This window comes from Taudactylus pleione, unplaced genomic scaffold, assembly GCF_031769625.1.
Source record: "Taudactylus pleione unplaced genomic scaffold, aTauple2 ptg000089l, whole genome shotgun sequence".
In the NCBI taxonomy this organism is placed as follows: domain Eukaryota; kingdom Metazoa; phylum Chordata; class Amphibia; order Anura; family Myobatrachidae; genus Taudactylus; species Taudactylus pleione.
In genome coordinates this window covers 1115916-1260094 of record NW_028284491.1, presented here as the reverse complement: position 1 = coordinate 1260094, position 144179 = coordinate 1115916, and the positions used below count along the sequence as shown (strand labels likewise).

At 43.8% G+C, this 144179-nt stretch overlaps 2 protein-coding genes across 2 annotated transcripts; one reads left to right on the top strand and one right to left on the bottom strand.

The window, feature by feature from the left end:
- Nucleotides 1-26279: 26279 nt before the first annotated feature.
- On the top strand, nucleotides 26280-47090 carry SERPINE3 (serpin family E member 3). Its single transcript, XM_088469235.1, has 9 exons — nucleotides 26280-26427; nucleotides 28598-28886; nucleotides 33588-33821; nucleotides 36323-36520; nucleotides 36849-37047; nucleotides 37228-37328; nucleotides 37490-37576; nucleotides 38729-38812; nucleotides 46987-47090. The coding sequence occupies exons 2-9, from the start codon at nucleotides 28628-28630 to the stop codon at nucleotides 47028-47030; spliced, it is 1206 nt and encodes a 401-aa protein (XP_088325361.1). The 5' UTR covers nucleotides 26280-26427; nucleotides 28598-28627; the 3' UTR covers nucleotides 47031-47090.
- A 1412-nt stretch (nucleotides 47091-48502) lies between these two features.
- Nucleotides 48503-108265, bottom strand: INTS6 (integrator complex subunit 6). Its single transcript, XM_088469093.1, has 18 exons — nucleotides 107798-108265; nucleotides 107500-107577; nucleotides 106304-106453; nucleotides 79187-79276; nucleotides 78301-78484; nucleotides 74042-74167; nucleotides 67044-67198; nucleotides 65516-65668; nucleotides 62394-62526; nucleotides 61526-61620; nucleotides 61337-61447; nucleotides 59692-59907; nucleotides 59487-59613; nucleotides 57924-58066; nucleotides 53011-53242; nucleotides 51605-51964; nucleotides 50660-50753; nucleotides 48503-49175 (listed from the first exon to the last, which is right to left on the bottom strand). The coding sequence occupies exons 1-18, from the start codon at nucleotides 107906-107908 to the stop codon at nucleotides 49082-49084; spliced, it is 2652 nt and encodes an 883-aa protein (XP_088325219.1). The 5' UTR covers nucleotides 107909-108265; the 3' UTR covers nucleotides 48503-49081.
- Nucleotides 108266-144179: the final 35914 nt, after the last annotated feature.

Here is a 144179-nt window from a genome sequence, read left to right as displayed (position 1 = left end):
AGCCTGTCTTCCAGCACTGTCAGTAGTGATACTCTCACTGTCCTGTGAGCCTGTCTTCCAGCACGGTCAGTAGTGATACTGTCACTCTGTCCTGTGATCCTGTCTTCCAGCACTGTCAGTAGTGATACTGTCGCTGTCCTGTGAGCCTGTCTTCCAGCACTGTCAGTAGTGATACTGTCACTCTGTCCTGTGATCCTGTCTTCCAGCACTGTCAGTAGTGATCCTGTCACTGTCCTGTGAGCCTGTCTTCCAGCACTGTCAGTAGTGATACTGTCACTCTGTCCTGTGATCCTGTCTTCCAACAGTGTCAGTAGTGATACTGTCACTCTGTCCTGTGATCCTGTTTACCAGCAGTGTCAGTAGTGATACTGTCACTGTCCTGTGATCCTGTCTTCCAGCACTGTCAGTAGTGATACTGTCACTGTCCTGTGAGCCTGTCTTCCAGCACTGTCAGTAGTGATACTGTCACTGTCCTGTGAGCCTGTCTTCCAGCAGTGTCAGTAGTGATACTGTCACTCTGTCCTGTGATCCTGTCTTCCAGCACTGTCAGTAGTGATACTGTCACTCTGTCCTGTGATCCTGTCTTCCAGCACTGTTATTAGTGATACTGTCACTGTCCTGTGAGCCTGTCTTCCAGCACTGTCATTAGTGATACTGTCACTGTCCTGGGAGCCTGTCTTCCAGCACTGTCAGTAGTGATACTGTCACTGTCCTGTGATCCTGTCTTCCAGCACTGTCAGTAGTGATACTGTCACTCTGTCCTGTGAGCTTGTCTTCCAGCACTGTCAGTAGTGATACTGTCACTCTTTCCTGTGATCCTGTCTTCCAGCACTGTCAGTAGTGATACTGTCACTCTGTCCTGTGATCCTGTCTTCCAGCACTGTCAGTAGTGATCCTGTCTTCCAGCACTGTCAGTAGTGATACTGTCACTGTCCTGTGATCCTGTCTTCCAGCACTGTCAGTAGTGATACTGTCACTCTGTCCTGTGAGCTTGTCTTCCAGCACTGTCAGTAGTGATACTGTCACTGTCCAGTGAGCCTGTCTTCCAGCACTGTCAGTAGTGATACTGTCACTCTTTCCTGTGATCCTGTCTTCCAGCACTGTCAGTAGTGATACTGTCACTCTGTCCTGTGATCCTGTCTTCCAGCACTGTCAGTAGTGATCCTGTCTTCCAGCACTGTCAGTAGTGATACTGTCACTCTGTCCTGTGATCCTGTCTTCCAGCACTGTCAGTAGTGATACTGTCACTGTCCTGTGAGCCTGTCTTCCAGCACTGTCAGTAGTGATAATGTCACTCTGTCCTGTGATCCTGTCTTCCAGCACTGTCAGTAGTGATACTGTCACTGTCCTGTGAGCCTGCCTTCCAGCACTGTCATTAGTGATACTGTTACTGTCCTGTGAGCCTGTCTTCCAGCACTGTCAGTAGTGTTACTGTCACTCTGTCCTGTGATCTTGTCTTCCACCACTGTCAGTAGTGATACTGTCACTCTGTCCTGTGATCCTGTTTTGCAGCAGTGTCAGTAGTGATACTGTCACTGTCCTGTGAGCCTGTCTTCCAGCACTGTCAGTAGTGATACTGTCACTGTCCTGTGATCCTGTCTTCCAGCACTGTCATTAGTGATACTGTCACTGTCCTGTGAGTCTGTCTTCCAGCACTGTCAGTAGTGATACTGTCACTCTGTCCTGTGATCTTGTCTTCCAGCAATGTCAGTAGTGATACTGTCACTCTGTCCTGTGATCCTGTTTTCCAGCACTGTCAGTAGTGATACTGTCACTCTGTCCTGTGATCTTGTCTTCCACCACTGTCAGTAGTGATACTGTCACTCTGTCCTGTGATCCTGTTTTGCAGCAGTGTCAGTAGTGATACTGTCACTGTCCTGTGAGCCTGTCTTCCAGCACTGTCAGTAGTGATACTGTCACTGTCCTGTGATCCTGTCTTCCAGCACTGTCATTAGTGATACTGTCACTGTCCTGTGAGTCTGTCTTCCAGCACTGTCAGTAGTGATACTGTCACTCTGTCCTGTGATCTTGTCTTCCAGCACTGTCAGTAGTGATACTGTCACTCTGTCCTGTGATCCTGTTTTCCAGCAGTGTCAGTAGTGATACTGTCACTGTCCTGTGATATTGTCTTCCAGAACTGTCAGTAGTGATCCTGTCTTCCAGCACTGTCAGTAGTGATACTGTCACTCTGTCCTGTGATCCTGTCTTCCAGCACTGTCAGTAGTGATACTGTCACTCTGTCCTGTGATCCTGTCTTCCAGCACTGTCAGTAGTGATCCTGTCTTCCAGCACTGTCAGTAGTGATACTGTCACTGTCCTGTGAGCCTGTCTTCCAGCACTGTCAGTAGTGATACTGTCACTGTCCTGTGAGCCTGTCTTCCAGCAGTGTCAGTAGTGATACTGTCACTGTCCTGTGAGCCTGTCTTCCAGCACTGTCAGTAGTGATACTGTCACTCTGTCCTGTGATCCTGTCTTTCAGCACTGTCAGTAGTGATACTGTCACTGTCCTGTGAGCCTGCCTTCCAGCACTGTCATTAGTGATACTGTTACTGTCCTGTGAGCCTGTCTTCCAGCACTGTCAGTAGTGATACTGTCACTCTGTCCTGTGATCTTGTCTTCCACCACTGTCAGTAGTGATACTGTCACTCTGTCCTGTGATCCTGTTTTGCAGCAGTGTCAGTAGTGATACTGTCACTGTCCTGTGAGCCTGTCTTCCAGCACTGTCAGTAGTGATACTGTCACTGTCCTGTGATCCTGTCTTCCAGCACTGTCATTAGTGATACTGTCACTGTCCTGTGAGTCTGTCTTCCAGCACTGTCAGTAGTGATACTGTCACTCTGTCCTGTGATCTTGTCTTCCAGCACTGTCAGTAGTGATACTGTCACTCTGTCCTGTGATCCTGTTTTCCAGCAGTGTCAGTAGTGATACTGTCACTGTCCTGTGATATTGTCTTCCAGCACTGTCAGTAGTGATCCTGTCTTCCAGCACTGTCAGTAGTGATACTGTCACTCTGTCCTGTGATCCTGTCTTCCAGCACTGTCAGTAGTGATACTGTCACTCTGTCCTGTGATCCTGTCTTCCAGCACTGTCAGTAGTGATCCTGTCTTCCAGCACTGTCAGTAGTGATACTGTCACTGTCCTGTGAGCCTGTCTTCCAGCACTGTCAGTAGTGATACTGTCACTCTGTCCTGTGATCCTGTTTTCCAGCAGTGTCAGTAGTGATACTGTCACTGTCCTGTGATCCTGTCTTCCAGCACTGTCAGTAGTGATACTGTCACTCTGTCCTGTGATCCTGTCTTCCAGCACTGTCAGTAGTGATCCTGTCACTGTCCTGTGAGCCTGTCTTCCAGCACTGTCAGTAGTGATACTGTCACTCTGTCCTGTGATCCTGTCTTCCAACAGTGTCAGTAGTGATACTGTCACTCTGTCCTGTGATCCTGTTTTCCAGCAGTGTCAGTAGTGATACTGTCACTGTCCTGTGAGCCTGTCTTCCAGCAGTGTCAGTAGTGATACTGTCACTCTGTCCTGTGATCCTCTCTTCCAGCACTGTCAGTAGTGATACTGTCACTCTGTCCTGTGACCCTGTCTTCCAGCACTGTTATTAGTGATACTGTCACTGTCCTGTGAGCCTGCCTTCCAGCACTGTCATTAGTGATACTGTCACTGTCCTGTGAGCCTGTCTTCCAGCACTGTCAGTAGTGATACTGTCACTCTGTCCTGTGATCCTGTCTTCCAGCACTGTCAGTAGTGATACTGTCACTCTGTCCTGTGATCCTGTTTTGCAGTAGTGTCAGTAGTGATACTGTCACTGTCCTGTGAGCCTGTCTTCCAGCACTGTCAGTAGTGATACTGTCACTGTCCTGTGATCCTGTCTTCCAGCACTGTCATTAGTGATACTGTCACTGTCCTGTGAGTCTGTCTTCCAGCACTGTCAGTAGTGATACTGTCACTCTGTCCTGTGATCTTGTCTTCCAGCACTGTCAGTAGTGATACTGTCACTCTGTCCTGTGATACTGTTTTCCAGCAGTGTCAGTAGTGATACTGTCACTGTCCTGTGATATTGTCTTCCAGCACTGTCAGTAGTGATCCTGTCTTCCAGCACTGTCAGTAGTGATACTGTCACTCTGTCCTGTGATCTTGTCTTCCACCACTGTCAGTAGTGATACTGTCACTCTGTCCTGTGATCCTGTCTTCCAGCACTGTCAGTAGTGATACTGTCACTGTCCTGTGAGCCTGTCTTCCAGCACTGTCAGTAGTGATACTGTCACTCTGTCCTGTGATCCTGTCTTCCAGCACTGTCAGTAGTGATCCTGTCACTGTCCTGTGAGCCTGTCTTCCAGCACTGTCAGTAGTGATACTGTCACTCTGTCCTGTGATCCTGTCTTCCAACAGTGTCAGTAGTGATACTGTCACTCTGTCCTGTTTTCCAGCAGTGTCAGTAGTGATACTGTCACTGTCCTGTGATCCTGTCTTCCAGCACTGTCAGTAGTGATACTGTCACTGTCCTGTGAGCCTGTCTTCCAGCAGTGTCAGTAGTGATACTGTCACTCTGTCCTGTGATCCTGTCTTCCAGCACTGTCAGTAGTGATACTGTCACTCTGTCCTGTGATCCTGTCTTCCAGCACTGTTATTAGTGATACTGTCACTGTCCTGTGAGCCTGTCTTCCAGCACTGTCATTAGTGATACTGTCACTGTCCTGGGAGCCTGTCTTCCAGCAGTGTCAGTAGTGATACTGTCACTCTGTCCTGTGATCCTGTCTTCCAGCACTGTCAGTAGTGATACTGTCACTCTGTCCTGTGAGCTTGTCTTCCAGCACTGTCAGTAGTGATCCTGTCTTCCAGCACTGTCAGTATTGATACTGTCACTCTGTCCTGTGATCCTGTCTTCCAGCACTGTCAGTAGTGATACTGTCACTCTGTCCTGTGAGCTTGTCTTCCAGCACTGTCAGTAGTGATACTGTCACTCTTTCCTGTGATCCTGTCTTCCAGCACTGTCAGTAGTGATACTGTCACTCTGTCCTGTGATCCTGTCTTCCAGCACTGTCAGTAGTGATCCTGTCTTCCAGCACTGTCAGTAGTGATACTGTCACTGTCCTGTGATCCTGTCTTCCAGCACTGTCAGTAGTGATACTGTCACTCTGTCCTGTGAGCTTGTCTTCCAGCACTGTCAGTAGTGATACTGTCACTGTCCTGTGAGCCTGTCTTCCAGCACTGTCAGTAGTGATACTGTCACTCTTTCCTGTGATCCTGTCTTCCAGCACTGTCAGTAGTGATACTGTCACTCTGTCCTGTGATCCTGTCTTCCAGCACTGTCAGTAGTGATCCTGTCTTCCAGCACTGTCAGTAGTGATACTGTCACTCTGTCCTGTGATCCTGTCTTCCAGCACTGTCAGTAGTGATACTGTCACTGTCCTGTGAGCCTGTCTTCCAGCACTGTCAGTAGTGATACTGTCACTCTGTCCTGTGATCCTGTCTTCCAGCACTGTCAGTAGTGATACTGTCACTGTCCTGTGAGCCTGCCTTCCAGCACTGTCATTAGTGATACTGTTACTGTCCTGTGAGCCTGTCTTCCAGCACTGTCAGTAGTGATACTGTCACTCTGTCCTGTGATCTTGTCTTCCACCACTGTCAGTAGTGATACTGTCACTCTGTCCTGTGATCCTGTTTTGCAGCAGTGTCAGTAGTGATACTGTCACTGTCCTGTGAGCCTGTCTTCCAGCACTGTCAGTAGTGATACTGTCACTGTCCTGTGATCCTGTCTTCCAGCACTGTCATTAGTGATACTGTCACTGTCCTGTGAGTCTGTCTTCCAGCACTGTCAGTAGTGATACTGTCACTCTGTCCTGTGATCTTGTCTTCCAGCACTGTCAGTAGTGATACTGTCACTCTGTCCTGTGATCCTGTTTTCCAGCAGTGTCAGTAGTGATACTGTCACTGTCCTGTGATATTGTCTTCCAGCACTGTCAGTAGTGATCCTGTCTTCCAGCACTGTCAGTAGTGATACTGTCACTCTGTCCTGTGATCCTGTCTTCCAGCACTGTCAGTAGTGATACTGTCACTCTGTCCTGTGATCCTGTCTTCCAGCACTGTCAGTAGTGATCCTGTCTTCCAGCACTGTCAGTAGTGATACTGTCACTGTCCTGTGAGCCTGTCTTCCAGCACTGTCAGTAGTGATACTGTCACTGTCCTGTGAGCCTGTCTTCCAGCAGAGTCAGTAGTGATACTGTCACTGTCCTGTGAGCCTGTCTTCCAGCACTGTCAGTAGTGATACTGTCACTCTGTCCTGTGATCCTGTCTTCCAGCACTGTCAGTAGTGATACTGTCACTGTCCTGTGAGCCTGCCTTCCAGCACTGTCATTAGTGATACTGTTACTGTCCTGTGAGCCTGTCTTCCAGCACTGTCAGTAGTGATACTGTCACTCTGTCCTGTGATCTTGTCTTCCACCACTGTCAGTAGTGATACTGTCACTCTGTCCTGTGATCCTGTTTTGCAGCAGTGTCAGTAGTGATACTGTCACTGTCCTGTGAGCCTGTCTTCCAGCACTGTCAGTAGTGATACTGTCACTGTCCTGTGATCCTGTCTTCCAGCACTGTCATTAGTGATACTGTCACTGTCCTGTGAGTCTGTCTTCCAGCACTGTCAGTAGTGATACTGTCACTCTGTCCTGTGATCTTGTCTTCCAGCACTGTCAGTAGTGATACTGTCACTCTGTCCTGTGATCCTGTTTTCCAGCAGTGTCAGTAGTGATACTGTCACTGTCCTGTGATATTGTCTTCCAGCACTGTCAGTAGTGATCCTGTCTTCCAGCACTGTCAGTAGTGATACTGTCACTCTGTCCTGTGATCCTGTCTTCCAGCACTGTCAGTAGTGATACTGTCACTCTGTCCTGTGATCCTGTCTTCCAGCACTGTCAGTAGTGATCCTGTCTTCCAGCACTGTCAGTAGTGATACTGTCACTGTCCTGTGAGCCTGTCTTCCAGCACTGTCAGTAGTGATACTGTCACTCTGTCCTGTGATCCTGTTTTCCAGCAGTGTCAGTAGTGATACTGTCACTGTCCTGTGATCCTGTCTTCCAGCACTGTCAGTAGTGATACTGTCACTCTGTCCTGTGATCCTGTCTTCCAGCACTGTCAGTAGTGATCCTGTCACTGTCCTGTGAGCCTGTCTTCCAGCACTGTCAGTAGTGATACTGTCACTCTGTCCTGTGATCCTGTCTTCCAACAGTGTCAGTAGTGATACTGTCACTCTGTCCTGTGATCCTGTTTTCCAGCAGTGTCAGTAGTGATACTGTCACTGTCCTGTGAGCCTGTCTTCCAGCAGTGTCAGTAGTGATACTGTCACTCTGTCCTGTGATCCTCTCTTCCAGCACTGTCAGTAGTGATACTGTCACTCTGTCCTGTGATCCTGTCTTCCAGCACTGTTATTAGTGATACTGTCACTGTCCTGTGAGCCTGCCTTCCAGCACTGTCATTAGTGATACTGTCACTGTCCTGTGAGCCTGTCTTCCAGCACTGTCAGTAGTGATACTGTCACTCTGTCCTGTGATCCTGTCTTCCAGCACTGTCAGTAGTGATACTGTCACTCTGTCCTGTGATCCTGTTTTGCAGCAGTGTCAGTAGTGATACTGTCACTGTCCTGTGAGCCTGTCTTCCAGCACTGTCAGTAGTGATACTGTCACTGTCCTGTGATCCTGTCTTCCAGCACTGTCATTAGTGATACTGTCACTGTCCTGTGAGTCTGTCTTCCAGCACTGTCAGTAGTGATACTGTCACTCTGTCCTGTGATCTTGTCTTCCAGCACTGTCAGTAGTGATACTGTCACTCTGTCCTGTGATACTGTTTTCCAGCAGTGTCAGTAGTGATACTGTCACTGTCCTGTGATATTGTCTTCCAGCACTGTCAGTAGTGATCCTGTCTTCCAGCACTGTCAGTAGTGATACTGTCACTCTGTCCTGTGATCTTGTCTTCCACCACTGTCAGTAGTGATACTGTCACTCTGTCCTGTGATCCTGTCTTCCAGCACTGTCAGTAGTGATACTGTCACTGTCCTGTGAGCCTGTCTTCCAGCACTGTCAGTAGTGATACTGTCACTCTGTCCTGTGATCCTGTCTTCCAGCACTGTCAGTAGTGATCCTGTCACTGTCCTGTGAGCCTGTCTTCCAGCACTGTCAGTAGTGATACTGTCACTCTGTCCTGTGATCCTGTCTTCCAACAGTGTCAGTAGTGATACTGTCACTCTGTCCTGTTTTCCAGCAGTGTCAGTAGTGATACTGTCACTGTCCTGTGATCCTGTCTTCCAGCACTGTCAGTAGTGATACTGTCACTGTCCTGTGAGCCTGTCTTCCAGCAGTGTCAGTAGTGATACTGTCACTCTGTCCTGTGATCCTGTCTTCCAGCACTGTCAGTAGTGATACTGTCACTCTGTCCTGTGATCCTGTCTTCCAGCACTGTTATTAGTGATACTGTCACTGTCCTGTGAGCCTGTCTTCCAGCACTGTCATTAGTGATACTGTCACTGTCCTGGGAGCCTGTCTTCCAGCAGTGTCAGTGGTGATACTGTCACTCTGTCCTGTGATCCTGTCTTCCAGCACTGTCAGTAGTGATACTGTCACTCTGTCCTGTGAGCTTGTCTTCCAGCACTGTCAGTAGTGATCCTGTCTTCCAGCACTGTCAGTAGTGATACTGTCACTCTGTCCTGTGATCCTGTCTTCCAGCACTGTCAGTAGTGACACTGTCACTCTGTCCTGTGATCCTGTCTTCCAGCACTGTCAGTAGTGATACTGTCACTCTGTCCTGTGATCCTGTCTTCCAGCACTGTCAGTAGTGATCCTGTCTTCCAGCACTGTCAGTAGTGATACTGTCACTGTCCTGTGAGCCTGTCTTCCAGCACTGTCAGTAGTGATACTGTCACTCTGTCCTGTGATCCTGTCTTCCAGCACTGTCAGTAGTGATACTGTCACTCTGTCCTGTGATCCTGTCTTCCAGCACTGTCAGTAGTGATACTGTCACTGTCCTGTGAGCCTGTCTTCCAGCACTGTCAGTAGTGATACTGTCTCTCTGTCCTGTGATCCTGTCTTCCAGCACTGTCAGTAGTGATACTGTCACTCTGTCCTGTGATCCTGTTTTCCAGCAGTGTCAGTAGTGATACTGTCACTGTCCTGTGATCCTGTCTTCCAGCACTGTCAGTAGTGATCCTGTCTTCCAGCACTGTCAGTAGTGATACTGTCACTCTGTCCTGTGATCCTGTCTTCCAGCACTGTCAGTAGTGATACTGTCACTGTCCTGTGAGCCTGTCTTCCAGCACTGTCAGTAGTGATACTGTCACTCTGTCCTGTGATCCTGTCTTCCAGCACTGTCAGTAGTGATCCTGTCTTCCAGCACTGTCAGTAGTGATACTGTCACTGTCCTGTGATCCTGTCTTCCAGCACTGTCAGTAGTGATACTGTCACTCTGTCCTGTGATCCTGTTTTGCAGCAGTGTCAGTAGTGATACTGTCACTGTCCTGTGAGCCTGTCTTCCAGCACTGTCAGTAGTGATACTGTCACTGTCCTGTGATCCTGTCTTCCAGCACTGTCATTAGTGATACTGTCACTGTCCTGTGAGTCTGTCTTCCAGCACTGTCAGTAGTGATACTGTCACTCTGTCCTGTGATCTTGTCTTCCAGCACTGTCAGTAGTGATACTGTCACTCTGTCCTGTGATCCTGTTTTCCAGCAGTGTCAGTAGTGATACTGTCACTGTCCTGTGATCCTGTCTTCCAGCACTGTCAGTAGTGATCCTGTCTTCCAGCACTGTCAGTAGTGATACTGTCACTCTGTCCTGTGATCCTGTCTTCCAGCACTGTCAGTAGTGATACTGTCACTGTCCTGTGAGCCTGTCTTCCAGCACTGTCAGTAGTGATACTGTCACTCTGTCCTGTGATCCTGTCTTCCAGCACTGTCAGTAGTGATCCTGTCTTCCAGCACTGTCAGTAGTGATACTGTCACTGTCCTGTGATCCTGTCTTCCAGCACTGTCAGTAGTGATACTGTCACTCTGTCCTGTGAGCTTGTCTTCCAGCACTGTCAGTAGTGATACTGTCACTGTCCTGTGAGCCTGTCTTCCAGCACTGTCAGTAGTGATACTGTCACTCTTTCCTGTGATCCTGTCTTCCAGCACTGTCAGTAGTGATACTGTCACTCTGTCCTGTGATCCTGTCTTCCAGCACTGTCAGTAGTGATCCTGTCTTCCAGCACTGTCAGTAGTGATACTGTCACTCTGTCCTGTGATCCTGTCTTCCAGCACTGTCAGTAGTGATACTGTCACTGTCCTGTGAGCCTGTCTTCCAGCACTGTCAGTAGTGACACTGTCACTCTGTCCTGTGATCCTGTCTTCCAGCACTGTCAGTAGTGATACTGTCACTGTCCTGTGAGCCTGCCTTCCAGCACTGTCATTAGTGATACTGTTACTGTCCTGTGAGCCTGTCTTCCAGCACTGTCAGTAGTGATACTGTCACTCTGTCCTGTGATCTTGTCTTCCACCACTGTCAGTAGTGATACTGTCACTCTGTCCTGTGATCCTGTTTTGCAGCAGTGTTAGTAGTGATACTGTCACTGTCCTGTGAGCCTGTCTTCTAGCACTGTCAGTAGTGATACTGTCACTATCCTGTGATCCTGTCTTCCAGCACTGTCATTAGTGATACTGTCACTGTCCTGTGAGTCTGTCTTCCAGCACTGTCAGTAGTGATACTGTCACTCTGTCCTGTGATCTTGTCTTCCAGCACTGTCAGTAGTGATACTGTCACTCTGTCCTGTGATCCTGTTTTCCAACAGTGTCAGTAGTGATACTGTCACTGTCCTGTGATATTGTCTTCCAGCACTGTCAGTAGTGATCCTGTCTTCCAGCACTGTCAGTAGTGATACTGTCACTCTGTCCTGTGATCCTGTCTTCCAGCACTGTCAGTAGTGATACTGTCACTCTGTCCTGTGATCCTGTCTTCCAGCACTGTCAGTAGTGATCCTGTCTTCCAGCACTGTCAGTAGTGATACTGTCACTGTCCTGTGAGCCTGTCTTCCAGCACTGTCAGTAGTGATACTGTCACTCTGTCATGTGATCCTGTTTTCCAGCAGTGTCAGTAGTGATACTGTCACTGTCCTGTGATCCTGTCTTCCAGCACTGTCAGTAGTGATACTGTCACTCTGTCCTGTGATCCTGTCTTCCAGCACTGTCAGTAGTGATCCTGTCACTGTCCTGTGAGCCTGTCTTCCAGCACTGTCAGTAGTGATACTGTCACTCTGTCCTGTGATCCTGTCTTCCAACAGTGTCAGTAGTGATACTGTCACTCTGTCCTGTGATCCTGTTTTCCAGCAGTGTCAGTAGTGATACTGTCACTGTCCTGTGAGCCTGTCTTCCAGCAGTGTCAGTAGTGATACTGTCACTCTGTCCTGTGATCCTCTCTTCCAGCACTGTCAGTAGTGATACTGTCACTCTGTCCTGTGATCCTGTCTTCCAGCACTGTTATTAGTGATACTGTCACTGTCCTGTGAGCCTGCCTTCCAGCACTGTCATTAGTGATACTGTCACTGTCCTGTGAGCCTGTCTTCCAGCACTGTCAGTAGTGATACTGTCACTCTGTCCTGTGATCCTGTCTTCCAGCACTGTCAGTAGTGATACTGTCACTCTGTCCTGTGATCCTGTTTTGCAGCAGTGTCAGTAGTGATACTGTCACTGTCCTGTGAGCCTGTCTTCCAGCACTGTCAGTAGTGATACTGTCACTGTCCTGTGATCCTGTCTTCCAGCACTGTCATTAGTGATACTGTCACTGTCCTGTGAGTCTGTCTTCCAGCACTGTCAGTAGTGATACTGTCACTCTGTCCTGTGATCTTGTCTTCCAGCACTGTCAGTAGTGATACTGTCACTCTGTCCTGTGATCCTGTTTTCCAGCAGTGTCAGTAGTGATACTGTCACTGTCCTGTGATATTGTCTTCCAGCACTGTCAGTAGTGATCCTGTCTTCCAGCACTGTCAGTAGTGATACTGTCACTCTGTCCTGTGATCTTGTCTTCCACCACTGTCAGTAGTGATAGTGTCACTCTGTCCTGTGATCCTGTCTTCCAGCACTGTCAGTAGTGATACTGTCACTGTCCTGTGAGCCTGTCTTCCAGCACTGTCAGTAGTGATACTGTCACTCTGTCCTGTGATCCTGTCTTCCAGCACTGTCAGTAGTGATCCTGTCACTGTCCTGTGAGCCTGTCTTCCAGCACTGTCAGTAGTGATACTGTCACTCTGTCCTGTGATCCTGTCTTCCAACAGTGTCAGTAGTGATACTGTCACTCTGTCCTGTTTTCCAGCAGTGTCAGTAGTGATACTGTCACTGTCCTGTGATCCTGTCTTCCAGCACTGTCAGTAGTGATACTGTCACTGTCCTGTGAGCCTGTCTTCCAGCAGTGTCAGTAGTGATACTGTCACTCTGTCCTGTGATCCTGTCTTCCAGCACTGTCAGTAGTGATACTGTCACTCTGTCCTGTGATCCTGTCTTCCAGCACTGTTATTAGTGATACTGTCACTGTCCTGTGAGCCTGTCTTCCAGCACTGTCATTAGTGATACTGTCACTGTCCTGGGAGCCTGTCTTCCAGCAGTGTCAGTAGTGATACTGTCACTCTGTCCTGTGATCCTGTCTTCCAGCACTGTCAGTAGTGATACTGTCACTCTGTTCTGTGAGCTTGTCTTCCAGCACTGTCAGTAGTGATCCTGTCTTCCAGCACTGTCAGTAGTGATACTGTCACTCTGTCCTGTGATCCTGTCTTCCAGCACTGTCAGTAGTGACACTGTCACTCTGTCCTGTGATCCTGTCTTCCAGCACTGTCAGTAGTGATACTGTCACTCTGTCCTGTGATCCTGTCTTCCAGCACTGTCAGTAGTGATCCTGTCTTCCAGCACTGTCAGTAGTGATACTGTCACTGTCCTGTGAGCCTGTCTTCCAGCACTGTCAGTAGTGATACTGTCACTCTGTCCTGTGATCCTGTCTTCCAGCACTGTCAGTAGTGATACTGTCACTCTGTCCTGTGATCCTGTCTTCCAGCACTGTCAGTAGTGATACTGTCACTGTCCTGTGAGCCTGTCTTCCAGCACTTTCAGTAGTGATACTGTCTCTCTGTCCTGTGATCCTGTCTTCCAGCACTGTCAGTAGTGATACTGTCACTGTCCTGTGAGCCTGTCTTCCAGCACTGTCAGTAGTGATACTGTCACTCTGTCCTGTGATCCTGTTTTGCAGCAGTGTCAGTAGTGATACTGTCACTGTCCTGTGAGCCTGTCTTCCAGCACTGTCAGTAGTGATACTGTCACTGTCCTGTGATCCTGTCTTCCAGCACTGTCATTAGTGATACTGTCACTGTCCTGTGAGTCTGTCTTCCAGCACTGTCAGTAGTGATACTGTCACTCTGTCCTGTGATCTTGTCTTCCAGCACTGTCAGTAGTGATACTGTCACTCTGTCCTGTGATCCTGTTTTCCAGCAGTGTCAGTAGTGATACTGTCACTGTCCTGTGATCCTGTCTTCCAGCACTGTCAGTAGTGATCCTGTCTTCCAGCTCTGTCAGTAGTGATACTGTCACTCTGTCCTGTGATCCTGTCTTCCAGCACTGTCAGTAGTGATACTGTCACTGTCCTGTGAGCCTGTCTTCCAGCACTGTCAGTAGTGATACTGTCACTCTGTCCTGTGATCCTGTCTTCCAGCACTGTCAGTAGTGATCCTGTCACTGTCCTGTGAGCCTGTCTTCCAGCACTGTCAGTAGTGATACTGTCACTCTGTCCTGTGATCCTGTCTTCCAACAGTGTCAGTAGTGATACTGTCACTCTGTCCTGTGATCCTGTTTTCCAGCAGTGTCAGTAGTGATACTGTCACTGTCCTGTGATCCTGTCTTCCAGCACTGTCAGTAGTGATACTGTCACTGTCCTGTGAGCCTGTCTTCCAGCAGTGTCAGTAGTGATACTGTCACTCTGTCCTGTGATCCTGTCTTCCAGCACTGTCAGTAGTGATACTGTCACTCTGTCCTGTGATCCTGTCTTCCAGCACTGTTATTAGTGATGCTGTCACTGTCCTGTGAGCCTGTCTTCCAGCACTGTCATTAGTGATACTGTCACTGTCCTGGGAGCCTGTCTTCCAGCAGTGTCAGTAGTGATACTGTCACTCTGTCCTGTGATCCTGTCTTCCAGCACTGTCAGTAGTGATACTGTCACTCTGTCCTGTGAGCTTGTCTTCCAGCACTGTCAGTAGTGATCCTGTCTTCCAGCACTGTCAGTAGTGATACTGTCACTCTGTCCTGTGATCCTGTCTTCCAGCACTGTCAGTAGTGACACTGTCACTCTGTCCTGTGATCCTGTCTTCCAGCACTGTCAGTAGTGATAATGTCACTCTGTCCTGTGATCCTGTCTTCCAGCACTGTCAGTAGTGATCCTGTCTTCCAGCACTGTCAGTAGTGATACTGTCACTGTCCTGTGAGCCTGTCTTCCAGCACTGTCAGTAGTGATACTGTCACTCTGTCCTGTGATCCTGTCTTCCAGCACTGTCAGTAGTGATACTGTCACTCTGTCCTGTGATCCTGTCTTCCAGCACTGTCAGTAGTGATACTGTCACTGTCCTGTGAGCCTGTCTTCCAGCACTGTCAGTAGTGATACTGTCACTCTGTCCTGTGATCCTGTCTTCCAGCACTGTCAGTAGTGATACTGTCACTGTCCTGTGAGCCTGTCTTCCAGCACTGTCAGTAGTGATACTGTCACTCTGTCCTGTGATCCTGTTTTGCAGCAGTGTCAGTAGTGATACTGTCACTGTCCTGTGAGCCTGTCTTCCAGCACTGTCAGTAGTGATACTGTCACTGTCCTGTGATAATATCTTCCAGCACTGTCATTAGTGATACTGTCACTGTCCTGTGAGTCTGTCTTCCAGCACTGTCAGTAGTGATACTGTCACTCTGTCCTGTGATCTTGTCTTCCAGCACTGTCAGTAGTGATACTGTCACTCTGTCCTGTGATCCTGTTTTCCAGCAGTGTCAGTAGTGATCCTGTCACTGTCCTGTGATCCTGTCTTCCAGCACTGTCAGTAGTGATACTGTCACTCTGTCCTGTGATCCTGTCTTCCAGCACTGTCAGTAGTGATCCTGTGAGCCTGTCTTCCAGCACTGTCAGTAGTGATACTGTCACTCTGTCCTGTGATCCTGTCTTCCAACAGTGTCAGTAGTGATACTGTCACTCTGTCCTGTGATCCTGTCTTCCAGCAGTGTCAGTAGTGATACTGTCACTGTCCTGTGATCCTGTCTTCCAGCACTGTCAGTAGTGATACTGTCACTGTCCTGTGAGCCTGTCTTCCAGCAGTGTCAGTAGTGATACTGTCACTCTGTCCTGTGATCCTGTCTTCCAGCACTGTCAGTAGTGATACTGTCACTCTGTCCTGTGATCCTGTCTTCCAGCACTGTTATTAGTGATAGTGTCACTGTCCTGTGAGCCTGCCTTCCAGCACTGTCATTAGTGATACTGTCACTGTCCTGTGAGCCTGTCTTCCAGCACTGTCAGTAGTGATACTGTCACTCTGTCCTGTGATCTTGTCTTCCACCACTGTCAGTAGTGATACTGTAACTCTGTCCTGTGATCCTGTTTTGCAGCAGTGCCAGTAGTGATACTGTCACTGCCCTGTGAGCCTGTCTTCCAGCACTGTCAGTAGTGATACTGTCACTGTCCTGTGATCCTGTCTTCCAGCACTGTCATTAGTGATACTGTCACTGTCCTGTGAGTCTGTCTTCCAGCACTGTCAGTAGTGATACTGTCACTCTGTCCTGTGATCTTGTCTTCCAGCACTGTCAGTAGTGATACTGTCACTCTGTCCTGTGATCCTGTTTTCCAGCAGTGTCAGTAGTGATACTGTCACTGTCCTGTGATATTGTCTTCCAGCACTGTCAGTAGTGATCCTGTCTTCCAGCACTGTCAGTAGTGATACTGTCACTCTGTCCTGTGATCTTGTCTTCCACCACTGTCAGTAGTGATACTGTCACTCTGTCCTGTGATCCTGTCTTCCAGCACTGTCAGTAGTGATACTGTCACTGTCCTGTGAGCCTGTCTTCCAGCACTGTCAGTAGTGATACTGTCACTCTGTCCTGTGATCCTGTCTTCCAGCACTGTCAGTAGTGATCCTGTCACTGTCCTTTGAGCCTGTCTTCCAGCACTGTCAGTAGTGATACTGTCACTCTGTCCTGTGATCCTGTCTTCCAACAGTGTCAGTAGTGATACTGTCACTCTGTCCTGTGATCCTGTTTTCCAGCAGTGTCAGTAGTGATACTGTCACTGTCCTGTGATCCTGTCTTCCAGCACTGTCAGTAGTGATACTGTCACTGTCCTGTGAGCCTGTCTTCCAGCAGTGTCAGTAGTGATACTGTCACTCTGTCCTGTGATCCTGTCTTCCAGCACTGTCAGTAGTGATACTGTCACTCTGTCCTGTGATCCTGTCTTCCAGCACTGTCAGTAGTGATACTGTCACTCTGTCCTGTGATCCTGTCTTCCAGCACTGTCAGTAGTGATACTGTCACTGTCCTGTGAGCCTGTCTTCCAGCACTGTCAGTAGTGATACTGTCACTCTGTCCTGTGATCCTGTCTTCCAGCACTGTCAGTAGTGATACTGTCACTGTCCTGTGAGCCTGTCTTCCAGCACTGTCAGTAGTGATACTGTCACTCTGTCCTGTGATCCTGTTTTGCAGCAGTGTCAGTAGTGATACTGTCACTGTCCTGTGAGCCTGTCTTCCAGCACTGTCAGTAGTGATACTGTCACTGTCCTGTGATAATATCTTCCAGCACTGTCAGTAGTGATACTGTCACTCTGTCCTGTGATCTTGTCTTCCAGCACTGTCAGTAGTGATACTGTCACTCTGTCCTTTGATCCTGTTTTCCAGCAGTGTCAGTAGTGATACTGTCACTGTCCTGTGATCCTGTCTTCCAGCACTGTCAGTAGTGATACTGTCACTCTGTCCTGTGATCCTGTCTTCCAGCACTGTCAGTAGTGATCCTGTGAGCCTGTCTTCCAGCACTGTCAGTAGTGATACTGTCACTCTGTCCTGTGATCCTGTCTTCCAACAGTGTCAGTAGTGATACTGTCACTCTGTCCTGTGATCCTGTTTTCCAGCAGTGTCAGTAGTGATACTGTCTTCCAGCACTGTCAGTAGTGATACTGTCACTCTGTCCTGTGATCCTGTTTTCCAGCAGTGTCAGTATTGATACTGTCACTGTCCTGTGATCCTGTCTTCCAGCACTGTCAGTAGTGATACTGTCACTCTGTCCTGTGATCTTGTCTTCCACCACTGTCAGTAGTGATACTGTCACTCTGTCCTGTGATCCTGTCTTCCAGCACTGTCAGTAGTGATACTGTCACTGTCCTGTGAGCCTGTCTTCCAGCACTGTCAGTAGTGATACTGTCACTCTGTCCTGTGATCCTGTCTTCCAGCACTGTCAGTAGTGATCCTGTCACTGTCCTGTGAGCCTGTCTTCCAGCACTGTCAGTAGTGATACTGTCACTCTGTCCTGTGATCCTGTCTTCCAACAGTGTCAGTAGTGATACTGTCACTCTGTCCTGTGATCCTGTTTTCCAGCAGTGTCAGTAGTGATACTGTCACTGTCCTGTGATCCTGTCTTCCAGCACTGTCAGTAGTGATACTGTCACTGTCCTGTGAGCCTGTCTTCCAGCAGTGTCAGTAGTGATACTGTCACTCTGTCCTGTGATCCTGTCTTCCAGCACTGTCAGTAGTGATACTGTCACTCTGTCCTGTGATCCTGTCTTCCAGCACTGTTATTAGTGATACTGTCACTGTCCTGTGAGCCTGTCTTCCAGCACTGTCATTAGTGATACTGTCAATGTCCTGGGAGCCTGTCTTCCAGCAGTGTCAGTAGTGATACTGTCACTCTGTCCTGTGATCCTGTCTTCCAGCACTGTCAGTAGTGATACTGTCACTCTGTCCTGTGAGCTTGTCTTCCAGCACTGTCAGTAGTGATCCTGTCTTCCAGCACTGTCATTAGTGATACTGTCACTGTCCTGTGAGCCTGTCTTCCAGCACTGTCAGTAGTGATACTGTCTCTCTGTCCTGTGATCCTGTCTTCCAGCACTGTCAGTAGTGATACTGTCACTGTCCTGTGAGCCTGTCTTCCAGCACTGTCAGTAGTGATACTGTCACTCTGTCCTGTGATCCTGTTTTGCAGCAGTGTCAGTAGTGATACTGTCACTGTCCTGTGAGCCTGTCTTCCAGCACTGTCAGTAGTGATACTGTCACTGTCCTGTGATCCTGTCTTCCAGCACTGTCATTAGTGATACTGTCACTGTCCTGTGAGTCTGTCTTCCAGCACTGTCAGTAGTGATACTGTCACTCTGTCCTGTGATCTTGTCTTCCAGCACTGTCAGTAGTGATACTGTCACTCTGTCCTGTGATCCTGTTTTCCAGCAGTGTCAGTAGTGATACTGTCACTGTCCTGTGATCCTGTCTTCCAGCACTGTCAGTAGTGATCCTGTCTTCCAGCACTGTCAGTAGTGATACTGTCACTCTGTCCTGTGATCCTGTCTTCCAGCACTGTCAGTAGTGATACTGTCACTGTCCTGTGAGCCTGTCTTCCAGCACTGTCAGTAGTGATACTGTCACTCTGTCCTGTGATCCTGTCTTCCAGCACTGTCAGTAGTGATCCTGTCACTGTCCTGTGAGCCTGTCTTCCAGCACTGTCAGTAGTGATACTGTCACTCTGTCCTGTGATCCTGTCTTCCAGCACTGTCAGTAGTGATCCTGTCACTGTCCTGTGAGCCTGTCTTCCAACAGTGTCAGTAGTGATACTGTCACTCTGTCCTGTGATCCTGTTTTCCAGCAGTGTCAGTAGTGATACTGTCACTGTCCTGTGATCCTGTCTTCCAGCACTGTCAGTAGTGATACTGTCACTGTCCTGTGAGCCTGTCTTCCAGCACTGTCAGTAGTGATACTGTCACTCTGTCCTGTGATCCTGTCTTCCAGCACTGTCAGTAGTGATACTGTCACTCTGTCCTGTGAGCTTGTCTTCCAGCACTGTCAGTAGTGATCCTGTCTTCCAGCACTGTCAGTAGTGATACTGTCACTCTGTCCTGTGATCCTGTCTTCCAGCACTGTCAGTAGTGACACTGTCACTCTGTCCTGTGATCCTGTCTTCCAGCACTGTCAGTAGTGATACTGTCACTCTGTCCTGTGATCCTGTCTTCCAGCACTGTCAGTAGTGATCCTGTCTTCCAGCACTGTCAGTATTGATACTGTCACTGTCCTGTGAGCCTGTCTTCCAGCACTGTCAGTAGTGATACTGTCACTCTGTCCTGTGATCCTGTCTTCCAGCACTGTCAGTAGTGATACTGTCACTCTGTCCTGTGATCCTGTCTTCCAGCACTGTCAGTAGTGATACTGTCACTGTCCTGTGAGCCTGTCTTCCAGCACTGTCAGTAGTGATACTGTCACTCTGTCCTGTGATCCTGTCTTCCAGCACTGTCAGTAGTGATACTGTCACTGTCCTGTGAGCCTGTCTTCCAGCACTGTCAGTAGTGATACTGTCACTCTGTCCTGTGATCCTGTTTTGCAGCAGTGTCAGTAGTGATACTGTCACTGTCCTGTGAGCCTGTCTTCCAGCACTGTCAGTAGTGATACTGTCACTGTCCTGTGATCCTGTCTTCCAGCACTGTCATTAGTGATACTGTCACTGTCCTGTGAGTCTGTCTTCCAGCACTGTCAGTAGTGATACTGTCACTCTGTCCTGTGATCTTGTCTTCCAGCACTGTCAGTAGTGATACTGTCACTCTGTCCTGTGATCCTGTTTTCCAGCAGTGTCAGTAGTGATACTGTCACTGTCCTGTGATCCTGTCTTCCAGCACTGTCAGTAGTGATACTGTCACTCTGTCCTGTGATCCTGTCTTCCAGCACTGTCAGTAGTGATCCTGTCACTGTCCTGTGAGCCTGTCTTCCAGCAGTGTCAGTAGTGATACTGTCACTCTGTCCTGTGATCCTGTCTTCCAACAGTGTCAGTAGTGATACTGTCACTCTGTCCTGTGATCCTGTTTTCCAGCAGTGTCAGTAGTGATACTGTCACTGTCCTGTGATCCTGTCTTCCAGCACTGTCAGTAGTGATACTCTCACTGTCCTGTGAGCCTGTCTTCCAGCAGTGTCAGTAGTGATACTGTCACTCTGTCCTGTGATCCTGTCTTCCAGCACTGTCAGTAGTGATACTGTCACTCTGTCCTGTGAGCTTGTCTTCCAGCACTGTCAGTAGTGATCCTGTCTTCCAGCACTGTCAGTAGTGACACTGTCACTCTGTCCTGTGATCCTGTCTTCCAGCACTGTCAGTAGTGATACTGTCACTCTGTCCTGTGATCCTGTCTTCCAGCACTGTCAGTAGTGATCCTGTCTTCCAGCACTGTCAGTAGTGATACTGTCACTGTCCTGTGAGCCTGTCTTCCAGCACTGTCAGTAGTGATACTGTCACTCTGTCCTGTGATCCTGTCTTCCAGCACTGTCAGTAGTGATACTGTCACTGTCCTGTGAGCCTGTCTTCCAGCACTGTCAGTAGTGATACTGTCACTCTGTCCTGTGATCCTGTCTTCCAGCACTGTCAGTAGTGATACTGTCACTGTCCTGTGATCCTGTCTTCCAGCACTGTCAGTAGTGATACTGTCACTCTGTCCTGTGAGCTTGTCTTCCAGCACTGTCAGTAGTGATCCTGTCTTCCAGCACTGTCAGTAGTGATACTGTCACTCTGTCCTGTGATCCTGTCTTCCAGCACTGTCAGTAGTGACACTGTCACTCTGTCCTGTGATCCTGTCTTCCAGCACTGTCAGTAGTGATACTGTCACTCTGTCCTGTGATCCTGTCTTCCAGCACTGTCAGTAGTGATCCTGTCTTCCAGCACTGTCAGTATTGATACTGTCACTGTCCTGTGAGCCTGTCTTCCAGCACTGTCAGTAGTGATACTGTCACTCTGTCCTGTGATCCTGTCTTCCAGCCCTGTCAGTAGTGATACTGTCACTCTGTCCTGTGATCCTGTCTTCCAGCACTGTCAGTAGTGATACTGTCACTGTCCTGTGAGCCTGTCTTCCAGCACTGTCAGTAGTGATACTGTCACTCTGTCCTGTGATCCTGTCTTCCAGCACTGTCAGTAGTGATACTGTCACTGTCCTGTGAGCCTGTCTTCCAGCACTGTCAGTAGTGATACTGTCACTCTGTCCTGTGATCCTGTTTTGCAGCAGTGTCAGTAGTGATACTGTCACTGTCCTGTGAGCCTGTCTTCCAGCACTGTCAGTAGTGATACTGTCACTGTCCTGTGATCCTGTCTTCCAGCACTGTCATTAGTGATACTGTCACTGTCCTGTGAGTCTGTCTTCCAGCACTGTCAGTAGTGATACTGTCACTCTGTCCTGTGATCCTGTCTTCCAGCACTGTTATTAGTGATACTGTCACTGTCCTGTGAGCCTGTCTTCCAGCACTGTCATTAGTGATACTGTCACTGTCCTGGGAGCCTGTCTTCCAGCACTGTCAGTAGTGATACTGTCACTCTGTCCTGTGAGCTTGTCTTCCAGCACTGTCAGTAGTGATCCTGTCTTCCAGCACTGTCAGTAGTGATACTGTCACTCTGTCCTGTGATCCTGTCTTCCAGCACTGTCAGTAGTGACACTGTCACTCTGTCCTGTGATCCTGTCTTCCAGCACTGTCAGTAGTGATACTGTCACTCTGTCCTGTGATCCTGTCTTCCAGCACTGTCAGTAGTGATCCTGTCTTCCAGCACTGTCAGTAGTGATACTGTCACTGTCCTGTGAGCCTGTCTTCCAGCACTGTCAGTAGTGATACTGTCACTCTGTCCTGTGATCCTGTCTTCCAGCACTGTCAGTAGTGATACTGTCACTGTCCTGTGAGCCTGTCTTCCAGCACTGTCAGTAGTGATACTGTCACTCTGTCCTGTGATCCTGTCTTCCAGCACTGTCAGTAGTGATACTGTCACTGTCCTGTGAGCCTGTCTTCCAGCACTGTCAGTAGTGATACTGTCACTCTGTCCTGTGATCCTGTTTTGCAGCAGTGTCAGTAGTGATACTGTCACTGTCCTGTGATCCTGTCTTCCAGCACTGTCATTAGTGATACTGTCACTGTCCTGTGAGTCTGTCTTCCAGCACTGTCAGTAGTGATACTGTCACTCTGTCCTGTGATCTTGTCTTCCAGCACTGTCAGTAGTGATACTGTCACTCTGTCCTGTGATCCTGTCTTCCCGCACTGTCAGTAGTGATACTGTCACTCTGTCCTGTGATCCTGTCAGCACTGTCAGTAGTGAGACTGTCACTCTGTCCTGTGAGCCTGTTTTCCAGCATTGTCAGTATATGTCTCTGTCCTGTGATCTGGCCTTCCAGCATTGCCTGTGTGTCTATCTGTATTGTGTGTTTCTGTCTTACTTTGTGATGCAGAGAGGCACACAACTACAAAGTATGGGTATATGTAGGTAAATTATTATTTTATACAGTAGTATACTTTGTAAGGCGCTGCGGAACACTTGTGTAAACACCATATTAGCATTTTAATATAAATATCAGTAGATAAGACTGTCTGAACAAACACCACTTTGGGACTCAAACACAGTTGATAAGTATTTAAAACAATTTAACTTAAAAAAAAGTGTCTGTTTTAGCTTTGTTGCAGCATTTTTCTGCATTTGCCCCTGCGCTCTACACCTTAGCAGCCACACGGGCGGCTCCAGTAGTAGTAATGCCTCTGCTCTGATTCTATTCTGCTCTGATGGAAGCACCTTAACAACTAAACACAAAATAATATACAAATTACAATAAATTACATGCAGTAAATAAATGTGTTCTTGGTGGATACATCTACTATATTAAAATGAAAATTTGTCCTTCTGTCTTTCTATACAAATCCACAGTTTACAAGCCAAGTTCGTGAAATTTTACATACGAGCGTATTAAAACACGGCAGAGGCAACTAAAAAAATTTGAAATCAAAATTAATTACTGTTAATTTTTAAATAATTAAAAAACACAATTTTTGCATAGCATTCGCCCTCTACAGGTCAGACACGAAATTACAAAAGGATTTAGCCCACAGTTTACAAGCCAAGATCTCTCATGGTTCTACACATAAAATACATAAGAATAAAAGCATTGTCCTGTTTGGTTTATTGTTAGATGCTGATTTGGACACCATTCTTCTTGGGCCATCTGCAAGGTCAATAATAGAATTATAAAAATTTTATTTTTGTTTCATTTCATAATTTGATTTTATAACATGCATTTTGCTACATACTAAGGAATCATGGAATTTTATTCTGTAGCATATAATCTAAGTCTCTGAACATCATTTACTATGGCTCTCGCATGGAGTTTCCAGTACCTTTTAAATGCTGTATGAATTTATTAGGGATGAGCGGGGTCGGTTCTCAGAGAAACTAACCCACCCGAATTTCGGGGATCCGGGGCGATCCGAGCCAAGCTCGGATCTCCCTGCCTGCCCCGGATCCCTCACCCGAACCAAAACCTTGCGATGCCACTGTTGGGTCGCGAGGTTTTGCATTGAGCGGGCTTAACGCTGATTGGCTGAGAGAGCCGTCTGTCACGGCTCTCAGCCAATCAGCGTTAAGCCCATTTAATATGCACACAGGAAGCAAAAGAAGATGGTGCCCGCCACTCCCCGCTGCTGACACCGCCGGCACCTCCACTGGCAGCATCCCCTGCTGCCGACACCACCGCTACCGACACTGCCGGCACCCCTGCAGTGCTGCCCCACATACTCAGGACACCCTTAGCGACCCCTCACACTGCCGACACACCCACATTGAGGACACCACCAGCACCCCTGCACTGCCGACACTGTCAGCACACATGCACTGAGGACACCGCCAGCATCCTGCATTGAGAACACCCTTGCACTGCCAACACAGTCAGCAAACCTGCACTGAGGACACCGCTGGCACCCCCACACTGCCAACATCACCGGCACCCTGCATTGAGAACACCCCTGCATTGCCGACACAGTCAGCAAATCTGCACTGAGGAACCACTATTGATATTAAGCCAGGCTTATTATGAGTCTGAATATGGTAAAAATTGATATCTGCATCCATGAGGAGAGATCCATCTGATTTACAGTCAGACCCATAAAGATGGCAACTATACTGGGATGCAAAAACGCAGCTCTGCAGCACAAATTTTTATTTATACTTGCTCATGCATCAGCTTACACAACTAGATGGTGTCAACAGTGGCCACCAAACTTTTTCGTCTACCTCCTTGGTTGCTGGACCGCACTATGGAACGCACAGAGGCTACTTACGGTTCATTCCTTTGTCAGCCCCTGAAGGGTAAAACTGATTGGATGAATCTTATACACCGTGGAGACCCTGAATGCCAGAAACAGCCGCACAAGGGGGTGTGATATGTATTACCGCCGGCCGCAAGGTAAGTATTTACTAACCTAACCCCCCTAAACCTAACCCTCCTTAGGGGTGCCTAACCCCCCCTCTAAGTGCCTAAACCTAACCCCTTCCCTGTTGCCTAAACCTAAGTCCCCCGGCGGTGCCTAACCCTCCCTCCCCCTAGCCTAACCCTAACCTCCCGGGGGGGTGCCTAACCCCAATTCCCCCCGGGAGCCCTAAACCTAACCCTCCCCCCCCACGCGCAGCTGTCCGCTGCGGCGCCCGGCATCCGCTCGATCGGGATGCCGGGCGCCGGTCTCCAGACGTCGGGCAAATGACAGGCGTCTAGATTTAGATGCCTGTCATTCGTCCCTAGTCGGGATAAAGCAGTCTGGAAGCCAGCGGTCGGCATTTAGACTGTCGGGTTCCAGACTACATCCCGCACAAGGAACTGGAATTAGTTGCTGTGCATTTCATAGTGCGATCCAGCAACCAGGAAGTACACAGTCATCCTGGTATCAGAGCAACAGAAGCTCTTGGCCAGAAACACACTACATCCGACACATTTTGAATGCTTCTATGTCCGAAGTTTGCTTTAGACCGTTACAGGTCCTACTTCCTTCAAAGACTTTAGGACTGTGGATGGGGAAGTTCGTCATACTTTTCGTGAGGCCTGCCTAAGGAGAGGTTTGTTGGAGGATGATGTGTAAACAAACATTCTTAAAATCCCGGGCAACGCCGGGTACTCCAGCTAGTTTTCATATAAAATGGGACCTCTTCTACAAGTATCATTATATTATTATTTAATGCATGTATGAAGCAAATAATGAAAAGAAAAGGAATCAGTACACCATAGGTATAGGCGGGAAGCAGTCGGGAAGCCGATGGACGAAATCCCGACTGCCGGCTTCCCGACTGTCTAATCCCGGCAAGGTACAATTGTCAGGCGTAGAAAATCCTGGGGGGAGGTTCGGGTTAGGCACCCCCCCCGGGAGATTTAGGGTTAAGCTGCGAGGAAGTGGGGGGGTTAGGGTTAGGACATGAGGGGGAGGGTTAGGCACCCCTAAAGGAGGGTTTGGGTTAGGGGGTAAAAATAGGTTAGTTAATACTTACCTTACTAGCTTCGGGATCTTCACCCCTGCCGGGCTTCCGCTATCAGGATTAGAAACGCCGGCCGCATCATACTGATTCCGTATAGACAACCTTTCACTTGTGGTGGAAATTATCTGTAGATTCCCTTGACTAGAATTATACTCATAACTATTGCTCTTGGTGCAGGATACCCTCTCACTGTATGTAACCTATGAAGCAAATAATGCAATGTACCCAACGATCCATGATCCAAATCTTTGGACTTCTATATTGATCATGTTGGATTAAGGAAGTTAATAAATGGTGATATTTTGGAAAAATGTCAAATCTCTGCATAAACATAAATTGTATTTCTGTAAAACTGTTTATTTTATAAACCACACAAACTCAAATGTAACATTTTTTAGAAAAACTTACAACATCTCATCGCCACTTTATAGCTTGGTAAGTAAATACAAAACCCCGAAAATGAATGACAAATTATACTGCATGCATTCACATGTTAATAAATATTTGGAATTTGGATAAATATAATGACCAACCCCTGGAATAGACAATTGTGAAATGCATTTCTATTTATATATTGCTGTCACGCCTAATGATCTGGTGAAGTACAATCAAGTCATACAACCATGTAAAAATTCAATAAAATGTGCTGACTCCATCCCCAAGTGTTCCTTAATGTGCCTTACAGTGGATTTACTAATTAGTGACCTGCCTCTCTGCCTGGCTCTATATAGAGTCACTAGTACCCAGGGATCTGACAGAGTGGTACAGACATCACCAATAGTGACTGCAGTCACCGGCTACCCCTTTCCATGTTGTCTCATGACTTAGATGTATTCATCCACACATCTCAAAGTGCTTGACATAAGGAGATTCACAGAGGGGCAGACATCTGGAGAGACAGCGCAACACAACACAAACTGTGAGTAGCTCTGCAGCTGGCTGAGATGATTACATCTGTTGCAAAACCAATGCGACAGATTTGCCATTACTAGTTAAAATATGTACACATTTTCAGCATGAATTATATCTATGTCTATATGGTAGGAGTCACTAAACTATATATATATATATATATATATATATATATATATATATATACACACACACAGTAACTAGTTGAATTAACTGATTCTAACTGTAATCTTCTACTGAATATCCAGCACTATATAGATAAATGTTAATCAATGCAGTGATATTTTTGAGAGCACGATTACGACATTGCAATTGTGCTGTCGTTTGTATAGCTAGTAATGAGCCTAGAATGAACGTTCACTTCTTCAGTCCCGGAACATCCCTCATCCCCGCACATGCGGAACCTGACGAAATCGTCAGGTTGACCAGCATGTACGGGCGATGTCGAATGTAAGAAGCGACCAGTGGGCACGCGCATTGCTGGTCGCTTCCGACCAAAACATGCACAATGCATGTGTGATTTGCAAGCGATTGCACGATAACGATGTCATTATCGTGCAATCACTTGGCTAAATCGCTAAGTGGATACCCCCCATTACACTTAGCAAATTAGCTAGTTTCTGTTACTTCTGTAAATTGCTCTTACTTTAGCAAAAGACAACTAGTTGTATTTGTAACTTTTTTCTACAGTGTAAATAGTGATCTTAAAATAAGTGACTGCAATGAAATTCACATGCACACAAAAAAAATTGCTTTCAACATTTGACCCTCTAAAAATGCTGTTTTTATTTATTTATTTTTTTAAGAAAAAAAAAAGCTAAATTTCTTATTGTAGACAAACATGAACACATTAAGGATATAATTTTTTTAAAATAGGTTAATATTTCCCTTAAAGAAGTCTGTGGATCAGACGAAACGCATTGGGAGCCTGCCCCATATGAACTTGCTTAAGAAATTACCAATAAGATAAGGACTTGGCACATTGGCCACTTTATATATATATATATATATATATATATATATATTCTTCTTATCTATTTAGTTGCTTTACCTTGCACTAGTCATGCTCAAAATTAAATAGCTTTTTAAACTGCATTGATCATTGTGCTTATGATTTTATATTGTATATCCTTCATTTATTATTTGTTTTTATTTTTCTAAAAATCTAAATTTATTCATCTAATGTTGTAATCTAAATAAATTTTGTATCATTTTATATAAATGACACCTGTTTCCCTGGTATATACCTAGTAATAAATCATTATATATTTATTATAATAGACCATATGAGAGTTATTGTTTGCAATTGGTTTTAGTATCTATACACTAGTTCACCTTATATATGTCTTTTTGCACAGATGCACTGACACTTCATATATATTATTCAATTGTTGAAATTTTAGTCTAATTATTTATTTATCACTTAATAGGATACCAGTCTTAATATTACCACATAATAGGGTTATGTGAAAATATTCACATCTTTGGTTTGACCACTAACTAGACAGATACTAATTAATATTTAAACACTGAAGTCGCTGCACATCAAGTTTATTGTCAAAAATAATATTTTGTTTTGTTTTTAATTATTCATAAAACACACACACACACATATATATATATTTATATATACTCTATGTATGTATATGTATATATAGTGCTGAACGAGCAGCACTCCCAGTGTAAAAAGTTCTCAATCAAAAGGGTCCCAGACCTCTAAGTAACTTACTTAGAGGTCTGGGACCCTTTGATTGAGAACTTTTTACACTGGGAGTGTCGCTCGTTCAGCACCATATATTTGGATATCCTAAGTGGGAAGGCACCCAGGTTTGTGCTACATTTAAGTTACAGTGCCAAGCATTGTTCATATATATTTATATATATATATATTTATATTAAAAAGATAGAAGATAATTGAACAATCTCAACTTCTTCCAAGGAAATAGGTTTATTTATTAGAGAGATGCAAAAATATAGTATCCAGTCAAGCAGCTGCTCTCATTTACCTTGCAATACTTAAATCACAGCTAACTTCTGATTGGTTTTTCTCTTTAAATCTATACCTCTGTGACTAGCTCCAGAGTACTCATATTATGTATGTGTGTATAGGTATACATGTGCACACTATACACCATAATCATATGTAATATGTACTTTTGTACCTATTTTATTTTCAGGCTTGAAGATTGGCTCTGCCCTCATTCTCCATGCCTTCGGTGTGTGTGCTCTTGGGGCTTCTGTGTTCATGTTTCCTCAGCCAGGGTTCAAGCCACATGCCTGAGAGACTCAGAGAATTGAACACAGAGTTTGCGGTCAGGCTGTACCAGACATTAGCGGAGATAGAGAACAGGACTAACCTGGTAGTCTCTCCAAGCAGTGTAGCCAGCTCTCTGGGGCTGTTGCAATTCGGAGCTCGAGGACATACCTTCGCTCAGATACAGAATGTGCTGGGATACAATGTTTATGGTAATGTCAATTTTAAACAATACTAATAGTAAATAAATACATTTAAAAAAAAGGTAAAAACTGCCATGCATGACTTGTGCCATTTGTAGTGTAATAAATCACTCTATATTGATAAAGGTATATTCATCAAGAAATACTACAGTATCATTGCAATAAACGGGAGCCCATGGTACTGCAATAAACTAGTCTCATTACACTGGCATGGTGTTGGAATATGAAAGGGAAACTATTATAAAAATAATATTATATTGGGAACTGCATCTTCTCTGGGTCTCAGAACGATGGCACTCTGACTCTTGGGGTCCCAGCTAAAATAAACTTTGAAGTCACAGATAAATCTATAGCAAATAAGTACTGCGGCCTATACATCTAGCCGCTATCACGGCAATTCCCCATTCTGGCAGGGTAGGGGAATTGGGGATATTTAACATGTTGAAATATCTCAATTCCCTGATCCCAACCCAAAAATGGTCAGAATCAGTGAATCAGGGATTTTTTTACATATTGAATTTCCCCGATCTGCCAACGGATTGCCAAATATCGATGACCGCCAATCCATGGATTAGATCGTGGATCAGCGGATCGGTGCCGTAGATGTATGCAGTGGCGTCACTAGGGGATGCGAGGAGTGCAGGCTGCACAGGGTGACACCATTCGAGAAGGGGAGACCAAGACAGCAGAGCTGCCCTGCTATTTTGGTGTCACCCCCTCGGATGGTGTCATCGAGCAGAGCCGCATCTGTGCACATCATCCACACTGTGCTAGGGGAAGCTGGGGGCATCCCAGTAGCTCCCGAAGCGCTGGGCAAGCCACCCAATGTGATAAGGATGGACCCGAAATGGTAAATCAAGGGGCATGGCCTCGCAGACATAAGGACACACCCCCTTCCACGCACGCTAGGGTTAGGGGAGATGTACTAAGCTGTGGAGAGATAAAGTACCAACCAATCAGCTCCTAACTGCCATGTTACAGGCTGTTTTTGAAAAATGACAGGAGTTGATTGGTTGGTACTTTATCTCTCTCATTGGCTTAGTACATCTACCCCTGTGTGATATCAGTACCACTATACAGGATCAATGATGACACATTTCTCTGGTGGGGAGAGTTACATGAGGGGTGCCCATCAATCATCTAAGCTACAGGCAGCACTATCAGCTATGGTAATACAGCTACTGAGGGTTTTATAGCACTGTAAAAATGAGCGTGGAAGCCACAAGGGCTAACGCAGATTAGCTACAGTGGCAGCTTCACATGGCCGTATATATTTCATATGTTCTAAAAAATGGTTTCTACACAAAACTGTTCTGTCCCTAAAGCTATATCTAATCACACGTATAAATATATACATAATTTTTATAATAGTGTAAATGTAAGGATTCCTCATCCCAGACATACCGATTCCATTTGTACAATAAATGCTATAAGAACAGATCATCATGTCAGTCTGGACTATTAGTATCCCATACATTACATCACACAGATGGGTGGAACCCCCTTTTTTTTTTTTTTTTTTTTTTTTATAACATACAGCCATGGTCAAAAGTTTTGAGAATGACACAAGGATTGGTTTTCTTTTCACAAAGTTTGCTGCTTCAGTGTTTTTAGACCTTTTTGTCAGATGTTACTATGGTATACTGAAGAAAAATTACAAGCATTTCATAAGTGTCAAAGGCTATTATTGACAATTACATTAAGTTTATGCAAAGAGTCAATATTTGCAGTGTTGACCTTTCTTTTTCAAGACCTCTGCAATTTGCCCTGGCATGCTGTCATTTAAATTCTGGGCCACATACTGACTGATGGCCGCCCATTTTTGCCTAATCAATGCTTGGAGTTTGTCAGAATTTGTGGGTTTTTGTTTGTTCACCCGCTTCTTGAGGATTGACTACAAATTTTCAATGGGATTAAGGTCTGGGGAGTTTCCTAGCCGTGGACTTAAAATTTCAGTGTTGCTTCTCAGCCAAGGGAGTGGGATCACTCACAATTTTGCCTTGAATAAAGAATGGTACCAAAACATCCTCCAAGAGCAACTTCTCCCAACCATCCAAGAACAGTTTGGTGATGAACAATTCCTTTTCCAGCATGATGGAGCACCTTGCCATAAGGCAAAAGTGATAACTAAGTGGCTCAGGGAACAAAACATCGAAATTTTGGGTCCATGGCCAGGAAACTCCCCAGACCTTAATCCCATTGAGAACTTGTGGTTAACCCTCAAGAGATGGGTGGACAAACAAAAACCCACAAATTCTGACAAACTCCAAGCATTGATTAGCAAGAACGGGCGGCCATCAGTTAGTATGTGGCCCAGAAGTTGATTGACAGCATGCCAGGGCGAATTGCAGAGGTCTTGAAAAAGAAGGGTCAACACTGCAAATATTGACTCTTTGCATAAACTTAATGTAATGCTCAATAAAAGCCTTTGACACTTGTGAAATGCTTGTTATTTTACTTCAGTATACCATAATAACATCTGACAAAAAGGTCTAAAAACACTGGAGCAGCAAACTTTGTGAAACGCAATACTTGAGTCATTCTCAAAACTTTTGGCCATGGCTATACAGACATAGTATTCTGGTCCCAACTGTATGTGCTTCTAGAATTACTGCCACCTCCCATGGTTGAGTATTCTGGGATATACAGCATCTGGTGTTTCTAGACCTCAGAATCTTGATGTATGCAGAAAACCAGATCTAGCAATGATGCGTCCTATACACTGCGTGTACTGAAACTGCCACTCACAATGGCATTACCCTTTAGTGCCAGCTATTGTTTGGGCCACTCATGATTTCTCCACAGTTAGAAGGGCCATATCCTGTCATACCAGGTCCTTATTCCTCGTGAAATGTGGGCACACCAGAATAGACTGGAGGCATAGCTCATTTTGGCTGGACATTATGTAAAAGATAGCAGGGTGTAGCTTTTATACAGAACATACATCATGCCTAGGGGTTCCTCAGGTTTCTATAAAATGATCTAAAACTAGATGGAAAAAGGAAAGCATGCACATATATCATTATTCAAGTCCTAAAATATGTCATAATACTGCACAGCACCACTGTCATGAAGTAATATAATATATACCTCTGTCTTCTCACTTGATAGAATCCCAGTGTTCACTACTAGGTGTATATTTACTAAAGTGCGAGTATTCAGATGTGGAGCTGTTGCCTATAGCAACCAATCAGATTCTAGCTATTATCTTCTAGACCAGTGATTTTCACCCTTTACCTACTCACGGCACACCAAACACAATTTTAAAATTGCCAAGGCACACCACCAGTCCTCCACTGGAAAAAGGAAACACACACATTGGCCGCCACAGAGAAAGTAACACACACATCGTCCCCGTGGGAAGAAAACACAAACATAGGTACCCACAGTAAAAAAAAACCCACACACATAGGCCCGCACAGGAAAAAAAATAAAACACATTGTCCCTCCCCAGGAAAAAAAATCAAAGACATTGCCCCACAGAAAACAAAAAATAAAAATCAATTATTGCCCCAGTCAACAACAAAAGACTTAGCTGACCTAATGGTAACAGAGAAAGGAGCTCCTAATCATCCCTGTCCCTTAGCCATGGGTGGCACCGGCAGCAGCAGGGGTGTATCTATAATGGGTGCAGGGTGTGCGGTGCACCCATATTATATAAAACTTACCTCTCCGAGGTCCCGCACCGGGTGTCAGCGCTGTACAAAAAATGGAAAAATGACTGCCGCTGCCATTTTCCTGGCGTTTTACGCATGTGCAGTAGACTCCGGGCACACTCTAGTACCCAGAGTCTACTAATGCTCCGGTGGCCAGCCAGCTGCGTCAGTTGGCCACCGGGAAGGGAGGAGGGGGCCCCCTCCTCTCTAAAAATGCCCCTGGGCAGAAGTCAGTGGTTTGTAGCCTCAGTCACACCCAATCAGAGTGCAGAGATAGGGCAGGGAATGCGGACAGGACTGCCCGGGCCGTAACCTATGAGACACAGCGGCGTGACATCATAGGTCACAGCCCGGGCAGGGTCTCTGAGATACCTGGAAGAGCCCAGCGCTACCTGGGCTTGAAGTTAAACTGACAGCAGTGGCACGCTTTAGGACCTGTCATGGCACAGCAGTTGAAAACCGCTGTTCTAGACGGTACTAGATAAATAACTAGAATCTGATTGGTTGCTATGGTCAACATCTCCACATCTAATAAACCCCACTTTAGTAATTATACCCCCTAGGCTATATTTAGTAACAATTTCTCTGTTTAGGTGAAATCTAGAAGACAACCTACTATGGCAACGGATGAGTATAATGAATGATGTAGCCTTTATCCAATCATTTAAATCAAATCCATATTGAGTGAGATTTCTGTTTAGCCCAGGCAGTGCTAGTCACTGACCGAGCAGCATATCTGCTTTCTTTCCCTTCTTAAGCCTTTAATAATTTACAATAACAACTTTACTTCCAAAAGTTCATGCAGTGTGAGTAAGGAAAATTATTTTAAAAGCCTATATTTGATTTTAATGAAATACTTAAAGGATTTTCATTTAAATAAGTCAAGATTGCTGGATTAGGAACACACCGTAAGCTACACGGTGACCGCACTTTGGGATTGATTTGGTTGGTTTAAGGGGAGCGATGTAGGAGGCAGATTGTAAAGATAGTTTAGAATTTATAGTAACTATCATTACTTACTTGTATTGATCATGTGTTTTCTATTTATTATCAGATGAAACTGTGCAAAGCTTTATGAAAGCCGTGCACAGGGAATTTACCAACTCCAGCCAAGAGACCACCATCCACTTAACGTGCGCCTTATTCATCCAGACAGGGACACCCCTTTCAGCCCAGTTTACTGACTATGCTGCACTATGGGCTAACAGCAGCCTTCAGCTGGCAAACTTCACTGAGTACAACAGGACAGCTACTCAGATAAACCAGTGGGTAACAAAGAACACAGGAGGTGAGGGATTGTCCACATGTGTAGGATCCTCCTTCACATGTGGAACTGAGTAATAACTTTTCTATTCAATATTTGTGTGTGTGTTCCTTCCTGTTATTTCCCTCATTTCCATGTATCACATAGTCCTCTCTTGATAGACCCTCTGCTCTAATCTACTCAATTTACCATCCATGACGTTCCCTTTAAGTAATGCAGTGCTGAACAAGTACACGTCACTATAGCAAATGAAGAAAAGCCGTATACTCTTGGCGATTGTATGCAGCTTTCATTATTTATTGTTATTCTCTCAGCTTAACTAAATATTTATGGAAGAACCTCAATACTCCCTCTTGTCCTCTCCCATTAGACAACATGCGGCACTGTGGGACTACAAATTCCAGCCTGTCCTGAGAGAGATTTAGTACGCCTTAACAGTAAATCTGTGGCAGGGCATTCTGGGATGTGTGGCTGCACAGGAGCTGGAGTGCCGCACATTGCCCACCAGTATCCGGTCAGAATGTCGACATAGATGTAAGGTCGACAAGAAACATGTCAACATTCACAGCTGTTGACATGGTTAAAATGTTGATATGTTCATAACGTTGACATTTAGTGTTAGGCTAAAATATGCACAAAAAAAGGTGTGTGTCAGCATGTTGATGTCTACATGTTAAATTACGTCAACATTAACATTTATTAATGTTAATATTTTGCTTGCCAACACCTGCTCTAGGGGATAGTAATTTTCTGATTTGAATAACATTCATTTACCTGTCTCAGATCATCGCCTTATAACCTGTGAGCTCTCTTCCCTTACTTACAGCCATGGCCAAAAGTTTTGAGAATGACACAAGCAGGGGCGTAGCTAAAAGGAGTGCAGGGTGGGGGCCCCGCACTGCACACCCTGCACCCATATTATGTAAAACTTACCTCTACAAGGTCCCGTGTCGGGTCTCCCAGCACTGCTCAAACTCCAGAAAATGGCCACCGCAGCCATTTTTCCGGCGTTTTGCGCATGCGCTGTGAGGAAATTGCCAGGAAAATGGCACCGCGGCTTTTCCCCAAGGAGCTGCACATGCGCAATAGACTCCAGGCACACTCTAGTGCCCAGAGTCTATTGATTATACGGTGGCCAGCCAGCCGCATCAGTCGGTGGCCAGCCAGCTGCGTCAGTCGGCTGCCGAAGAGGAAGGGGCCTGTGACGGGGGATGTACAAGGGCCCCCTCCTCTCTAAAGACACCCCTGGACACAAGTATTGGTTTTCACAAAGTTTGCTGCTTCAATGTTTTTGGACCTTTTTGTCAGATGTGACTATGCTATATTTCATAAGTGTCAAAGGCTTTTATTGATAATTACATTATGCAAAGAGTCAATATTTGCAGTGTTGACCCTTCTTTTTCAAGACCTCTGCAATTCGCCCTGGCATACTGTCAATCAACTTCTGGGCCACATACTGGCTGACGGCCGCCCATTCTTGCCTAATCAATGCATGGAGTATGTCTGCATTTGTGGGTTTTTGTTTGTCCACTTGCCTCTTGAGGATTGACCACAAGTTCCCAATGGGATTAAGGTCAGGGGAGTTTCCTGGCCATTGCCCCAAAATGTTTATGTTTTGTTCCCAAGCCAGTTAGTTATCACTTTTGCCTTATGGTGGAAAAGGCATTGCTCTTCGCCAAACTGTTCTTGGATGGTTGGGAGAAGTTGCTCTTGGAGGATGTTTTGGTACCATTCTGTATTCATGGCTGTGTTCTTAGGCAAAATTGTGACTGACCACACTCCCTTGGCTGAGAAGTAACCCCACACATGAATGGTCTCAGGATGCTTTACATTCTCAAAACTTTTGGCCACGGCTGTAAATCTTCCTGTTATCAAACCGTACCATGCTTCCTCATACCCACAGAAACCTTCACTCTCTTTATTTTCACAAACTATCCACCTCTCCACGACGTCCAATGTCTACGTTCTCTTCTCCTAATATTGCTATACCACAATTTAATGAAACCGTAGAAATAGCCCTTCACACTCCACGTGAACTTCAGTGTGGGAGACACCTGAGTAACAGCAACTTCTAACACTTTCTTGGAACGGTGAATGTCATTGGTGTAAATCTCAAACTTCCTCACATATACTGCTGTCTACCCTTCCTATGCTCTGGCTACTGCCAAACAAACATACTTCCAATCTCTCATCGCTGCTCAGGCTTCTAACCCCTCCCACACCTGCCCATGGTCTTGCTTCCTCATTTACAAGCAAGATCGCGAAGATCCAACATGAAAGGGTATCCTTCTCTTTTCCACATATACACTGTCGTGTGTGTGTTCCTTTTTCCAGCACGCACATACATGATATGGAAGCTTACATACAATGCAGACAGCCATTATGAGAACGCAGCCTATGCACGCAGGTGTAGGCTAGCACAGACTCAGAATACAAACATAAACAGAGTTTAACAATATGAACTATTTCAGATTTTAACTAGCAAAATGAAAGTCATCTCACATGTCTGATTGTTTTGTATACAGGTGGGACACAGACTCTTGCGCCTTGTGGACTTTTCAGACCAGGTTTCACACAGATCGCACTTGTGAGCACAATGTATTTCAAAAGCAGATGGAAAACCAAATTCACATTTACCGGCACTCAGACCTTGCCTTTCATTAGCATGGATGGATCAGTGGTTAAGGTTCCCATGATGCACCAAACTGCGGATGTAAACTACGGTTAGGAATGTTTAATAGTCTAACAACATCTTAATAAGTTATTGTAAGACAAGGAAATAAATATTAAATTATAATATTCAAACTGTTAATTCCATTGTTGTAACGTTAAGTGTTGTATTGTAACTATAGGGCAGCGCGCATAAATACAAATGCTTGTTTATACATAGATCAGGGATACGCTGTTGCCAAAAATAATTAAGATGTACCATACCCCCATGCACTAACTTTTTGTAATTAGTCAACTAAACAAATCTTGTATCTGTTTGTTTTTAAGTTAGTTTAACTAAATGCTGTAATAACCACTATATACACAAGACTTTTCTTGCAGGCCAGTTCGAAACCACTTCCCTTGAGAAGTTTACAGTAATTGAGCTTCCATATCTGGGGAACTCAGTCAGTATGTTTGTGGTACGAACCACAGACAGGAACTCACCATTGTCTTCCATTGAATCAAACCTATCATCAAAGATCATTGCACTGTGGACCAGCTCTATGAAGAGGATCAAAATGGATGTCTTCTTGCCCAGGTAATAATTTAAAGATCAGGCATGTTTTGATAATTTTAGTTCTAGAATGCAGTAATCTGAGGTCTTTTCATAATCAATCTTTTATAGGTGGTAAAGGTTGCGATTTTAGAAAAAAGTAATTAACAAGAAGTTTTTAATCAACTTTATTGTAATGTCATGACAGATCACATTTACTTGCAGGTTCAAATTACAAAGCCACAGTGATCTGAGGATGGTATTACCAGTTCTCAGATTGTCAGATCTATTTGATCCAATGAAGGCAGATTTTAAAGGGATATCAGGTAATCTTTTAATTCATATCATAGGTATAATTAAATGTAGAATATCACGGTGTTAAAAGCATCAGGGGGGGTTTGATAACACTGATATTACATAATTATACACATATATAAACTTCTATCAGTGATAACAAATGACCATATGTGTCTATACCATCTTCCAGAGCACAGCAACTTGTACATCTCACAAGCCATTCATAAGGCAGAGATTGAAGTGTCAGAAGGAGGCACAAGAGCCTCTGGAGTCACAGGTATGTAAACCATAACGTGAACAGTGGCAGCGCCATTCACACCATTTGACTATTTACTTGTAATAAACATTACATGGGTAAGCGGGACACACAACAATAAGAGACTGTGTACCACATAACACCATATGCTCTTGTGTGCATGTTGCACCAGCCAGTCCTTCTCACTGTTCTACTACCTCCTCCTTCACAACAGCCAAAATTTGCACCTCTCTCAAATTAGGTATTAATCAAAATACTGGCTCACTTGTTCATTATCCTCAGCTTTGACTACTGCAACCTACTCCTCCTCCACAGCTTTCCCTTCTCCCTCCTCTTCAAACCATGGAGAGTTGCAGTGGAGGGACTGATCTTACTGACCCACCACCACTCATCTTCAGCACCTCTCTGTAAATCTCTTCACTGACTCTCCATTCCCCCCACAACTTGCTTCAAGCTTATAACCCTCACCCACGCTTCACTTTAATATATTCACTAGATACACCTCAGCTTGACCTGTCCACTCCTGCCTTCAAGACTTCTTCCTACACATGGAACTTCCTGCCCCACTTGACTAGACACTCCCACAACCTACAATCTTTCAAATGAACCCAACTTTTCACTCTTGCTAACCCTACTCCATTTATAGAATTCTTTGCCCTGACTGACCACTCTCCCGCAATTTACAATCATTCAAATGCATCCTCAAAACACAACTTTTCTCTCTTACTTACCCTTCTCTCCACTTATGTAACTCCCTGCTCTGCTTTACCAGAACCTCCACCATCTTACAATACACTCCCTCAAAAGCAAACTTTTCATCTGGATTGTCCTGCTGTGTCCCATTGCTCCAATCATCTAAACCTGCCCCTTCTAGATTAGGCTGCAATTTTTTGTATTCAAGTGTAATTTGTGCTCTATTCAATTATACGTACTGAATCTGTACTTGTTTTGTGCCATTTGTTATTGTACCTATGCAACACATAAAATAGCAAGAATTGTGCTATAATAATTTATTTGTACTCCTGTATTTGCAAGTTGACGGTATGGTTTTGTTGAATGTATGGTGCAATATAATAAATAGATTCTGGGTTTATAGCTTTAATTTCTTGATCAACATATCAGTACCTCCTACAGGTTTCACCTGGTCTAAATTTTTTTATTTTTAATCTACAGCTATGGTGTTGAAGAAAAGATCCCGCATGCCTGTGTTTAAAGCAGACAGACCATTTCTATTTTTCTTACGACAAGCCAGCACAGGTACAGTACCAACATAATAAAATTGAATCTAAGGGGAATAAATGCAAACTTGTGAACTGTATAAAGTGGTGGCAACTGGGTAGAGTAAACAAGGGAAGAGGGTGGTTCAGGAATTGGTAAATATGTCTAAAGATACAAGCGCTTAGGGAACAGAATATTTGGAGGCAAAGTGAAAGTCTTATTATACAAGGAAGGGAATTCCACAGAGCGGATGAAGCCCTGTAATAGGCAATGGAAACAGCGTAGATAAGAGGCACAAATATTGAGCAGAGTGGTCAAATTGAGAGATATTTTGACAGCCACTTGCTAGAGGGCATTTGCTCAGGTCAGATTAAGATGCAGGATTACCAGATTAGTACAGGAGAATGTATACATTGTAGAGAGAAGTTGCTGGAAAGAGCTTTAAAGTTGTTACATTAATGGAGTTGAGATTTATGCAGGTATACAGAAGTTTGGTATAGAATGGAACAGGTTAAGGTGGTGGAATACAGTTTGAGGGATAAAGAAACAGTTTATAAAAAAAAAAAACCAAGATCAAGGTAGTGGTCATTCACAATGAGTAGAAGAGCAGGCCCACAGAGAGGTCTAGATAGGAGTCATTGAGACGTTTAGAGGGAGGGGGGGGGATGTGTGGGGGATCATGTCAGAGGATAAGAAAGGAGGAAGAAAAGGCATGAAATGTTCAAGGAATTGTTTGTCGTCCAGGAGGACAATAGTCCAAAGCAACATGCAAATAAAGAGCTGTGGTAAAAACTTACCTTTGTTATCTCTCTTTCTACAAAGTCCTTAGGGTCCACAGTGATACCTTGGGGTATAGTGATGGCAGAGGCATCCGGGCACCACGCAGTTAATTTTTTTCTTCCCCTCTATACCCCGCCTCCCAGCCAGAGGCTCCTCAGTTTAGTAGTAAGCCAAAGGCCGGGAGGAGGAGAAAAAGACACAAAAGTCTGGAACGCTCAAGAATCACATTCTCACATAGGAGACAGAAACCGTTGACCAGAGCAACACCCAACTGAAGTACAGGGGCGTCAGGACGGGCGCCCTGTGGACCCTAAGGACTTCGTAGAAAAAGATAACAAAAGGTAAGTTTTTACCATATCTCTTTTCTACTTCAGGGTCCTTAGGGATCGACAGGGATACCTTGGGGATGTCCCAAAGCAGTCCCCCTAAGGGTAGGTACGCTCCTGTGCAGAGAGAACCCGCCGCCCAAAGGAAGCATCCTGAGAGGCAAAGGTATCAAATGAATAATACCTCACAAAGCTTCAGGCAAAAGAACACGTGACCGCCTTTCAAAGCTGCACAGCCGAGGCACCACGCAGAGCTGCCCACGAAGGGCCCACAGACCGAGTAGAATGAGCAGAAACAGAAGGCTGAATTGAAAGGCCTTCCCTAGTGTAGGCCTCAGAACTAGTCAGACGAAGCCCTCTAGCCAAAGTCTGCTTGTTGGCTGGCCAACCCCTCCTATCAAAACCATAGAGGACAAACAGGGAGTCTGACTTCCCAAAGGGACCGGCGCAGTCCACATAAATCCTGAGGGCTCGTACCACATCCAAAGAGGCCTCACCTGCTGAGAGGTCCAGTAAATTAAAAGCGGGCACAACAACTTGACCCCAACTTCAGAGGAAACCCAGGGTGAGTTATAATCACCGCCCTGTCCTGGTGGCAAATAACACATGTGGAGCGACAAGAAAAAGCCCCCAAAACTGGTGCTCTTCTGGCTGAAACCATAGCCAGACAGTGGCTCAAGGGGGGCCCTGGAGGGCCCTAAGCACAACAGCCAGATCCCAAGGCCCCAAAGAGGGGACAAAGGGAGGCTGAATACGACACCTTGCAAAAAGGTGCGGACATCAGGAAGAGAAGCAATCCGTCTCTGAAACTACACTGACAGGGCCGAGACCTGAACAGTGAGCGAGGCCAGGCGGAGACCAAGATCCAGGCCCGCCTGAAGGAAAGCCAGAACTCTGGATTTCCTAAACGCCTGAGGGCCGTACCTCTTAGGACGACACCACGGAAAGCAGGAGTGTCACACTCTGTGGGAAATCCTGGCAGAGGCTGGTTTACGTGCTCTGAGCATGGTGTTAACCGAGCTTGAAAAACCCCAGGAGGGATGTCTCAAGAGCCACGCCGACAAAGACAGACGTCCCAGATCCGGGTAAAGGCAAGGACCCTGGGACAACAGGTCCTGGTGTTGAAGCAGCAGCCACGGAGTGTCGATGGAGAGACTCTGAAGGTCTGAGTACCAGAGACGTCTGGGCCACGCTGGAGCCACCAACAGGATCTTGCCTCCTACCTGCTTGAACTTTTGAAGTATTTGTGGTAGAAGGGACACCTGAAGAAAGAGGCACGCAAACTGGAAGGTCCACTGGACCAACAGAGCGTCTACCAGGAGAACGCCCGCATCTCTTGTTCTGGACCCATACACTGGCAGTTTGCGATTGTGTCAGAAGGCCCCACCTTTCCACTAGGAGTATAAACACCTGTTGGTGAAGAGACCATTCCTCGGGATGCACGTCATGACGGCTGAGGAAGTCCGCTTCCCAATTGAGGACTCCGGGAATGAACACTGCCGATATGGCTGGAAGATGGCCTTCCGCCTATGTCAGAATGCGGGACACTTCTGTGACTTCAAGTCCCTCCTTGACGGTTGACATAAGCTACTGTCGTGGCGTTGTCTGACATACTTCAGGAAACCTGTGCAAGTACAGAGTCCAGCTTGAAATGAGTATGGACCTGTCACCGCGCACCAACCTTGAAGGCTGGCATCCGTTGTCAAAGGTAAGTCCGGTATCCAAAAAGGGTGCCCTGTGGCGAGATGCCCCTTCTGTAGCCACCAAGTCAGAGACAACCGGATCTCCGGAGAGAGCACTATCGACTGTGCTTTTTATCCGCAGAGGTAATCCAGCCCACTTACAGAGGATCAACACTTGCAGAGGTCGCGATTGTAAACTGGATATACTTCACCATGCCGAAGGTCGATACCATGGATCCCAGTAATTGCATTGCTGAGTGAATGAACACCCTGCGACCCTGGAAACGTGTACTCACGTCTGCCAAACGGAGATCTTGACTGGCGTCAGAAAGATCCTTTGCTGTTGTGAATCCAAGAGGGCTCCTAGATAGAGCATTCTTCCATTGAACAGCCAAAAGGGTAAAGCCCGAAACTGGAAATGTTGTTGCTGTATAGCAAATCTGAGAAACCGTTGGTGTGAAGAAGCAATCGGGATATGCAGGTATCTATCCTGGATATCCAGGGATATCATTAGATCCCCCGGTTCCATCGCCAGTATAATGGAGCTACGGTTTCCATCCTGAATCGAGGTACCCTGAGGAATTTGTTCAGGAACTTGAGATTGAGGATAGGTTGATAAGATCCACCTGGTTTGCGCACCAGAAGGAGATTTTAATAATATCCCTGTCTCCTTTGCGACACTTTGACAGGTACCATGACTCCAGCTTGTAGCAAGGAATGTACTGCTTTCTGGATCTGCAAGTCTTTGTGCAAAAGACTACCTCTTCTACCCATGCGTCTGCGGTGGTTTGACACCAGCGCCGGATGTACTGAAGAAGTCTGCCTCCCCCACAGGGAGGAGCGCCCCGACAAGGACTCGTAGTCATCGGGCTCGGCAGCCGGACACCTGTTCTCCAAGCATTGGGCTTGCCAGTCCTTTCTGGGGGCCGATGGCCTAGGAAATGACTGACTTTTTAACCTTACCTTGGGCCCTAAAGGACAGTTCGTGACCCGGCAGGAATGGACGCAGAAAGCAGGCATGCCGACTTAGACAAAATTGTGGACAGGTTGGCAGCAGCTAAGTACGGACCGAACAGGACTTTACCATGATATGGCAAACCCTCAAAACCCCTTGTTTGAGTCAGCTATCCAAGAGCGGAACCACAAAGTACGGTGAGCCGCAATTGTGGCCGCCGACCCCATTGAGGTTAGGAGACTTCCTAAGCAGCCTCATTATTATATGCGGCTGAATCACAGAGTTTGCTCACCAGTCAGTTGGTCGCTATTAGTTTCTGAAGCCAGGGATTCCTCCAGGGAGTATGCCCAGGACTCCATAGCTGTGGCTACCAAGCAGATAGCTATAGCCGACCTGGCCACCGCACCCAACAGGAAATAAATGGACTTCAGGCAATTTTCTACCTTCCTATCCTCTTGACCAAGTGCGTCACATGCAAATCCACCACAGGTGGAGAGTCCCATTTGGTGAAATACTCCCCTACAAACGGATACGCGTGAGCCAGGCGTCTTTGCGGCTGGAAACGCTTTCCGGGAGTTTCCCATGCTACCTCCAAATAATCCACTAGTTGATCAGATAAAGGAAAAATGGCATCAGTAGTTCTCACCTCCTTAAACAATCAATGCTTGGAATTAGGAGCCGGAGGATCATCCTCCTCAATGGCCAGGGCCGAGCGTACCGCTCGTATCAGGCCTGGTATGTGTAATGTTTCATCTGTTGGCCGAAATGCGTTGGGAGTAGCAGTCTCTTACCACATGAACGCTGACTCCTCTTTTGCTCAGATAAGCTGTTACCCTCCTTTTATCAATTGATCACTATCCAGTCTTTTTATTCATATTTTTATGTATTTGGTCCTTATGTATTAGTAATTCTATCTTAATTTTTTTATCTATTGTGTATTTGTGTTTTTACCTATTCCTAGAATAAATTACATATTTTATTTCACTGTTGCACCTTTTACATATCTCTACGCTTAAAATGTTTTATTAATTTATTCACATATGCATTAGCACTTTTATAGCTTACTGGTTGCCTGTCAAAAAAATAAATAAATAAATAAATAAATTATATATATATATATATATACACACACACACACACATATACACATATATATTTCTACATACATATCTATTTTAGACTTAGGCTGCACCTCTCGGGGGAAAGCTCAGAGTCAAACTCTGGCAACACCCCATCGTCAGACTTTAAGTCCTCATCATCCGCATAAATGGTAAAAAACCCCATTTCTAGACCACTGGCAGCCCATCAGTTTGCCTACCTAGGGCGTGGTCACTGCACTTCCCCAGGCGGTGATGGACTGGGATGACAGTCATGGCCACTTAGCCGATGTTAGGAAACCCGGAAGGGGAAACAAAGAAGGCATGGCCAAGCGTCCCGCGAGGGCCTGCAATGCCTGAGGAAAGCATGCCCAAGGCGGCTCTGCGAGGTAACTGAGCCCGTTAGAGGGACCTGGTGAAGAATAGCATTTCTCACAGAAACCCTCATGCAGCACATCTCTCTCCAACAATGCAGCACATTTCACACATGACAGTAGGATGGGAGCAGACATTCGTACATTCTCCTCACTGCTGGACATAGTGAAGGATATAGTATGCAATTTTGTGACCCACCTCACAGTGTTGGAGGTTACTATACACCCGGACAGCACACACACACACACTTCAGGGGCTAGTTGCTGAGGTGTCCTTTTATAGCAAAAAGGGGACAGTGTATAGATATATGCTGACAGAAGAAAGACAGGTAGACAGCAGCGCTTGCAGGGTCACATACAATGTAGGAGAAAAACCCTTGCACACTGGCACTATACCATTATACAGACTAATGTCTGTAGAGGCTAGTGCTACATACGCTGACCCACAGGGGGAGAGGTATGCAGGGGGACCCGGGCCTCGCACCGCTCATGGTGTTCAGTGACTTGTGCCATAAAATGGCTGCCAGAGACCTCAGAGGGGGCGTACCCGGAGGAGGAAAGCTACCTCAGTCTGGCCAGACCGCAGTGGAAAGGCGCGCTGTGCAGAGAGCAGCAGCCGCCTGACTGCTGTAGCAGGGTAGGCTCTCTCCCCTGGCCGGCTATTAACCCCCGGGATGCCGCTGCAGACCTCCAAAGTGCAGCGGCAGATTACCCTGGTGGTCTAGTGGTAGCGCAGGATATGGGAGGCCTGGCTCCACGCGCCAACCTCCCAGGGTGTCCCCCAACCCTGGGAATAGGACTGCTGCCCAGCAGTCACTGAGCGCAGTTTACCTCGTCCCCGTGCCGTCCAGCCGCAGTCCTTGGGTGCGCGCGGGGTCTACCTAGCAAAGACCCCGCCAAGATCCCCGGATCAGTACCGGTGTTGCGGACTGTCCGCGCTGACCACTCAGAAGATACTGCATTGAAAACTTCTGGGGCTGTTCTAAACAGTTCCCACTGCGAGAGGTGACCAGACTCCGGCCGGGCACCACACTAAACTGAGGAGCCTCTGGCTGGGAGGTGCGGTATAGAGGGGAAGCCAGGTGCCCGGATGCCTCTGCAATCACTATACCCCAAGGTATCCTTGTGGATCCCTAAGGACCCCAAAGTAGAAAGAAGGTTTTGAACATTTGGATAGTATACATTTAAAAAGATGGAACCATAAGTGAAGAAACAGTTGGAACTATAACACCACTTTCTTGCCTGTTTCCCAGCCTGAAGGTATGGGTGGAGGCCACCATTTGAAAGGGCTGTAGGTGAGACAGTGTCTGATCATTAGAGACTTTTTTCTATTACCAGAAGCTTGAGGTTGTTTGAGTGGAAGAGTACATGGATGGAGTTTAGATGGTTAAAAGAATAAGTGCGTGCAACAGGTCACATTTTAAGGTTTTTGAAAATGATGGGAGACAGGTTTGATGTTTAAGGTTTGCTAAATTTCTGTAGTGTCATGTATCAGAATTATATAGATAGAGGAATATGCTAATAAAGCAGAAAAATGAAGAAAAGAAGAATGCATGAGCTTTTAATATATGGTGGCAGTTTGAGATAATTACAGTTGAGAAGTTAAGATAGGAAACAAGTCAATGAATGTTAATTAGCAGAGTGGAGTATGGAGGGGGCAGTATGGAACGTGAAGCAGAGGGTGTGAGGATGCTGTAATGTAAATAGTGCCATGAAAAGAGTGAGGAAGTGTTGGTAAACATGGTGAGTTTAGAGAATATGTCATATCTTTCTCCAACCAACGAATGGCACTTCAATTTTGTATTGCTGGCCCAGGTGCCCAACAATAGAGGAATAATCTAATCCTCTTAATCGTTAGATTGTGCATATAAAGAGCTTAGAAAGGCAGAGGTGAATGGTGTAAGGCAGTTAAGTTTAGGTCCCAAGGAGCTATAGGAGGAATGTATGGGAGTTCTACATGTAGCACTGTAGTAAAGTTTGTACTTCTGGTACAATGTAATAGCATCTTCTGATCCTTTGGAACACTATCACTTCAGAGGGAAAAAAACAAAAAAACACAAATTGTCGCTTTAAAATACCTCTGCAATACAGAAAAAAAATAAATCAATCATCTGTGTCAAACATGAAAGGTGCACACATGCAACGATTTTTTTAACGATTTAACTATAACAACGTCATTATCGTTCACAAAAATCAGTTTCTGAGTTCTAACGATGAACGATTATCGTTCATACGCGTTCCCGTTTGTAGTTCATTCTGACTGACCAACTGAAAGATTTTCATTAAGGGAAGTTACAAAAATAGTTTGTAGTTCAAAAAATCGTTCATTACACTTTAAAAAACAATCTGACAGATAATCTGACAATCGTTCATAAAATGATTGGTAACAAAATCATGTGTATGCAGCTTCAGGGGTTAATTGACTACAGGGTTTTTACAAAGCAGTGAGGAATGAACAAAGTAATAAGTGGTACAGTATCACTAATTTGTTGGAAGAGTGTGCACTATGGACGTGACCCCGAGTGTCTCCCTACAAAAGAGACTGTACACCATCGGTAGAGGCCCCACTATATTGCCTCTGCTATACATATATATTATACATCTCACTGCCACCACTGTATATAGGTGCAGGCTGCATTAACTCCATACATTTCTGGCAGCACCTGGAGATACCGCATCCTGTACCCTGCTGCATACTGTTTAACCCTATGATATTATTCCTCACCTGATTTCTACCAGTTAGTAGACCAATCCATCGCTAAATTATCTGCTGTGAAGACTAACCCCTATCACACACCGCTGACACCTATTAACATTATAGTATCTGACAATTAAATTAAATAGAAAAATAAGCATGCTCACGTTTTAGATTTGATACAAGTGTTTTTTTGTTTGTTTGTTTAACTGATCACTCTTAAAAGGTAACTTTTCTTTCCGAATCCAAACCACCATTCCCCTCCCTGAGGATTAATGGTACTCCTGGCTTTTTCTGTTTACAGACTCTGTGTTGTTTATTGGAAGAGTCACCAACCCCATGCCATGAACACACGGCACAAGATGGCTAATGTTTTATATTTATTGTTCATGGAGTCACACTTTTGAAACCTTGATGTTTTATAGATACTTGTGAATAAAGCAGTGATATTTTTACACATTGTCGTGTAGCCTTCTCCATGTTTTTTTAAATAAAATAAAAGACATCACTTATTGGAACTGTAAAAAGAGAACTCTAAAGTGCTTAAAGTTATTCAAAGTTGTGCAGCAGAAGTCGGCCATGAGTAACGCTGCACGCGTGGCACAAAAGGGCGGACTTCATTTTACTCAAGTAAACACTGCTGGGTACAATACAAATCAGATGAGCAAACAGTTCTTGGCATATTTGAGTATAGCCAGCCTGAAGGACAATGACTTTCCACTGCAGGTTTATTTAATGTAGCATGAAGAAAAGGCATCATATGCTTATTCAGGTGTCATCTGTATGCGAGTGGTCAGCGATGCAGCCTTTAGTGTCCTGTACTGAGCTATCTGGGACACCTTACATTTCTGCCAAGGACACACTGGGCCTGACTTGGAGTTAAGAGCAAATAAAAATAGGTTCAATTTGCTCCTGGAATACACCATGTTGTATTGCAATGGGTGCAAATTTATTTTTTTTCATGCAGGGAAAATACTGGGCAGCTTTTTTTACATTAAAATTTAGAATGCAGTTAGTACACACCCCTCCCAACTATAGATATTTTACATCTGCCCCCCCTGCCGTGCAAATTCCACTGCTCCCAACTCTGGCCCATTACCTGTAGTACAGATTCCCTCCTCCACCAAACTATAGCCAACCCCACAGTTCACATGACAGGTATTACTGAGGAGTAGAAATCCTTTAATACACGGTATGGGGGAGGCTGGGAGGGTATAGAGGGGGTGAAATATTACGGCTTAAACTAAAACTCTGCACCCAGTATCAGAGTGTACCCCAGATTACATGTTAGAGTAGATGTCGCCTATACTACAATGAAACAAGGTTTGGTTTTCAGAATATATACGTTATATATATTATTTGTAATGTGAAGACTTTCCAAATGGCTTTTCTCTGAACCCCTTATTTTATGGTCCACAGATACAATTGGAGGTCGAAAGTATAAGTGCAAGGGTTTTCCGTTCTCAATGTGAGAGACTATAAACTGCATAATAAACAATGTTAAGGAGAGGTTCCTATATGGGGACAAGGGTTGGGTAAGGGTTGCTGATGCTCAGAATCCTGATGCCGGCATCCGACTGGGTTACAATCCCGACAAGCAGGTAAGTATACTATCCTTCCCCTACCTCTCCCTGCAGCCTAAACCTAACCCTCCCCCCCTCCTCCCCAGTGACAGTATATAAATCTGGAAACCTATGAATGAGACTAATAACTTTGAGAAAGCAGCATAATTCAGGTGTAATATTTGATTTGAAATCTATAGAGACTACATAAATCGCATTTAATATATAAAACTTATAATAAACGTGACATGACGAATATTAAAATAGAGTTTTTTTTTTATTGATGGAATAACAAAAGTGCCTCTTTAAATAGTTTTCAAAATACACCTGTACAACTTACAATAATATATTCAAAATAATTATGTACAAAATATTATCCTGTTCAACATGTGTGCTTCTGTCTAGCTATGCTTGGGTTACAAACTTAGGGCTGATTTTAAAAAGGTCTCTTCATGGAAAGCGTGCGGGACAGATGCAGACAGGGCCGACGTCTGATGTTAGAAAACCATATGTGGAACATTACGATTTTGGCAAACACACCGATCATAGCCAGTGACCAACTAAAATGTGAGGTTAAGAGTACACCGTGGAACCTGAGAAAAAGCAGCATACCGTGTCAGTGGCCACCGGAAACATATCTGTTTATTATTCCATGAAAGGCATCATATTGATTTGATACACTCAGTGTGGAAAAAATATAAAATCAGAAACATTGTATGAAGTGTACAATCAGTTCAGTGTTGATGGTTTTGACTCTTTGGCCACAACCGGTGTACTTGTAGGTGCACCAAGTTTGTTCCCTCCCAGGTGACAGACGGGGATTCTCTGTGAGGCCACTTAACAGCTGTTGATGTGGTTGACCTGGTTAGACCTCTTGTGGATTTCCTCTAAAAAGCCTTCTAATTGTTCTATTAACATTCGCTTTTTAAATCTGTATAGACAAAAGCATGAAATTACCATTCAGGATATGGACAAACTGTATTATGCAGTTTCAATGTTTGCAATTTAAAGTGTTTTTCCCATTTACAAAAATTAATGCAATTTATAATGAAGTTTCATGTTTGTAAATGCCCTTCATTGCATTAGCTTACTGGCTTCATTCTGCGTTTTTCAATGTTACAATATGGGCATAACCTTTGTTGCCAGACCAGACTAACCTTACTCTGCGGATTTTTTAATCCAACAGATAAAGTAGACAATCCTATGTTTAACGATATGCATTTCACAGAAGCTGTTCTTAGTTTTATGTACATAGTGCGTCTCAAAAGTAACACCATACAAAGGTTAGGCTATGCCACAGACCAGTGGTTCCCACACTTTCCTGAATCACGGCGCCCTAGAGCATCAACATTTTTTCACAGCACCCCAAGGTCAAACGTTTCATATTGAGGAACTTCGCACAATTCCTAAATTAAGTAAATTTGGCTTACCTGTCTGATTTGGGTTCAGTTATGTGGTGGTGGACATGGGGCCCGATTCACTACCGATCGCAACTGCAATTATGCACACAATCACCCGATTGTTACCTTTTTCTCATGCATCAGTGCGCATGCGTGAACCGGCCACTGCGATCGGCACCGCAGTCACTACGCAGACCCTCCGCAGTGTGAATGACAGGAAGAGCAGTTTGGGGGGTGGTGACTGACGGGGGGGGGGGGTGTCTGGCAAAAAGCAGGCGTGCCAGTGCGTTTGAGTGCGCAGTTACAGGGGCGTGCATAAATTATCCTCTGAGCTGCCATACACAGCCCGAGTACTCACAGCGTGCGTACCGATTGTTTCGCAGTCTTGCTAGACATTACAGATGTGTGTAAGGTGTAAGGTAAGGTGGGCGTCCCTATGTAGTGCTGAGATGGCACAGCAATCGCAATGGATTAGCATATCACAGCCAGTCTGCGTGTGTAATCGCAGCCACAATCGGAGTTGTGATCTGTAGTGAATCAGGCCCATGGTACGGTTTTTCCACATTTTATGAGTGGCGCCCCTCAGCACTAGTTTCTCATCACATTGATCATAAATAATTTGATTTGGTTCTGGACCACCAACCCGGGTCCTCAAGTCACCCAGTTTGGGAACCACTGCCACAGACTTTAAAGTCACTTCATTTAATTACACTTTTGTTGATTGGCTACACTAAGGTGAGCTGAAGTTTTATGCCCTGACCATTAGGGGCAGACTAGATGGGCCAAGTGGTTCTGATCTGCCGTCAAATTCTAGGTTTCTATCTAAAATCGGTCAAGCATTGCCACCTTCCTTTTAAAGTTTAGTTGGAGGCATCGCCATTTGATTTACAACACACCACTTCCTAAAAGTATAAATTAGGCTGTCATATTTGCTGTAGTAATCATGCTTCTAAAGTCGCTTAGAAATGCCAATCACCAAAATGGTGCTATAAAATACAAAACCCGCACCACCTACCTTGCTGCTTCTTTGATAACGTTCTGCAAGAAGAGAAGCCTCGTTTGTAGATCACCTTGAACGTCTTTTAACAAAGCAAAGATGGTCTCATACTCTTAAAGAAAACAAGAATTATTAAAAGAAAAAAAATAAATAGAAATGTTCACGTCTTAATTCATACGAAAGTGTCATGAAGTGCGCAGTCTTAATGCATTTTTACAAAAGTCTCATGAATTCAGCTCTAATCTTCCCGTACATCAGATGTTATACGTTCGTGGTAACTTATCTAGAAGATAAATCCAGCTCACCAGGTGTTAGGCCATTTCTGGGTGGCCACAGGATACAGTAAAGGAATGCAGAAGTCTCATCACAAACATACATCTTCAAATACAGATTATCCTTATACGTCTTTGCTGCAGTCATGCTAATAAGCCCCTCTCGGTGCGGCAGGTCCTATGCTACTCTACTCGTGCCAGGCAGCTTAGACACATTTTTCAGTAAAACAAAGAAAAGACTGTCGCGATGAGATGTGACTAGGATGCACTGACTAGGACGCACCAGCAGACTGTGCTGACTAATTTCATTTGTGACACTTGTATATCTGTGCAATGGAGTGTCTGAATCTGTATACAAAGTGCTACCATGTAGTGGCTGCAGCTTTTCTCATTCCAAGTTCCATTTTGGCTCATATACAGACTCTGGTGCGTACACATCAAATTAATCAGCAGTGTCATCTGGTACATCCTGGTCACATCGCAACTTAGATGCATTTTCGACAGAAAATCAAAACAAAACCAAAAACATACGACACTAGCAGAGTAGCATGGGACCTGGAGGCTCACTCACGCCAGGCAAGTCACGCTGTGTGGCGTATTGAGGCTAGATGTACGAGGACACATCTGTAAGACTACTCATAACTGACATTTGTATTAAATGTGAAGAATTACGTATGTGCTTTACACTTACTCCTTCCAGGCTTCCGGATCTCCTTCAATATTCGTATTCTCAGCTCAGTGTTTACCTCCTCATAGCTCCGGCACGGTCGTAACCGCCTCATTTTGTGTGTAAATGCAGCTGCATCATTTCCAAAGCAGTTTCCCAAGTCTCTAGATTTGCTTGGACTATCAATAAATAGATCAGAGTTATTGGAACCAAAACCAGTGTCACCATCTTCTGCGGAGTCCACGCTTTCCAGAGAGTTCATGGAAACCTGGGACAAAGTCTCATACTGCTCTAAGTTATCCATGAACAGGTCTGTGGAGATGGGGTCCTCGACGTGATTTTCTACAGCATCCTCCGCCAAAATAACGTTATTCAAACCAGGGTCTAAAACAGTTCAAATGAGTGTATGATTTATATTAGGCATTACTGTGACTGATCGGTCTGTTCAGTGAGATGGGGGCACAACATAGTATTACAAGGTAGAGCCAAACATAATTTTGCCTTGCAGTGGCACCTACTAGGCAGACACAGATACATGTAGTGATCAAGAGTACATCCTGCCCATTACTGACTTGGGTATGCAGAAAAATGTCACGTGTTTGAGACAAATGTATGATCCATCATTTTTATTTAATCACAAAATTAAAGTTAAATATTATAAAAGCTCTAGAGTACAGAGTAATCCGGCCTGTAAAGCTTATTGTGCGCTTTGGCGGTTTATTTGCATGACTGACTATGCATGCAGGTCCGACGGGCGATGACGCAGAAGCGCATAGCCAGCGACATAGCGGGTACACTGCCCGATGTGGACGATGTGTCATCCGATCCACCAGATCGGATGACATTGTCTAGTGCGTACCCTGCTTTAGAAAGCAAATTTAATTTAATCTAAAATGTTAAAAAGGGGCTTTTCCCCACTTTAAAATTTGTCGGAAAGCATCCCCAACCTAACCATTTCCATAAATAGCCCTTTCCTCTGCTCCGGGACACACTGTTCTCTACATTATCTATTGTCCATGTACGTATATTCTGTATGGTAGTTGGCCAGTGAAGTTAAATATATGTATGCGCTTGATGATCTGGCTCATGGGAGAACCTTGACTTTCCGCAAGCCAGGAGCCAGCGGATATACCTAGACCAGCACCAGTTCCCTTTTCCATCAACAATTTAAAAAAGGGGAAAACATTTAGGGGTCAATTAAATTACGTGTGATCTTATGTCGTATGTTCCAGCACTAGATACATGTGATATTTAGTGCGCACATCATATGGTAGCCTAACATTGTAACTTCCTGCGCGCCCCAATGCTCTCTATTCCTGAACCCGGCACTAATGCAACTTGTTGAATGCTAGTCACAGGTCGCCTCAGCGCCATCATGCAGGTGTGTACAAAAAAAAAAAAAAAAGGAACCCATGAGATGTGATACATACGTTTTAGTACACCATCTGTTTTTGGCAGGTCTGGCTGAGCTTGTGTCCCAGGAGATGGGGAACTTTTCCCTCCTATGTGATTGTTCGTGACAGGAGACACAGGTCGGCTTCGTAGTAATGGTGACATACATCGCCTCCTTTTAGGAATCCCCAACATGTTAGGCTCTCCTTGGCGCTTGTGCTTATTCTGGTGACCCGACACAAACTCATCGGCTTCATCTATCATCATCCCCTGGGTGGATAAAATAAAAAAAACTCGGGATGTTTAGTATTTGAATGGGAGATTTAGAAAGGATGAAATAGGGCTTCTTACAATAAAAACAGAATGTAAAACAGAACAGCTTCAGCAGCTGGGCCAGGCAGCGACTCACAAATCCACAGACGGGGCAGGAGCTGGTGCTACACTGCCTTATGAGAAAGGTCTTTAGGACTCGTCTCCATTCCTAATATGGGCAGCATATTTAGGTCTCACACAGTAATTTACTTCACTACAGACCTACTTCATGGGCTTCATACAGCAGAATAAATTACCCATAGTCTCTGGGAAACAAAAAGAGGACTCGTGTCTTACCTGGTTAAGTCTTTTTCTTCGATCTCCATAAAGAGACACTGGCAGAGACCATGGGTAAAGAGTGGAGCAGGAGGAGTCTGGGCACCAACTAGTTAAGCATCTTCTCCCAGCAAGCTCAAGGAAAGAGCGAGAAAGGGAAGAAAAACAGACCTACACATAGTGGTCCAACACCCCGAAATGCTGAAGGACTGGGGGAAAAACCCTGCCAGCCCAGTGGGTCAGGATGGGCGGCCTGTGTCCCCTATGGAGTTAGAAAAGGACTTAACCAGGTAAGACAAGTCCTCTTTTCTTCTTCATAGTTCATATGGGACACAGACAGACCATGGGACGTCCCAAAACAATTCAATTATGGTAGTGGACATGCTAGAGCTGCACTGAGAACGCTTTTGGCCAAAAGCTGTGCCTGTGGCAGCGAAGGTTTCAAGTGAACAGAATCGGGAAAAAAAAAAAAAAAAAAAAGTATGGGTGGAGGACCAAGGGCCTCTCTACGAAGCTGCTCAAAACAGGCACCTCTGTTAAGACACCCAAGAAGTACCCACCAATCCCTTGAAAAAAAAAAATCAGACTGTAAAGATGGAACAGAAAGGACCTCTATCGCTGAAGTGTGACTGAAAATCAAACGGAGCCAAAAGTCCTGTGTGGAAACCGGCCAGTCCCATTTACAGAATTCGTAAAGCACAGGAAGGGGATCCGTCCTACAGAGATCCCCTAAACACAAATATGCGGAGGGCCAGCACAATCCAAAGAGGCCTCAACTGTAGAAAAATAAGTGCCTGAAACACAGGGACCAAACAGTCCTGGGTGATGACAAACTCAAAGAACAGCCCGGTCCCAGTAAAAAAAAAAAAAAAACACTGGGGAGGGACAGGAAAGCCATCATCCATGTAAACCAACGAATGTCAGCAGAGCCCAAGGGCGATGACTGAAGAGCTTGGACCACCACAAACAAAAGGCCAAGGAATCGAGGAGCAACACCGTCCGAGGATAACACCTTGAAGGAAAATTCGTACGTCAGGCATCAGAGCAATCAGTCTCTGAAGAGGACAGAATTTGTGGAAACCTGCAACTTCCAAAAAGAGACAGAGGGACAAAATCCAGCCCCACTTACCGAAGGGAGAGGATCCAAGAGAGGGCAATCCTGAGAATAAAATTCCAGTTAGAACACCTAGTAGAGTAAATCCGCCCAACAGTTAGTGTCTTTCAGAGGAGAACTTACAGGCCTACAGCATAGTACGAATGACCGACCTGGAGAACCCTGAAGTCAAGAGCAACAAGACGGGCCAGATTCGGATAGAAGCACGGGCCCAGATACAGAAGATCCAGCCACAAGGAAGATACAGCAGAGCGTTGATAGAAGTTCTGCATACCAGGCTTACTAAGACTCATAGGGGCAACCAGGATTACCATGCCCCCCTCCCACTGCAGCCTGCGTAATCCATGAAATCCGAGGGAAGACAAACGAGAGAATTAATTCCTGCCGGACTGGCAAGACGCCCACCCAAAGTGCTCAGAGAACCCTGGTACAGGAGCAGTACCTCAGTAGTCTGTGTTCGTGCCGAGATGCCATCAAGGCGATATCTGGCCATCACCAGCGAACAAATAGGATCCAAAAAGGCGTCTGGACGAAGCCCCCATCCGCCTGGGTAGATGCCCAGGTGCCCTAGGAAGCTCTTTCCTATTCCAAACTCTGGGGAGGAAGACTACCGACAGAGCCATAAGTTGACACCACCCAAATGAGAACGCGACTCACCTTCTTCCATGCTATAGGAGCAGCCGAGCCAGGCAGAGAGCTCTAAAGATTGTGCAGAGATCCACAAAGTTGATCGGCACTCTGCTCACAGAAGTTGTTAAACGACCCTGGAAGGTTGTACCCAGTGTGGAATCCTAAAGGGGGCAGCCCCTGTCTAAGTGGGACACCTGTACCACAAGATGAAGAGCCGAACCTTGCAGGAAGGTGTGAGCTATTGGTGGGACCTGTTCCACAGGGACCATCCTCCATCTGAAGATGCTGGGAGTGAAACTGGGCATACTGCGCCATGATGAATATGGAGACAAACGAGCCCATGATCTGAATGTAAGTGTATTGACACTGATTGAATCCTGGCCTATAGGTCCCAAGCTTTCCTGGTAAGAGGAAGACCCGCTGAACCCAGTAATCCAGAAAGGCCCCCAGATGGTGGTACAGCTCCTGTGATGGAGTCCAGGTGGAATACATCCCATTGATGAGCTTTCTGTGGGACTGGAAGAGACCGATGTGTTCTTTGAGAACATACAGAGACTGGGGAAGGATCAGAAGGTTGTTTAGAGAAGGTTGAAATGATTTACCAAGACTTTTGTTAAAAGTTGAGGGGCCCTGGAAAAACCAAATGGCAATGTCTGAAAATGAAAATGCTCCTCTCGGACCGCAAGCCAGAGGAAACTCTGGTGACTGGGCCAGATAGGAAATTGCAAATAGACCTTCAGGAAATCCAAGGAGGCCCTGAGATCTCCCAGAGCCAGAATGATGGATAGAGACTCCATACAGACTCACCAAAAAGCCTGTTGAGGATTTCCAGTTGAACAAAGACTGGCAAAAACTCCTTGCCTCTCTAAGGGGAACTGGAACACATACTCAGGAGGCCAGCAGGGCATGAACAGAGCCCTCCAGTTGGAAGAATTAGGATCTGGGGCCTTTCCTGAAAGGCTACAGCACAGTCCCAGGAGAGAAAATCTCACCCTCAGGCATCCTAAGCGGTCGCCATCAAGGTGACGGAAACCGCAAAGGACGGCCTCCCGCACTTTGATGGAAAAAAAAAATAAAAAAATCACATGACAAGCCTCCATAGTGCAAATCAGTACACCCAATACAAGGTTTTACAGAATAATGTTGTATACTCACCTTAAATGGGGTGTGATAAAAGCCTTGGACATTTATCTTTTAAAAAACGATGTCCGTCAGTTTATTGTGGAGTTTATGGAACGTAATACTGGTCCTTGGATTCAGAAAAGCTCTTGCAAAAACCCAGTTAAATAATGTGTTTTATTAGTCTATATTGGTGTAATCCAATTACACCAAATACAACTTTCAATAGATGAAAAGAACAGTTTACATACAAATACATTTCATAATAGAATATAAATTTTATTTTTTATTTTTTTTAAAAAATTAAAATTTTTCAAAACATAAATCTATTTAAAAATGAAAGGAGAACACCAATGAGTGGCTACCTAGCAACACGTTTCACAGAGCAAACATCTGCTTACCTAGCAACACATTTCACAGAGCAAACGTCTGCTTCCTCAGGAAACGCGTGCTGTGTATCCACTCATTGGTTCTCTCCACTCATTTTTAAATAGAGTTTTTTATCAATTTCATATTTTCATCTTTTTCAATTCTATTTTTGTATTCTTTTGTGAAATTAATTGTATTTATTTGTATGTAAACTGTAAGCAGGGAGCAGCTCTTCCCTTTGAGCACCATCCGAGCTCCCTCCCCCCTGGTGTGTGCTGGGGGACCGACCGAAGACACTGACCCACTCGCCAGTGCTGCAGCCGTTGAAGCAGGGGGCTGGTGGAGCAGGAGTGCGGACGTCCTATAGGATGCCTAGCGCTGCCCACTCAGAATTTTTTTTTAAAGAAAAGATGCATAGACTGCAGAGCAAACTAAATTGGCCTGCCTTAGGTTGGGGGCAAGGTGCCGGGGCTGCTGAGAAAATTAGCTTAACTAGTTGGTGCCCAGACTCGTCCAGCTCCACCCTATACCCATGGTCTCTGCCTGTGTCACCTATGGAAGAAAAACAGATACTCTGCATCCAACATAGCATCACAACCAGCAAGAGGATTTGCAGCCTCAAAGCTACTATACACAGCTCGGTGCCAGCATACGAGGCAACTCCTCACACATACAGCTCTATGTCCACAGACATGCACATTCTGTGTTGCCCAGTGCCAGCCCTCTGGTTGGTTTGTTTGGGCTTTCCAGGCCTGGTTGGGAACAACTGCTTTATTAGGTCTGCTTTCCCATCACCTTCATTGCCACTTGTCATTCAGCAGCTGGCTGCAAAGTTCTAATAATTACCATAAAATTTTATTTATATAGCGCTTTTCCCCATCAGGACTCAGTCGCTTTACAACATCAAAAACAATCTCAGGGGTTTAGTATTACAGAAAGAAGAAAAAACAGTCAACATAATGGGTATGAAGGACATAACGCAGGGTTGGAGGAGGCATTTTGTATAGTAATTTCCATGGGTTCTATATCCCACTCATGAAGGGTACCAGGCAAGGCAGCCATTTTATAATCACTCTCTCTTACAAGACTATTTATTGAAAAGCAAAAACAAAATAAATAACAACACATTACCTTTTTGTCTAGTTTAAATGGATTTCCAAACGTGTGCAGTCTCTTGGGCTGATCGGCATCCAGCTCTCTCAGTGGGGAAGGAATATTCCTCAGATACTCCTGGTAGTTTCCCATCTGGACTATGGGTATACTGTGCATCTGGTCTGTGGAGGGATGGATTTAGAACACAGCCTGGCAGTCGGTAACATTCGCCACACACTTTGCATAAAGACATTTTTGGAATGGTAAAAAAGTCTATAGAAATTCTATATTATTAAATCAAACTAAACAGAAACCAGTGCAATCTGTCAGGATGTGTGTTTCCTGGCCAGTTTTACAGTTTTGGGTTTTGATAAGTTTCTTCAGATGGCCCTTGTGTTCTATGTTCTCCATGTAATAGCAGTTTTCATCTCTGCATAATTTTACTCTTGAGTGAAGGACAATAAGTTACGCTATAATACAGGATTCTACTTTCACTTTAGGTCGGTCTGTTCTCTACTGAATCAACTGGTTCTCCCTGAGGGCTCTTCCAATGGTCCAGCGATTCACTCCTAGCAGACTTACCAATAGGCAGCAGTGTTATTCCCAATTGCTATAATGCCAAGTCTACATAAACGGGGTAAATTCTGGAAGCGGCTATTCCATTACTGGACCATTTGAACCCTGGCACCTGCTGAGGTACAGTTCTATATTGGAGCACAATTTGACAAATGCCACCCACATTACATTTTCAACTGTAGAAAGAGGTATCTGAACTAATAAAACTCCGTATCTAGGATACAAATTTATTCTGAACAGAAAGTACACATTCACTAAGTATATTAGCAACTACTACACAAGACCTTCCATAATAACCTGTGCTCCCAGCAATCTGTATACAAGACAAGAAATCTTTGCTTCAAAACGTGTTGGTAGAATTGATCATTCTACTGAAACTGAACGTTTGCATCTTTAGGTCCTCCCGTTACACACAAGCCTATTTTAGATCTAAAACAGTGGCAACTAGAACACCCAGCCTTACTCTTACTAAGTGATGTGTACCCAGCCGATGTGCCAACATATCGGATCCTGGGTACACATCAGAATGATCTAATAAACGACGGAACGATCACTCGTTCTGTCCTTTACACTGCATGGCCCCGCATGCGATATAGTCAAGTTTCATGTGCAGCACATCAAACCCGACGACATTGCATGCAACCGAAAGAGCACGCACATCATACATATACACTGCACGATTTGTTGTTCTAATTTTACCACATTGGAACGACATTGCTCCAGTGTGTACCCAGCTTAGCACAAACACGCCAACGCGACATAATAGCTGCTGACATACTTCCAATTCCTTAAATGGCCCTATTGCCATGAGAAGCATTTACTGAGGTTCCCAATATTTTAGATATTACCCATTTCCTAATGATAGCGTCACACTTGTACTTTCTAGCCTGTGTGTTCATAGCACATCAGGGCAAAATGACAGGAACATCTACATTGCCTGTAGTAAATATACATGGGTGCAGGGTATCTTTACAGAGAACCTTTGAAAACAGACACTTCTATACCAACATACTGAACCCAACGCACCTTCATCTTGCCCGCTGAAAACCCTGCGTGAGGACTTCATAAGATTCGCCCTCATTCGGGTCAAATGATCCAAGAGATTAGTTCTTGGGATGTCATAGGCGTTTCTAAAGGTCTGTGGTTTTAGTTCCTGCACAAATATAAAGGTGTTTGAGTGATGACAACAGCTAGACCCCATGGGAGTACATATAGGCGGTGACAGACATACCTTATTCAGCAGCGCTATCTGGAATCCTGCAAACTCCTTCACATTTAGATCAAGTGGACTCTGTGGCACTTCCCCTGTAATTTCCTGCAGCAGCTGTTTAAAATCCTTCCTGATAGCTAGTGACGGGACACTTGCGCCATTTCTAACCTTGATACCAGTTTCCTGGGGGGATTTTTTCCCTATGGAACCAATCACACGATCAGATTCCATTTTGGCCTGCGGAAAGAAGAGAAAGATTACGGTCATCCAAAAAGGCATGATAAGGTTGTAAGCAACAGATTGATCACAGAAAACATTTATAAACAAGATAGAGGTATATAGAAAATATATATATATATATATATATATATATATACACATACACACACACACATATACACACATATACATACACACAAACTCAGTTCATTTAGCTGCAGTTTAAGAAAATCTATATGTAAAATTATACTTGAATAAGTATTCAACCCCTTTACTGTGGAAGCTCCAAGTTTACACAGAAGATAGATATTGCCCTAATAATTGGCTTTTAATTATCCTTCACGTGGGAATCTTTCAAAAAAGGTCAGCTTTTATGAATACGAGACCCCCCCCAATTCAAACATTAGTCAGTCATACCATGAATCTGAAGGATACGATAGCTGTGAACATGGAGAGCATTCTAAAAGAAAAGTTCTAGGCAAACAACATCCAAGTGCTGGTATATCCCAGTGAGCACTGTTATGTCATGTGTGAGGAAATGGAAGTGGCAGCATATCACCCAGGCACTGCCTAGACAAGGTCACCCCTCAATACTACGCATCAGTACAAGGAGGAGACTTGTAACGGAAGCCAGAGAGAGGGAACTATCAGTATGAAGGAGATACAGTGTTCAGGGACTGAGACTGGAGTGAAGGTGCAGCGGTCGCCCAGATCAAGATCTCCGCATACAACTGGCCTGTATGGGATGGTGATTAGAAAGATATTACTAAAGAGAAACTACATCTATGAACATGTGGAGGTTGCCAGATAAGTGACTAAAATGTGACAAGGTTTTTAGACCAGGAGCTTTTTGGCCCCATTATTCAAAATACTATGGGGCAAATGTAATAACCTGCAAGATGCAGACATCAGTGTGATTTCGGCTACTCTGCCCTAATTTTTAATGCAGCAATAATTTAAAAAACAAAACAAGGTTGGTTTTGCCCTTAAAACGATTGCCACGTAAAAAATAAAAAAAATTAGGGCAAACTCGCTGGAATAGTGCGGATGCCTGTACCTCACAGGCTATTACATTCCCCTTATGTGTGGTAAAACCTAACACTTGTCCATTGCTCAGCAAACAGCCAACTGAAATATGTGCTATAATATTCATCTATGACATTAATCTTTAGTATGCGCCATCAAACCTCACACACCCACCTGCCAATTGCCTCATTTTATGGGACGCCTTTCACAACACTAAAATTTATCACCATTTCTCCAGCTATTGTTACAGTATTTTAGAAATGCCAGAAATCTTCATGTCAGATAGGCACCTGATCAGGTTTGCAGTGTTCTCCCCAAAAACTAGGTCACCACAGCATTCATTCTGTAACTGGTGCCTGGCAGCAAGCTAGCCATCAGCAGCAAGGCAGAGCAAGAGCCCAGACTACTTGTCACACTCTACCTGCTGGCTGAGTTTTTTGAGGTAGGAGACAACGCTGTAACTCAGCCCATATTCCAAGTGTTCTGGTATTAGGTTCGGAGCAGCCATCATTCTTAAGGCTTTCTTTAGAGGCTGGAAATATCAGAGAGCAAGTTAGTAACATTGCTAAACATTCATTTATGATAGCTGGTGACAAAGACTATGACTTACTCCTATGTAGTATGGTGGCATTGCCTTCAAGTAGTTTTCGAACAGCTGCCTCCATTTCAGGGATGGTTTAGCCTTGTGTATTTTAAATAAGTCGTCTGCAATATAACAAATGGAGAAAATATAAAGATAAGGGCAATACGTTCGGTGCCCTGCATACCTTGGACTTAGCTGCGCCATTGTTGAAATAAAAGTCATAATTTGCTACTTTGTACCAATTTTTTTTCTGACAATAAAGACTAATCCTAAATTCTTATTACACTATTAGGGAACAAAATTCAGGAATTACGTAATCTGGGTAAAAAAGTAAAGGGAGGGTGACTGGCACCATTCAACGTTATGCTTAAGCTGCTACTTTATACTAAAGCCTTTGAGGGAAACAAATACTGATCCTAAGCCAGAGGTTCCCAAAGTCCGCCGTTACAGTCCACGTTTTAGGGATATCCATGCTTGAGCACAGGTGACTTAATTAGTACCTCAATCCATTTGATTTTACCATCTGGACTCAAGCTTGGATATCCCTAAAACGTGGACTGTAATGGCAGACTTTGGGAACCTCTGTCCTAAGCACTTGTACGCTATTAGACACTTAATAGATTAAGCAAATTATTTTGCAGGATTCTGGTAAAAGTGCCCAAGCACGGGAATCGCTACTGTGGCAGAAAATCTAAGTCAGGCCATATGGCGCAATAGGGATAGGCATAAGACGTTTGTAGCAACATTTCTAATTTTTTATGAACAGTATGTAGAGTAATAAACCCATTGTGTAACCACACATTAACTAAAAGGGAATAAATATAACTCAGGGGGCCTGAATCATGAGCTGGTAAATAAAAGTCACCCAAGAAGAGCGGTAGCGCCAAAGACTTACCTAATAAAGGAAGTAGTACTGGGTAATTATAAGGCATCACAAATAGATTCACACAATTTAGGGAAGTGCTGGCTTTCAAGTAGCCGAAAGGATGGCCAAGCTCACTGTACTTCGCGCTGTTTGCAACAAAAACCTTGGAACAAAAACAAATGTGCCAGGTGCTCACACATTACATATACTTTCCAGAGGAAAAAAAAATTTACATTAAATACATAAAAAACAAAAACAAAAGTACAGCCATAGCCAAAGGTTTTGAGAATGACACAAGTATTGGTTTTCACAAAGTTTGCTGCTTCAGTGTTTTCAGACTGTTTTGTCAGGTGTTACTATGGTATACTGAAGTAAAATTATAAGCATTTCATAAGTGTCAAAGGATTTTATTGACAATTACATTAAGTTTATGCAAAGAGTCAATATTTGCAATGTTGACCCATCTTTTTCAAGACCTCTGCAATTCGCCCTGGCATGCTGTCAGTCATATTCTGGGCCACATACTGGTTGACTGCTGCCCATTCTTGTCTAATCAATGCTTGGAGTTTGGCAGAATTTGTGGGTTTTTGTTTGTCCACCCGCCTCGAGGATTGACCACAAGTTCTCAATGGGATTAAGGTCTGTGGAGTATCCTGGCCATGGACCCAAAATTTCAATGTTTTGTTTCCCAAGCCACTTGGTTATCACTTTTGCCTTATGACAAAGTGCTCCATTATGCTGGAAAAGGCATTGTTCATCACCAAACTGTTCTTGGATGGTAAAGCATCCTGAAACCATTCATGTGTGGGGTTGCTTCTCAGCCAAGGAGTGGGCTCACTCACAATTTTGTCTAAGAACACAGCCATGAACAAAGAATGGTACCAAATATCCTCCAAGAGCAACTTCTCCCAACTCTCCAAGAACAGTTTGGTGAAGAGCAATGCCTTTTCGAGCAAGATGGAGCACCTTGTCATAAGGCAAAAGTGATAACCAAGTGGCTCGGGAAACAAAACATTGAAAATTTGGGTCCATAGCCAGGAAACTCCCCAGACCGTAATCCCATTGAGAATTTGTAGTCAATCCTCAAGTGGCGGGTGGACAAACAAAAACCCACAAATTCTGACACACTCCAAGCATTGATTAGGCAAGAATGGGCGGCCCTCAGTCAGTATGTGGCCCAGAAGTTGATTGACAGCATGCCAGGGTGAATTGCAGAGGTCTTGAAAAAGAAGGGTCAACACTGCAAATATTGACTCTGCATAAACTTAATGTAATTGTCAATAAAAGCCTTTGACACTTGTAAAATTACAAGCATTTCATTTCAGTATACCATAGTAACATCTGACAAAAAGGATCTAAAAATACTGAAGCAGCAAACTTTGTGAAAACCAATACTTGTGTTATTCTCAAAACTTTTGGCCATGGCTGTATGTAGCTTTATCATGAAATCTATAAGTCACTGCTCATTAGTAGGGAAATATAGGTTGTCAAAATAGATAAAAACTGAACCTGTCAATAACATTAAGATCTGCAACATCCAGCAGTTATAGGTACTGGTAGAGAGAACACTGGAGTAAAGTGAAGAGTAAGCGGCAAGAGGCATATTCAATTGGCCACTAGGTTATTGCCACAAAAAACACAACATGGCTATTGCAACCAATTTTTGATTAATACATGGGGTGTCAAAATGCCAACAAGTTGATTTTTAAAATACCTTCAAATGACTCAAAAATCACCTGCAACTCCCACCGGCAAGGTAAAAAATACCTGTCCCATGTATACAGCACCCCCCATATACTGTACCTGCTCCACATCTAACTCATAAATCTGAACTATGCAGAATTTCACCCAAATGACAATATATTAATGCGGCCAATTGAATATGCTCCTAGCTGAGGGTTAAGCCATCTATATTGCTCTAGTATATAATTATACAAGCAATTGATACATTCCAACTGATGAAGAGTTGATTGCACATTTTGTATGGTTAATTACACCCATTTAGCAAAGAATTATTTACACCCATATGATGCATAGCTCGATATGCATTCTGGTTGGTAATAATAGCATATCAGTCTGGTTTATGTCAGACACTTAAATCCCATTTACATGTTAAAAACCATTGCGTGTAATGGTTAGCATTACTGCCTCACAGCACTGAGATCCTGGGCTCGATTCCCACCATGCATCTAACTGTGCAGAGTTTGTATGTTCTCCCTGTACTTGCGTGGGTTTCCTCCCACACTCCAAAAATATATTGGTAGGTTAATTGGCTCCCAACAAACAAATTAACCCATGAGTGTCAGAGTGTGTGTACATTTGGTAGGGAATATACTGGGGCAGGGACTGATGTGAATGGTAAAGTGCTGTGGAATGTGTGTGCGCACTATATAAAATAATTGGTAATGAAAATGTGCAAAAATCCCATTTCATATTGGGCATAAATTAAAGTGCAAAAATAACTCCACATCTCAAATACACAAAAAAAAAATTGCTTAAACGTGCCCATAATCCATGGTTGGCAATGAAGAAAGCGCCAATCTGTGTCAGGGGAACGTTTGCAGTAAGCCAATCACAAGAGGTTTGCTAGTGCCGGCAGCCTTCATCATTCACTATTTGCACAGGCCCACCCGCAATTACAGCTTTTCCAAACTTAAAGGTATCTTTTGCCCAGTCTGCAGGAGTACGTCCTTATTGTAGTTAGTCTACGTTATAACACCCCTCACCCAATTCTGCCCATCCATGCACAAATACACACATAGGGTCAAGTACACACACTGCTTCGGCCGTGCAGCACAAAGTCACACAACAAGTGCTACTCCAAATGGTGTAGTACTCACTCTGCTTCAGGCCTATTCTATCTACTAAGCCAAGCAAGTAATTAAGGTTAAACAAAACAAAAAACCCTAGTACTATACTGAAGGTAGAAAGGATTATACATGGTTATACTAAGGAACATACACTGGACTAATATAATCATGCTATATACAAATATAATTTTCTATTGTAACCTTACATAAGTCAGCATATTCCCTAGCTACTGACATGAACACATCACACAGGCACACCCAGGAATGTTTTGCTATAGTAAGCAAGGCATGAGATCACCCAGGTTTTATTTGTAGAACACAGACTTCGATAGCAATACACACCGGCCAGCATGTGTGCGGGGATTTCCTCTCCAGAATATACTGCGTCAGCGGTGATGGCTCCAATTCATACTTGTCAAACGGCAACTTCTCTATGACCATTGGCTCAGAGTTGGTGCAGGAGAACTTCACAATGGGATGAGAAGTCCTGGGGGGCTGTTGAATGAAAATAGCAAGGTAGATAGAACTTCAACTACAGCAGCACTGGTTATTCATGTAATCCTCAGCACAAATTAATGGCATGACTTTCTAAAAGGGATGCATCTAACCCAATTGAAAGGTGTTTTCTGATCCAGAGGTCTCACTGTTATGTCGATCTCTAAGTCACCCACAGAACACAGTCACTGCACCTACCAGTGTAAATTCTAATGTTGGACAATAAAAAGCCTGTGTATAGAAGAGTCAGAACGCATGCACGAGCTGGCAGTATACTGCATTAGGTACTTCCAAGTACCCAGGTAAAACGGAATGGAGGGAGTAGGAAAAAGCATTTAAATTGAGGCAATCTTAAAGTATAAGACGAAGAAGCACATTCTATGCGGACCGATGTTGGACTGCACATCGCTGATATTTATCATACCCCACCATTACTCATGAGAGCTAAAATGAGCTATATAGCAGGAATCCGTATGATATACTGCTGGCTGCATGGTTCGAATCCCAACAGCGGAAGCCCGGCAAGGGTGAAGATCCCGAAATTAAAAAAAGGTAAGTACAACTAACCCTATTCTACCCCCTAACCCTCCTTTAGGGGTGCCTAACCCCCCCCCCCCCCTCCCGCAGCTGTCCCCACCCGGCTCACATTCGATCGGTATGCCAGGTGTCAGGCTCCCAGCGTAGGTCTAATGACAGGCGTCGGAATTTCGACGCCTGTCATTAGTACCTTGCCGCAATTTGACAGTCGGGAAGCCGGCGGTCGGCATTGCAACAGTCGGCTTCCTCACTGCATCAAATGTAGCGTCAGCGATGTCAAGTCATTATGAGTATTCCCGCGGCACACTGGTATCGCTCTGAATTAAATAGCCTAACATGTCTCCCAGCGGCAAGTATTCCATCTCCTTCACTGCGGACAGAATATCTATAAATTATTAATTCCCGTTTCAAATGTACTTAAGTCCAATATAGCGGTCAAATTGGCAAAGTACATTACGTGACTAAACTATAAAAAGCATATGCTGGCTAAATGGTGTGATTGAACGTTACCATTTGGATCTTTTCAATTCATAGGTTTGTGAATAACATGGAGTAGTTAAGCCTTGCCTCCAGTTTTCTGGCTGATACTGTTGTAGTTTGTTGTGATCACTTCTGCAGCTGATTCATATGAACTAGTTTATTCAACTACAACAGTTACAACCTTCCAACCCCTATACAAACACTTGCAGGTATTTATGATTCTGAAAAGATTAAGAAAGGGTTCTATAGGATATGGTATAGAAATACTGAAAACACACACACACACCTCAAAAGGTTTACACAGCTTCAAATTCACTTGCGATCCAGTATCGGTGCTGTACAACACTTCTGTACTTACCAGCATTGGAGAATTCTGATCTGGCCAGAAAGACTCTGGTATTGGCCAATGACCTAAAGGGACCCCCGTTTTGGGGTTCGGTCTAACATAGATTAATTTCCGACAGCTGTGCCAGGGCTGGGCTCCAGTTGGTTTGATGGCATCAGTAACTCCATCTAGAAATGAAACACATTAATGAAAAAAGGACAAATATTTGGCACAAACTAATAACAGTAATGACAGTAAATATTTAACAGTCATTCTGCATAAGGGGGCAAGGCTATAGTATGTCATGAATATAAAGTAGAACCATGAAAGGAAAGAAATCCTGCTAAAACCAATAACACTTGATAGAGGGGGCTTCAAATAGCAGGGAGAGATTCTTGTAGACTGTTTAAGGAGTCCAAGAGAAAACAATTAAGTGTCTTGTAATAGAACAATTAGCACATAAGCCAATTAAAATCGTATACTTTGTAGTGAACAGACCTAGTTATTTAGATTTAAAGCTGTAGCCAGTGAGGACCTATCATTTTCCAGTTCATTGCCGATTACTGCAATACTAATTTTTAAACTGACTTTAATGTACAGCCATGGCCAAAAGTTTTGAGAATGACATAAGTATTGGTTTTCATAAAGTTTGCTGTTTCAGTGTGTAGACCTTTTTGTCAGATGTTACTATGGTATACTTAAGTAAAATGACAAGCATTCCATAAGTGTCAAAGGCTATTATTGACAATTACATTAAGTTTATGCAAAGAGTCAATATTTGCAGTGTGACCCTTCTTTTTAAAGACCTCTGCAATTCACCCTGGCATGCTGTCAATCAACTTCTGGGCCACATACTGACTGATGGCCACCCATTCTTCCCTAATCAATGCTTGGAGTTTGTCCACCCGCCTCTTGAAGATTGACCACAAGTTCTTAATGGCAGGGACGTAACTAAGGGGGGGTCCAGCGGGACTGGTGCCCTGGGCGACGTAGCGATCCCTGCAGGGGGGGGCCCACCGCCGGCCAGGGCATCATACCTGAGGGATGGGGGTTCGGGTGTTTACTTTTCATGTGTGGTGCCGGGGGAGAGGGGGGCTGCTAGCTGCTCTTGTGTGAAATAAGTGTATGTATAGAGTGTGTGTGTGTGTGTGTGTGTGTTGTGAGACGACGCAGGGGGGAGCTGAACGCGCGACTGAGAAACGACATGGGGGAGGTGATGGTGTGCTGAGAGATGACGTGGGGGGAGCTGATCGCGTGATAGACAACACAGGGGGAGGTGACGTGTGCTGAGAGATGCGGGGGGGAGGTGATGGTGTGTTGAGAGATAATGTAGGGGCGGGGGGGAGGGAGGTGGTGTGCTGAGAGACGACTGGGGGGAGGCAATGGTGTGGCTGAGACGACGCAGGGAGAGAGATGATGGTGTAGCTAAGATGATGCAGTGAGATGGTTTGGCTGAGAGACGCAGGAGAAAGGAAGTTACACAGGGGGCACGAGTCTGGTTGAACAGCTGTCGTATTCCTACACAAACAGGCATCTTTCGGACGATGTGACCTACATGAATATTAAATACCGACTGAAGATGCCGTCGTCCCAGGGAGGATTTCTTCAGAAGTTCCACATTGTGAGAAACCACCATAGAGGTAAGGTGCATATGGAATGGAATGCTCCCAGAGTGACAAGAAATGAGTGGTGTCATGCTGGCACGCCTCATTTTCAGTAGCCCCGCCCCTTCCGGTATTTGACAACACCCATTTTTTGGGCACGCGCCTTAGGTGTGCAAAATATGTTTTGGTGTGTGATGGTGGGGGCTTCGATCTTAAACTTGCCCTGGGCTCCGAAGACCCTAGTTACACCACTGCTCAATGGGATTAAGTCTGGGGAGTTTCCTGGCCATGGACCCAAAATGTCAATGTTTTGTTCCCCGAGCCACTTCGTTATCACTTTTGCCTTATGGCAAGGTGCTCCACATCATGCTGGAAAAGGCATTGTCACCAAACTGTTCTTGAATGGTTGGGAGAAGCTGCTCTTGGAGGATGTTTTGGTACCATTCTTTATTCATGGCTGTGTTCTTAGGCAAAATTGTGAGTGAGCCCACTCCCTTGGCTGAGAAGCAACCCCACACATGAATGGTCTCCGGATGCTTTACTGTTGTCTGGAAAAGGAAAGATGCTAACATCATTCCTGTGTCATGCCAAGTGTTTTTCCAGATGCCCCAAACAATCTGAAAGGGGATTCAGAGAAAATAACTTTACCCCAGTCCTCAGCAGCCCAATCCCTGTAGCTTTAGCAGAATATCAGTCTGACCCGGATGTTTTTCCTGGAGAGAAGTGGCTTCTTTGCTGCCGTTGTTGACACCAGGCCATCCTCCAAAAGTCTTCACCTCACTGTGTGTGAAGATGCATTTACACCTGCCTGCTGCCATTCCTGAGCAAGCTCTACACTGGTGATATTCCAATCCCGCAGCTGAATCAACTTTAGAAGACGGCCCTGGCGCTTGCTGGACGTTCTTGGGTGCACTGAAGCCTTCTTCACAACTATTGAACCTCTCTCCTTGCAGTTCTTGTTGATCCGATAAATGGTTGATTTAGGTACAATCTTACTAGCAGCAATATCCTTGACTGAAGCCCTTTTTGTGCAAAGCAATGATGACTGCATGCGTTTCCTTGCAGGTAACAAGCTCCACCCTCCTTTTAAAGTTTCCAGAGTGTTATTCTAACCCAATCAGCATGACAGAGTGATCTCCAGCCTTGTCCTAGTCAACCCTCACCTGCGTTAATGAGAGAATCGCTGACATGTTGTTAGCTGGTCCTTTTGTGGCAGGGCTAAATGCAGTGGAAATGTTTTTGGGATTAAGTTCATTGTCATGGCAAAGAGGGACTTTGCAATTAATTGCAAATCATCTGATCACTCTTCATGACATTCTGGAGTATATGCAAATTGCCCTCATAAAAACTGAAGTAGCAGACTTTGTGAAAACCAATACTGGTGTCATTCTCAAAACTTTTGGCCATGGGTGTACAGCACTAATGTGTACCATGACTATTGACAGATTCAGTACACAACTGATATCAATGATTCCCTTTAATAATCTGTTACTTTTTCTTATCTGCAAGGACACATCCCCCTCCCCACTAGAGATACCAAGATTTATTTCAAGTACTGTATATTTATATTCCAGGCCAGATGGCATGCCAAGAAATTAACCTGGGAATAACCAGTTCTTACAAATTTTACTTTAAAATCTGTCTCTTAAGTAGGACATTGATTACAGGTTGGGAGATCTATTGTTTGAGGTTCAGAAAGTGCTCAATCACTATGGTAATTTATGACTATTGTTGGCAGTAGAGCACCACTGCAGTACATTTGCATGCAGTGTTCAGAGGTACAAAATGTGTAATACGATCTGAGTACTAGCAGTGGGAGTCTGCTCATTTGGCACTGCATAATATAGCAGACACAGCCATATATAATCCATAGCAGAACGCAAGCTGGCCTAGAAACAGGCTTTTCAGTTCTACAGTGCATGCATCAGCATTAACGGGTATCCTCAAATCCCTTCAACTTGGACACGGCTCTAAATTGTATTATATAAACCTCCTGTAAAGTATCATTTTCTTCTACTAGAATGAAGCATGAAAAGGAGAAAATTTCAGTGTAGAACTCCTCACTCTTCCAGGTCCACATCCTGCTGGTCATTTTTCTGACCAAGCTATGCAGGACAATAAAAGGAAAAAAGTAAGAGGGAGACCTCTCCCTGAAACATACATGTAACTTTACAACTACTGGACTGTAAATGGGTGAGCACGCAGTGCCCAACAACAAATTTACAGAAATTTAACACAAGTGTTTTTAAAATAAAAAAATCCTGTTTTCCCTCTTATCCTATGGGGAACGCCACATGTTTGTTATGACTTTAAAGTGTAATCTTAAAAAGTACTGAACATATGCCCGATACTGCTGCAAAGCTAAAGCCCTGTGAGCTATGCCACCAACGAGATCTGGTAGCGATTCACCTTGCAATCGTTTGCACGGCGCACACAGACCAACCCCTTCTGTATGCATCATATCGGGACCTGAAGATAATCAGATTTCTTTACATCTAGTGTATATGTGACATACATTTCCAAGGCCATGACATCATCTAAAGCGTGAGGACATCATCTTCTGTTGACCCATTGCTGGAAGTACAATGTCTTGATTTAAGTGGAACTTGTAAACACCCATGGGTGAAAAGACTGTTTGGTACAAAGAACAGACTGTCTCACTGATTTGCAAGACAGAGTTCCCAGCTCAAACATCCTGCAGGGCGTAGAAACAGTTGGAGGAAAAAACCATTTGTGTGAGAAATGTAAACTTCACTGAATCAACTGGTTCACAAGGAGATTATTGTTGAGGAAATAACAAAATCAAATCCCATATAACCAACGGAATATGTGCTACTCTCTGCTAACAGACAGCAGAAAGCAGAACCTTTAGGGTACTCCATTTAAAGCCCTGTAAAAACAGGAGCAAATCAAGCAAACTGGAAATAGTTCTCATATCAACTGACATGAGTAATTCAGTCCCGGTTATAATCCCTTGCCTAAAGGTTTTCTGGCTCTGGGCCAGATTCAGAAATGTGCGCAATGCTGATGTTTTACACCGTTTGAGTGATCTGCGCATGTATAAAGTTTGTGAATAAATATTCACGGCGAGCGACAACAAAGTGATTGATAAGCAGGGGCCATTTGCATGGGCATCGGCGAGGTGGCATCACAAAACGCGACAGTTTTCTATCCCGTATGTAGTAAAATGGCTCCGGCGTCTCGGTTACTGCAGCTATTCTGCGCAACTAAAGGGTTATTCAGAAGTCTGATAATCAACTCATCTGCAACAGAGCTGCGTCTTAGTATGCTGCCACTTAGATTTGCGAAGCCGCTGGTGGCCATCCCAATACAAATCCCAGCACCTGCAATATTTGCGCACAACCACTGCGTACAGATTTGCAGCTGTGCCGGGATTAGCCCTCTGAGCAGGATTGCAACCACACTGTCAGAGCCTTTTTAGGTTATTATATTATGCCTGAGTTTCACAACAGTCTTGGCTAGTCTGATACTAGGAACAGTACCTGGACTATTTCCCATTTCCACCTTCGATTGATCCATCTCTCCACAATCTATTGTAAGACATAGGAGTACAGGGTGTGCCTGCCAAGGTAATCTGCATTCCAGTTTTCTACCCCTTGTCTGAACATAGCCAGTGTAACCAGAATATTGCATTCTTCTGCTGGTTTCTATCAATGCATGAGAAATAATAGTCTCTCCCTGGTTGTTGTGAACCAGTGCAGTCTGCATAAATTTTCCTTGCAATAGCAGTTCACCCTTAGAGCTGTTAGCACTGCTGTAAATTTTAGAGCATTTAGTTGGAGCTTTGCTTCCACCGGTGATCAGAGATCCTGAAACAGTGAATGTTTGTATCTCTTCAGTTTTCCAATTATAAACAGCAAAGGGATGGTATCCACCTCAGCCACCAGAGGCACAGCCGACTTATTCTTGTATACACAGTTATACATCCCAGAGCCAATAGACACCTTGAAAGTTTATGTAAAGAGGCTATCTTGACCTCTGAAAGAACGCACACTGCTGTCAAACAGAAAACCCAGAAAGACCAGTCTGAGTAGGGGGACCAGGTAGGATTTTGGGAAGCTCATAATACAGTTAGGCAAAGGCGCCATCTTTTATCTATGTAGACCAGAGCAAAGAGAACATTCAGATAAGGAGGATCAGAAAATGCAAACATCCTTGATGCCCATACTGTTAATTACAGATAACTCCATCTTTAACTTGTCCATCCGAACAGGAGTGTGGTTATTCTTGAGGATCAAAGTATGCCTCAGATTAGTTTTGTTTACCAAAAACAGGTTTAAATATTAATCTATAGTTTTGGGCTCTACTGGCACTGGGATTACAGCCAACTGCGATAACTGACTGGCAAGTCGCATGGTTTATCAGTTTAATGGTGCATACACTGAATGATTTTTAAAATAGTTATTGTTCAGATCTGAAGAAAAATCTGACAAACGTTCATATTTGAAAGAAAAATCTGACATCTGATGTACTTGCAGTCAGATTTGGTCGATTTCATTAATTTTAATACAGGTTGAAATCTGCCAACCGTGTGGCAGACACCGTGTGTCAGACATATCTGACCGTGTGTATGCACCATTACTGGTTCACCAGTATTGAAAAAACAGTGGCTAGCAATAATTTATGTCCAATCCAAAAAAAAACCTCGGCCAAGGAATTAAACGACTGAACCCAATAGTGTAGTAGATAGGCTCCCACTGCAAATTCCACAAGGTGGTGCCCATCAAGGGCTTGGTAGTCTGTTTCTTCATGGACCAAACTTGTTGTTTCCCACTGCTGTCCTTGACAAGTAGCTGAGAACTGCCTTCCCAACCCACTCCACCTTCTGTCATTAACAGCAGATCGACTGATAGAAAAGAAATCGGTCGTCTGGCTAATCCAACTCATGGTTGAGCAAGACATCACCTGAAAAAGACAAGGAGTCCAGAGCTTGACTGACTGCTTCCTAACAATTGAGCCGGTGGGTACAGCAAGCAAAGATCGAAGTTGTAATTTGGGCAAATATTTATCATCCAGAATGGTGTCCACAAGATATTCAGATGCCTCTTGGATGTGTTCCACAAAGTTCTCCAATTCCAACCAAGGCCTCCCTGACTGCAAGACCAGTGGTGTATCTCACCACTGGTGTTTACCATTTTTCCCAAAACTTTTTGATCATTAAAGGTCTTGATTTGCTTGATTTCCATGAGTCCTCACTGCCCAGAATACGTACTGCCTGCTGAACCATCCACACTAAAATCACCCACCCCATGACATCTAGAAAGATTTAAAAAAAAAAAAAAAAAAAAGGGAGGAGATTTTTGTGCATTAAGGAAGAACAGAAATGTTAATTTTTTTGAACTAAGCACATACAGTAGCTGTGAGACAATGACTAACGGATTAGGAAACATAAGTCAATGCAATTACCTTCAGAAAGTGGAGGATCCGGGCCAGATTTTTCAAAGTTGATGACCACCCCACTTTGAACCTTTTGCACCAACGACTCCAGGCACTGATTCAGCATTCGCTGTGAGAACACACAATACGAACGACCTGGAAAACAAGGAAAAATGAAACGTTATAAAGCTACAAATTTAATATTTTACAGTATTCTGCAGAAAGGGTGTGGAAGTTTACCAACCAAATTATTTAGGTTTGAAAATGAGCACCCATGGGTGGTGCTACAGGACAGGTTTTACATTTCATTTTAATTGCAAACTAAATGCCATGTATGGATAGCAGGTGTAGGATAGTAGGAATCCATTTTACCATGGCAGACCACATCACACATGGCACTGTGCTCATTACAAGCCGTTCAACAGAACAAGTGCAGAACTTTAATTTGTCACCTACATTAATATCCTACTGAGATACCCATGTATAAGACCACACACCCTCCACCTATTCAGTTACATAAATTTGGACAGAATGGATGGTGCAGTGGTTGGTCTTGGGTTTAATTCCCACCAAGGCACTGTGTGGAGTGGAGTTGGATTGTGCTCGTGTTTGCGTGGGTTTCCTCTGTAGGTGCTCCACGTTACCTCCCACAATTGAAATACATTGATAGGAGAATTGGTTATGACAAAAATTAACCCTGGTGTATGTGTACGTACACACATGGTAGGAAATTTAGATTGCATAAACTCAACTGGGACAGGGACAGTTAATGACCAAATATTCTATAGTGGAATGTGCGTTAAATTATTATTAACAAATAGAACGATCAGCTATACCAATTTCTGTCTTCCATTATCTTCTGCATAAGCCACACCAAACACTAACAGGAGAATTCAAGTAGGTGCGAGTTTGGCCCCGCAAGGTGAAATCATTGCAAATTCGCCTTGCGAATTACATTTGCAATTCAATTCCAAACTCTTTTTTTCCGCAGAGTAAATTCACCTATTTTTGTTCGCACAAAATCTGTATTTTAAGGTAAAAATGTTAGGACTTGCTTCAGAACCCCTTGGACACTCCTCCCCCCCCCCCCCAATGACTAATTAGGCATCTGGAATTTTTTATTTAGATTAATTGGGTCAATATTAACATTTTTGGGGTGAAAAAATAAATGACCTCAAATTACCCCAAAATAAGTTTTTAGCCAAATAATGCACCATAGATTTAATGAATATATTTCAAAGAACAATTATTGCTTTGTATAATTTTTTTTAAAGTGGCCTCAAACTACCCCAAAAGCATCTTTTTTCTACTTTGCTTTTTCCATTTAATTCCTTTGTAATGCAACAAAATTCTACAGCTTTTTACTTTTATTTAGCTTTTTTTTAATTATTTTATTTAAATGCACAAATCAGCCATTTGACACCTTTTAGAAGCATGCAGTACTTTCCTTATGGCCGCTAACAATCTTCTACATGATTCTGCTAATGAAGTTTTCAACTCTTTGGGATCCAGGAAGGTCTCCCCACTTTTTTAGACAAAATTTGCACTCACTGCGAGTAGTGCGAATTGGCATTTTAATTGAATTCTGCGTATCTCAGGTGCGCGCATGAAGGTGAAGCGTGAGAATTATAAGGCGAACTGAGTTTTTCACCTTTTGAAAACTCTCACCTACTTGAATTCCCCCCTAAGCACTGAATTAAAACCCATATGACTTAGATATTTTTGATGCATTCTTATTCGATCAATTCTTCTCAACCATGTTGAAATATTATTTAAATTATGTAATTTAAGGATGGTTTCGGTGTCCCCCCCACAGCATAAGATATGGTTGGTGAGCGCAGGACTTGTTTTTGTTGTGAGCAGGGGCATATTGTGGGGGTGTGTGCCTCCCTTTAGGAATACACCACCAGGGAACAGGTGACTGTGTGGCTAAGATGGTTAGGTTGAGGGGTGAGTGGTGGAGGACTGCAGATTGTGTTTTGGCTCAAAGCCGTGGGTCGATGCGGGGGGGGTGCTAGCGGCGTCCAGCATGCCTGCACTAGACAGACATTTTCTACCATTCACAGCACTGCTAGTTTTCTCTTAAAGGAAAGGCTTCCTATAATTTACAGAATCTATATAAAGAGCAATATCTTACATTCAATCTCTGCTCCTTGCTGCCAGGAGAGAGTGACATTGGCCAGAGAGAAGATCCTAAATTAGACTACATTGGATTCTATAACTGCATTGGCAGGTTCTATTGTAGAATTTCAGCCACTACTGCAAAACATCTCTGTTCCAATTAATGAACAACCTTAAAATCCACCCAAATGCTGCATACACACGTAAAGATCTGTCCAACCAGCCAACTAGTTGATTGGTTGGAATGAAAATCTGGTAACGTATGGGAGTAAATGATTATCAGCAATTTGCTCGTAAAAGCCAGAAAACAGATGAAAATGGTTGTCAGACAAATTGTTTAGATCAAACATTTAACAAATTTGTCTAACAGTTTTTGTCCATTTTCCGGCATTTGGGAGGAAATTGCCGTTTGGTAAGGTATGAAAGCAAATGACAGATTTTCATTCCAACCAATCAACTAGTTGGATGGTTGGACAGAAAATCTTTACGTGTGTATGCACCTTAAGTGTCTACTTGGCCAACAGATGCTGCAGGAGTAACACAGGAGCATCAATATCGGAATCCCTATAAGATCACTCTCGTGTGGCATACACCAGTCAGCATGACAGAAAATGGGTTTATACAAGCCTACAGAGCGGTAGGAAAAGTAGAGTCTACTTTTTTGTGCAAACAAAAATGACATACCCATCAGTACAGGTTCCCCATAGAATTGGTACAATTCAGTCTATAGGAAAGACTCATCTGCCTTGTTGTAGAGCTGACAATTAGCAATTTGCTGGTTAATTCTCAGAAGGTTAAGAGTCATCTCTAATTATGTAGTATATGGGGAATTTGCTGTAGATCCAGGACATGATTACACAGAACACCTCTTTGCTGAATATAACAAATAATCGGCACAGCAGAAAATTCTCTGTGAGGTGGCAGCGTCAGATCTTATGAAAACTACACACCATGGATTTTCACAAGTATAATTACCCAGGGCTTTCAAATAATTTTGATCATGAATAACAGAAATAACCCCCCTTTCATTATGTTGAAATAGAAAAATCCAACTAACGTTTCCGTGCAAGTTTTTTCTGCCATCAGTCCTTGAATTGTAGGTTAGTATTCCTGATTCTACCATCCTTAAAAAAAGTAACCATTTATGCATAGTATAATTCCAGTTTCAGTGTCAGTAACTCTATACCTAATTATCTGTACTATGGGCCCAATTCAGTGGTTTCAACAAACCTGATGGTTTGCATACAACTCCTATGGTGCGGCACATGCACAGGACGGGGTCCCGTGTCCCCGCACACAGTGACCCCTGAGCTGCAGCCTGATTTACAGGCTTTGGCAGTTTGGGGCGGTGCAGACCTCAGGTACGCAAAAACAGGGGCGTGTCACCCGTCTTCTGGGAAGGCTGAGGCCAGGGTTTGCATCTTCCGACTAGGAATTGCTGGCCTCTGCTACGTAGCTTCGAGGGGCAATCAGGGCTACTCAAACTGCCGGTGGTCTCGCAGAAAGTCTGATGCAGAGTCTTAGGACGCAGCACTCTGTTCTGCGATGCCAACAGGAGCAGTCGTTTTCCTTTAGATGCCTCCTGTGACCTTCGCATATTAGTTGTATGGTATTGTACAGCCGCTTCCCCGCAGCCGTGCAATATCATACAACTCTGTACCAGGCCCTATGTATAATATCTATATAGGCTCAATGCTTTGGACTTCTGGCAGGTACATGTTCCTTAATTTTTTTCTACTACAAATGTGGCAGAAAAAAAAAAAAGTTTCCTTAAATATTGGTAATGGGTTTGTAAAAAGTAACCCTGAAAGTTTGTACAGTGCTGATCCACTCCGTTCCCAATACACTGGATGCAGGCCCAGCAAAATTCTATAATAGTCAGCAACAGGGTCCCCATTGTAGGAGAAGCTCTACCCACATCCCGCAACTAGAAGATTGAAGATAGTCCCCTGCCCCCAAATAAAAACACTGCTATATAAGCAAACCTAATGTATTATAAATAATTTGAATCGGTCGCCATGGCTGAGTTCAAATGCCCAGAAGTATGCAGATAATTTCGATAGCTTTAGATTGGATATTAAAGGGTATATTTTACAGTGTTAAAGACTAACGTCTCCAGTTTGTTAGTATACATATTTGGCTGCAGAAAGAAATCAAGAGACACTGACCTCCTGTGACGTCACACATAGGCGTGATGCAGGACTCATCGAGCTGGACAGAACTCATCAGGTCCTGCTCAACAGACATTGCACCGGGAAGCCGAAGGACTAAAGCAAAGAGTCTCTGATCCCAACGAAAAGGCTCCTTTGTCAGCTCACTTCCCGGTAATGGAGAATTTAAAGGCAAGTGGAGCTAAGAGAAAGATAAACAGATAAAAATAAAAATCTAGATTTACGTGTCTATACAGATAGTTCAACAAATGGACAGATGTCATCTCCAAGCCCTTACAAAAACAATACTTAAATCCCTACTATGTATTAGTGATGGCAGGGACACCAGCATAGACTTTGCAGGCAGACATGCTAGTTTATCCACCCACTTCATAACCCGTGCAGTAGAATCTATAGGGACTACCAGCTCGGAGGTGCTCACACGCTGGTGTATATTGTACAGTTCAGGATGGGGGGGAGCTACCAAGGCAAAAAACAAATTAATCTCCTACTATTTCGGGGAGAAATAGACAAAGTCTAATAGTGTGACCTGACCCGAGCCGGTGTACAGGAGTTCCTGTCTATCCCTGCTATTGCATTCTGTTTTCAGGATATAGGACAGCCATCTTTCATGAGAGACTAAATGGGCTACAGGCCCAAGTTGTTCAAATTATGGCAAATAACCATATTGCAGAGTATTTGGTCACCTAATTCAGGTCTTACACTGGGGACCTAGCACTTGGATAGAACAGGGTATATTATGTTGGGGGTAAGGGGACAGCTGTCAAAAGTGGGCAATGGATTTAGGTTTTGTGCTACAATGCATTGATATGCGCACATTACAAGCGGTTGTGTAACATTTCCATAACTCCAGCTATAGTACAAACAAGAAAGAGGTTCTTACTTCATCCTGCACGCCACTGGTAGCTGTCAATTTACTCCCATCAGTTATTGCAATAATGATGGAAGGCTCCAAGAAAAACGGATTTCTTCCCTGTTGGGAGCAAAGAATTAATTTGATGTTAGATTAGCATATATATCACTCCACTGGCACTTTATCTTCAGCATAAAAAGTTAATAATAAAAGTACGCTCAATATTTGAGAAACTGGTAGCAAGGGACACACTAACCTTCCACTACTAAGAAAGGCGATTAGTTCTATAACACGCATACAAATATGAGTCTTAAAGTACCGATGTTCAACTAGCAGATACAAGTTGCCAAAAATATAAATGAACTGTATTATGCATGGGGCAGGGACAGGGTATGAATAGAAGAAAACAAATCCACTTTTCTAGCATTGATCAAACTCCATTTCCCTCTTGTGCATTCCAGAGTAGTGATATGTACGTGTCAAGAAAGTCCTAAAACAAGCTATTTTCCCACAATTTGGCGCATTTTAAATCCAACGGTCAAAGCAACCAATGCTAAATCATACAAAAATCATTTAAAACTGAAAAAGTATTTTTCAACATTACAGTTCAATGCACACCTTCATAGAAAGTTGTCCCAACCACGTATCAGAGTGCAAACTGCTGCCCAAGGATATCTTTAAGGCTCAATGTGGGTTGCATACAAGAAATGAAGCTTACAGGCCAGAAAGAACCTAAACCTTTGACATGAATCCAACCACCACCAGCAACTAAGGGCTCAATCCAATTAGGCACGAATTGGGTCCTGTAAGCGGTTCTCAAGGCAAATTTGCCAATTTAATTTGCAATTCAATTCCAAACTTGGATTAATTTTTCAGAGAAAATGTTAGGGTTTTCCATGCATACAGCCATGAGCAGGTGAAAAGGTATAGAAAAGCCTTATTTTAAAAAGTAATAATATCGGGACAGTACAGAAAATCTGGGACATAAATATGTATGTGGAGGTGTAAATGATCTGGGACAAGTATTGTGGGGTGTAAATGATGTGACAGGTATGTGGAGGTGCTGTATTGATGGGAGAGGGGTTTTTTGCACTTGCATATGAGGCAAAAGTATTTATAATCAACTTTACACAAACTTGTATTAAAAAAAAAAAAAAAAAACTGAACTGCATTTTGGAGTACAGGAAAATATATGTATTGTATTTAAGACTTTAGTTTGCTGAAAAACACTTGCTGGCTATTAAAAAGTGCAAAAGTCAGCCATTTGACAGTTTAAAAACCATTAGTACATTCCTGAGGATAGGGCCGTTACTAGGGTAGTGAAACCAGTGCCATGGCACAAGGCACCCCACACAGGGCGGCGCTGTCAATTTTCTGTTCAACATTCTCACTTGTAGCTTCATTTTTTTTTATCCCCAGCATCTCCTGGCCTTCCCCATCTCTGCCATGGTCGTTCCCCATGAAGCCATGGCCCTTTTTCAGGTGCACGCTCTTATGTCCCTATTTAAAAAATTAGGGGGAAGTGGGGGGCACCAATGCTCTCTGGCACTGGGCACTAAAAAGTCTAGTTACGGCTCTGCCTTAGGCCCACTGACAGCCTTCTATATGGTCCTGCTATCTCAGTTGTCACTTTTTGGGGGTTTAGAATGGTTTCACTCTGTCAGAAATCTTGCGAGCAACACCTGGTCGTGGCCGGTTTATGGTGAAATTATGTTCTTTCCACTACCCGATTATGGTCCCAACAGTGCTCCCTGGAACATTCAGAAGTTTAGAAATCCTTCTGTAACCAATGCCATCAGCATGTTTTGCAACAATAAGGTTGTGAAGGTCTTGATAGCCCTTTGCTTACCCATCACAGGTTTCTTGTGTCACACCTTGGTATTGAGACAGGGGCGTCTTAAGAGAGGGGGCCCGTGTGCACTCACCATGCGGGGCCCCCTCCTCTCTCCCTGGTGGCTGGCAGCTGGCCAGCCACCGGAGCCTTAGTAGACTCAGGGCACTAAAGTTTGCCCGGAGTCTACTTCGCATGCGCAGAACGTCGGTAAATGTCCGCGGCGGCCATTTTCCGGTGTTATACGCATGCGCAGTAGACTCCGGGCACACTAGTGTTCTGAGTAGCGCTGAGACCCGACACGGGACCACGGACAGGTAAGTTTTCAAGAAAAAATTGGTGCAGTGCGTGAGGGGGCCCATGTACCCCGCACACACTGCACCCATTATAGATACGCCACTGTATTGAGACACCTTTTTATAGGCCATCAGTTGGGACTGAACCAGTTTATTTTAATTTGCACTGTCAAGGGGCAGGATTGCTTTCTAATTACTGATAGATTTCAGGTGGTGTCTTGGCTTTCCATGCCTTTTTGCACCTCCCTTTCTTCATGTGTTCAATACTTTTTCCCTGTGTCATTTCACATTACACAACTTAATTTATGGACATCTATGGTTTGATTTCTTTTCATGTGTGGATTATATATAATTTATATTTTACACACACACACACACACACATCTATCGCTATCCCGCCATCTCCATCTAATTCTATATATAGATGATTGGCAGTCTTTTCTTTTTGATAGTGGATACCATCCAGTATTTAAAACCTAATACAGTCTCCCATTATACATATTATATATTTTGTTTTTCACTGTGGTGTTTATTTAATTCCTTATTACATAGGTTATTTGTATTTATCTTTGTTAGATTGTATGCAAATCTGGCCTTTATATAAGGTGGATGAAGTTTTACGTTAACTTTCAGTGTACATGGTTCGTGAGCAGTGTTTATTTAGTAGCTGTATTGAATAGTACATTGATTAAAATGATGCACGATCAGTATTTGGGTTAATTTTGCCCGGAAAGGAAATGACGGCACTGCGTCCCATATTGGAACACAAATATTCTGCTTTAGGGCCGACACCGGAAGTGATGCGTTAAGTGTGTCTTGTCTCTACGTGTCGGCGGCCGGTTTGTTAGCCACTTCCGTGCTGGCAGCCGATGCTCTAACCAGTTTCTGAGCCGATGTCTTTGCTACTGTGCTAGAATCTGGATGTGTGAAGGCACAGATGTTAGTGGCCATAAGAAAAGTACTAGAAGTATTTAAACGGTGTTAATGGGCCGATTTGTGCATTTTAAAAAAGCTAAATATTTACTTTTATGCAAATAAAAAAAGTAGGAAAAAAAATGCTTTTGGGGTACTTTGAGGTGACTGAAAAAGAATAAAAAAAAAAAAAGGCATAAAGCAACAAAATAATTGATCCTGGGGTAATTTAAGGCCATTTTTCTAAACCCACAAAAAAGGACATGAAATTAATAGACTAATTAAGCCAATTGGAAACTTCAAATTGCCTATTTAGTCATTGCGGGAGTATCCAAAGTGTTCTGCATGGTTTCCCAACATTTAAACATTAAAATAAAGATTTTCCCTACCATCTCTCACACTCAGTGAGGTGCGAACGTAAATACGCGAGTTCACTCTGACTGATTCAATGCTAGTTGCAAATTGGATAGCAAACTTAATTTGCAGAGAAAACAGCAACTCACAGCTAATTGGATTTACCCCTTTGAAGGGGATATATGTTGAAATCTGGCACACGCTGTGTCAGCACTATGGGACCCCAGAATAAAAACTCCAATCATCAGATAAAGAACCCAGGTCCACCTCCCAATGTAACCTAAGGGAACATAGCCCACCAGCCCTCAGATAATAATCTAATAAAGGAAGTGGTTATTAAAATAGACTTCGGGCTACAAAGGATCCAAATCAAAAACCATAGAGGTGGATTCAGGGACAGCCGGAACAGAACAACCCCTAATCCCCCCCCCCCACACACACTGCAAAGTGTGTGTCAAAACCACAGGTATCTAAAAAACAGGGGAGATGGGAGATCAAAGTCCAGACACAGTTGAGCAAAACAAAGCACCCCACTCTGTTTAAGGTGCCCCACAAAATTGTCTCCCCCCTGGACTGCCAGAGGAACCAACCCTCTGGAGTACGAAGTTCAGGGAAGTCGGCATTGCCCTCATGAGAACAGGGATTAATCCCAGACTCCTCTAGTAACTTGGCAGCTGCCAAACAAACTATGTGCATGGATAAGGAGAGCAGGACAGTGGACAAAGGTAGATTTTGCCAAAAGATAAAGCCCAGACAGTCCAACAAAGCCCAGTGTGCCTCTCCCTGCTCCTAAGGAGAAACCCAGTCCCAGACGTGAACAAGCTGCTGCCAAGTAATGGGGGAGATGTTCTAAGCCTTGAAAAGTGATAAAGTGGAGAGTGACAGCACCAAACAATCAGCTCCTAACGGTCACTTTACAGGATGTGTTTGAAAAATGACAGTTCAGTGATTGGTTGGTACTTTATCACTCTCCACTTATCAAAGCTTAGTACATTTCCCCCATAGTCTCATGTCCGTCAGAGCCAAACCCACCATCCCCCTAGCCAGGCACAGTATTTTAGAAGCAATACTGGCTTGCTTATGTCCCCAAACAAATGAAGTCACATAATAGCTATATATGAACTGGAGAAGGTTGCAACGCATTAAGGAACATCGGCTGAAAAATTATTTTCACCAAGTTCACTTGGCCCGTAACCAAGAGGGGCAGCTGCTGCCAGACACAAAACAATAATCAGCCAGGGAGTGAGTTATCTGAATACCCAAATACTTAAACTGTATAAATGGAAGACGTACAAAGCTGGCCTAAATGCAGTAGGAAGCATTGGAAAAAAAATGAGATTTATCCCAATTAATTAGAACATTGGAAAATAGCCTACCCAGCCTCTTTATTAAAGTTTTGGTCCCAATAATAAAGCAAAACAAATATGCTAGCCCTATGTAACGGTTAACAAATATAGCATAAACCCATTAGGAAACCTACAACAATGGCTGAAACAAAAAAATAAAAGCACTCTACACAAGGCACAATTTGCAGTTCCCCCCCCTCCTTTCCCACCCACCAAACCAGTTTATAATTCTGTGGGTCATCTCACAGCACCGGCTGCTATGGATGGTGGTGCGAGAGGGATGACCAATCAACCTGGAATCAGGGACGCTGCTCCTGACTGGCCCGCATGCTGCTTCCCACCTTTTCCAGCAGCCATTATGGTGCTTTGAATGAATTGAAGCCCTTAAATATCAGTGAAGTGAAACCGCAATGAAACAGCACTAGGCAAAATGAATTCAATATGATAAAGTCATACAGAAAACAATTTACTACTGTTAAAAGGTAGCTCTGCAAGTTCTGTAATTGTGGGGTGTGCTTGCTCTTTCACTCATGGGAGTCATGTTGGCTTATTTTCCATTGAACAAAAAATGAACAAGTAAAATAGGCACATGGAAAGAACCAGAGGATTGTTAATTGTATCACAATGTTAATACAGGTTGAGTCTCCCATATCCAAATATTCCGAAATACGGAATATTTTTGGCATGACTGAGATAGTGAAAACTTAGATTTTTGATGTTTTAATGTACACAAACTTTAAGGCACAAAATTATTAAAAATAAAGTATAAAATGACCAATAGGCTGTGTGTATAAGGTGTATATGACACATACATGAATTTCATATGTACACAAACTTTGTTTGAGCCACCAAATTATTGAAAATATTGCATAAAATTTCCTGCAGGATGTGTGTATAAGGTGTATATATATCAAATGTATTCTGTGTTTAGATTTGGGCCCTTTTCCTAAGACATTTCAATATGCTATGCAATTATTCCAAAATACGGAATATTCCGATATCCAAAATACCCCTGGTCCCAAGCATTTTGGATATGGGAGACTCAACCTGTATTTATAAAAAAAAAAAAAAAACACAAGTAGAAAGAATGTGTTCTATACATGCAAACGCACTCATTACCTATAGGGTTGAGGCAGCTATTCGTCTTAAGATTAGGTAGGACAAACCCTAATCACCAGTGCGCATTTTATAGACAATCTAGTCAGATCGGAGCAGGTTCTTCCTTTGCTCAGTTCTCCCAAGGGAGTCTCAAATTCCCTCTTCACTGCATCATTTAGAAGCAGTTCCCAGCATCTGCACCTGCTAAGCACATCGTTCTATAACACAGCTATTATGGCCATAAAAGATGCATTTATGGCCGGAAACCCCAGCAATGTCATAAGCAGGGTTTCTATCAGTGACATGCAGTGAGGTCAATAGCTGGGAATGGAAAACAAGTATATATAAAAAAAAAATTAAAAATAAGTATTAATATCAAAACTGAAGTATGATAGGGGAGGGAGTATGACACGGAGGCTCTGCCTCCTCTGCATGCATGTCCCTGGTTTCTATGTAGAAATACAGGTCATGTCCAATACAGCATTATAACTGTACATAGGCGGTATAAGCAGCTAGAGACCAGTTCATGGTGCCAGAGGCTGAAGTTCCATACTAGGAGCATAATTCTGGTAAAAATAAGTTTCCAAAATTATGAAGATTACAACTGGCTGAGCTTGTATTGTGTGCAATGGGCACATAACGTACCATGATAAATGTGTGTAGTTAACGTATGCACTCCTCTCAGAAAATACTTTTCATAGCAGAACCAGTGTTCCAAAGTATTTAATGTATCAATTTACACTGTGGGTGAGGAACCCAGTATCAGAAAAGTGATAGCATTAACACAAGGCATAGGGTTCCAAAGGATCCAAATATCACCAAGAAGCACTGCAAATAAAACCTAACTGGTTATTTTTTTAGTACTTTTAAAATGGTCAAAAATAAACGAGCGGTTTGGTTTTGGCTCGGTTCTTCCCGCCAAGTTTGGATCTCAGAAAGAGGCAAAAAGTCTTTTTTTTTTTTTTTTTACAGACATCTGTGCAGAGATTCCTTTGAATGATGAAGTTTTTGCCTCATTCTGAGATCCAAACTTGTCGCTGATCTCTAGTTAAAATATATGCATAGTCTTCTTTGTTCTGCTCCTCAGTGTAACTTTATAAAGTGCAGTATGATAGCTTGAAATTGCAGCTTTTATCTATAGAGATTCTGTGGACAGTTACGGGCATATCCAATTGAGTGCGGGATTTTGGACGCAGAAAAGGACATGGACCTCGCGACCAATTTTGGATTACCGCAAGTATACGCGCTCCCAATATCAGTTATCACATTTAAAAAAAATTGTTTGCAGGGTTTAATGTGTGCAAAGTCAAGGGAGGAAAAAAAGATGCGGCACGGAACACATGCACTTACTGATGTGTTCCATCCGCTCCTGGGTCTCTTATACCCCTTTTACACCAGAGCAAAAACCTGGGTTTTTGCTGTGTCTACCCAGGTTGCAGCTCAGTGTAAATGGGTCCCTGAAAAATAACCTGGGTCAAGTGACCCTGCAATCCAACCCAGGTAGCTACCAGGGTTGAACCCAGGATGGACCCGGGTAATGGTGCAGTGTAAACGGTGCAACCCGGGTTATCTGACCTGGATCATGCCTAAAATGAGCTGATTGGTGGCTGTGGAGCAGTCACCTCCCACTTTTAATGACCTCACAGTTTTAGCAGGGCAGACCTGAGTTCAGTGTGAACAGGGCTGACCTGGGAGTAACCCAGATGAAAGGTGCAGTGTAAATGGGTCTGACCTGGGTCTGACCAGGGTTGGAACCATGTCCAAAAACCCAGGTCGGACCTGGGTTTTTGGTGGAAAAGAGGTATTACTCTCCCTGCCGGCCTAGTTGCAGAGGAGGTTGCGGCTTATGGGGGATGCAGTTCCAGGCTGGTTTTTGGGTAGTGTAGGTATGTGTAAGGAGGGGGAGCAGTGTTAGCAACTGTAGTGTAGAGAAATGTGTGTGGGGAGGGGGTGCAGGGTTAGGAGTAGTATCTGTCCTGTGACCGGCTGGTCCATGGAAGCTGTCTAGACTAATTGAGCTAATTGGAGACTTCCAATTGCTTATTAGTCATTATGGGGGAGGGGGGAGTGCTCAAAGGGGTCCAGAGCAGTTGCCGACAATTTTTCCTCAAAATATGTATTACAGGGAAAAAAATAAAATAAAAATAGACCTGCTCTGGAGGCTGCAGGAAAAACCCTGCAGGTGTAAGATTTTTTGTAAACTCGCACCTAATTGAATATGCCCCTTAAGCTGGGTACACACTGACCGATACATTGGCTGATCAATTGATCGGCCAATATATCTGCTGCACGTACAGTCAGGTGCATAAATATTGGGACATTGATAGAACTTTCATATTTTGGCCTCTATTCACCACCACAATGGCTTTGTTCAATAATTGTACTTTTCTATTTGATAACTATGGGGTCTATATACTAAGCCTTGGATGGAGATAAAGTAAAGTACCAACCAATCATCTCCTGTCATTTTTCAAACAGCCTGTGACATGACAGATAGGAGCTGATTGGCTGGTACTTTATCTAAGGCTTAGTAAATAGACCCCTATGTCTGTTAGTGTGCCTGTGTACACTCAGGTCTCCAATTAGGGCCTAGGTACCGAAAACGGGAAGTGGATAAAATGTGGGAGTATACACTTGGTGCTAAACAGATATGGGTAAGACTATGATGAAAAGTAAAAAATAATAAAAAATATATTTTTAGATTTAGAATTCTTCTTCTATTTTTAATATACACTACCATTCAAAAGTTTGGGGTCACCCAGACAATTTCGTGTTTTACAAGAAAACTGACTTATTTATCAAATGGGTTGCAAAATTAATAGAACATTTAGTCAAGACATTGGCAAGATACAGTCAGGTCCATAAATATTTTGGGACATTAACAGAATTTTCAGATTTTGGCCTCTATTCACCACCACAATGGTTTTGAAATGAAACAAACAAGATGTGCTTTAACTGCAGATTTTCAGATTTAATTTGAGGGTAAATACATCCAAATCAGGTGAACGGTGTAGGAATTACAACGGTTTCTATATGTGCCTTCCACTTTTTAAGGGGCCAAAAGTAATGGGGACAAACTAAACAAACCTAAATCAAAACTTTCACTTTTTAATACTTTGTTGTAAATCCTTTGCAGGCAATTACAGCCTGAAGTCTGGAATGCATAGACATCACCAGACGCTGGGTTTCATCCCTGGTGATGCTCTGCCAGGCCTCTACTGCAAATGTCTTCAGTTCCTGCTTGTTCTTGGGGCATTTTCCATTCTGTTTTGTCTTCATCAAGTGAAATGCATGCTCAATCATATTCAGGTCAGGGGATTGAATTGGCCATTGCATAACATTCCACTTTTTAGCCTTAAAAAACTCTTTGGCTGCTTTTGCAGTATGCTTCGGGTCATTGTCCATCTGCACTGTGAAGCGCTGTCCAATGAGTTCTGAAGCATTTGACTGAATATGAGCATCTAATATTGCCCGAAACACTTCAGAATTCATTCTGCTGCTTTTGTCAGCAGTCACATCATCAATAAATACAAGGGAACCAGTTCCATTGGCAGCCATACATGCCCACGCCATGACACTACCACCACCATGCTTCACTGATGAGGTGGTATGTTTTGGATCATGAGCAGTTCCTTTCCTTCTCCATACTCTTCTCATCACTCTGGTACAAGTTGAACTTTGTCTCATCTGTCCATAGGATGTTGTTCCAGAACTGTAATGGCTTTTTTAGATGTTGTTTGGCAAACTCTAATCTGGTCTTCCTGTTTTTGTGGCTCACCAATGGTTTGCATCTTGTGGTGAACCCTCTATATTCACTCTTGTGAAGTCTTCTCTTGATTGTTGACTTTGACACATATACATCTACCTCCTGGAGAGTGTTCTTGATTTGGCCAACTGTTGTGAAGGGGTTTTTCTTCACCAGGGAAATAGTTCTTCTGTCAGCCACCACAGTTTTCCGTGGTCTTCCAGGTCTTTTGGTGTTGCTGAGCTCTCCGGTGCGTTCTCTCTTTTTAAGAATGTTCCAAACAGTTGATTTGACCACACCTAATGGTTTTGCTATCTCTCTGATGGGTTTGTTTTGATTTTTCAGCCTAATGATGGCTTGCTTCACTGATAGTGACAGCTCTTTGGATCTCATATTGAGAGTCGACAGCAACCGATTCCAAATGCAAATGTCACACCTAGAATCAACTCCAGACCTTTTACCTGCTTAATTGATAATGAAATAACGAGGGAATAGCCCACACCTGTCCATGAAATAGCTTTTGAGTTGATAGTCCCATTACTTTTGGCCCCTTAAAAAGTGGGAGGCACATATAGAAAATGTTGTAATTCATACACCTGATTTGGATGTAATTACCCTCAAATTAAATCTGAAAGTCTGCAGTTAAAGCACATGTTGTTTGTTTCATTTCAAAGCCACTGTGGTGGTGAATAGAGGCCAAAATATGAAAATTCTGTCAATGTCCCAATATTTATGCACCTGACTGTAGATCACCGACATATCACATTGGCTGTGCCGCACAGCCGATGGACAGGTGTGTACGGGCGTTCTGGGGACCGACCGTACACACAGCGGCAGCCGCGAGGAGGGGGGCAGGTATGCCCCCGAATCCGCCAGCCGGGACCCGAGGGCACAAGCAGATTATGGCCATTCAGTGTGCATAAATAACCATCATATGCAGATATATCTGTCAGATGTGTACCCACCTTTAGACTTCATTGACCGCACTGAAAACTGACCCCTGGAGTCCAGACCCCCCCCCCCCCCCCCAAATAAAAATAAATAAATAATAAAAAAAAACATCCCAGCAACAAAAACACTGAAGTTATATACAGAGATTCATGAGAACAAGGCAGAATTAACCATGTCAAGTCTGAATGACAATGCTCCATACAAACCTGGGGAGGATTGTGAAAACTGATCAGCACGTTATAGTTTAGTTTTATAGCCTGCTAGATTACTGCACCTTCTTTGTGCAGTGTAGAATTATGAATTTAATAGACAATTCAAATGAATGTATAACCATCCATTGTGCTTGTAGAAAAAAAAAGGGTAAAATTGTGATGTTTATAAGTGGAAACCCAATCCTTGGTGGTATGGGCTATGAGTCACTGCTCATCTAAAGCCACCCCGCCATGGGGTGTGTGATAGGCGTTTTAAAAGACACTAAGATGCAGGGCAGAGGACTCTTGCTGGTTTAGGACTCCAGTTAAACGGCAATGAAGGTTTAGCCACAAGTGGATTATGAAGCCTCAGCAAGTACTGTTAGGCCGTATCTGTCAGAAGCTGGGAAGACTGAGCGCAGTCCCTACTACGTGGATAGAGGAGTGAAGCACGAGACTCAGCAGCCAGTACTGCACAGCAAAGTGACCAAAAAATAAATACTGGTGCGATTTGCAGTGTGATGAACCCCCTGGTATTTGTTCACATATCTAATTCTTTTGTCTTAGGCATTTTAATAAAAAGGGTTTTTCCTTTCATCTACTTTTTGCCTTGGAAATATATTTCATCTACTAGCTGAAGTACCCAGCGGTGCCTGGGTTTAAATCTTCAAGTTAATACATTTTATTATGTGAGGTCATCCAAATCCATCCAGTGGAAGGCCCAGAACAGGCTCCCCAGGTAAAAGTTCGGCCCAGCGTACACCAACAGGGGGTCTCTGAACAGGACCCTAACCCCCCCCACCTAAAACCTGGACAGGATCCAACTGGACCACCTCACGTTGGTTTCATCACAATCTGTGCAGGGGTGTCTGAATGCATAACCGGACCTATAAACTGACCAATGACATTTATATATAAGATTTGTCACTGTCATTATGTAGTCTACTGGTTTAGTATTGAAAAAGTGAGCTACGTAAAACTTGGCAGCTTTACTTGAGAGCTGTGGAAGATATTCGCCAGCAAAGAACAGACAAGGTAGGGTAGGGAGAGGGTTAGCATACCGCACAACTGTCAGTATGTTAACCCTGTCAGGATCCCGGCGTCAGGATTCTGACCTACAGGATCCCGACTGCCGGCAATCCATACCCAAACCGTTCCTGACGAAATTTAGCACTGGTTGTAACACTGCCTAAGCAAAGAACTGCACAATGCCGCAGGAAGTGAGCACACAGGGTAGCACAGAAATTAGGGAGTCCTACGGAGTGATGAGGGGAAAAAAAAAAAAAGGCAACTTGGGGAGTTGTGGAAAATCATGAAATAAGATCCCTGCGGATACTAAGGGGTTATCAATTAGCGTCTGGAACAGAGCACACCAGCGAGGGAAAACAGCTACTCAGGTTGGGATGTGGAGCTTCAGAGTAAAAAAGAAAATGCATCAAGTGGGTTTCTAGGATCCTCTTGTCTTGGGTGCAGTTTTATTTAAGAGAGTCACAATTTTGAGTGACCACTAACACTAGAAAGATACCAGATCAGAAACACATATCAATGGAACCTGCCACGCCATTTGTAGACAGTCACACTACCCTGATGCACTGGAGGAGACAGTATACGAGATATATTCAGTATTTGGTGTTGAGTGGTAAATGCATAGATCTGCCGAGGCATGTGCAATTTGTTTGGATGAGAAACTGGAAGGTGCGGGGACTTGGGTGTCACAACTACACTAGTTCACCCTTACTTGGGGCTTTGGTCTGAGGTATTAAAAAAATAAACCACATTGCATGAATTTCCCTGAAACAAGGACCGAACAAAGACATCTACATCCTTCTGTATCCAATGTTCATTTAGACTTGGGGATTATGGGATGGTGGAGGTAGGGTTTTGTACCGCATGAGTATGTTGTTCTTGGAAGAGTCTATAAAACAGATATAGTGTGATAAATGTTCTGTACAGTGGGTGCATTGCTTGACCATCCAAGCACCAATTCAATGCAAGCCCTCAAACTTTTCACTTGGCAACACGGCTATTAAAAGCGATTAAAAATATAACTGAATATTGCACGCCCAACATGCATGCAAAAAAAATATAAAAATGAATATTAGTGTGGTCTGCAATCTGCTTAAACAGTCCTAGTCCTAGAGGACTAGTGTATACTCACTAGTTTCTGCAAATGCTGGATGGACTATAAACATTTCTAGCTTTATTTTGTCCAACATCACAAAGCATGGCCATAGTGACCAAAGGACCTGATTCAGCAAGGATTGCAACCAGGGGCTGGCTGGCAACTTTTAGCCTGGGGGGCAAATGCATGCAGGCGGCCCTGGCAGAGGAGTAGCGTGTAGCTAGGGTGCCCGAAGAACGTGCGTGCTACGGCGCCACCCCCCCTCAAGTGTTTCAGGGAGGAGGCGGGTCCATATGGGTTTAATGCAAGGTAAAAATAAAGATTAGGGGCAGCCCCCTGTCGTAGTGCCCATATGCAGTGCCCCCGTGTGCCACAGGAGATAACACCCTTATGCAGGCCTCCAGTAGTGATCCCCCCCATGCAGTGCCCCTTGTGCCCCCAGTAGTGGTGCCCCCAGTAGTAAGCCCCTTATATAGTGCCCCCAATAGTGGTACCCCCTATGCAGTGCCCCCAGAAGCAGTCCACCCCCCCATGCAGTGCCCCCAATAGTGGTAACCCTTATGCAATGTCCCTTAAATAGTGGCCCCAGTTGTAGTCTCCCCCTTATGCAGTACCCCCAGTATTGCCCTTTATATAGAGCCCCCAGCAGTGGTCCCTCGCAGTGCCCCCAGTGGTAGTCCCCTCCCCCTATGTAGTGCCCCTAGTAGTAGTTCCCTCCCCTTGTAGTGCCCCCAGTAGTAGTAGTCCCTCCCCTTGTAGTGCCCCCAGTAGTAGTAGTCCCTCCCCTTGTAGTGCCCCCAGTAGTAGTAGTCCCCCCTGGTAGTGCCACCATAGAAATCCCCCCCCTGGTAGTGCCACCATAGAAATCCCCCCCCCTCTTGGTAGTGCCCCCAGTAGCGAGAGACTTAATTTAAAAAAAAAAAAAAAAAAAAAAAACCTTACCTGAAACTCCCGCTCCTGGTCCCGAAGCTTCCACCGGCTCCTCTGGCCGCTTTGCATTATGGGAGAGACGTCGTCATGACGACTGCTCTCCCATTACCCACTGCGGGAGCAGGAAGATGGCTCCCACAGTGGGAGCAGCAGCAGCCGATGAGTCTGACAGACTCTCAGCGGCTGCTGATTACAGCAAACACACAGCTGCCGTCTCCGGCGGCTGTGTGTTTGTGCTGTGTAGCGCTGACCGGACTCCGTCCGGTCAGCGCTACACATGCGGTGCAGTCTGTGTCACAGTGACAGACTGCAACGGCCCGCTGCGGCCCGGGGGGCACATGGCACCCTGCCCCCCGGCCCAGCCCGCCACTGATTGCAACTGCAATATAGATTACGCACACAGTCTTACTGCAAAGATATGCTATTCCTCTGCAATAGCTATGCCATCGCAGCACAACGTAAGGACGCCCGCCTTACACAAACACATTCGTAATACTTAGTAAAACCAGCGGTAACATCGAGTACAATCGTAGCCTCGTGCACACTTGCACAATCTCTGACCTTACTCAGCAATTGCTAACCTCATTGCACGCAGTGAGTACACAAGCTGTGTATGGCATCGCAGCAGCTAGTTTACGCAAACCCCTGCAACGGCATTGAAACGCATGGGCACGCCTGCGTTTTGCTAACCAGCCCCAAACAGTACTTCCTGTCAATCACTCTGCGATAGGTCTGCGAAGCCACAGTGGAGTATTTGCGCACTGCAATGCATAAGCAGAACGCAACAATCGGCAAATTGCGTGCATAACGGCAGTTGCGATCGCTGCCGAATCAGGCCCAAATATCGTTATTTTTAAGTCCTCTTAAGATGGGCTGTTATCCACAAAATGAAGGCAACTGCAAAGGGTACAGCCTGTCACTTCACTAGGACCCAGCACCTTATGAATAAAGTTCTCATGAATATTAGCCAGCACGTCTCAGTGAGGTTACTGGTTCCTGCCAAATTGATGCACATTGGTAAAGCGCACAAAAAGATGCTGCTTCTATGTTCTCTGGAGAATGGAGGGCACAAACCATGGCAGATGTAATCCAGGCTGTGAACAAATCAAATACCTTTGTTTTTTTGGCAAAAATGTGAATTGGTTTATATCTCCATTTACCATTAGGAGTGCCTGTTTTACAGAGGAAAGAAAACAGCAGCTTTGTTAATTTGTGGTAAAAGGCATTAGTTACATGCAATTTACTAGCCTGCCAAATGCATGGATTGAGCACAATCCAATTATACCCCTTTCAGACAGAAAAGCAAATTACCGGGTCTTTCATTTCTAACCGGTAATTTGATTAACACCACGGGTATTTCTTCTGTCTGAAAGGGTCAACACGGGTCAAAACTCCCAAGACTTCAATCCAGGATTTTTGACCGGAGTTGACCCTTTCAGACAGAAGAAATACCCATGTTAATCAGCAAATTACCAGGTAGAAATGTATGACCTTGCAATTTGCTCCTGTCTGAAGGGGGGGGTGGGGGGCACAAAGCAGCTGCACCCCTTGCACCTATGGTAGTTCCGCCCATGACTCTCTACCTTTCCTCATACCAGCTTTCTTGCAGTAGCAAATAGTTGGGAAGACCTCTTGTGTAGCAGAAATTGAAGACGTCATCTCCAGTTACAAGCTAGGATGATCCCAGGCCAAGATGGCATTTTGACGGATAAATACAATTGGTGAACTAGGTACATATTTCAGAAATTACCACTTCAGTGAAGGTTTTGTGGCAGTCATACTGTAGAAAGGAAGTACCTACACATGTACAAGTGTCTTGCAAAAGTATTCACCCTCCTTGACTTTTTACCTTTTTTGTTAAATTACAACCTGTCATTTATTTTTCTAATCTGAATTTTATGTGATGGATCTGTACAAAATAGTCTAATTTGGTGAAGTGAAATGAGAAAAATATATAAAAAAAAAAGAATATTTGTAAATAAAATTCTGAAAATTGGCACGTGCATATGTAATCACCCCCTTTGCTATGACGCCCCTCAAAAGTTCTGGTGCAACCAATTACCTTCAGAAGTCACATTAGTGAAATGAAGTCCACCTGTGTGAAATCTAAGAGTCACATGATCTGTCAGTATAAACACCTTTTCTAAAAGGCCCCAGAGGCTTCAACACCACTCAGCAAGAGGCATCACACCATGAAGACCAAGGAGCTCTCCAAACAAGTCAGGGACAAAGTTATTGAGAAGTACAATTCTGGGTTGGTTCAAAGAAAAAAAAAAAATAACCAAATCTTTGATGATCCCCAGAGCACCATCAAATCCATCAAATGGAAAGAACATGGTACCACAACAAACCTGCCAAGAAGGGGCCGCCCACCAAAACTCACAGACCGGGCAAGGAGGGCATTAATCATAGAGGCAGAGCAGAGACCAAAGGTAACCCTGAAGGAGCTGCAGATTTCCACAGCAGAGACTGGTGTATCCGTGCATGTGACCACAATAAGCCATACACTCCATAGAGCTGGGCTTTAGAAAAAAGAGCCATTACTTAGTGATAAAAATAAGACACAATTTGAGTTTGCCAAAAGGCATGTGGGCGACTCCCCAAATGTATGGAGGAAGGTGCACTGGTCAGATGAGACTAAAATTTTACTTTTCAGCCACCAAGGAAAACGCTATGTCTGGCGCAAACCCAACACATCCCATCACCTGAAGAACACCATCCCCACAGTGAAACATGGTGGTGGCAGCATCATGCTGTGGGGATGTTTCAGCAGCAGGGACTGGGAAACTGATTTGAGTCGAGAGAAAGATGGATGGTGCTAAATACAGGGATATTCTTGCACAAAACCTGTTTCAGTCTGCCTGTGATTTGCGACTGGGATGGAGGTTCACCTTCCAGCAGGACAGTGACCTGAAGCATACTGCTAAAGCAACACTCGAGTGGTTTAAGGGGGAAACATTTAAATGTTAGAATGGCCTAGTCAAAGCCCAGATCTCAATCCAATTCAGAATCTGTGGTCAGACTTGAAGATTGCTGTTCACAAGCGGAAACCATCCAAAATGAAGGAGCTGGAGCAGTTTTGCCTTGAGGAATGGGCAAAAATCCCAGGGGCAAGATGTGGCAAGCTCAGAGACTTATCCAAAGCGAATTGCAGCTGTAATTGCCGCAAAAAGTGGCTCCATAAAAGAGGGGTGAATAGTTATGCACGCTGAAGTTTTCTGTTATCCTAAATATTGTTTGATTCACAATATAAAAAAAAAAAAAAAAAAAAACAACTTCACAGTTGTAGGCATGTTCTGTGAATTAAATGATGCACACCTTCAAACAATTCATTTTAATTCCCAGTTGTGAGGCAACAAAACATGAAAGATCCAAATAGTGTGAATACTTTTGCAAGGCACTGTACATTCAACTAATAACCTCCAGTCAATGAACCCCAACTCTGAACCATTGTCCTCTTAAAAAAAAAACAATGTAATTATCTCCACTATTCACTTTGACTAAACCAGTTCTATACTGGAGAGGTTATGACAGACTTTCTAAATTTAAAGATCAAACTGCTTTCTAATCAAAGAAATTGATTTTGAGGAACAGTGTGACCCAGAGCAGTCCCACAGTGCTTTGGTTTCAGGACTACTCTCAGAAAATGGGTCCTAGCTATAGAACCTGGACCCTATTTCAATATGTGGCGCCCTTTCAGAAGAGTAGAAGTAGCTGGCAGGAATATCCTCTCATTTCCTAAAGACATTGAGCACATTTGGTGAATACTGTGGCTTAGATGGGAGACACTGCCATTGCCATATCTCAAACAAATGGGACAATTCCCTTGAATTTTACGCTGACCGCCATGTGGCTAATGTTGGTGACACTGCCCTAAATCTCCAATAGGACTCTTCCATAAGTCATTTGTGCCCAACATCAACTATCCCATACAGCAAATAAAGATTTGCCTGTGTAGGAGGCTTAATGACTTGACCATAAACGTAAAGAACCCTCTCCAGCCATTTTGAATTGACCGAAATTAGTTAATATAAACATTTAGGTCAAAGCAGCACTGCCAAGCTTTACAAAATTTGATATCGCCCCTTGTTCATGAATGTGCCCTTTTAAACCCATACCTGAATGTTAGACTTGTAAATGGCTAATGCTTCCTTTGCCACTCTACCTTACCTATCTGATTGTTCAGGGAAGAAAAAAAATGAAACCATGATCAGCTAAACATTACCAATTACCATCATCCTCTAAAATAAAAATAAAAAACTCACAAAATTCACATTTTCGGTGATGAAAAATTAATTTACAATTGAAGGCCATAATCTACAAAGCAGGACACCTGAGCAAAAGGTTCTGGCAGCAGTGCAGTTTATAAGGCCTACCCAGAACTATTATAATTATCATCTAGTGATTATATTGTGATCTGTTTATACAACAGATCACAATATAAAGAAAGGTAAAAAAAATGCCCCCTACGAAAGTCAAATCAAGGGTTAATGATTAAGTTTAACCTAGTCATTACGAGGTTAAGAAAAACATTTTTAATTTTCATTTCAAACTATTAAGGTTTTTGGTCCAAATCGGTTTTCATCCAGAATTCTGGCATCACTTGGCAAAGATGAACCTGCAGCAATCTCGAGCACTGGACCCCATATGGACGTCACCAGTATTGCTTTAAAGATACCATAAATCTTAAATTTGATAAGAACTTGTGGATTACACTATTATACAGGTTGAGTCTCCCATATCCAAATATTCCGAAATACGGAATATTTTCAGCATGACTGAGATAATGAAACCTTTGATTTTTGATTGTTTAATGTACATAAACTTTGTCTAAGGCACAAATTAATAAAAATATTGTATAAAATAGCCTTCAGGCTGTGTGTATAAGGTGTATATGAAACAAATGAATTTCATGTATGTACACAAACATTTTTTGATGCACATTATAAAAAATATTGTATAAAATGACCTGCAGGCTGTGTGTATAAAGTGTATATAACACATAAATGCATTCTGTGTTTAGATTTGGGTCCCATTCCCAAGACATTTCATTATAATATGCAAATAGTCTTAAACACAGAATATTCCGATATCCAAAATAGCCCTGGTCCCAAGCATTTTGGATATGGGAGACTCAACCTGTACTTAGTTTAACAGCAAGAAGCAGACTATTTTCAGAGAACGTGGAACTCATCCAGTCACTAAGCAGAACATTCAGCAGTCTACTATTAGTGGGGGCAATGTTAAGCACAATTCCGATATAAACAATGACATAATGAAAAGGGTGGTTGTGGTGGGGGGCTTCATGTCTAGCACAGAGGCAATGCTAGTAGTGCAAGACAGTAGATGCTGTGGAATGACAATTGTATATGGTTATTTGTGTATGAATCTTTTCATGCATTATAAAACTAGTTAACTAGAGAAAACACAAAATTAGTAGTAAAATGTAACTAAATGGAGCATTTCTTGTTTAGAAGTATTAAAAATTGAAACAGTGGCCATCTAGTGGTTGCAGCTTCCAATTAACAAATAACTAAACTGAGCCTAGCTAAAAGACCTGTAGTTACAGAAAAAAAAAAAATATATATATATATATATATATATAATAATTTGCAATAGACTGTTATAATCCATAGCAAGGCAATTATGCTTCAACTTTGCAATGATGCTTTCAAGGGCCAAATACAATATTGCAGGTAACACTTACTCAAAGTACTCTTTATTGCAAAATAGTATCACTCTACTTTATTCATAGTATATAAAACAAATACAGAACCAATCTGATCAGGACATAAAACCAGTATATAAGAAGGTATTGTGCATTCTAATAACCAGTGTAATGCAAGTCTCTGCCAGTGTTTAACTATGGTATTAAATTCTAGTTGCTACATTGATTACAATGAAATACTATTGTGCAACAAAGTTTCAGAAGCTCAGCTACTTTTATTTAATGAGGATGACATAGGAACGTGTCTTAGAGGTTGCTTAACTGCCCCAAAAAAATCACACATGGCCAAGACCTACAAAATGGCCAGGAAATAAAAGGAATAATCAAATAATTGTATTTATTTCTATTTGTGGTTAATACTTAATAGCCACTGGAATTCTAGTTGCAATGTAAACATAGCCGATTTCATTAGCTTAAAGATGTGGTCTTGTCCAGTTTGCTGCCCTATCCTGTAGTAACTTAAATACAGAAAATGTTTTAAACCCATTTCAGTAGATGTCCTTTGGCATAGAGTACAAATGTTCCGCTACATCTTCTGCAGTGTGAGGGACACAGATCCTTGCAGTAAATAGCATCAACAAATAACCATTAGTGAAAGAACTACTGAAGACAGAAAGCAAAACCTACCACCAGTCATCTTACAGGGACACCAAATGGGCTTATACTTTAAGATTGTAGTTAGATATGAATAAGTGTCCTACATTATGACATTAAATAACATTCATTTATATAGCACACAAATATTCTACATCACCTTAAATATATTTTACCAGACACAACTGTGCTATTCTTACCCATTGCCCCTCCTCAAGTTTTCACCCCTTACTAACCTTTAGGTGAGATAGTCAGCACAGTTCTGCAGCATGGCTCCTCAGATCAGACACTTCCTGTCTGATCTCCCATAACACACTGCATTGAAGGACTTTAGAGTGACAGCTGTTTCTCACTCATCGCAACCGCCCCTCCCATCCACCAACCTCTCCCACGTGTGCAAAAAAATTAAAAAATAAGACACCTTGCCGGGCCTTTTTAGGCCACCGGCCATCGCGGCACCCCGGTTACAGCGCTGCTCCACCCCAGGGAGCCTACCAATATATTTTTGCAGTGTGGGAGGAAACCGGAGTACCCAGAGGAAACCCACGCAAGCACAGGGAGAATATACAAACTCCACAGTTAGGACTGTAGGGGGAATCAAACCCACTTCAGTGCTGCGAGGCGGTAATGCTAACCATTAGCTTTTAATATAACACCACAATTTTTTATAATACTTTTTTGAATGTATTACACTTGCTTATTTTTATATTTTATCACGTTTTATAATGAATTATATGCAAGGCAGTAAGGGAATCCATGTCACAGCCCTGAGCGAAACTCACATTTTAGATATGACTGAATATAAGATGTAAGTGTCACAGTTGACACTTGCAGTAACAGCAATGCCCAGGTGTGCGGTTGTGTCCAATTCTCAAAATTGTTCAGCTGGGTACACACTAGACAGCTGCAACGCAATCGAAACGATATATCATTCATCACATCGTCCCATCTGCTATTCTGCACAGCAAATGGGACAATGCAATTAATAACTCAGTACAGTTACATGCAATATGTAATGACATCGCGCCATCATACACTGGATCATGCAGCGTACACACGATGGGTCACATCATATAGTGTATACCCAGTTTCTTTTCAGTCATCCACTTACTTCAGGCTTGTATTTGCCCTATGGTGCAAAGCTCGATTTTCTTATATTACATGGAAAAAAAAGGCACACCCCTTCAACGTGATATGAATGCTTTGCCAAAAACAAAAGCCAAATGTATTTAGAAATACATTGCAGGAGAACATGTGCAATACAAAAGCCATCTGAAGGTGGAAAACCATTATGTCCGAGTAGCTGATCACTGGTCATACCATCAAGTACAATTGCTTAAATATGAAAACAAAATCTCCACCAAGGACCATTCCACTTCCATAACCTGTATTTCCAGCAGAATCCTCAATGTCCCCAGCTCGTTCCACACTTGCAGTACACCACCAGCTGGCAGCACCACGTCTCCACACTGTCAACGTTCCCTGCCTGTATACTTTAACCCCTCCTGTACATCTGTCAATCCCCAGCCTACCTATGAGCAAATGTCACAGGGGATTGCTATCCATACCATCTGTAATAGGTTACATTGGAAAGGAATGCCAGCAATGAAAATCACTTACATTTATAGGCTTATACAGAGCATTAGAATTCTATGGAGTATAAAAAAAAAAAAATTATTAAGATTACTCATCATATTCAGGTTTGCAGAGAATAAAAATAAATCTACAAGTTTACTAGAAATGTACTTTAACTGTTCAAGATCAGAGAACAAGATGGAGTATGTGGTTTTCAATGATTCCTGGTAACACAAGTTTCAGCTAAACAAGTTGCTGATGAGTCATCGAACATCTAGCAGGAAGTTGTGCTGTGACCATCTTGGTTAAGGGCAAAATATAAGCCCTAAAGCAAAAGCTGTTTCTTGAGGTTGAGAGAACTTTATAACACTAGACGGTGTTAGAAGCTTTATTTTATTACATTATACATATTTTATTGTTAAATCTCTGGCATTATAGCACAACGACCAAGTACCCTGCAGTCTGCTTTTGTTCAGTTAAAGTTACCCTCAGGTGTTAAAAGGCTGTGCAACCTGGGTCTAAACAACAATACGCCAGAAACTTTAAGTGGAGTGGAAAAAGATAAATGCAATTTTTGGCTCTGCAAATTACTGCTTAACATGGCAGCCTTACATCACTAAAATTCCCACGCACCTATATGGAGAGAGAAGGAAAATTAGCTATGCTAATGAACAAAAATTGCATTCACATGACCCATTCAAGGCACTTCATGACCATTACAGTCAAATGAATCCCCTCTAATGTGTCCTTTGAAAATAAACATATGCATTTTCCATGTTTTGTTTTCATTTAAGATTACCCAAGTAGCACTGTACATGTCACAAACAAATGGTAACATTTTCAATCTTGTCCAAATCTGTGAGGCTTGCACTGAAGACACCCCCTAGGGATGATACAAGTTTGAACACTGTGCTTCCAATATTAACATGAACGTTGACAAGTTTGAACACTGTGCTTCCAATATTAATATGAACGTTGGTAATGGGATCTTTCAGTAGAAAACTTGGCCAAAATTATCAACTGCTATTTTGTACGCTGGGAGCTGAACAGTGGTCTAGAGATGCTTGCCAAAGTTAGTTACACGATTTTCAGTGTTTGTGCAAAATGTACAAAAACATACACTACACGGCCAAAACATATGTGGACACCTGAACATCACACACAAGCTGTATGAACAACTTATCCCATACAAGACAGTGAGATGGCACTAATGGTGGTCAATGAGGCCTAGCTCACAATTCGTGTGACAACTCATCCCAATGGCCAGGGGTGAATCTAGGAATCCAAGCGCCCCTGGCAGTGTAATGGACTGGTGCCCCTCTCCCCTCATAATTTCAGGGAGTACCCCCAGTAGTAGTCCCCCCCTATACAGTGCCACCAGTAGTAATTCCTCCTATACTGCACTGCCCCAGTAGTCCCCCCAGTAGTAGTCCCCCCTATGCAGTGCCCCCAGTAGTAGTCCTCCCTATGCAGTGCCCCCAGTAGTAGTCCTCCCTATGCAGTGCCCCCAGTAGTAGTCCCCCCTATGCAGTGTCCCCAGTGGTAGTCCCCCCTATGCAGTGCCTCAAGTGGTAGTCCCCCCTATGCAGTGCCCCCAGTAGTAGTCCCCCCTATACAGTGCCCCCAGTAGTAGTCCCCCCTATACAGTGCCCCCAGTAGTAGTCCCCCCTATACAGTGCCCCCAGTAGTAGTCCCCCCTATACAGTGCCCCCAGTAGTAGTCCCCCCTATACAGCGCCACCAGTAGTAGTCCGCTCTCACTGCGGTCTGCCCTACACTTGTGGGGCCCGGGTCACTAGCCCAAACCTAAAAATGGAACCACAGTCTAAAGTGTCATTGTGTGTTGTGCCACTAACATTTTCCCTTCCCTGGAGAGTCCAGGCCAAACTATAACCATAAGTTCCAAAGCATTATTCTTCTGCCTTCACACTTCACAACACATGCAGTTAGGATGCATTCTCCTGGCATCCGCCAAATCCAGATTCGTTCATCAGATTGCCAGATGCTGAAGTGTGACTCGTCATTCCAGAGAACAAATTTCCACTGCTCCAGAGTCCAAAAGCAGTGACCATTCCAGTCAACTTGTGGCATTCTGCATGGTGATCTGTGGCTTGTGTGCAACTACTTGGCCATGCAAATGCAATCCATGATGCTCCTGATTAACAGTTCATGTGCAGATGACAGACTGTTTTTACGTGCCAAGTTATTCAGTTGACTCTTTTTTGGAGCTTTTTGTGGCCAAGATGTTGCCATCTCTAGACGTTTTCAATCACACAACATTTAGGGGTAGACTTACTAAAGCTTCTAAGTGGTGGTGTTGCCAATAGCAACCAGATCTTGTCTATCATTTTCCAGGATGCAATATAGAAATGATAGCTACAATCTGGATGGTTGCTATGGGCAACACCACCACTTTATTTTTAGAAGCTTTAGTAAATCTACATCTAGAGTTTACCAAGGCAGCTCGAGTAGGGCAGAAATGCAACAAACTGACTTGTTGCAAAGGTGATATCATGACAATGTCACATTAAAATACACTGAGCACTTCAGTATGTCCCAGAAGATTGCATGTTTGTAAGTTTGATTTTGTGCCAGTTAGCAATGCTAGTAAGTGGTATATCCAAACAATAATTAGTAGGGGTGTCCGCAAACTTTTAGCCATGTAGTGCTCGTTTTTGTTTTTTTTTTTAAGTTATGCAAATGTGCAGAATTGTCTGATATACCACCAATAACTGGTTATACAAGTGTTGCTCTAGAAACAGTCAGTATTCGTGTTGCATATACCTTTTTATAAAAAAAAAAAAAGTTCCACTCTTCACAGTAGGTAATTAATAGTGAATATATCGGTTTACACAAACCAAACAATCCGAAGATATAATTATAAAAATTGTGCACAGCAAAAACAAGCAGTGAGACCCAATACAAGAAGCTTGATTCTTTTTTGTACATGGTTCTATAAAAGGACTGTTTGAATGCTGGCTCAAATTTGGGAGCTTTCCACTAGTGCGAGCCCTGGGGGTACCCTAGACAACAACCCTCCTCCTGACATTGGTAGTGCAGCACGTGACCGACATCACAGCCAAGCACCAAACTCCCAGTGTAACACTGCCATAGAGGAGGAGGAGCAGCTTCACTTGTAGAAAGCTGCTGGCTGCTTCTCTATTTCCAAGGGCAGTGCTCCATGTGTGAGCATTAAAAACACTGTATGAGTGACTTATCACTTAGTGTTTTAGCCACCCCTAACCATTGACTGCCAGCAATTTTGCAATTAAAAAAAGGTTTGAGTCACACAAAGATAGGAAGTTGTGCAAGTTGTGTGGGTGCTTAAGCTCATCCACTTCCAATATTGGTGCTACTACACTCTCTCTCATATATATATATATATATGCACACATACATACCCCTATCTATATACACTAAACATAACTACCCAGCATTTTATACATTGCAGCACCCAACAAATTACAACATGAACTATAACAGTGGTCAGGCAACAGGTGTAAATTACCCCACATGGGGTAAAAATGAAAATCCTGGGGGTAATGGACAGACAGCCGGGCATGCATATGAATCATCCTATAATATAGAATGATTCATATGCATGTCCGGCTGTGCCGCAGGGAGGCTCTAAGCCAGACGCCCGCTGAGATGTTATTACCAATGGGTGCCCGGCTCCTTCCCTGCAGCGCCGCATTAGCCGGAGGCTGGAGTTCCCTTCTGAACTCCACCTTCTGGCTCTCTCCATGCGCACTATGGGAGAGACGTCATGACGTCTCTCCCATAGTTCCGAGGAGCAGCCGGTGTTTGTGTTTTTGTACAAGCGGCACAACTATGATTTCCTTCCTTTCAAATCAAGGGGTTACATCGGCGTATCTATTTTGGGGTAAAAGGTAAAAAAGTTCCCTGACCCCTGAACTATAACATACACAGCCTGTCTTTTAACCCTACCACACTACATACCAGTCTTGTCCAGGACCAAACGCATGTTCCAGAACATGTATGGGAAGTAAGTTGTAACAGAAGTAAAGAGGCCAAATAAACACAATGTGACTGGCTGCATTTTAAATAATGTAGAAATCAAGGGAATAGCTATTCAGTTACACAGGCCATACCATTCATGGACCCAAAACATTTGTGCCTACAGAGCAAATTTGTTAAAAGTGCTAGGAAACAATATATGTATTTTGCTATAGAATCAAGCAGGTCTCCATTAGTTCTGTGCGCTCTAGGGTTAACTCACTACTGCAAAAATGAGCTAGCCATTCTAAAGTATCCAAGACTGTATATATGTTTATATCAATCATAAATGCCAGTGTACCTAGGGAAGTTATTCTTACTACATATATGAAGTATAAACAGTTTGGAAAGTTTTTTTCTCTTTATATAGTTAGATTGAGCTCCTTGTATTTTATTAGACATAAAATTAAATTGCTATTATGCCAGCAAATAGATGACTATCCCCATAAGTAATTATTCTGGGGCGCAGTGGGAGAAACACTCAGTCACTGATATATAATATACAGACTTTGCAAACTAGTAACTGTTGAAACTTGTCAACATTCAGAATGTGAATATTCTGAATGTTATTTGTTGAAGTTACTAGTGTATCCAGAAAGTAAGGTCCAGTAGCATGTCTAGCACATATACCATTGCCTTGTGAATTGTTTTTAACCGAATATATGTACATGTAGAGGATTTATTTATTTAGAGTAAAAATGAAGGTAGGGAATTGTGATTCTCTAATCGGCCCTGCACACCAGTTATTCTGTTAAGACTTTGGTGCATATTTATAAAGTGTTTATCAAAAAATATAAATACTAGTTTCTGCATAATTTTGGGTATCCCAAATATGTACTAACAGCCTAATGCAGGAGATTTCACAAAACTCATGCAAAAGGCTAATTAGCTCTGGTGACCACTATCCCCATCATCAATGGGGATTTTGGTCTGACCCCTATGTATCAAATTCCAAAAATGGTAGATTTTTGGAGTTTGGCCAGTTGATTTATGCCATCCTCAGATGGCATAGAGTGCATTATGCCTATGGAGGCTTTGTCAAAGGAGAGGGATCTTAAGATCTCTCGTCCACAGCCCCTAACCGGCTATGGAAACAGTATTGTGCATGCAGGGTTAGATTCTCAGTAGGAGACTTTCGAAAATTTAAAAGACTCCCTCCAATATGTCCAGGATGTAACTTGCATGGACAGTGGGTTTTTAAAACAGCTGTACCTGCGAGGCAATTTTAATATATAGAGGGGTTAGCTTGTGTCACTGCACTGATTATTAATATATAGGCCCCCAAGATTGTTTCCATCCAGATTGTGATACAGAATGCAGAGACCAGCAAGTTATATACAAAGTACCTTTCTAAAAGCCTGCTTCTCAACTGTAAGACCTAAAAATATGTTATAAGTGAAGACCAAAAACAAAACATGAGTGGAGGAAACTGGGTTTTCCTTCAATATGCCAACCTACCTGTCCATAGTTGTCTATGCCAGTTACTAATCTATTTAAGTTTAACAAATCAAAGGCTGTCCTTAGGGATTGGCCAAGAGTGGTGAGTCCAACAGCTTGAAGATTTTTTAACTCGTTCATAAAGGTAGCATGATTTTCCTTCCATCCAGCCTGTGAAGAGAGTAAAGATTACATATTCTTCAAACTCCTCCATACATTTGCTTAAACAGAAAAAATTAAAGTGCTATACAGTGTCATTTGTAACAGACCGATAGAAGAATTTTAAGCTAAAGAACTCAATGTTACATTACAGAACTTGTGCTGCCAGAGTTAAAAATTAAAATAATGCATCAGATTGTGACATGTATGCAGCAACTGTCCAATCAAGTGATGGCCATATTCATGGTATTTAAATTTCTACCCAAGAGCTCCAACATGCACAGTAATACAAGTGCCACCAGGGTGGTACCTTAAATATCTTCATTGAGGGATCACCAGTCATTTGTAAGAGGTGACCCCAAAGAAAGTGGTGTCACGTTCTAGTGATCAACGACTCGTCTAAGGTAGAGCGGTCACAAATTATATTAACCATTAAAAACAGAACCCTTCATGGACAAATAGCAGCACAAAAAAGAAACAATCCAAAGAGTACAATCAAAACTGATCTAATGGGTTAAATAGTACTTCATGCAGAAATATGTACACTTTAAAAACAGTCAGATTGCAAGACAAAGCATGTTAGAACAGGATGACTAATAAGGATTGATACATATGTTTACCAGTTTCAGAGATGAAATATTACAATAATAATATAAATAAGGTTGCAAGTTTCCGGGGTAAATGAATGCAATGATTCATGAGGGATTATGCTAATCAAGATCTACAGCACACTCTTTAGTTTACAATGAGGGACTGGGGACCCACGGAAGTCTCCTGCAAACATCAGCCCCAGTACTCCAGGGCCTGTGCCGTGCAATACAAACTCCCTTTGGGAATGTCACTTTTAACTTGAATCCTCATCTCCCACAGTTCATTGCTGCTGAGCTGGGCTGCAAGGGGGGTGGCGGGGGATGTCGGCCATGTTCCTGTCAGCTCCTAAATGTATCTGTGTGTGCTGTAACCCAGAGATGAGCTGCATGGCATGCCAGGGCTGCAGCATGACACAGGAAGGGCGGCTGCAGGGAGCAGTGTTGGGGGCATCACGACGATCTCTTTACCTTGATCCCATAAGGAGGCTCCTCCAGAGTGACCAGCATGTACCTGTCTCCTCTGCTGGCAGGGTCCCGGGATCTAAGCTGGGAAACACAGAGAGGGCATGAGAAGAGGCAAGGACAGGAGTTGCTGGAGGGGGCACTGAGGAGAGCAGGCAGCTGGCAGCAGTCAGACCCAGGACATGCTGCTGGGAGACTCTCCAGCCAGTGTGCCAGGGGGGAAGGGGAGGGGTGGGGGGGTGAGCTCTTGCACTCTCCCCTCCAAAGCGGAGGGGGAGCTGCTCACTGGCAGAGTGTACTATACCTTCATGAAAGTCTCTACAGCGCCTTTAGCTATGTCCAGGTAGGTAGTGCCCAGGTGGGTGCGCTGGTTCATGGAAGCGGACGTATCTAGCAGGAAAAGTAAGATGGGCATAGTGCTACTACATGTGCAGTCCCATTCACCTGGCCAAGGAGAGCAGCAGGGTATGGATGTATGAGGGGGGTGGGGGGGTACCACCCTGGCACTAGCCAACGTGTCTCCTCCACAGCATCATGTCCTCTTTGTGTGACAGCTTGTGGCCTCCAGCTCTGCGGGGAAGCTGGCTAGAGCGGAGGTGATTTACAGTGGCGGACTCCCTTATACCCTGTTGGGACCCCCTGCCTGGCCTAAGGCTCAGTGTAACGTTTGTGAGGTGGAGGGCTGCTGCACTGGCTTGCTTTATAACCCCCCGTGGATGTGACAGAAGTTTGAATGAGTTCAGCACTAGTTCCCCCTCTCGCGTAGCCTCTGTCTCCCTCTACTGAGCGCTTCCTTTCGCACTGGTGGCTTATAAAGCGAGCGGGAGGGGTCTCGGGGCTCCCAGGGCCGGGGGGCGGTGTCACCGCCCACGTGACTACCCTGCTATTGGCCGGCCTGCCTCTTCTGTTTTACATATTCGGGAGCCGACTTGGGGGGGGACGGCGCTCGCGAGCTTGGCGCTCTTAACGCCTTCGTGGCTGCGATAGGGCGACGTCACACGGGACAGCCGGATGTAGGCCTGGATGAGAAAGTGTTAAATGTGAGCTGAAGCGAGGGAGGAGCCAGGCGAGAACGTGGATGGGCGGGAAGGGGCGTCGCGGGAGCGCGCGTTGCTGTGGTAGTGTTGGAGGGGCTCCTGCGGGAGGGGGGGGAGGTTGTGTTTGTGTCGCTTCCTCGGGTGGCGGCGGCGTCGTCGTCGTCGCTGCTGGCGATATTCCCCTCAGTCGTCAGCAGGACAGCGATGGGAGCGGGAGTGTCGCTGCGTGCTTCGGTGGAAAACCGATTTGCTACCGTTTCGATCACGAATCTCCCCCCATCTCGGTGATTGTTTATATCGTCACCTATGCTGCAATTTACTGTCCTATCTCGTCAGCTCCTAAGTATCCGCCTGCTGAGGCGTGGGGGAGATCTCGGATAACGAATATAAACATGGGCTGCACTGCGTGTCCTATGCTCATGACAGGGGCCCGCTGCCAGTCGAATGCTCTGTCCACACACTTTATTTACATAATGCAGCACGGTTGGCATAGTGGCTAGCATTACTGCCTCAAAGCCCCTGGGAGGTCATGAGTTCAATTCTTGACCAAGGTCCTTTGTGTGGGGTTTGTATGTTCTTCCAACATTTTCTTGGGTGTGCTCCTCCGGTTTCTCACCCCCCCCCCCCCCCCCCCCCCCCATGCGACCGCAAGAAAAATGTACGGGTACTTTCGTTGTTTCCTAACTGCAGAAAAAATATCTGTGTGCGTCCATCTGACAAAAGAAAATAGATTGTAAGTTCAACTGAGGAAGGGTGCTGTGTAGTATGTGTGCGCTATGTAAACAGACCCCCAAACATGACCCCTTCCATCAGGTACCAAATACTCTGCTCCTGGACGGAACCCTCTTAATGTATATTTGCAGCCATCTGTGGTGAAACACTTGTCTCATCAATTACCTAGTTCAACACAGGGAAGTCCAGGAGCAGAGCATTGTGTACCTGATGGAAAGGGTCATGTTGGAGGGTAAGTATAAATAGCTTAATAAATATCAGGCAAGGAGCAGCTGTATCCCTGTAGCGGTGCTGTTGGGTTCTGCAGGTGTTTATAGTTCCACAACATCCGGAGAAGTAAACGTCCTCGTACAGCTGCGGTGAGGAGGTGAAAGCTAGATGGTTAATTTAGCTGCCTGGCTTCCTCTGGATTTAGATGCCACATTTCCTGACTTATTACCTATCCGCTCATGTACTTTGGCAGTGATGGCCAAATAGAGTGGAATTTCTTCATAAATTCAAAGAAAGTGATTGTACATTGTGTGTTCAGAGGTACAGTAAATCAGAGGGTCAGGTGGCTCTGCCTTCATTCAGCCAAAATAAAGTGCTATTAGGGTGTAAGCTATTGTTTAAGAGGCCGTTGACACCAGAGAAAATCAAACCCCACCCAAGTCTGAGGTCATGTTTACCAAGAACTTTTCATAGTCGTGTATCTGCCTCAGTAAAAACATTTGACTGTAATGCATCTATCATGGAACATACGTCAATGGCCTAATAGTGCATTGCTTTTCACAATATGTATGGAAGTGTTTTTCTTTTTAGTAATAGTCTCCTAAAAAAGGTGCTGATAATGTAATCCGTAACATTTTACTGCATTTCAAAGCAATCTGATTGTTTATTATTTTTGTGTTTTTAAAGGTGTATGCTGATGGACAGAATCCTATTAAAAATCTGCATTATATAGTTTTGCTAGCATATACACCATTATCCCACAGCACCCTTTTCCTCCCCATTGTGATGCTCTTTGTATATAGAAGATCAAGGGTAGGCATATTCCATCAGTGGGAATATGCCTACCCTACATACACTTCTACACACACAGATATAGGAATGGCCGTGGTGGGCAGTTCCATCAGTGATTGCCATCAACTGCACAAAACCAGGTTTGCACCCCTCGATGGACATTGCTGCTGTGGGGCATGGTGGCCAATAAGCTCCATGCCGGCGGTGGGTCCATCGGGTCCTAGTCTGCCATCGATGGCAGAGAACCATTTGATCTCTGCCATTAATGGCAAAACCAACGGTAGTTAACCATCGATCGTTAACTATCAATGGTCATACCTACACAGATATCTACCTCAATCTCTGACTCCTCTACATGCTCCTTATATGCCATCAAACTGCTCCACATGCCCCTTTTATGCCGTTGGGCTTCTGTACTTGCCCTTCTGAAATACCCCTTTACCTCTACTGCTGGAGCCCATGAACAGAGATGGGATAGCACAATTTCCTTGTCTCATCTGAGAACACTCGTTATCGACAAATCGTACAAAAAATCATTGTGTGTGTTTGCACCTTTACTCCAACTGTGACCTCCCATTGTGTAGAGGAGGAGGTCATGCAAACACATGCTGGTCACCTCCCAGCAACCAGCAGTGCTCATGCTGCTTCTGTTCCCACCCTGATGCCGTGTTGCTTAAGTATTTTGCGTGCTAGGGGTTGCCGACCACTACTCTCAATGCAGTTTGTATAGAAAGGTGTATTTCTGGTGACACTTAGAAAAAAAAATGGCTTAAATGTCTTCTTGCTCATTTTGTTATTTAAAGACATATACTTAACCTTGTGGTGTTTTAGGAGAAAAACATAACATTTAACTGAATGAGCAGGTGTTTCTAAAACCATCATAAACTTGACTTTGAAGTAATGTTTATTATTTTTTTTAAGAATGTGCAGTTTCAGTCATCTACAAATGGCTTTGCAGTGTACTTTTACAGGGGCACTGCAAAGCATGTGTAGGGCAACCCGACAGGGTTAGGATATCTACACCTGTCTGTAGGTATCCTAACCCTTTCTCCCTGCTGCCTAACCTCCCCCCCTCAGGGCGGTGTGTGTACCAAATTCCTGAATATTGAGTCTGTGCAAATAACTGTTTAATACATAATAATAATAAATATTCCAGAATAGGCTCATTAAGTACCCTAACTTCAATTTCCGGTTCAGGTATATACAGGCTGGAAGTGACGTGACTGATGGAGATAGTGCATCTGTGGAAGTAATCCCGCCCTTAGTGGTGTCACCCGCTTGACGACATAAGGGACGTGATGGAAGTGTGTTCTCATAGGCAGGAAGTCAGTTTTCTTGTTAGTTTCATTGTAGCCTGACAACTAGTGTTGTGAACAAAGTGGTTCAGTTTGTGCCAAAACCAGCATGCTTTAATATTCATCCCAAACGTTTCGGTGAGTAGACTTCTACATGATAAATTATAAGTAAACATATTAAGTATATGGGAGAGCAATGTTGAGATGACAATATGATATACACTACGGTTCAAAAGTTTGGGGTCACTTAGAAATGTCCTTATTTTTGAAAGAAAAACTTTTTTTCAATGAAGATAACATTAAATTAATCAGAAATACACTCTATGCATTGTTAATGTGGTAAATGACTATACTAGCTGCAACCATCTGGTTTTTAAAGGAATATCTACATAGTTGTGTAGAGGCCCATTTCCAGCAACCATCACTCCAGTGTTTTGGTGGTACATTGTGTTTGCTAAGTGCGTTAGAAGACTAATGAATGATTAGAAAATGCTTGAAAACACTTGTGCAATTATGTTAGCACAGCTGAAAACGGGTTTGCTCGTTAGAGAAGCTATAAAACTGGCCTTCCTTTGAGCTAGTTGAGTATCTGGAGCATCACATTTGTGGGTTCTTTTATACTCCAAATGGCCAGAAAAAGAGAACTTTCATGTGAAACTCGACAGTCTATTCTTGTTCTTAGAAATTGCCAAGAAACTGAACATTTCCTACAACGGTGTGTACTACTCCCTTCAGAGAACAGCACAAACAGGCTCTAACCAGAGTAGAGAGAGAAGTGGGAGGCCCTGGTGCACAACTGTGCAAGAAGACAAGTACATTAAAGTCTCTAGTTTGAATGGTACCCGCAAACCTCCAGTGTCAATATCTACAGTGAAGAGGCGACTCCGGGATGCTGTCTACAGTGAAGAGGCGACTCCGGGATGCTGGCCTTCTAGGCAGAGTGGCAAAGAAAAAGCCATATCTGAGACTGGCCAATAATAGGAAAAGATTAATATGGGCAAAAGAAAACAGACATTGGACAGAGGAAGATTGGAAAAAAGTGTTATGGACAGATGAAGTTTGAGGTGTTTGCATCACACAGAAGTACATTTGCGAGACGTAGAACAAGTGAAAAGATGCTGAAAGAGTGCCTGACGCCATCTGTCAAGCATGGTGGAGGTAATGTGATGGTCTGGGGCTGCTTTGGTACTGGTAAAGTGGGAGATTTGTAAAAGGGATTTTGAATAAGGAAGGCTATCACTCCATATTGCAATGCCATACCCTCTGGACAATGCTTGATTGGAGCCAAATTCCACCTCCAGGACAATGACCCAAAGCACACCTCCAAGTTATGCAAGAACTATTTAGGGAAGAAACAGGCATGCTGGTATTCTGTCTGTAATGGAGTGGCCAGCGCAGTCACCAGATTTCAACCCCATTGAGCTGTTGTGGGAGCAGCTTGACCATATGGTACGCAAGAAGTTCCTATCAAGCCAATCCAACTTGGGGGAGGTGCTTCAGGAAGTGTGGGTGAAATTTCAGAATACCTCAACAAATTAAAAGCTAGAATGCCAAAGGTTTGCAATGCTGTAATTGCTGCAAAAGGAGCATTCTTTGACGAAAGCAAAGTTTGAAGGACAAAATTATTATTTCAAATAAAAATCTATCTACAGTCAGGTCCATAAATATTGGGACATTGACAGAAGTTTCATATTTTGTCCTCTATTCACCACCACAATGACTTTGAAATGAAACAAACAAGATGTGATTTAACTGCAGACTTTCAGATTTAATTTGAGGGTAATTGCATCCAAATCAGGTGAACGGTATAGGAATTACAACGGTTTCTATATGTGCCTCCCACTTTTTAAGGGGCCAAAAGTAATGGGGACAAACTAAACAATCCTAAATCTAGCTTTCACTTTTTAATACTTTGTTGCAAATCCTTTGCAGGCAATTACAGCCTGAAGTATGGAATGCATAGATATCACCAGACGCTGGGTTTCATCCCTGGTGATGCTCTGCCAGGCCTCTACTGCAAATGTCTTCAGTTCCTGCTTGTTCTTGGGACATTTTCCCTTCAGTTTTGTCTTCATCAAGTGAAATGCATGCTCAATCGGATTCAGTCAGGGGATTGACTTGGCCATTGCATAACATTCCACTTTTTAGCCTTAAAAAACTCTTTGGTTGCTTTTGCAGTATGCTTCGGGTCATTGTCCATCTGCACTGTGAAGCGCCGTCCAATGAGTTCTGAAGCATTTGACTGAATATGAGCATCTAATATTGCCCGAAACACTTCAGAATTCATTCTGCTGCTTTTGTCAACAGTCACATCATCAATAAATATAAGGGAACCAGTTCCATTGGCAGCCATACATGCCCACGCCATGACACTACCACCACCATGCTTCACTGATGAGGTGGTATGTTTTGGATCATGAGCAGTTCCTTTCCATACTCTTCTCTTCCCATCACTCTGGTACAGGTTTGTCTCATCTGTCAATAGGATGTTGTTCCAGAACTGTAATGGCTTTTTTAGATGTTGTTTGGCAAACTGTAATCTGGTCTTCCTGTTTTTGTGGCTCACCAATGGTTTGCATCTTGTGGTGAACCCTCTATATTCACTCTTGTGAAGTCTTCTCTTGATTGTTGACTTTGACACATATACATCTACCTCCTGGAGAGTGTTCTTGATTTGGCCAACTGTTGTGAAGGGGTTTTTCTTCACCAGGGAAATAGTTCTGTCATCCACCACAGTTGTTTTCCGTGGTCTTCCAGGTCTTTTGGTGTTGCTGAGCTCTCCGGTGCATTCTTTCTTTTTAAGAATGTTCCAAACAGTTGATTTGGCCACACCTAATGTTTTTGCTATCTCTCTGATGGGTTTGTTTTGATTTTTCAGCCTAATGATGGCCTGCTTCACTGATAGTGACAGCTCTTTGGATCTCATATTGAGAGTTGACAGCAACTGATTGCAAATGTCACACCTAGAATCAACTCCAGACCTTTTACCTGCTTAATTGATAATGAAATAACGAGGGAATAGCCCACACCTGTCCATGAAATAGCTTTTGAGTTGATAGTCCCATTACTTTTGGCCCCTTAAAAAGCGGAAGGCACATATTGAAACTGTTGTAATTCCTACACCGTTCACCCGATTTGGATGTAATTACCCTCAAATTAAATCTGAAAGTCTGCAGTTAAAGCACATCTTGTTTGTTTAATTTCAAAACCATTGTGGTAGTGAATAGAGGCCAAAATCTGAAAATTCTGTCAATGTTCCAATATTTATGGACCTGACTGTATCTTGCCAATGTCTTGACTATATGTTCTATTCATTTTGCAACCCATTTGATAAATAAAAGTCTGTTTTCTTGTAAAACACGAAATTGGGTGACCCCAAACTCTTGAATGGTAGTGTATATAAAAAATAGAAGAAGAATTCTACATCTAAAAATATATTTTTTTTTATTATTTTTTACTTTTCATCATAGTCTTACCCATATCTGTTTAGCACCAAGTGTATACTCCCACATTTTATCCACTTCCCGTTTTCGGTACCTAGGCCCTAATTGGGGACCTGAGGAGTGTACACAGGCACACTAACAGACATAGGGGTCTATTTACTAAGCCTTGGATAAAGTACCAGCCAATCAGCTCCTATCTGTCATGTCACAGGCTGTTTGAAAAATGACAGGAGATGATTGGTTGGTACTTTACTTTATCTCCATCCAAGGCTTAGTATATAGACCCCATAGTTATCAAATAGAAAAGTACAATTATTGAACATTTTACACAACATTCTGAACAATTGCATCGTAACCATTTTGCTGCTAAGCAAGTACAATATTTGACCGGAGTACCCAATGCTGCTGATCAGTAGAAAAAAAAATGTGAAAGGGATCTAGGGATGGCCATTCCTTATCTGTACTGGATAATTGTTCATATTTTTATGCTCATTATCCTGTTATGTTCCCAGAATAAAAAAAATAGAGACTTTCATAACTTATGAAGTACGTTTAAAAGGTTTTATTATTTTTTAAATATAACTTTTTGGAATTATTTTTCAATACTTGACTCTGCAAATAAAATTATTTAAAAATAAATTAAAACTATATACATTTATGCAGTATAGAGGAGAAAAGTGTATTTTCTTAAAATCAAGCTGTACCAATGCCATAAAAAAAAAAATCTCACTCATTTTTATTGGGTATACAATTAAAATATTAATGATATTGCTGTATTTCAATCATCATTCTTACCATTCATTCTTATTACACTTGTACCTATAACTTCTGTGATTTGTGCTGATATTATTGATCACTTTCACTCTTCTTTATTTAATAATTTGTCATTTTATTATCAGTTTATATATTTTTTTGTGTATCTGGTGTAAGCCTGATGCTAAACTAAGAATAGACTTTTAGGGCCATATTGAGTTTGGAGCGAAATGTCAGTTCCTGGACTTTTCGCCGTCATCGGAGGTTTTGCCGTTGAAAACTTATCGTGTGCCTCCCCGTGTATCCCCGTATTCAATTCCAAATTGGCGAAAATGAAATCAGCGAAAAGTCCTGTAGTTTTTGTGGAAATCAGCCTGACACCCCCTAAAGATGCTCTGACATGGGGGATCACTATGGGTACCCCCGAATAGCCCTGCAAAAGGTATTTGAATGGTCTCAATAGATGCTATTTAGCGTCTTAGGGAGAATGGTGAAGAATAGCATTTAGCAATGTTTTTTTGGGGAAAATAATTAGTCCCATCAAATTTGGTGTACATGAAAATGGGTGCAAGCATATTTAAAAATTGCTAAAGTCAAGCATTAAAAAGCACCACAGAAGCACCTTTAGCATGCACTTGTAATAAAAAAAACACCTCCCCCATACTTGCAGACCCCGCCAAAGGCTATTTTGCTAGTTTTTGAATTTGGACCCCCACTTTGAATTTTTTTGCACACATTTTCAAAGTGCTTTTTTGGGATGCCATTTGTGTTTTTTTAAGCGTTTTAAGACACAGTTTGCGTCAAGGGGGTTGTACAAAGGGTGCAGAGTGGTTTCCGCACCTCTGCACATTTTTCCGCCGGGTATTCATATCATTACGTTGCATTGCGTTTTTGCATCGGTGAAAAGACGCTAAAATTGAATACGGAGATAACTGAAATCGTCGAACATGATGTCATCGGCGAAAAAGTTTAGTGGAAAACGGCTTTTCGCTCCACATTACATACGGTACGAAGTGTTAAGTTGTTACCTTCTTTAGTTGCAATAATACTTGCGTCCATTCTGATCTCTACAACTTGAAATGTTTCTCCTAATCTCTGAACTTTTTGTAATGGAACAGTTTTGTAGTCCCCATTGTATTTTATAAGTTCAGTGTTTGAATTTATTTTGGTACCATCCCTGAGTGTAGCATCAGCCCACACCAGATACACAGAAATAATATACACTATTGGTCAAATGTTTTAGAGCACCCTCATTTTTCCAGTATCAAATTTTAGCAATTCAAGCCCGATGAATAACCTGATATGGTACCAAGGTAAGCGGTAATCTGCTGGAGGTTTGGTTAGCTAAAAACTGAAAAAAAGTGTTTCAGACTATAAAAAAAGACCTTTTTCAGGGAACAAGTAATGGGTTATCAATGATGTGCGCAGCTGTCACACATTGCAGATAATTGAATTGCCTCGATATAGTTTTCATGACCCATAGTAGCATTGACTAGATCAGGGGTCTTTAACCCGTAACACTGTTCCCCGTGGCCCACGGATGGTGTGCAGGCACACCCAAATGTCACCCCCTCCAGATCCGTTTCAGTTACTGTAGCGCGGACTGCAGTGAGTGCGGTCGCACTACACAGTAACGAACATCGCCGGCGGTAGCGGTGTGTTTGCTTTGGCAGCCAATGAGAGTCAGACAGACTCTCATTGGCTGCTGCACCCACGACCGGAGCCGGGCTGGTGCTCACTCATGAAAAGAGAGACGTCATGACGTCTCTCCCATGGTGCAGAGCATGCCGGGAGGACGGAGGAGTAAGGGGCACTGGCACTACTGAGGGCACTATATAAGGGATGTAACCAGAATTTAGTGGGCACCATAGCAACATTTTGAAAGGGCTCTCGCCCTAGTCAGACACCACTCTGTGCAGGAGTTCACTATGAACCATAGTAGTGCCGCAGTAGACAATATGCCACATTGTAGTGTACACATTATGCCATAGTTTCTCCAGAACATGTCACACTGAAGTGCCCCTAGTTAATGCTCTGCAAAATTACAGTGCCTCCAGTTCATATTATGTGCACAATTCAGATTATGCCACATTACAGTGCCCCATTACCATTATAACATCCACTACACATGCCACTCAGTGAAAATGGAATGTAATCCCATTCAAATCAGGACATGGACCACAGACCCAATTGCTTAGCAAGCACTTCTGGGAACTATGTAGACAACTACTGTCTGGGTCTGGAGCCCCATAGCAAAGGTACTTGCTCAGTGGCGTAACTAGGGCAAGGCTACTGGGGCTCGTGCCCAGGTTGCCATGGGACCAGCCATCCTAGTTAGCCAGTGTAGTGCCGACCGTAGTGAGTGCGGTCAGCACTACACATTTACTCGGGACCGGCGCTAGGCTTCCCTGCGCCCAGCGTCATCCTGTGCTGCACAGCCGAGCCCCTTCCCTCCCCCTGAGCGCTCACCCAATAGCGCCAGGCATAGGGTGGGAGGCGGGCTCAGACTAGTGCATTTACACACATAGCCGCCAGTGCGGCGGTGATGTGTGTGTTAGCAGCCAATAAGAGTCAGACAGACTCATTGGCTGCTGCGCCCACTGCAAGAGCCGGGCTGGAGCTCACTCATGAGCTCCGCCTTCTGGCTCCTGCAGTGGGTAATGGGAGAGACGTTATGACGTCTCTCCCATAATGCAGAGCGCGCCAGCCTGGGAGGATTGACGTGTGGACGGCGGCGGGAGCAGTGGCCGGAGCGTGGATTCAGGTAAGTGTATTTTTTTTTTCTTTTATTGTGTGTATTTGTCGGGGGTGGGGAGGTGGACTACTACTGGGGGGCCTCTACTGGGGGACTACTACTGGAGGCACTGCATGGGGGGATGGACTACTATTGGGGGCACTGCATCGGGGGGGCACTGAATAGGGGGGCTACTACTGGGGGCACTATATAAAGGGCACTGCATAGAGGGGGACTACTACTGGGGGCACTGTATAAATAGCACTGCATAGGGGGTCTGCTATTGGGGTCACTATATAAGGGGCTCACTACTGGGGGCACTGGGTAGGGGGGATCACTACTGGGGGCCTGCATAAGGGGGACCACTACTGGGGGCACTGCATAGGCAGGACCACTACATGGGGCACTGCATATGGGGACCACTACTGGGGGCACTGTATGAGGGGAACTAATGGGGGCTGCATAAGGGGGACCACTACTGGGGGCCTGCATAAAACGGACCACTACTGGGGACATTGCATACTGGGGGTACTGTATAAGGGGCACTATTGGCGGCCTGCATAAGGGGGACTGTATAAAGGGCACTGCATGGAAGGTGCATATGAAATGGAAAGGAATGTTCAGAGTGACGAGAAAGGGGTGTTTATCATGTTGACAAGCCCCATTTTTAAGTGACCACGGCCATTTTTCAGCGCACATAGGGGGGCTCCATTTTTAAATTTGTCCTGGGCTCCAAATACCCTAGTAATGCCACTGCACTTGCTGCACCCGCTATAGCTACGTTCCATGGATACAGACTGCTCTGGATCAGCTTTCACAAATTAGGAGTTTGAAACTACTGACTTATCTCGAATCTAACCTATGCTACGCTTTGCGACTTTTTTAATGGTTAGATTGGCATCCCCAGGATCTGTTTAACCACTTAAGTGACCATTTTTTTTTCGTCAAAACTGCACAGAAATTGTCAGAATTTAAGTTTAATTGTCAGGATTTAATTAAGTTTAAAAGTATTTTCAAATATATATTCAAATATTTTTTTAAAACTATACCTAGGAGATGTTTTGCACCCCCCAACCCCTGTGACCATAAGACCCCTTGAAATTTCACTTCCCACCCCCCATCAAATATAGCCCCCCCCAGTTACCACCCTGTGCCTAGCACCCCTCCCCCCCCTCACCTTGTTGCAGAGCGGCACCCTCATCACTGAGGGCTCTTGTAAGCCATCAAGTAGGCAAATGGATAATTTCTCAGTGTGCGACACCAACTGTCAAACATGGAGAAGGAAGCATGATGGTCTGGGGCTCTATTGCTGGATCCCGAGTCGGTGACTTGCAGAGTGACTGGCCCCTGAATCAAAGGGACTATCACAGCATTTTGCAGCTCTATGCAATACCCTCTAGTCTATGTCTAGTTGATCAAGGGTTCATTTTACAACAAAAAACACCTACTGGCTATGGGCCTGATTCAGAGCCGGACGCAATTTGCGGATGTCGTTCAGGAAAAGGGGGTGGCTATTCAAAGAACCGTTCGCTCTTTGCAGTCTGTTCACGCCTCTATGTCTGAACAAGCAAACAAAACTTGCGGTCGTTTTTTGAAAAAATACGCCCCCTGGCCGCCCGCATCCTACGTCATGTCCACTATTTATTAGATTAATCGAGTACATAGACAAGCGTATGAGCTGCTCGCTATTCTTGTGGTTGGTTTTTGCTACCACAATCTTGCGAGCAGCTCTGGCTATAAAATAACCCAGTGACGTGGTCAATGACGCTGCTGTTTTAATTATGCACACCCATAAAACGCCCGTTTTGACCTTTAAGCACGCCTGCGTTCGGATCTCCACTCCCCGTTTTCAAGCACCTTCCCCTGTTACCACCCACATACGCCTCTTTCTGTCACTCAAATTATCAGGCATTCGCTATTTTGCGAGCACATGAATTTCGACCGCACTGACTGGTTCGCGCATATGTATAACGATCCGTACGCATGCGCAGTTGGGCAAACATCACTCGGAGCGAACGAGCGGCCGCTTACGAGCGGCTCTGAATCAGGCCCTATGTCAGAACAACATTTGAGGAAAAGAATAAGATGGAAGTCTTCAAATTATGGAATATGCCCATTGAGCTGGTCTGGGATGGACTGGACAGAAGAGTTAAAGCAAAGCAACCTACAAGTTCAACGCATTTGTGAAGATGTTTGCAACAGTGTTTATTTCCATTCCAGTGTCTACTTTGATGAGTCAAAAATTTACATTAACTAAAAAAAAATTCAAAGATTTCTTTTTTATCTAATAGATTGTTTATTCTATGCTTTAATTGCACAGTAAACTGTATAAATATCGATACAAACTTGGAAAATGGGGATGTTCTAAACTTTTGACTTGTAGTGTACATTGATAATAATGTGATATTTTATATATCGGTGAACATAGAGGGGCATATTCAGGTGCGAATTTTCTAAATATCTTGGACCTCTGAGTTTTTACCTCAGGTGCAACATTTTTGGTATTCAATTGGGGGAGAGATTATTGATTTTTGGAGGCCCGCAATTTCTTTTTTATTGAGCACCTTTCAGAACAAGTCCAATTTTTCCTAAAATCAATATTTTTAGGACAAATTGTCGGGACTTGCTTCTGAACCCTCTTGAACAACCCCCAATGACTAATAAAGTAATTGGAAATTAATTAGTTGCCTTCTGGGAGCGCTGTCAGCTTCCTCCACTTCCCAGTCACGCTGGAAGTCTTCCTCCATCTTCCCAGTATCTGTTGTGAGCAGTGCTGGTGGTGTCTGTGTGAGGTCCTGCGTGTGTGTGTGACCCCATTGTGTGAGAGATGCTGTCAGTCCGTGAGAGCTGTCAGGTGTGTGTGTGTCCCAGTCAGCAGTATTTATCATGCGGCAGCCGGGCTCAGGAGCATCCACAACACATTGGTGAGTGCCTGGTGTTCCTGGGCCTCATCTTTTTTTTCTCCACCGCAGAATTTTGACCACAAAAATTTTTGCAACCAATTTTTTTCGGGAGCGTGCATACCCACTGTAATTCAAAATTGGGCGCGAGGTGCGCAAATTGTTTTGCAGGCAAAATGCCGTACCCAATTGAATACGCTCCAGAGTGACAGGGAAAAAATATTATCAAAACAAGTCAGAGGACAAATAGAATTTTGGCTACAAGAATAATAAGAGTGATGACCAAAATACAGTACTATGGGCCTGATTCAGTACGGATCGCAATTGTGATCGCAGCTGTGTAATGCACACAATGAAGCTGCGAAAATATGCTAATGCACTGCAATAGCTCTGCCAGCACAGAGACACCCACCAGGGGCAGAACTATGGGAGACAATTGAGGTGCCAGGCGCCAGCACTGAAGGCGCACCTCCTCCATTGCCCACAATATATTCACCTCACTTAGGGCTGTAAATATGTACGTGGAGTGTATCGTCACGGCCGCCCAAATCTTGGCACCTCTTCCTGGCACCTGAGAAGCTACCATAACTATATTCTAGTGGAGGGCTCCGTGTCAGACCATCAGATGCTGCTTCCATCTATCTGTAGCCTATCCCCACTCAGTGATGTCGCTGCTCCTCAGCAGCTTCTCATGCCAGTGTGACTCTGGCGCTCCCCCTCACCCACAATTCCCCATCCCACTCCTCCCTGGTGGCAGCTCTAGCCGCAGACCTGTGCTGCGGGCCCGAGCATAAGCGAGGCTGCAGATCTTCCAGGAACTGGATGTCAACAAGGATGCACCAGACAGCTGTGGGTGAGAGGGCATGGGAGGCGGGGGCCTGAGACACCAGTGACTGAGTCTGGGGGCAGGTCTTTGGTGGCGCAACTACCCGGCTTGTGAAGCAGTCTGCAGTAGACCGGGCATTTTGTGATTTGTAGTTCCACCAAAGTAGCAGTGTTACAGTATCATGACTCAAACTCAGTCCTCAAAGCCCCCACATCAGGTGGTTTTCCCTCTCTGTGGTATCAGGGGGGCTCCCCACCCACATCAGATGGCTTTTGCCTCCATTAGGAGGACTCTGAGCCTCATGCTAATTGCACTATACAGGTCACTATATTATCTGTGCTAACGCATAGCTGTATATACCCGAAAAATGGGGGGGGGGGATATCCTGCAAATGTACTTTAGTAAATAGACCTAATAGAAACAAATTCACATATTCTATTAGTGTTTTTGTGCATATGTAAAGATAGATATCCACCATATTTATTTATTTTTAGAGGTGGGCACCTAATTATAACTTGCCTCCGAGCGTCTGAGACGAACTTATGCCACTGACGCCCGCTGATGCTTTCTCACATCCGTAATACCTTGCAGTTCTGCACAGGGACACTGAGAGTGGGGGGAGCAGGTAATAATTACCCAGGCCCGGGCTTCCTGGGGGCACCCGACAGGAGCCCGGGTCCGGCGGCGCCCTCCCCTCCCTCTTACATCACAGCAGCCCAGCACACGCTGCTGAATCAGGCCCTTTAATTATACTTGTATACCCAATAAAGACGAGTGAGGAGATTTGCTGTAGCTTTGGTATATTTTTATTATAAGAAAGCACACTTTTTCTTCTATACTGCACAGATCTATATTCTTTGGACATTTAACCGGTAAATAATTTTATTGCAGAGACAAATATTTTTTTTAATAATTCCCCCCAAAATTATATTTTAATAATAAAACCAATTAAAGTACATCATTCTATGAAGCTCTCTCTTTGTCTTCTAGGGACATAACAGGATTATGGAGCTGAGGCCTGATTCAGCAAGGATTGCAAATGCAAAAATGCACGCATTTGTCTGATTGTTGCGATCTGCGTATGCAGTGCATGTGCGCAAAACAGCCACTGCGATCGCAGTGACTACACAGACCCATCACAGAGTGATTGACAGGAAGTATCATTTGCGGGTGGTAACGGTGGGGTTGTCAGCGAAACGCAGACGTGCCAATGCTTTTACAGGGGCATGCATAGTTAAGCCCCTGCGACGGCATACGCAGCCTGACCTGACAGGAAGTTCAGCAGTTTGTGAGTGACCTGCCTTAATTGCGTGAGGCTTTGATGGCACCGATGTTTTCGCAGACTTGCAAAGTATTACGGATGTGAGTAAAGGGAAGTGGGCGTCTATGTTGCGGTGGCATTGCAATCACAGTCATTTGCATAATTTCACAGCAGAACTGCATACGCCCTTGCTGCCGCGATCGCATCAGCGATCCTTGCTGAATCAGGCCCCTGACTCTTGAGTTCTGAGCAAAGAAATAAACATAATAATAATCTATTTTCTTCAGGTTATATCTGTGGGAGTCAATAATAGAATTCTCTCCTTTCAGGTCATCAGAAATTCTAACTTGGACTGAATGGTAAAAAGATAGATAGAGTCTATGTATAGGAAATAATTATCTCTCCCTGGTGGTTGAACATAATTTCAACATTTATTATATATTTGGACTTGTGAATGACAGAGACCATAGGCAGTGACAATTTAATATCCAAGTGTGCTGAGGCTTTATTAGCAATATGAAGTTTCACAAAATACAAAATAATAATCCATTCAAGACTTTATTATAAATATTCAACAGATTTAAATTCATAATTTTAATGAAAACTATTTTTTTGTACAGTTATACATAATTCTGGACATTTGTTATATTTCGCCGATTATAAAATTATTTAATAAAAGTTACGTTTTATTACTTTTTCCAGATTTTTTATATGTTTATGTCAAAAATACAATCTGTGTGTGCCCTAAATAAGAATACCTATTTTCCTTTTTTCTGTGTGTAAGATTTGTGATATATTCTTAGGTGCACCTCCCTATATGTATAAACTAATATAAAGTTCAAATTGAGTAAAGGGAAGAGATTATCATATAAATATTGGAGTTTCTGTGCGGATAACCAAATCGTTTAGTCTTCAAAGAAATAAACAGCAAGTAAGTTTGCACCTGGACAAACCATGTTATAATGCAAGGGATGCAAATACATTCATTTGTCCTGACATGCTTTTGCATGTAAAAAAAAAAGATAATAGGTTGCACTTATCACACAGTACCACACTCAAATATGAGATAAACAACCTCCTATTTTAATAAATAAGTTCACATAACAATGTGTATTTAAAACATCACATATCAATATAATGACTGTAGTATACCGCTGGCAAACACACGGAGAGTATATGAGGGATGACTCATATGTGAAATTACATCTGAAATTACTGTTATAGTATGGAACTTATCCAATATGGAGATGAATGCAATAAAGTAGCAAATGTATCCAGTATTGAGATAAATGTAATAGAGTATCAATTGAGGAGAAAGTGTTCAAAGAACTGCTAGGAATGCAATTGCTCCACTATACTCGCAGACCTTTCGGCAGCTGACAAATGTGTCACTCAGCTACCATTAATAGATGTTCTGGTGAGTAAATAAATATCTCAAATCTCCCGGTAAGTCCGTAAGCAATCCGCCAGACAGTGCTACCTGTGACAGGCTCTCACCACTGTCGCTCCCGTTGTGCTGATTCCTCCTACAACCCCAGCGATGGTGTGGCTGGGGGCTTCGGTGTATAATGGAGGCTGGAATAATATTGCCAGTAACGTAGACATTACTGCCTTTTGAGAAAGCCACCTGGTGCTGAGAAACTAGTTAAGGAGAGGATAACACTGGCATTACACACTAAGGCGATCAATGTGCTACTTTGGAGATAGTGGAGAAATTACCCTGAATAAGCTGCGTGCCCGTTACAGCCTCCATTATACACCAGAGCCGCCAGCCGCACCAATTGATACTCTATTGCATTTATCTCAATACTGGATAAATTTCTACTATATTGCATTCATCTCCATATTGGATACGATCCATACTATAACAGTAATTTCAGATGTGGATACGCATATGAATCATCCCTCATATACTCTCCGTGTGTTTGTCAGCGGTATACTGCAGTCATTATATTGATATGTGATGTTTTAAATACATGTGTATATTTATATTCATTGTTATGTGAACTTTTTTTATTATTAAAATAGGAGTTTGTTTATCCCTTATTTGAGTGTGGTACTGTGTGATAAGCGCAACCTATTATCTGGTTTTCTGTGTGTGTATTGTGCATTGTGAGAGGATTGGCAAAACCTCTCTGTAGGTGTGCAGCTATAATCACCTGTGACCCAACAATTGAATCTATTATATACCCCCATTGGCGCCAGATTTTTGTCTGTTGCTTTTGCATATAGCCTACAAATGCTGGACAATGTTATTTTTAAACTGCAATTTGGGGATGGCCATCGACCATTGGTAGTTCATCGATGGTTAACTGTCAATGGTTGGCCATCGGTGGCAGAGAGCCAATGGTTTTCCAACATCGATGGACGAGTGCGAGATGATTTTTTTTTTTCAACGGGACAGAGCTTAGCCTTGACCCCTGGTGACTGGAGTGGTCATCAGGGAGTGCAAACCATCATCCCTACTGCAATTAAGATTTGAGATTGGACACGCCTTGCTCACATCTCTCTCTGCACATTTTACTTCTGTCCCACCTACTGTACATGGTTTTACAACATAGTTTTGCCCATTTGGGAATAAACCAATCACATGGTTTACTTTGGTAACCTGCTGCAGAGCAGTGAAAGAGCAAAGTGCAGAGGTTCCCAAATGCGGTCCTCAAGGCCCCCCAACAGTTCAGGTATTAGCGATATCCATGGTTGAGCACAGGTGACTTAATTAGTAACTCAGTCAATTTGATTTAACCACCTGTGCTCAACCATGGATATCTTTAAAACATGAACTGTTGGGGAGCCTTGAGGACTGCGTTTGGGAATCTCTGGCAAAGTAGACTTAGGGCCTGATTCATTACGGATCGCTACTGGTAAAGCATATGTGGACAGACGATTGTTGCATATTGCGTATGCATCGCAGTGCACAAAGCCACAACTGCAATCAAGGAGACCACACGGAGCCATCACAGAGTGATTGACAGGCAGTGACCGTTTGGGGGTGATGACGGGGTGATTGGAGAAACGCAGGCGTGCTTGACCGTTTGAATGCCATTGCATTGACATGTGTAAATTATATATTGCATTGTACTCATTGTGTGCAACGAAATTAGCAATTTCTGAGTAAGATCAGGGCTGCTATAATTCAGCGTGAGGGGCTGATGGTACTCGATGTACCAGATGTTTATGGAGGTTTGCAAGGTAATACAGATGTGAGATATCGATAGTGGGAGGCAGTGGGCATCTCTGTGCTGGCAGTGCGATGGCATTGTGATAGCAATCATTTGCATATATTTCACTAGAGATGAGCGGGTTCAGATCTAAGAGATCTGAACCCACCCAAATTTGGGGGATCCGGGGTGATCCGAGCACAGCTCGGATCCCCCTGCCTGCCCTGGATCCCTGACCCGAAGCAAAACCTCGTGACCCCTCTGTCGAGTCGCGAGCTTTTGTTTTCAGCGGGATTAACGCTGAATGGCTGAGAGAGCCGCCAATCAGCGTTAAGCCCATTGAAAATAGCACAAAAAAAAGAAAAGAAGATGGCGCCCATCAGCCCCCGCCGCCTGACACCGCCGGCACCCCCACTGGCAGCATCGTTTTGAATCGAAGCCATCTAATACTTGGTAATATAGTCTTTCAGGATGAAAGTGTTACAGAAAAGTTGCAATCAGATGACACCAGACATCTTTTTTTTGTGACATTTTCTCTTTAAAAAAAAAAAAATGAAAACTTGATTTTACAATCTTATTCTGCTGCTTGGCTGTTTATTTCTTTATTACTGGGTATATATATACGAGTACTGTATAGTATAGTAATACTTGGTTCCATTTTTTCCACTTGTCTTTTTTATTTTAAATAATAATTATTGCAAATTTTTTAACAAACAAAATGTAAGTAAAAGACATAAATCCCATAAAATGTGCAGAAGGGGGCATCATAACAGAATAGCTAAGGTTTAAGTAGTGTAATAAGCGTCTGTACTATACAATATTTCCACAAGCAGAGTAGGGGTAATGAAAAAAGAAGACAGAAAATGATTGCTGTTAAAAGGTAACATGATTGAGTGCTTATCAGTACTTAGTTCTACGCAGGTCCAAAATGTGCCCCCACCGTGGAGGGGCGACAAGACAGAGGACAATCCTTGAGTAGAACCAAGTGCCCCTTTGTAGGAATATTTTACATACCTGGACTTATATCAAGGGAACAAGTTATAATGGTATTTTTGGGCCACCTTTCCTCCCGTATACATAAGGGTCAAGTCAATTAAAAGTGAAGCCACCTATACAAATCTTTGAATAGTTTTGTGTTTTTTATAACCCTTATCCAATTACTAAATTCCACTTCATCCTCTTGCATTATGGCAGTTAGCTTTATATCACCTCCCTTTTTAATTCAAAGAGGCCCCCGGCAAGGATGCTCTCTATCCCCGTTATTGTTTGCTCTCGTTTTAGAACCTTTGCCCTTAGAGCCAACGCTTCATTGCATGGTATTCAGGTGGGCAATATTAACTTGCGAATCTACCTGTTTAATGACAATATACTCAGTGGCGTAACTACAGCCCCCGCAGCCCCCGCGGTGGCTTGGGGGCGCGGAGGCTCCTCCTAGGCGGCGGCCATTTTGGGAGGGCTGTTTTCTGCAGATTTCATGCGGACGGCCAGTCCGCATGGAATCTGCAGGCAGCCACCTCGCCCCACAAGCCTCCGCACCCCCAAGCCACCGCGGGGGCTGCGGGGGCTGTAGTTACGCCACTGAGTATATTGTCATTAAACAGGTAGACTCTGCAGGAGCTTCCGGCTCCTGCAGTGCGTGATGGGACAGACGTCATGACGTCTCTCCCATCATGCAGAGTGGGCCGACACACGATGTCGGCAAAAAGAGAGGCAGGCGAAACTTTTCCGCGGGTCCGAAACTAATTGAATACTGCCCTAATTTACTAAACAGGGCGTACATATCACAAGCCCAGAGAAGCCATATTATACCGAAGGAGCCGAGAAATTGCCCAAGTTTGTCAATGTTCTAAAATCAGCCAGATTGTAGGATCTAGATGACCATTTTCTTGGGATTCATTCCTCCTCGCTGATTTTACCTCCTGGTCACCATCCCCTCTAAGATGTAACCCTTTCTTACAGTGCAGATCTCCCCAGCTAGAAAACTTATTTTACAGAGATGGATCTGTAAAACGGCTCCCTCTTTGGAAATGATGAAATTAATATTACTCAACGTATTCTATTATGACAGACGTACAACAATGTATGACGTTAAAAATGGTGTCACCAAATGTCATAATAAATGGGAACCATATCTTGCTTATTTGCCCAGCAATGTTTCTGAACGGATTATGAAGGTGTTTGAAGATACCGCGTGGTCTTTGCTGAGAAGTATCACTTAGATATATTTAATCAGTATTAGGCATTTCTGAAACTTTACGAAGAAAAAGGGGATTTAGCACCCGCACAAGAGAAGTTAAATTCTTTACATATTATTATATACTGCACCCATACATATGGTCTAGTAAATATACAGTATTTTTAAATTTCATGTGGGAGCTGCACCCTAGAAAAAATATCACATGAAAGAAAAAAGCGGTAGTATTCTAAAAGTGGGGCACTCAAATAATTTGAGATCCCCACTTTAGAATACTACCCTTTTTTATTGCACATTTCTGTAACTTTGAAATATATGAAATTATGCAATGCTCTCAACGTCATCACCTTCATCGCCCTCACCCTTCTCCGTCCTACCTCTATATTTTTCTTTTATTCTTTCTTGTTTTTCCTTCTAGTTACACGATCTCTTATTAACTGAGTTTATTGTTCTCTGTTATTTAAAAGTAAAATAGAATTCTCAGGAGATAAACAGAACATAGTGCTCATGAATGATTGAGTCTACCAGCTCACTTGTTCTAACATGTACCACAATATACACTTGACTTATTTGACAATATTATATGCAGCAGATTTTGTATTCCAAAGGATGTTCTCTATTTATCTACCTCTCATTTATTCTGTCTCCTTATTAGCTACCGGTACTTATTTTACCTCTTTGTTGACAGAATGTACCGCAAATTTTCTTTGGTCAGTGTAGCCTTGAATTATATAAAAATAGTTTTTATAAAAAAAATAAAAAAAAAGTGAAGGCCGCGATCTGCCGTCAATAATTGGTGCGCAGTAAGAAGAGTAGTTTTGCTGTACTGTAATTATACATGTTGTGCGCATCCATCATGTATCACAGATAATTAAATTGTCTCCTTATACTGTTCATGGCCCATGGTAGCATTGAGTAGAACTAAGCAGTCCTGTAAACATGGAGCCTCTGGTGCCATCCATCCACTAGCAATCACATTCCCCATACAGTGGAGTTAGAGTATATACATGGGTTTATTTAAAGTGTCCGCTAAAGAGATGCCAAGAAGAAAAAACAATGAGATGTAATGGGGAGGAGGGGTAACAACCATTTTACATTTAGCCTCCAATATATCCTTCCAATATTTTTTCAAATATCTTTTTATTTTAGATTTTCAGACAGAAAAATACAGAAAGTAATAATCAAATACTCGTACAAAAGTAGCAAGAAGAAAAATACGAACATATTGGTTAAAGATAAAAAAATCGACCAGAATTTAAGCAATTATTATCAAGTATCTCAGACTGACTACAAATGAAATAAAACAATGTAATAATAAGAAATTTGAAGAAAAAAATTCCGATCTCACAAATTACATAAAAACTGTAAAGATTGAGAACATCAACTTTTCAAAATCTGGTATTTAGTCGAATATTTAACTTAATAATATAAAATAGTACAATAATATAAAAACTAAAATAAATATAGATAAACCATATTCATAATGAAGGGATAGAAAGAAAGGGAATAGAATAGAGCGGGGGGAGGGGGGGGGGATAAGCATCTATATCTCTAGGTGCCCTAGGGCGAAGTTTTCTATAGTAGAGACATTTTAATATATCAATACAAAAAACTTGACCAAAATTCTTCCAAATCCTCAAGGGAAACAGACACAGTATATGAATTAAGCTAGCCTTTGGTGCAAGTACCATGTAGTGGTTTCAAAAATGTTGTTAATATGGGATTGAGTGGTGTTATCCAAATGTGATATATAAAATCCCCATTTTCTTTGGAAACGTTCTACACCCTTCTCTATATCTGGGAGAGTGTCACGCCGGTCAAAGTAGAGAACTTGAAGTAACATACGTTTGACATCACCAAGAAAAGGAGGGGTTTTTACCGTCCAATTTATGAGAATAGCTTTCTTAGCGATCGTTACTATTGACGTAAGGAGCGGTATTACTGTTTTTTTATTGTGTGGGGACACATCCCAATTACTAAAATTCGCTAAAATTAAAGCTAAAGGGTCTTTTAGCAGACATAGTGATAGCAAATCATTTATAAAGCACATAAGCTTATCCCAGAATTTGCAGATACGTCCACATTCCCATATATTGTGCCAAAAGGTGGCTTTAGAGGCTTTGCACTTCACACACTGACCTGTCTCCTCTAATACCATATGAGCTCTACTACTCTGTGAAATATAAGCCCTATGTAGAATCTTCACATGGACTCTCAAGGTGGTCTCATAATATCTCAAAAGAATTTCAGGAGAGTTTACTGCAGGGATATCTACTGCCCATCTCACCGCGCATTTATGCCATAGGGAATTTCCTTTAGATGAAATGAATTCAGTTGTCAAAAATTTGGTTTTGTAATTATTTTGTATTGTGAACGTAAAAATTGAATCTAATGCATCATTTGTACCTGGGCCTTTCAAAGCAGAAGGTATATGCTGAATAAAATGTCTGACTTGAAGATACATAAAAAATTGCGAATTAGGGAGATTGAATTTTTCTTTAAGAGTTTGAAACGAAGGAAAGGTGCCCCCTGGGTCAAAAACGTCTTTGACTTTCGCAAGACCTTTAGTTTTCCAAACGAGGAAAAGGGAATTCTCTAAGCTCGGGCTAAACATTGGGTTCCCCCAAAGAGTGTTGTATTTAGTAGAGCAGGCATTTCGGTTGAGTCTCCGATTAATGGTCCATCATGCCTTGTAGGTGTCACGAAAAATTATATTATTTAAAATTAAATTGGGGAGTTTGGTTTTAGGTGTGTGTAAAAGGGCACTTGGAGCAAAAGGAGAGAATAGTTCTGTTTCTAGAGACAGATCTGTATAAACATTACGTTCATGGCACCAATCTAACACATATCTAAAAAATACGGCATCTGAAAAATCTTTTAGATCTGGGATACCCAAACCACCCCTTCCCCTATTACCCTGAAGCTTAGCTAGAGCTATTCTGGTTTTCCCGCCGCGCCACAAAAATTTGGAGGCTGCTTTTGAGTAAACATTAATATCAAATTGGGTAAGGGCAATAGGAAGCATTTGAATCAGATAAGCCATCTTTGGAAAGATTATACTCTTCAGGACCGCTACTCGTCCCATCAGAGACAAAGGAAGGTCACACCAATCCTCCAATTGCTTAGTGATTTTCGAGAGCATTGGGGAAAAATTATATCTATATAATTTAGTAGTTATTTCGGGGATGTAGATTCCTAAGTATTTTAAAGTGTTCTGCGATCTTATGAATTGGGAGCAAACACTGGGAACCCAGTGGGAACCCAGAAGGGGAACCCGCTCCCAAATATAATAACTCAGATTTGTGGAAATTTACTCTATATCCCGAGAAGGATCCAAAACGTTCAATCTTTACTAAAATTGAGGGTAAAGAAGTCTCTGGATGGGAGACAAACAACAACATGTCGTCCGCGAATAGAGCCAACTTGGATTCTACTGAGCCTATTTTGATACCAGAAAACTGCTCGTCTTTCCTCAGGGTGATCGCCAGAGGCTCCAGTGCTAATGCGAACAGCAAGGGGGACAACGGGCAACCCTGCCTCGTCCCCCTGCCTATCGCAACAGGATGAGACAGATAGCCGTTGCAGGCTATCTGGGTTGTTGGACTAGCATAAATAGCAGAAATTAGATTTATAAAATTTTCAGGAAACCCAAAACGTCTTAGAGATTCAAAAAGATTATCCCATGTTAGCAAATCGAACGCCTTTTCGGCATCTAAAGAGAGAAGCAAAGGTGTCCCTTGGCTCTCTTTGAGTTCTAATCCCTGCATAATTGAAATAACTCTCCGCAGATTGGATACTGAGTGTCTACCCATGATAAAACCTGTTTGGTCCGTATGTATAATCGATGGGAGGCATAGCTTAAGACGATCTGCCAAAATCTTCGTAAGAAGTTTATAATCTGAATTTAGTAGAGAGATAGGTCTGTAAGACCCTGGTTGTTCAAGATCTCTTCCTGGCTTTGGGAGTAATTTGAGAATAGCGCTATTAAAATAAAGCGGTAGAGATTTATTTTGAAGTATATCATTATACATTTCTAATAAAGTATCCCCACATTGGGGAAAGAGAATCTTCAAATATTCTCCGGTAAGGCCATCAGGACCCGGAGATTTATTGGGTTTGAGTGAGCGTACAGCTCTAGAGAGTTTCAATATCGTGATGGGGGTACACAGATTTTCTGCTAATTCTTGACTGATCTGGGGTAAGAGTAAACCCTCCCAGAGCCTATCTCTTTGTGCGTAGTCTATTGGACTGTTTGCATAAAGATCTGAGTAAAAAGTCCTAAGAGTTTCGGATATTTGTGCACCTGTGTGTATTCGATTACCTTTTTGATCTAATAGGGATTGAATGATATTTGTTGTGCGAGGGCCACGTAATAGATTGGAAAGTAGACGTCCTGTTTTGTTACCAAATTTGTGGAATTTAAAATCTGAGACATATTGTGATCTATCATGGTAGTTTGACACAATGGAATCAAAAATCAATTTTTTATCTAGGTATAACCTTTTTTGTATGGGAGAGAGTGTTGATTTATATGTTTGGAAAGCGTCAGTTAGCTCTCGTTGGGCCTTATGGTAATTTTTGTAGTAATTCTTAGTATGTTGTTTAACATAGGATATTATTTCGCCTCTTATTACCGTCTTGGACGCTTGCCAGAACAGGGTAGGGTTCGTAAGCCTGTGCTCTTCATTATCATTTTTATATTTTTGCCAGGCAGACTCTAGCATAGATCTAAATTCTATTGAATTGACCAAGTGCGTGGGGAATCTCCACTGTCTATAAGGACCTTTGTCAATTTCTTCAGTAATAGTGACCCGAATCAAGGCGTGATCAGAGATAAAGATCGTTTCAATATTTGCCTCTTGTGCCTTAGGGAAAAGGTTAGTCGAGATCAACAAATAGTCAATTCGAGAAAGAGAGCCATGAGCAGCTGATAAGCAAGTGTATTCTTTCTCTAATGGATGTAGCGTTCTCCATATATCTATAAGATCTAATTGTTGTTCAAAGGATGAAATACCAAGTTTAGGTGGTTTAATTGGACGAGTCCTAATTGTTTGTCTGTCTAGAATTGATGACGATATAATGTTAAAATCTCCTCCCACTATAAGCCTAGTCCCAGTAGGTGAGTTTAGTTTATTAAGAATTTTTTGAAAAAAAGATCTGTTATATACATTTGGGGCATAAACATTGCATAGTTTGTATCTAGTACCATTTATAGTAGTATCAATTATTATAAAACGGCCCTCTGGATCCAGGACAGAGGAATGTATGACATAGGAGTGCTTTTTATGTATTAATACTACCACACCTCTCGCTTTGGAGGTGAAAGAAGCATAGGCCATGACTTTATATTGGAACATGTTTAATTTATTTACTTCAGGATCTAGTAGATGAGTTTCCTGAAACATCATCAGGTCAATGCGTAGTTTGCGAATATAAGTAAACACTCTTTTCCTTTTAATAGGAGAATGCAAACCACCTAAATTCCACGAGCCAATGTTCAGGGAGCCCATTGTGAAAGAGGTAAATCAGGTCTCACACTAGCATCACTACTAAAAGTTATCCCATATACAAGGTTGGCAATAGTAAACTGTAGTGTGTTCTTAAGAATCATATGGCGCATGTTAAATACCTTATCCTCATCAAGACGGGGGGAGAGGGGTGGATTAGTAAGAGGAAAGAGAAGGGAAAGAGGTGAAAAAAGAAAAAGAAGAACATTCAAAATTTTTACGAGAAAAAAATAAAAACACATATAATTATCCTCCACAGGGAGGTAATCTATAACTGATGCCCACAGGCAACGCATTGAAACTTCTGATAAAATTAGCATCAGTACCCAAAACTTCAAGCAAGGAAACAGGAACAGAGAGAAAAAATAAACAAACAATATAACACATTATACTCTTAGCCTGCCACGGCCCTATGATAGGAATGTTGACATTTATCATATATAGCTAGATGAATGGTAAGATACACCAGCAGAAGAGAAATCAGTACGAAAATTGTAGTAATTACTACATTCATTATGCATCTTTCATTAACACAATGAAGGAAGTCTCTATGTCAACCCACTGAAGAGACAGAGTGGACGGGAGGAGATGTTTGAGCAGCGTCACCTTCTTCTGTTAGGAATGCCATCGCGTCCGCTGCCGTGGAGAAATCTTGATATGATTCTAGAACACTTCAATCTCCAAGTGCCTTTCTCAAAAGGCCCAATCTGGTACGGGGGAACCCCATTTGGTGTTTTTTTTATTTCATTTCTGTACTGTACCACTGTGCTATTGTTTTACTTCATTAAAAGTCATTGGATTTTACACTATGTGGAGCTTTATCCCATTTCTTTGAGGTACCACATTGCAGAAGAAGGAGGTATCCAACTGAAGAGATATATGAACAAGATAAATATTATCCAGATCACCACACTCTGCACATACGGATGGTAAACAATTACTTGTTCAATTTAATTTTGAACTGACAAAATTGTTTTTCTATTTGATTGTTGGACGGACACAAGTATAATTGTTGATAACATCTTTATATTTGGAATTATCCTAACAAGAGGGAGCACAGATCACTCATTGTTGTATTTATGCTTAGATATTAAAGGGGTTGGTGTTTCTCCTCTTAGAGTTATCAGCTGCACCCCATTTTCAGGAGCGCGACCATTACACACATATCGCTTTCGAGATCATATCACACACGACTGATCAGGATAGTGTACGCATAGACTCCAGTAACGCGTTTCATGAAATGCATCCCTTTTAGTTAGGCTCAGTGGCTGTCCTGTTGCAGTATATTATGAGAGCTAGTCTAAAAAGGACAACCCTTTCCGAGTTACTGTATGGAAAATTCCTAATAAATTCAACTCAAAGACAATTAATGCTCTTAAATTGTTAGGACCAGTGCTTTGAAGATTTATTGCCCCAGTTAAATATGCATCACACTGATGTCATAATATTCTTTGGTTCCCGAAGCCAATAAATAAGTTAAGAGTTTGCAGTGGAATGTATGCTTCCCTCTTGAGTTCTCCTTGGTTAAGTGTATCCCAGTGGTAAATTGGTTGCTATGGATGGTTAGGAATATGGACATTTGTTTTCATACTTACTTTCTGGACCGCTGTTCATGATAGCTTTCCCCAAAAACCAGTCCTATTATTTTGCTCAAGAAACTAATCTTGTAAGATGTTATTTGTTGTCCTATCAGCTGTAGTTAGGGTGAGGGTGTAGCTAACCTGGATACTGCAAACTAAACAATTTCGTATTTTTTCATACATTAGAATGTGCTTATAGGTCAGTGAGATCTAAGCTCATTTTAGAGTATGTAAAAACATGCTTTGACATATGATGTTACAGTATGTGAATGAAAATGTTTTTATGGGCTGAGTATGGTTAAAAAGAATAAAGCCTGTTGTGCTTGCCATGGAATATAGAAGGTGCTGAAAATCATTGAAAGGCTTGTGGCAGAGTGAGGGTCAGCCTTGTGGGAGGACTCCTAATAGCAACTAAGGTATATGTTTATTTTGCACTTGTTGCTGTGTTCTGATTGCTGTGGATCTATATAATCCCTGCAACTCTGACAATACAAAGCACATATTTGGCACTTGCTGTCTCCTGCATACTGATTCCATGATGCATGTTATAAATTGGTGGCAAGTAGGGTTGAGTCTAGTCCTGGTGGCCAGGATGTTGTTATGGAGACCTTCATAAAGGTTAAGGAACATCAGCATCCCCAGGTGGAGCATACTGATAGGTAGACTCAGCACATGGTCTTACTGCATACTGTTGCAGTAGGAGCGAACTGCTCATTGGCAATAGATTAAAGTGGAATTAATTGGTCCTGGTCAACCAAGTGGCCATTATTGTCCTCATACTTTAAATAAACAGGTGTTGATACTCATGCTTTCTATATCAGGGTCCATAGGGTATCCACAGGATACCTTGGGGTATAGGTGATTACGTCAGGCATCGGGCACCATAGAGTTAAGTTTTCAGCCTCCCCGGATGCACTATGGTCCCCCTCTTATACATCGCCCCCGAGCCAAGGCATCTCAGTTTCGTTGGTGCCCGGCTCGGAGTCGGAGCACCTGTTTAGAGGGGGGCTAAGGATAGCCCCTGAAGTTTTCTTCGCAGCAGCTGTGGCTGCACATCTGGAAGTACAGCATGGACAGTCACTACAGACGTCCATGCTGTCTTCCCTACACCCCGCCGGTACCAGAACGCCGGTACTGATCCAGGGATGCTGGTAAGCATCTGGGGTCACAGCTAGCGGTAACCCCAGATGTTTTGGACCATGGCCGGATTCAAGGGGGCAGCAGGTAAGCAGCGGGGTCCCGTGGTGGGTCTCTGCTGTTACATGGTCCAGAGTCCCCATGCAACCTGCGCTTCCACTACCACCCTGGGACAGCGGACCGCAGCTGAGCGGTAGTGCTGTGGCATCCCAGGGGTTAATTGCATGCCAGGGGAGCGCGCCTTCCCTGTACACAGCCGGCACCTCCCCCGCTGCACACAGCCCTCTCTGCACCTGCCGATTGGTCCTGTGACAGCGCTCCTCCCCCAGGCCGGCCTCCTCTCTGCTCCTCGGTGGCCATCTTTCAAGAGCATGGTGAACGCTGCTGGAAGCTGCTGATCGGTGGCATCGTGGTCTGGGTCCCCCGGCATACCTCTCCTCCGTTGAAACAGGTCTGTGTATGCAGTGCTGTGTCCTACCAGGCTCTGTGTCTGCGTAGTTGAGGAACAGCGTTGATAGTACAGGGATTAATTTCTTTGCATTGTATGTGACTTCTGCTAGCGTCTGCTGCCTGTACTTGCACTTTCTACTGTCAGCCATTTCACTGTCCCTGCTCTTCTTCTGCTAAAGCCCTTGCGGTGCGGTGATTGCAGGGTGGTTCTCCCACTATACTAACGAGTATTAGTGAGAGGGGTCACATACTTACCATCATGTCTGAGAGTGAATTTCCTCTCCAGCTTCTGTGTACTACGTGCAAAGTACCAATAGCGGAGGGGGAGGGTAACGCGGAGGGGCTCTGTCGGCAGTGTTATTTATTGGCACAGCCAATTACTGTCACGGCTCCGGTACAGGAACCGCCCTGGGCTTGTTTCGTTAAAGCGCTTACAACCCTAGTGGGCCAGTTAGCTATGCCACCTGTGTTTTCACAGATGGGATTGTCCCAGCAGTCAGTGGTGTCGTCACCCATGCAGGGTTTCCCGAAACAACTGATGGTACCCCACAGTCTCCCTATTTCCCCTCCCCAGGTCTCTCAGGAACCTGCGTGGGTTAATTCACTCACAAGTTCTGTACAGCATTTGTCGGACGTGTTACAATGGGAGTCTGTGGCCACATAAGCGGACGTGTTACAAGGGGAGTCTGTGGCCACATAAACGGCTGGTGGTGTCTCTGTCCGCTCCTTATGAGGATGACGACGTGACGTCCGATGATGGGGAGATTCTGGATCTATCTGACCAAGAACCTCTCCGTACTAAAGAGTCGGATGCTAAGTCCAAGGTTTATATTCCTGGCCTTATTCGGGCAGCCCGCACAGCTTTAGTTATTGAGGATGACGATCCTCCGGTGTCCAAGTCCAAATATGCCTTTTTTAAGGATATTAAGGGTGACGCCACAGTGTTTCCTCTTTCGGGTCAGTTAGTAGACCATTTAGAGGAGGCGTGGAAACACCCTGGTAAACGGTATCAGCCTCAAAGATGCTTAGCGGTGGCTTACCCGTTTGCGGACAATTATTTTTCTAAGTGGGAATCCCCTTCACAGGTGGATTCTCATTGACACGCCTAGTCCGAAGTGCCACATTGCCCATGCCCTCCATGTCCTCCTTGAAGGATGCTACGGACCGCAAGGTGGAGATTTGCCTAAAGTCCATTTATTCCCTCGCGGGGGGAGGCATCCAGACCGGCTATGGCCGTATGTTGGGTAGCCAGAGCTATGGAGCGCTGGGCTGATAGTTTGGAGGCGTTTTTGGATTCCGACTGTTCGGCTGAACAGGCCGAGTTGGTAGGCAATCTCCGGGATTCGGCCACTTACATCAATGAAGCGGCCTTGGATATCAGTACCCGCACATCTCGGATTTCTTCGGCAGCTGTTGCTGCTCGTCGCACTTTATGGTTGCGATCCTGGAATGTGGACGCTGATTCCAAAAAGGGTTTGGAAGCTTTACCCTTTAATGGAGAAGTCCTCTTTGGTCCGGATCTGGACAAAATTGTGGCCACGCTGGCGACAGCCAAGTCTGCATGTCTCCCATCTGCTGCGGTCCCTTCCAGTTCGGGTACGTCATCCTTTCGGCCTTACAGGGCCCAGGGTAGGCCTAAAGCACAGTCCTTTCCCTGACAGGCTGGCCCCAAGAAATTGGCCAAGCCCAGGAAACAGGCCTGGAGTACCAGATGTCCGGCCCCTAAGTCTGATGACAAACCTGCGGCCTGATTGTCCGGGCCCACCCTGATCCCGTCTCAGAGGATTCTGCACCTCGGAGCCTTATTGGACTCCAGACAGCAGAGGATCTTTGTGACGGGGGAAAAGATCTCTGCCTTACAGTTGAGGGTGCGCAGTTGTCTGCAGAGCCGCCGTGTGTCCCTACTCTCGGCGATGAGGTTACTGGGCTCCATGGTGTCAGTATTCGACATGGTGGAATATGCCCAGTTTCACTCCAGACCTCTGCAGCAATTGATCCTGTCCAAATGGAATGGACTGCCTCAGAGTCTAAAGTCCCAGACGATGGTGCTCACTCCGGAGGTTTGCCTGTTCCTAGCCTGGTGGTTGCAGACAACCCATCTCAACAAGGGTCGTCCATTTTGGGTGGCGAACTGGGTCCTGTTGACAACGGACGCCAGCCTTCGGGGCTGGGGAGCGGTCACGGGTCCACACTTGTTCCAGGGCAGATGGACTCAGGCGGAAAAGGAGCTTCCAATAAACATCTTGGAACTCCGCGCGGTTTTCAATGCTCTCCAGCAGGCACATCGGGTTCTTCAAGGTCACCCCGTGCAGATCCAGTCGGACATCGCCACCACCGTGGCCTACATAAATCGGCAAGGAGGAAGCGAAGTCGGGCGGCACTCATAGAGGTGTCCCGCATCCTGGTCTGGGCAGAGCGCAATCTCCCAGCCATATCAGCTGTATTCATCCTGGGAGTCCTCAACTGGGAGGTGGACTTTCTCAGTCGCCAGGACGTTCATCCGGGGGACTGGTCTCTGCACCAGGACGTCTTTCAACTTCTGGTGGACAGGTGGGATCTTCCAGAGATCGACCTCATGGCGTCACGGCACAACAACAAGTTGCCGGTGTACGGGTCTCGAACAAGAGATATAAAGGCGTCTCTGGTAGATGCTCTGTCCATCCAGTGGACGTTCCGGTTTGCTTATCTCTTTCCTCCGTTTTCCCTTCTTCCATGGGTACTCCGGAAATTCAAACAGGAAGGAGGGATTCTCCTGTTGATAGCTCCCACGTGGCCCAGGCGGCACTGGTTCTCAGACCTTCAGGGTCTGTCCGTGGATATTCCTCTGCGGTTGCCGCTGCGACCAGACCTACTGTCACAGGGTCCTTGTCTTCATCCGGACCTGACTCGGCTGTCTTTGACGGCATGGCTGTTGAGACGGCCATGTTAAGGTCCAGGGGGTTTTCCAGCTCTGTAGTACGAACTATGTTAAGATCTCGGAAACCATCTTCTGCAAGGATATACCATCGTGTGTAGCATACGTTCTTCCAAGTGTTGTCGAGCCAAGAAGTTATGCACCTCGGGAGTTCCGTCTGTCTAGAGTGTTAGCTTTCCTACAGGCGGGACTAGTCCATGGGCTACGCCTGGCTTCTCTGAAGGTGCAGGTGTCTACCCTGTCCATCTGGTTCCATCATAGGATTGCTACAATCCCTGATGTGCGCACCTTTATGCAAGGTGTTCTTCAAATTCAGCCACCCTTTGTTCCACCAGTGGCGCCTTGGGATTTAGCTGTGGTCCTGAAGGCTCTCCAGGGACCGCCGTTTGAACCACTGGGCTCAGTGGACATTAAATGGCTGACAGCTAAAACACTTTTCCTTCTGGCCATCGCTTTGGCCAGACATGTTTCTGACTTAGGGGCTCTCTCCTGTAGACCCCCTTTCCTGATTTTTCATAGGAACAGGGCAGTGCTGCACACTCGTCCTGAATTTCTTCCCAAAGTTGCTTCAAGTTCCACATCAACGAGGAAATCGTTGTGCCGGCTTTTAACTCACCTGATCTTTCAGTGGGTGAGGCCACTTTGGACATTGTGCGGGCCTTAAGGATTTATGTTGACCGCACTCTTCGTTTAGGAAGTCGGACGCCTTGTTTGTCCTCTATGGCTTCCGTAAAAAGGGTTGACCTGCTTCAAAGCAAACTTTGGTAGGTTGGATTCGTATGGCAATTTCAGAAGCTTATCTTCATGAAGGCCTTCCGGTTCCATCCTCTGTGAGGGCTGATTCCACTAGGTCTGTGGGTCCTTTGTGGGCAGCTCGACGTGGTGCCTCTGCAGTCCAGATCTGCAAGGCTGCCACGTGGTCCTCTGTCCATACCTTTGTGAGGTATTATGCATTTGACACCTTTGCCTCTCAGGATGCTTCCTTCGGGCGGCGGATTCTCCTTTCAGCACAGGAGCGTCCCCACCCTTGAAGGATACTGCTTTGGGCCATCCCCAAGGTATCCTGTGGATACCCTAAGGATACCCTGATGTAGAAAATCTGAGATATGGTAAGAACTTACCTTTGTTATCTCTATTTCTACGAAGTCCATAGGGTTCCACAGGACTCCCGCCCTGTCGCACCTGTGCTGCAGATGGGCTTTACTCTGGTCACTGGTTTTTCCATCTCCCTCTGGTGAGAATGTGATTCTTGTGTGTGTCCAGATCTTTCTTCTCTCTCTTCCTTCTCCTCCTCCGGCCTATGGCTTGGTACATAACTGAGATGCCTTGGCTCAGGGGCGGGGTATAGGAGGGGGACCCTAGTGCATCCTGGGAGGCTGAAAACTTAACTCTATGGTGCCCGATGCCTGACGTCATCACCTATACCCCAAGGTATCCTGTGGAACCCTATGGACTTCATAGAAATAGAGATAACAAAGGTAAGTTCTTACCATATCTCATATTTTCCTGACTGTACCACAGAGTTCTTACAGCTATGTCCTCTTGGGTGGCCCACCTAGCCTCCATGTTAACTGGGAATGCACATGAGGCCTATAGCAACATGACGGCAGAGGATAATGGGAACTATGGCTGACAGACCCCACATAGCCTTCATTAATGTCTTGGACTAATAAGTGACTTCAGTCGGGAAAGAAAGAAGCCATTCAGGTTGTAGAAATTATTTTGAATAATTTCTTAATAGACTTCTACCACTTTTGATGCAGTGGGTGCTGATACTGGTTAGTCCCGCTGCTATGAGTCCACTGGAATCCAGCTGAAGGAAACCTGAAGTTGAAAGTATGTAAGGAGAGAAAAGTCAATACCATAAATTGAGTCCTAGTGCATCTGCCGGAGCCAAATCTCTAATAACTCCCTCAAGCTTACGTCTGCTTGGAAGTCATACGTGTTCCATGGAGAGACTTTGCTACATGCTTCCATGAGGCATACATGTTACTAGGTCCATGATGGGGATTTTAGGGCATTTGGAAAATGTCTGGCCACAGATAGATTGTTATTTGTGTATGTATTGCTGGCAAACAGGGCACACTGTGGCTTCAGTTACTGGTAGAAGTTGAGGGTAAAATAGACAGAGGAGTGGTAGACTGACATTTGGAACACCATAGTTTCTGCTGCCACTAAAAAAATAAATACAGCTTGTTACATATTTCCTACAAATGTGGGAATGATTCATGTTACCCCGCTGAACTAGTTGACCTTGTCATCTGGGAAAAAACACATATTCTTAGGATGGGAGTGGGCCATTATTTACCAGATCTTGTGTTAATAAGCAAATACTTGCCAGACTTTTCTGCCCTATGCGTCAGATGGAGAATAGGGATGCATGAGACTGGTGCCGCTTCCCTGTTAGATCCAATGGTAGATCCAGATGTGTAGCTTGGAATGGTAGGAGCCTTTCAGCAATGCCCCCCAAAAGACAGTTATGGAAATACAGGATGGTTCCAGGGCTTTCTATGATCTATCCTATAATTTTGTTTGATGGTGCTCTCGATGTATTCAGAGATATGTAAAAATAACAGAATGGCAATATCGTATAATACCGTAAAAAAGTTATTTTTTAAGAAAAATAATGCACTCACCATTTACCGGTGGGCAATAGGCGTTGGACACAATTTTCACTGTGGTCCTGCGGTGGTTGCAAAATGCAATGTAGATCTGGATATCTTTGGGTTACTCCATAGACATACAAATGTCCAAGGTTTCCATCACACCCCATTCAAGGTGAGTATACTACTACTTAACCTTGTAGGACCTTGTATTGGGTTTACTGATTTGCACTATGGAAGTGTCATGACCAGAGTTTCTCGGCATGGTGGTCGACGGGTATTACCTGTGAGGTCACTATGAGGTCACTATGGCGGGGGGCGTCTGGCGGTGGCGCTGGTGTTTGGCGAGGGGCGTTGGCTATGCGTGGTTCTGTGCAGGCATGTTGTCACTTTGTGCTGGTGAGGCCTGGTGGTGCTTCCGTTCCGCTCCGGCATGGGCGCGGCCATCTTGACTCCGGTCACGTGACCTAATCGCCCAATCCTGGTTTGTCACATGCTCTCTCTGGCCAGTCACGGTACAGCACTTGGTATTTAGGGAGGTTCAGAGCCTCACTTCATGGCGAGTGCAACATGTTTCTCAGCATAGCTGAGAGAGAGTTCCCTGTGCTCACCACTTGTTTCCTGTGATACGTTACTTGCCTGCCTGCTTGCTTGTCTGCCCCAACCCCGCTGGACTACCCTGCATCCTCCATTACCTTCCCCTTGCCTGAGTACCTGAGTCTGCTGTTCACCCTTCACCTTGCCTCCACTGACACTCTGCTGGATAATCCTTCCTCATTCTGCATTCTTCATTTCAGCCAATACACCTGATTTCTCCAGCCTGTCATCAACTGGACATTTCCCTATTAACCAGTCACTACCTGGACAGTTCCCATTGTCTGCCACTACTTGAACATTCTCTATTAACCAGTCACTTCCTGGACATTGTTCATTGCCTGTCACTAACTGGGCTTTTTCCTATTACTTCACTACAGCTCCCAAGTGCACTTAGTGCTATATCTGGACGTTTTTGTCATATTCATGTCTATCAAATCACTCATTAAAATTTCCACCTTTTCATTTAAACCTGCTTCAGTGTCTGCTCCTATCACCACCCCGGGCCCACAACAAAACCAGAACCTCACAGTTGCACTGGCCCCATGGACCCGGCCACGGAA

Excerpts from the sequence above, each read along its gene's own strand:
- INTS6 (XM_088469093.1), bottom strand. The coding sequence starts at position 107,908 with ATGCCCATCTTACTTTTCCTGCTAGATACGTCCGCTTCCATGAACCAG. Across the intron at positions 65,669-67,043 it reads ATCAGAATTCTCCAATGCTG|CCCCCCAGGACTTCTCATCC; the intron begins GTAAGTACAGAA and ends TTCATTCAACAG. Across the intron at positions 53,243-57,923 it reads CATTTAAACTAGACAAAAAG|GGGATGATGATAGATGAAGC; the intron begins GTAATGTGTTGT and ends TTATCCACCCAG.
- SERPINE3 (XM_088469235.1), top strand. The coding sequence starts at position 28,628 with ATGCCTTCGGTGTGTGTGCTCTTGGGGCTTCTGTGTTCATGTTTCCTC. Across the intron at positions 33,822-36,322 it reads GGTAACAAAGAACACAGGAG|GTGGGACACAGACTCTTGCG; the intron begins GTGAGGGATTGT and ends TTTTGTATACAG. Across the intron at positions 38,813-46,986 it reads CTTACGACAAGCCAGCACAG|ACTCTGTGTTGTTTATTGGA; the intron begins GTACAGTACCAA and ends TTCTGTTTACAG.